Source organism: Pongo abelii, chromosome 20 (genome assembly GCF_028885655.2).
Source record: "Pongo abelii isolate AG06213 chromosome 20, NHGRI_mPonAbe1-v2.0_pri, whole genome shotgun sequence".
Taxonomy (NCBI): Eukaryota; Metazoa; Chordata; class Mammalia; order Primates; family Hominidae; genus Pongo; species Pongo abelii.
The window spans coordinates 10,119,397-10,257,285 of record NC_072005.2 but is presented as its reverse complement, the minus strand read 5'-3'; the positions used below and the strand labels follow the sequence as shown (position 1 = coordinate 10,257,285).

Genomic DNA, 137,889 nt, shown 5'->3' with positions numbered 1-137,889 from the left:
CCATGTTGGCCAGGCTGGTCTTGAACTCCTGACCTCATGATCCACCCATGTTGGCCTCCCAAGGTGTGGGATTACAGGCGTAAGCCACCTCACCTGGTGGTACAAAGAATTTGTACATTTTCTTCCCTGGTCCCTAGTCCTGCACCGATTTCTCCTTTTTGAATGTATTCCTCCTGCCACCTTCTCTGGGCAACTTCATGCGACTATAGAACCACTGTCCCGAGGAGCTAGAGGCCTCCTCTCTGACCCTCCAGAGCCCAAATCCACAGCTTCCCCAAATTTCATCAGCTGCCACTTGACGACTTCTCCCCTTCTCTCTGAGGCCCGGAAACCACGGCTGGAGGTGGGGAGGGGACGGCGGCTGAGGTCCATTCCTCATTCTCAGACCTCATTGCTCAGTTGCACTATTTGGGGCACAGAAGAATCACACCAAAAGTGAGAAAAACGAGTTTGGGTGGCTGAGGAGGGCTTTGGGACTCTTGATGCAAGGCGCAACTTGAGAAAATTCTGGGTGTGATGTTTGCAGACACCCTCCTTTCAAAAACAGCCACCCCCCAAGCTATTCTCAGCTCCACACCTGCAGCCCCTGCTAAAGTACCAGGTCTCCTGAGCAAGGCAGAGAGAAGCCTTGAGCCTGAAACCCGCTGTGTCTTCTTTCAAGATTTTTTTTTGTTTTTGAGACAGTTTCAAGATTTTTGTTTTGTTTTTGAGATGGAGTCTCACTGTGTCACCCAGGCTGAGGTGGCAGTGGTTCAATCTCCGTTCACTGCCACCTCTACCTCCCGGGTTCAAGCGATTCTCCTGCTTCAGCCTCTCGAGTAGCTGGGACTACAGGCACCCGCCACCATGTCTGGCTAATTTTTGTATTTTAGTAGAGACAGGGTTTCACTATGTTGGCCAGGCTGGTTTCAAACTCCTGACCTCAAGTGATCCGCCCGCCTCGGCCTCCCAAAGTGCTGGGATTACAGACGTGAGCCACTGTGCCCGGCCTTCTTCTTTCAAGTTATATTGAATGGAGCATGGGGGTGGCAGTGGCTAGGGACATTTCCTGGGGACACTCTCCCCTAACCCCCCAGAAGGACTTCACAAAAACCTGTGGTTAATGGAAGGGATGTTACGGTACAAACATATATTTATGTGTGTGTGTGTGTGTGTGTGCGCGCGCGCGTGCACATAGGCGTGATGTCTGTGACCCTCCTCTCCTCATCACATTTCCCCCAGAATGAATGCTGTCCTGTCTGCTCCTGTTTGTGTTGAAGCTGCCAAAGTCAGGGAGCTCTGGTCCTGCCCAGACCCCTTTGGAATTGCTGGCCCATCCTCCCACTGGAGAGCTGGGGTGCAGCTCACCTTGGGGAAGGAAACCTCATGCCTCAGAGTAATTTCTTGTGAATGCAAAGCCTGGGGGAGCGGGTCTTTGGGGGGCAAAGAGCCAGTCAGGGGCTTGTTTCCCCTCATAGAGCTCCCCAGACATGCCCCCACAATGCCTGAAACCCAGACCTAGGCTAATAAACGGTTCAATTTCTGTTTCTGGTGGTTGGTGTGTCTTTTCAGGGAGCAATCTCCCCCAGGAGCGCCCCATGGCTGGGCTGGATGGAACGGGAGGGGGGCTGCTGCCTGAGTAACTCATCCTTTGCCAACCTTCCCATTCTGTGCTCCTGACACCCTTAACCCGGCCTGAGCCAGGAGAAAACAGAGGTCAACCGGGATCTTTCCCAGGGGCAACTCTCCTGCCCCGCCCAGGGATTAACTCGGCCTGGGATCTCCCTGCTTTCCCTGAAAGATACAGCCTGGCGGGTGGTGGGAGGCTCCTACATCCTCCCAATTGTATGTGCCTCCCGGGGAGCTGGAGAGATGGTTTGAGGAGGGTACAAAGAACCCAGATACCCACCCTTAGACATGGTGTTCCCAAAAGTAATGGCTGATCTTTACCGAGCACTTTCCAGGCATAAAGACTTGACTGCTCAGGAGGTGGAAGTTACTATAAACTCTTATGGAGATGTGAGTTTAGAGAGATCAAGCAAACTGCTCTGAGTCACATGGCGCTAGTCGGGGTAGCGCCTGTCTGGATTTGAACCCAAGCAGGCTGACTCCAGACCACACTGGATCCACCACTGGGCTAAAGAGGGGCCACTCAGCTGAGTGCAGTGGCTCACTCCTATAATTCCAGCACTTTGGGAGGCTGAGGTGGGCGGGTCACTTGAGATCAGGAGTTCGAGACCAGCCTGCCAACATAGGGAAACCCCATCTCTGCAAAAAATACAAAAATTAGCTGGGTGTGGTGGCGGGTGCCTCTAGTCCCAGCTACTTAGGAAGCTGAGGCAAGAGAATTCCTTGAATCCGGGAGGTGGAGGTTGCAGTGAGCCGAGATCACGGCACTGCACCTCAGCTTGGGCGACAGAGAGGAACAAAAAAAAAAGAGAGAGAGAGAGACCACTCAGCTCCCTCTTTGCCGTAGAAGGAGGATCCACAAAGTTCATCAAGAACCAGGAGAAGCCAAGACAGGATGCAGCCTCGGGTGGGTCCCTCGGTGGGTTCTCTGGTGATACTCTTTTGTCTGCAGGCAGCCGGCTCAGTGGCTCCTTTGAAGACAAGTCTAGAGTTTTTTTGTTTGTTTTTTGAGACAGGGTCTTGCTCTGTTGCCTAGGCTGTAGTGCAGTTGGTGCCATCATGGTTCACTTCAGCCTCCCGAATAGCTGGGACCACAGACATGCACCACCATGCCTGGTTAATTTTTTTTTTTTTTTTTTTTTTTGTAGGCGGTGAGGGGGGTCTCCCTATGTTGCCCAGGCTGGTCTTGAACTCCTGGGCTCAAGTGATCCTCCTGCCTCCACCTGGGCCTCCCAAAGTGCTGGGATTTCAGGCACGAACTCTTTGATGGGGGACTCTAGGCCCCCAAGCTGGAGCCCCACACAGCAACACCAGCTTAAAGACTAGGACAGCCAGTGGGAGAGAAGGCAGACCGCAGAGGCTGAGGGCCTGCAACCCCCATCGGAATTCCCCTTCTCTAGCAGTTGAGACAACAACCTCTGTTTGGAAACCTGAACCCTAGATGGGATGGGGGGTGGGGTGGGGGAAAAAGGCACAGGCCAGGCTGGAGTCAATAGATTTTCCCCAAGTACCCACAGGGTTCTCTATCTCCCCCTTCAGGACTCTGCTCAAATGCCACCTCCTCAGAAAGGAGTCACTTGCTTATTACCTGGCAGTATATATTATTAAGTTGGTGCAAAAGTCATTGCGGTTTTCGCCATTACCTTTAATGGCAAAAATTGCAATAACTTTTGCTATTCCTTTTAATGGCAAAAACCACAATGACTTTTCTTTTTCTTTTTTTTTTTGAGACGGAGTCTCGCTCTGTCACCCAGGCTAGAGTGTAGTGGCCCGATCTCGGCTCACTGCAAATTCCACCTCCCGGGTTCACGCCATTCTCCTGCCTCAGCCTCCTGAGTAGCTGGGACTATGAGTGCCTGCCACCATGCCCGGCTAATTTTTTGTATTTTTTTTTAGTAGAGACAGGGTTTCTCCGTGTTAGCCAGGATGGTCTCAATCTCCTGAGCTTGTGATCCATCCACCTCGGCCCCCCAAAGTGCTAGGATTACAGGTGTGAGCCACCGTGCCCGGCCTACAATGACTTTTAATGGCAAAAACTGCAATGACTTTAGCACCAACCTAATATATATCAATTTATCTGTCTCTACCCCCATTAAAATATAAGCACTGTGAATATAGGACTGCACCTGCCTTATTTACTAATGTATCTCCAGCGTTGTTTTTTTTTTGGAGACAAGGTCTCACTCTGTTACCCAGGCTCGAGTGCAGTGGTGCAATCACAGCTCACTGCAGCCTCAGCCTCCTGGGCTCATGGGCTCAGGTGATCCTTCCACCTCAGCCTTCCTAGTAGCTGGGATTATAAGCCTGCTAATTTTCTTTTTTTGTGGAGACATGATTCTGCCATGTTGCCCAGGCTGGTCTTGAACTCTTAGGCTTAAGAGATCTGCTTGCCTCAACCTCCCAAAGTGCTGAGATTACAGGTGTGAGCCACCTTGCCTGGCTATTTATAGCTCTCTAGCATTTTTTTTTTTTTTTTTTTTTTGATACAGGGTCTGACTGTCACCCAGGCTGGAGTGCAGTGACATAATCACAGCTCACTGCAGCCTTGACCTCCTGGGCCCAAGCCATTCTCCCACCTCAATCTCCCAAGTAGGTGGAACTACAGGTATGTGCCAACACACTGGCCTACTTTTTTTTATTGTTTGTAGAGACAGGGTTTCACCATGTTGCCCAAGCTGGTCTCAAACTCCTGGGCTCAGTGCTCCTCCCACCTCAGCCTTCCAAAGTGCTGGGATTACAGGCCTGAGCCACCATGCCTGGCTATCTCTAACATCTTAAACACTACTTGGCATGTTCCCACCCCAGGGCCTTTGCACCTGCTGTTCCCTCTGCCTGGAATGCCTACACACAGTAGGTCCTCAATAAATACTTGTTGAATAAATAAAACAAAAGCAAATGATGGTCATTTCAGTGAGTGTTAAGTGCTAGGAAGAAAATAAAATAGGGCCGGGTGTGGTGGCTCATGCCTGTAATCCCAGGCATGATTTGGGAGGCCGAGGGAGGCAGATCACCTGAGGTCAGGAGTTTTTTTGTTTTGTTTTGTTTTGTTTTTGAGACAGAGTCTTGTTCTGTTGCCCAGGCTGGAGTGCAATGATGTGATCTCGACTCACTACAACCTCCACCTCCTGAGTTCAAGCGATTCTGCTGCCTCAGCCTCCCGAGTAGCTGGCATTACAGGCATGTGCCACCAAGCCTGGCTAATTTTTGTATTTATAGTAGAGACGGGGGTTTCACCATGTTGATCAGGCTGGTGTCGAACTCCTGGCCTCAAGTGATCCGCTCGCCTTGGCCTCCCAAAATGCTGGGATTACAGATGTGAGCCACTGTGCCCAGCCAAGGTCAAGAGTTTGAAACCAGCCTGGCCAGCATGGTGAAACCCTATCTCTACTAAAAATACAAAATCAGTCCATGTGCCTAATTTTGGGATCACACCTGGGATCATGCCTGCAATCCCAGCACTTTGGGAGGCCAAGGCGGGTGGGTCATGAAGTCAGGAGTTCAAGACCAGCCTGGCCAACATGGTGAAACCCTGTCTCTACTAAAAATACAAAAGTTAGCTGGGCGTGGTGGCACGCACCTGTAGTCCCAGCTACTAGGAAGGCTGAGGCAGGAGAATTCTTGAACCCGGGTGATGGAGGTTGCAGTGAGCCGAGATTGCGCCACTGCACTCCAGCCTGGGCAACAGAGTGAGACTCTGTCTAAAAAAAAAATTAGTCAGGCGTGGTGGTGAGCACCTGTAATCACAGCTACTGGGGAGGCTGAGGCTGGAGAATTGCTTGAACCCGGGAGGCGGAGGTTGCAGTGAGCCAAGATCGCGCCTTTGCACTCCAGCCTGGGCAACAGGAGTGAAACTGCATCTCAAAAAAAAAAAAAAAAAAAGGGGGGGGCATTTGTCCCTGCGACAGAACTGCTGCCGCCATCTCTGTCTCTAATATCTAATATAATAATATATAATATCTAATATAATAATATCTAATAGCTAATATAATAATATCTAATATAATAATATCTAATATAATAATATCTAATATCTAATATAATAAGGTCTCACCACCGCCACCAGGCCTTGGGGAAGCCACAGCATGCCGACTGGCCAGTCAGACCCCGACCCGTGCTGCCCCCCAGCCCCTACAGATGGGGCCCTGCACCTACAAGATCAGGCAGTTCCTGGACTGTCCGACCACTGAGAGTGACCTGTCCCTGTGTGAGGGCTTCAATGAGGCCCCGAAGCAGTGCAAGTACAACCATGGTCTGAGCTCCCTGCCTTGAAGACATTGGTGCAGACTCAAGGGCCAGCCTTGCACCCACCTCTACCCCTCACCCACAGCCAGACCACAACACCAGATTGTACCTGGATAGCTGGGATTAGAAGTGAGGAGGAGGTTTCTCACCCCACAGATAACCCAAGACACAAATGTGCAATTAAGAGTTTATTTTAGACCACAAAAACAAACAAAACAAAACAAAAACGAATCAAAAAAAAAGAAAAGAAAATAGTGCCAGGTGTGATAGCTCACGCCTGTAATCCCAGCACTTTGGAATGTTGAGGCGAGTGGATCACCTGAGGTCAGGAGTTTGAAACCAGCCTGGCCAGCATGGTGAAACCATCCCTACTAAAAATACAAAATTAGCCAGGCGTGGTGGTGGGCACCTGTAATCCCAGCTACTTGGGAGGCTGAGGCAGGAGAATCGCTTGAACGTGGGAGGTAGAGGTTGCAGTGAGCCGAGATCACGCCATTGCACTCCAGCCTGGGCAACAAGAGCGAAACTCCATCTCAAAAAAAAAAAAGAAAAGAAAAGAAGGACGGGCGCGGTGGCTCACGCCTGTAATCCCAGCAGTTGGGGAAGCCGAGACTAGCAGATCACGAGGTCAGGAGATTGAGACCATCCTGGCTAACACGGTGAAACCCCATCTCTACTAAAAATACAAAAAATTAGCCGGGTGTGGTGGTGGGCACCTGTAGTCCCAGCTACTTGGAAGGCTGAGGCAGGAGAATGGCGTGAACCTGGGAGGCGGAGCTTGCAGTGAGCTGAGATCACGCCACCGCACTCCAGTCTGGGCGACAGAGCGAGACTCTGTCTCAAAAAAAAAAAGAAAGAAAGAAAGAAAAGAAAATAGGGCCAGCGTGGTGGTTCATTCCTGTAATCCCAGCCCTTTGGGAGGCCAATGCAGGAGGATCACTTGGGGCCAGGAGTTTGAGATGAACCTGGGCAACATAGTGAGACCCCATCTGTAAAAATAAGTAAATAAATACATATATAACCTGGTGTGGTGGTACGTGTCTATAGTCCTGGCCACTCTGGAGGCTGAGGTGGGAGGATTCTTTGAGCCTAGGTGACCGAGGCTGCAATGAACTGTGGTCATGCCACTGCACTCCAGCCTGGGCAACAGAGTGACACCCTGTCTCAAAAAATAAAAAGTCTAATGTGTGCTCGTGTGCTGGGCACTGTTAGAATCATTTGACATCTGCAAACTTCTGGAATCCTCACAATAATCCTATGGAGTAGGTGCTATTATCGGCTTTTTGACAGATAAAGAAACCGAGGCACAGAGAGGTTAAGTAATTCACCCAAGGTCAAGTAGCATGGGATTGGAACCCAGTGAGTCACTGAAGACCACAGTCATATCTTTTTAAAATGTTTTTCAGCTGGGCGCGGTGGCTCACGTCTGTAATCCCAGCACTTTGGGAGGCCGAGGTGGGCAGATCACCTGAGGTTGGGAGTTCAAGACCATCCTGACCAACATAGAGAAACCCCGTCTTTATTAAAAATACAAAATTAGCCGGGTGTGGTGGCACATGCCTGTAATCCCAGCGACTCAGGAGGCTGAGGCAGGAGGATTGCTTGAACCCAGGAGGCAGAGGTTGTGGTAAGCCGGAGATCGTGCCATTGCACTCCAGCCTGGGCAAGAACAGCGAAACTCCGTCTCAAAAAAAAATTATTTATTTATTTATTTTTGGAGATAGAGTCTCACTCTGTCGCCCAGGCTGGAGTGCAGTGGCACAATCTCGGCTCACTGCAACCTCCACCTCCCAGGTTCAAGAGTTTCTTCTGCCTCAGCTTCTCTAGCAGCGGTGATTACAGGCATGCACCACTACACCTAGCTAATTTTATTTATTATTTTTTTTGAGACAGAGTTTCACTCTTGTTGCCCAGGCTGGAGTGCAATGGCGCAGTCTTGGCTCACTGCAACCTCTGCCTCCCAGGTTCAAGCGCTTCTCCCGCCTCAGCCTTCCGAGTAGCTGGGATTACAGGCGTGCACCATCATACCCAGCTAATTTTTTTGAGATGGAGTCTTGCACTGTCGCCCAGGCTGTAGTGCAATGGCGTGATCTTGGCTCACTGCAACCTCCTCCTCCCAGGTTCAAGACATTCTCCTTGCCTCAGCCTCCCAAGTAGCTGGGATTATAGGTGTCCGCCACCATGCCTGGCTAATTTTTGTCTATTTTTAGTAGAGTCAGGGTTTCACCATGTTAGCCAGGCTGGTCTCTAACTCCTGACTTCATGATCCACCCACCTCAGCCTCCCAAAGTGCTGGGATTACAGGCGTGAGCCACTGCGCCAGGCCCACAATCATATCTGATCCTCCTCAATATCTGGATCTGAAGATCCCATTTGTTGATAGCTCTCAAATCTTGGAGCCCAAATTAAAGTGGTCCTTTCAGCAGGAAACACAAGATGACTTTCACCTCCTTTTTCCCCTAGGGAGGCTGTTGCCTAATAGGGACCAACAAAGGAATGACCTGGAAGAACCTGCTTAAATGCAAATTCTCAAGCTCTATGGTCAGAGATTCTGACTAAACTGGTCTGGAATGAACCTAGAAATGTGTGTTTCTTACCAGGAACCCCTAGTAATTTAAAAATATGTAGTCCTTGGCTGGGCACAGTGGCTCACGCCTGTAATCCCAGAACTTTGGGAAGCTGAGGCGGGTGGACCACCTGCGTTCAGGAGTTCGAGACCAGCCTGACCAACATGGAGAAACCCTGTCTCTACTAAAAATACAAAATTAGCCGGGCATGGTGGTGCATGCCTGTAATCCCAGCTACTTGGGAGGCTGAGGCAGGAGAATCGCTTGAACCCTGGAGGCAGAGTTTGTGGTGAGTCAAGGCTGTACCATTGCACTCCAGCCTGGGCAACAAGAGCGAAACTCCGTCTCAAAAAAAAAAAAAAAAAAAAAAAGATGTAGTCTTTGCACTATATTCTGTTTTGCTGTTGTTTTGGAGACAGGGTCTCACTCTGTCACCCAGGCTGGAGTACAGTGGTGCCATCTCAGCTCACCGCAGCCTCAACCTCCCAGGCTCAAGTGGTTCTCTTGCCTCAGCCTCCCGAGAAGCTGGGACTATAGGCGCTTGCCACCAAGCCTGGCTACTTTTTAAATTTTTTATTTGTAGAGATGGGCTTTTGTCATGTTCCCTAAGCTGGCCACAAACTTCTGGGCTCAGATGATCCTCCCACCTCGGCTTCCAAAAGTGCTGGGATTACAGGTGTGAGCCACTGTGCCTGGCCCTTCACCATATTCTAAGAAGCATTCTCGGCTCCATAATTCAGAGCAACACTGTCTTGAGCATTACAAATATGACTAATGTGAGGCAGGCAGGGACTGAATTTTACATATTATTGAATTTTAATTAACAGAAATCATTAGCTACAGTATTGGGCAGCGCAATTCTAGATTTCATATTTCCAGTTTCTGCAGCCTCTGAGTAACTGAGCTCTTTTGATTACTATCTTAACAATTTTTCTTTTCTTTTTTGTTTTTTGAGACAGAGTCTCACACTGTCGCCTGGGCTGGAGTGCAATGGTGGCTCTTGGCTCACTGCAACCTCTGCTTCCCAGGTTCAAGTGATTCTCCTGCCTCAGCCTCCTGAGTAGCTGGGATTACAGGTGCCCACCACGCCCGGCAAATTTTTTTTTTTTTGTATTTTTTGTAGAGACAGGGTTTCACTATGTTGGCCAGACTGGTCTCGAACTCCTGACCTTGTGATCCGCCCGTCTCGGCCTCCCAAAGTGCTGGGATTACAGGCATGAGCCACCGTGCCTGGCACATCTCAACAATTTTTTTTTGTTTTATTTGAGACAGTGTTTTGCTCTTGTTGCCCAGGCTGGAGTGCAGTGGTGCAGCCTTGGCTCACTGCAACCTCCATCTCCCAGGTTCAAGTGATTCTCCTGCCTCAGCCTCCCAAGCAGCTGGGATTATAGGCGCATGCCACCACACCCGGCTAATTTTTGTATTTCTAGTAGAGACAGGGTTTCACCATGTTGGCTAGACTGGTCTCAAACTCCTGACCTCAGGTGATCCGCCTGCCTCAGCCTCCCAAAGTGCTGGAATTACAGGCGTGAGCCACCGCACGTGGCCAGAACAAGGCATTCTCTAACATAACCTCAGTAAAATGATCAAAAGCAGAAAATCTGCAAACCTAATTAGATTTCACCCATTGTCACATCACTGACCTTTAGAGCAAAAGAAAATCCCAGATCAGTTGTTGTTTTCAGTTGTCTTTTTAGTTTCTTTCACTGAGATCAATTTCTGAGCCTTTTTGTGTTTTGTGACCTTGACGTTTTAACAAAATGTAGGTCAGTTATTAGGCAGAATGTCTTTCAACTTGGGTTTGTCTGCTGTTTCCTTAGGATTAGATTCAGGTTGTGCCTTTTTGGCAGGAAGACCCCAGCGTGTCTCTGCTATAAAGTTACTGCTTTCCGGTTTGTAATTATTAAGTTTCTTGTGGGAAGGTATGTTGAGACTCTATAAATATCCTGTTATTCATCAGACTTTCACTCTTTCAGCATTCATTCTTGCCTGAATCAATTATTATTCAAAGGATTTTTTTTTTTTTTGAGACAGTGTCTCACTCTGTCGCCCAGGCTGGAGTGCAATGGTGTGATCACAACTCACTACAGCCTCGACCTCCCAGGCCCAAGCCATCCTCCTGCCTCAGCCTCTCAAGTAGCTGGGGCTACAGGTGCAAACCACCATGTCTGGCTAATTTTTGTAAAGAAGGGTTTCGCCATGTTGCCTAGGCTGGTCTCCAACTCTTGGGCTCAAGAAATCCACCCACCTTGGCCTCCCCAAATTATGGGATTACAGGTGTCAGCCACCACACCCAGCCAGCCTCACTGGATATTTTGAAGCAAATCTGAGACCTTAAATAATTTCATTTGTAAATACTCCATTTTTTTAATCTCTAAAATGTAGCAACACTTAAAAAAATGCTACAATACCTTTTTTGGGCAGGGTGTGGTGGCTGACTCCTGTAATCCCAGCACTTTGGGTGGCTGAGGTGGGAAAATAGCTTGAGCACAGAGGTTGGAGGCCATCCTGGGCAACATGGTGAAACCCTGTGTCTACAAAAAAAAAAAAAAAAAAAAAAAAAAAGCTGGGCATGGTGGCATGCATCTGTAGTCCCAGCTACTCGGGAGGCTGAGTGGGGAGGATTGCTTGAGCCCAGGAGGCAGAGGCTGCAGTGAGCAGAGATTGCACACCTGCACTCCAGCCTGGGTGACAGAGTGAGACCTCCCCATCTCAAAAGCAAAACAAAACAAAAACCAAAAAACCTTTCTGTAGAACCAAGGTCTCACTATGTTGCCCAGGCTGGTCTGGAACTCCTGGGCTCAAGTGATCCTTCTGCCTCAGCCTCCCAAAGTGCTAGGATTACAGGCATGAGCCACTGTGCCTGGCCTTTCTTTCCACTTTTCACTGATAACTCAGAATGATCCAGGGATTCGGATGCCATCCGCCTGACCCTGCCTTTGTAAATTCCCCACTTGGTGTTTCCCTAAAGGTTTGATCATCCATGGATAACCATTGCCTGGAACTGTTGTTTCATTAGCAGTCTTCAAAGGGTTTCTGGCTGGGCGTGGTGTGGCCCACGTCTGTAATTCCAGTGCTCTAGGAGGCTCAGGCGGGAAGACTGCTTGAGGCCAGAAATTCGAGACTAGCCTGGGCAACACAGTGAGACACCCCCAGCTCTACAAAAAATCTTAAAAATTAGTTGGGCATGGTAGCAGGCACTTATAGTCCCAGCTACTCAGGAGGGCAAAGCAGGAGGATCGCTTGAACCCAGGAGTTGGAGGATGCAGTGAGCTATGATGGCACCACTGCACTCCAGCCTGGGCAACAGAGTGAGACTGCCTCTCTAAAAACAAACAAACAAACAAACAAAAAACCTACAAACGGTTTCTAAACCATCTCTCCATCCTCATATCTAGCCATTTTTTCCTGTTTGTCTACAAAGCTGACATACTTGCCCAAAATTCAGACACCCAATACCACCACCTTCCCCCTTTTTTTGGACAGATTTAACTATTCTCGGATAAGAAATTCAAAGAAAGCAATACCACCACCCTTCCTTGAATGTCTTATCCAGGAATAGACAAATCTGTTCAAAAAAAGGGAAATGAAGTGGGTCGGATGTGATTCATTGTTGTCGGCAATTGTGGCGGCATAACTGTTAAAAGTGCATACTATCAAGTTAGGAAAAGCAGATTTGAATCTCATATCCAACACTCAACAACCCAAGTAGGCTTTGGGGATGGCACATGACAACTGTCAGCTAGCCTCATCTATAAAATGAGTATGTTACTTTATTTTTTTTGTGATGGAGTCTCACTCTGTCTCCCAGGCTGGAGTGCAGTGGCGCAATCTCGGCTCACTGCAACCTCCGCCTCCCAGGTTCAAGTGATTCTCCTGCCTCAGCCTCCCCAGGAGCTGCCATTACAGGTGCCCACCACCACGTCCAGCTAATTTTTGTATTTTTAGTAGAGACAGGGTTTCATCATGTAGCCAGGCTGGTCTCAAACTCCTGGCTTCAAGTGATCCACCTGCCTCGTGATCCACCCGCCTCGGCCTCCCAAAGTGCTGAGATTACAGGCGTGAGCCACTGCACCCAGCTCATTACTTTTAATAGCAAAGATCGCAATTACCTTTGCACCAACTAATGATCCCCAACTTGCAGATTGCTTTTGGAGAATCAGCTGTGGTTAATTGGTGGTCTTTTCCCGGAAGGAGTCTCCTCACGTGACATCCCTCTGGCTTAATTTAAGGCCAGGGCAGTCCTAGCTTTTATTCCTGCTCACCGCGGTGTAGACAGGGAAACTTTCTTTGCGGTTCAGGAGCAGACACAGTGTATTTCCACGTCATTCTCCAGGAGGTGGGCAAGTCTCTGGCCTGTAACTGGCATTTTTTCTCTAGGGCTTGTGGCTGTCATGGACAATGGCCATGTTATGGACCCTGGCAGGCTGAAGGAGGCTGGGAAGAGTTGAGGGAGGAAGGTGGGGTGTAAGTGGCCTGGAAAGAAGGAAGGAAGCCTAAGTTTGAAGTGGGTGAGAAAAATGGAGATAAGTGCCTTGGTAATTTCTCTAAACAGAATTACACAGTATGTACCCTCCTATGACTGTTTTCTTTCATGCAGTGTAAGGTTTTTGAAATTCACGTTTTTTTGTTTGTCTGTTTGTTTTTTCTGAGATAGGGTCTTGCTCTGTTGCCCAGGCTGGAGTACAGTGGCATAATCATAGCTCACTGCAGCCTTTATCTCCAGGGCTCAAGCGATCCTCCCACCTCAGCTTCCCGAGTAGCTGAGACCACAGGCGTGTGCCACCATGCCCAGCTAACTTAAATCATTTTCCAAAGCGGCTATACCATTTGAGACTTCCTCCAGCAACATAGAAGAGTTCTGGTTTTGCCAACACTTGAAAAAAATTTTTTTATTTTTTGCTGGGCGCAGTGGCTCATGTCTGTAATCTCAACACTTTGGGATTACAAAAAAAAAAAAAAAAAAAAATTAGCTGGGTGTGGTGGTGCATGCCTGTAGTCTCAGTTACTACTTGGGAGCCTGAGGCAGGGGGATTGCTTGAGCCTGGGAGGTTGAGGCTGCAGTGAGCTATGATCACATCACTACACACCAGCCTGGGTGACAGCAAGACCCTGCCTCTAAAATAGAAGGTTTATGACCCCTGTGTATAATATTCCACGTGAATAAGTAACTATCTGTTCTATTATTGTTCATGTGGTCTTCAGCTTTTGGCTATTGTGAGTAAACTATTATGAACATTTCTTGTTCGTGTCAATTGGTAGATATATACACTCATTCCAGGCATGGGATTGGTGGGTCCTGGGCAGCAGTAGACTTGGCTTTAGCAAATGTTGCCAAATCATTTTCCAAAGCGGCTATACCATTTGAGACTTCCTCCAGCAACATAGAAGAGTTCTGGTTTTGCCAACACTTGAAAAAAATTTTTTTTTCATTTGTGTGTGTGCGTGTGAGGGTGATATTATATTGAGGTTTGAGTTTGCATTTCCCTGATGACTAATGAAGTTGAGCAGCTTCCCACATTAGCCTTGGCCATCTGGGCATCCTCTTTTGTGAAATGCCTATTTAGCTCTTTTAGCCATTTAGCAAAAAAGTGATTGTCATTAAGTTGAAGGAGTTCTATACGTATTATAGGTATGAGTCTTTTGTCAGACGTATGTCTGTGGCTTTTCTTTTTTTGTTTGTTTGAGATGGAGTCTTGCTCTCTCACCCAGGCTGGAGTGCAGTGGCGCGATCTCGGCTCACTGCAACCTCCGCCTCCTGGGTTAAGCAATTCTCCTGCCTCAGCCTCCCAAGTAGCTGGGATTACTGGCCCCCGCTACTGCGCCTGGCTAACTTCTGTATTTTTAGTAGAGGCAGGGTTTCACCATGTTGGCCAGGCTGGTCTCAAACTCTTGACATCATGATCCACCCGCCTCGGCCTCCCAAAGTGCTGTGATTACAGGCATGAGTCACCTTGCCTGGCTGTCTGTGGCTTCCTTTTTAATGGCATCTTTTGATGAACCAAAACTCATTTTCAGCTGGGCATAGTGGCTCACACTTGTTATCCCAGCACTTTGGGAGGCCAAGGTGGAAGGGTCACTTGAGGCCAGGAGATCGAGACCTGCCTGGGCAACATAGTAAGACCCTGTGTCAACCAAAAAAAAAAAAAAAAAATTAGCCAGGTGTGGTGGTGCATACCTATAGCCCCAGCTACTAGCTACTCTGGAGGCTGAGGTGAGAGGATCACTTGAGCCCAGGAGTTCAAGATTGTAGTAAGCTGTGATTGCACCACTACACTCCAACCTGGGAGACAGTGAGACCCTGTATCAAAAAAAAAAAAAACAAAAAAACCCAAAAACTCATTTTCATAGAGTCTAGCATATTTTCTTTTATGACTAATGTGCTTTGTGTCCTGCCGAAGAAACACTTGCCTGTCCACAAGTCACATAGATGTTCTGTGTTTTATTTCAAAAGCTTTCTTGACTTTGCTTTCGTATTTAGATATGCGAGGTGTCTGAGTTGTGTTTTTTTTTTTTTTTTTTTTTTTTGAGACAGGGTCTTACTCTGTCACCCAGGTGGGAGCACAGTGGTGTGATCATGGCTCATTGCAGCCTCAACCTCTTTGGGCTCAGGTGATCCTCCCACCTCAGCCTCCAGAGTAGCTGGGACTACAGGTGCCTGCCACCATGTCCAACTAATTTTTTTTTTTTTTTTTGAGAGGGAGTTTTGCTTTTGTTGCCCAGGCTGGAGTGCAATGGTGCGATCTCAGCTCACTGCAACCTCTGCCTCCCAGGTTCAAGCAATTCTCCTACCTCAGCCTCCCAAGTAGCTGGGATTACAGGCATGTGCCACCATGCCTGGCTGATTTTGTATTTTTAGTAGAGAAGGGGTTTCACCATGTTGGTCAGGCTGGTCTTGAACTCCTGACCTCAGGCAACCCACCCAGCCTAATTTTTGTATTTTTTTGTAGAGATGGAGTCTTGTCATGTTGCCCAGGCTGGTCTTGAACTCCTGGACTCAAGCAAATCTGCCTGCCTCAGCTTCCCAGATTGCTGGGATTACAGGTGTGAGCCACTGCCCAGCCTGTTGGTAATTTTGATGGATATTTGTAAACTGAGCATTTAATGTGGGAAGAGCAGGCTTCGTACCTTCTCTCATCTGTGTAGGGCTCCATAACACTTTATTGGGTGCTAACTACATCCTGGGTGCTTTGCTATGCACTGGGCATCGGTGGGGGTATGGCTGACATAAATCTCAAAATATATGATCAACAGCTGGGGTAAAGGCTCTGAAAGAAAGGGCTTGGCTTCTAAAAGACCATGGAACAAAGACCTGAAAGGGCTAGGGGAGGTCAGGAAAGGCTCCTTGAAGGAGGTCATGGTTGAGCCACAATAGGGAGACTAATTGTAGATTATCCAAGCAGGAGAACTGGGCATGTGGAATAGGACTTTCCAAGCTAAGGAAACAGCACATGCAGAAGCCTTGCAATACATATCTATGGCTGCATTAACAACAAGCCTCAAACCCCAGTGGCTCAGAACAACACCTATGCATTATATCCTGTGGTTTCTGTGGGCTGGGAATTTGGGAGCAGCTCTGTTAGGGGTCTCTCTTGAGGTTACAGTCAGATATCATCCATGGTTCCACCCATCTGCAGGTCTGATGGGGGCTGGAGCGCAGCTACTTCCAATGTGGCTCACTCACCTGGCTTATAAATTGGTTTCTCTTCCTATGGGCCTCCCTGCAGGGCTGTTTGAGCATCCTTACAATATGGCGGCTGGTTTCATGGGGAACGAAAGGTGGTGCTGCAATGCCTTTTATGATCTAGCCTTGGAAGTCACTCACCTTCTCTTGGCCACATAAACTGGCCCTGACTATGAAAGAAGGCTTGGCAGGGCATGAATACCAAGAGGAAAGAGACATTGAGTGCCTTCTTAGAGGCTGGCCACCACAGGTCTTAGGCAGAAAGAGGCTGGGACTGTCCATGATGTGGCTCAACTGGAGTGGGTTAATAGGTGGGCGGCAAGAGCTGAAAGGACAAGACAGGGCTGGGCACTGAGGCCTTGTGGGCTGCAGTGGAGAAGGTAGGGTTGGGTTTACCCTAAGAGCCCTGAGAAGCCATTCAGGGGCATTCGGTGAGGTAGGGAGGAGCTAACATGATCAGATTTGGGTTCTGATGAACTTCTTCCATGGTGAACAGATGGTGAGGGGGCCAAGTAGCAGCCCAGGAATGAGGCTGAGCAGGCATCCAGGAGAAAGGTGAGGGTGACCTGGGCCAGGGGCCCAGGAGGAGCAGATCAGCTGACTCAAGGGCTCTTTGAAGGAAAATCCCACAGGGCTTGGCAGCAAGCCTCTTGTGATCCCCAACAGAGAGCTGTCCGCCTGCTCAAAGGCCCCATGAGGAGTAGGCGGCTCTACCCAGCACACGCTATGGGACTTGGGTTTCTGCAGATCTGATTCCTGGCTTGGGCAAGTTGAGCCTGGAGAGAGTGCTTCTGAGGCCCTTCCGGGGTAAGGGTGGTAAAGTGTCCCCATTGTTACTGAGTGCTGCTGTTCCTGCCCAGGGCCTCTGATGGGCCTGGCACTGAGCACAGTGTCTGGGATGACTCACCTTCAGCCTTTTGACTAACCGTAGCTCAGGACACGTGGCCAGCTCTCCACCAGCCCTCATGCTCTGGGCTGCCTGGACCTTGGTTAGACTGATCTCTGGGCCTCTCCTGGCCTCCCTGGAATGTGGCCTGGGAAGCAAGGAGCTATGGCCTGGCAGATCTTTCCTTTTCATTTACATTTTTTCTTTTTGGTGGGGACAGAGTCTTGTTCTGTCGCCCAAGGTGGAGTGCAGTGGCATGATCTTGGCTCACTGCAACCTCCACCTCCCAGGCTCAAGTGATTCTTGTGCCTCAGCCTCCCGAGTAGCTGGAATTACAGGCGCCTGCTACCATGCCCAGCTAATTTTTGTATTTTTAGTAGAGATGAGGTTTCACCATGGTGGCCAGTCTCAGACACCTGACCTCAAGTGATCCACTTGCCTTGGCCTCCCAGTGTGCTGGGATTACAGGCATGAGCCACTGTGTGCGGCCTAAGTTTATTTTTTGTTTTTTAGAGACGTGGTCTTACTCTGTTGCCCAGGCTAGAGTGCAGTAGCACGATTATAGCTCACTGCAGCCTCAAATTCCTGTCCTTAAGCAATCCTGCCCCAGCTTCCCAAAGCGCTGGGATCACAGGCATGAGCCACCATGCCTGGCCTGGCAAGTCTGTCTTGTGGCATATTAGTGAATGTGACTTTGGAGGCTGAGAGGTGGAGGCAGAGTGAATGCCCTCAAAATCTGTACCTGTTTTCTTCTAGAGGTTCCACTTCCTTCTCTCAGGTAAGGCATGAGCCACTGTACTCGACCTTTCCTTTGTTTGGTCTTTGTTTTCTCCTTTCTTTTCTTTTCTCCTTTCTTTTTTTTTTTTTTGAGACTGAGTCTCACACTTTCGCCCAGGCTGGAGGGCAGTGGCACAATCTCGGCTCACTGCAAGCTTGCCTCCCAGGTTCATGCCATTCTCCCGCCTCAGCCTCCCGAGTAGCTGGGATTACAGGCGCCCGCCACCACGCCCGGCTAATTTTTTTGTATTTTTAGTAGAGACGGGGTTTCACCGTGTTAGCCAGGATAGTCTCGATCTCCTGACCTCGTGATCCGCCCGCCTTGGCCTCCCAAAGTGCTGGGATTACAGGCGTGAGCCACCGTGCCCGGCCTTCTCCTTTCTTTTCTTTTCTCCTTCCTTTCTCTCTCTTTCTCTCTCTCTCTTCCTCTCTTTCTCTCTCTTCCTCTCTCTTCCTCTTTTTCTCTCTCTTTCTCTTTCTCTCTCTCTCTCTTTCTCTCTCTCTCTTTCTCTCTTTCTCTCTCTCTCTTTCTTGATGGAGTCTCACTCTGTTGCCCAGGCTGGAGTGCAGTGGCACAATCTCAGCTCACTACAACCTCAAACTCCCAGGTTCAAGCGATTCTCCTGCCTCAGCCTCCCAAGTAGCTGGGATTATAGGTGTGAGCCACCACACCCAGCTAATTTTCATATTTTTAGCAGAGATGAGGTTTAACCATTTTGGCCAGGCTGGTCTCAAATTCTTGACCTCAAGTGATCCACCTGCCTCGGCCTCCCAAAGTGCTGGGATTACAGGCGTGAGTCACTGCACGTGGCCTTTTGTTTGAGATTTCTAGTGGTCAAGTGAACAAAGCAAATGACCCAGGAACTGGAGACAAAACTAGGTTTGTAACCTGATCTGGTTTGGGTTTCTGTTTGTAAAATGGAAATGACACTGTTGTTGGGGGAAAAACAACTTTACTTTTATTTATTTTGAGACAGGGTCTCGCTCTGTTGCCCAGGTTGGAGTGCGGTGATGTGATCTTGGCTCACTGCAACCTCCACCTCCCGGGTTCAAGCAATTCTCCTGCCTCAGCCTCCTGAGTAGCTGGGACTACAGGTGCATGACACCACGCATGGCTAATTTTTGAGGGTTTTTTTTGAGACAGAGTCTTGTTCTGTCGCCCAGACTTGAGTGCAATGGCACGATCTTGGCTGACTGCAACCTCCGCCTCCTGGGTTCAAGCAATTCCCCTGCCTCCGCCTTCTGGGTAGCTGGGACTACAGGTGCACACCACCATGCCCAGCTAATTTTTGTATTTTTAGTAGAGACAGGGTTTCACCATGTTGACCAGGCTGGTCTCGACTCCTGAACTCAGGTGATCTGCCTGCCTCGGCCTCCCAAAGTGCTGGGATTATAGGTGTGAACCACCGTGTCTGGCCTAATTTTTGTGTTTTTAGTAGACATGGAGTTTCACAATGTTAGCCAGGCTGGTCTGGAACTCCTGATCTCAGGTGATCTACCTGTCTTGGCCTCGCAAAGTGCTGGGATTACAGGTGTGAGCCACCATGCCTGGCCTCATGTCCTATATGTTAATTCAACCTATATTTGCATTCCTCTGGAGCTTTTAGTCTGTGGAGGGGTCAGCACACTAAGGCCTGAAGGCCAAATCTGGCCGGCCATCTGTTTTTATAAATAAAGTTTTATTGGAACACAGTCATACCTACTCATTTACATATTGGTGATGGCTATTTCTGCACTTTGATGATGGCAGGGTTGAGTAGTTGGGGCATAGAATATGTAGCTCATGAAACGTGAAATATTTATCTGGTTCTTCATAGAAAATGTGTGCCAACCCCTGCTTTGTTCTTGTGGGACAGACAGATTACGATAGACAGTAAATAAGAAAATCTCAGGCTGGGTGCAGTAGCTCACACCTGTAATCCCAGCACTTTGGGAGGCGGAGGCAGGCAGATCACCTGAGGTCAGGAGTTCGAGACCAGCCTGGCCAACATGGTGAAACCCCGTCTCTACTAAAAAAATACAAAAAATTAGCCAGGTGTGGTGGTGGGTACCTGTAATCCCAGCCACTCGGGAAGCTGAGGCAGGATAATTGCTTGAACCTGGAAGATAGAGATTGCACCACTGCACTCCAGCCTGGGTGACAGAGCAAGACTCTAAGAAAGAAAAAAAAAAAGAATCTTTGACAGTGGTAAATGCTACAAAAAAACAGTAACAGTAAAGCATGACTAGGTGGGTAAAGGGTTGCTTCCCAGTGGTCTGGGGAAGCCTCTGTTTTGAGGCAACATTGAACTGTGTGAATCTTCCAGAAGGCTGATTTGGGCAGAAGTGGCAGCAAAAACAAAGGCTTTGGGGCACTTAAGAACTTGAGAGGCCAGGGGCAGTGGCTCATACTTGTAATCCCAGCACTTTGGGAGGCTGAAGCAGGAGAATTGCTTGAGCCCAGGAGTTCAAGACCAGCCTAGGCAACATAGCAAGACCCTGTCTCTACCAAAACAAAACAAAACAAAACTAGTCAGACGTGGTGATGTGTACCTGTAGTCCCAGCTACTTGGGAGGCTGAGGCAGGGTGATTGCTTGAGCCCAGGAGTTGGAGGCTGCAGTGAGCTGTGATTGCACCACTACACTCCAGCCTGGGCGACAGAGTGAGACCCTGTCTCAAAAATACAAAATGTAAATAAAGCTACGCCGGGTGCAGTGGCTCATGCCTGTAATCCCAATACTTTGGGAGGCCGAGGTGGGCGGATCACTTGAGGTCAGGAGTTCGAGACTAGCCTGGCTAACATGGTGAAACTCTGTCTCCACTAAAAATACAAAAATTAACCGGGTGTGGTGGTGCGTGCCTATAATCCCAGCTACATGGGAGGCTGAGGCAGGAGAATCACTGGAATCCAGGAGGCAGAGGCTGCAGTGAGCTGAGATGACACCACTGCATTCCAGCTTGGGGAACAAGAGTGAAACTCCGTCTCAAAAAAAAAAAAAACACCCCAAAACTGGTGCTCAGTGAAGGGAGGAATAAGACTCACCCAAACAGGACCCTATAAAAATAATAAAATGCTTAGATTTTATTTCAAGAACAATGGGAAGTTCTGGAAGGTTTTAGTGGCGAAGAAGGGGATGGCATGTTCCAGTTTATTTTTGTAAACATTTCTCAGGGCTGCATGAGCAGCGGCTCATGCCTGTAATCCCAGTGCTTTGGGAGGCTAAGGTAGGAGGATTGCTTGAGCCCAGGAGTTTGAGGCTGTAGTGAGCTATGATCATGTCATTGTACTCTAGCCTGTGGTGACAGTGAGACCCCAGCTGGGTTGTTGTTGTTGTTGTTATTTAAAAAAAGGCTGGACACGTAGCTCACACCTGTAATCCCAGTACTTTGGGAGGCTGAGGCGAGTGGATCACTTGAGGTCAGGTGTTTGAGACCAGCCTGGCCAACGTGGTGAAACCCCATCTCTACTAAAAATACAAAAAATTAGCTGGACATGGTGGCTTGTTCCTGTAGTCCCAGCTACTTGGAAGGCTGAGGCAAGAGAATTGCTTGAACCTGGGAGATGGAGGTAGCAGTGAGCCAAGATCACGCCATTGCACTCCAGCCTGGGCATCAGAGTGAGACTCCATCTCAAAAAAAAAAAAAAAAAAAAAAAAGCCCTGGTGCAGTGGCTTACACCTGTGATCCCAGCACTTTGAGAGGCCGAGGTGGGTGTATCACACGTCAGGGGAGTTGGCCTGGCTAACATGGTGAAGCCTCGTATTTACTAAAAATACAAAAATTAGCCGGGCATGGTGGCGAGTGCCTGTAATCCCAGCTACTCGGGAGGCTGAGGCAGATGAACTGCTAGAATCCGGGAGGCAGAGGTTGCAGTGGGCTGAGATTGTGCTACTGCACTCCAGCCTGGGTGACAGAGTAAGACTCTGTCTCTAAATAAATAAATAAATAAATAAATAAATAAAATAAAGCTTTCTAGCCGAAGTGTTTGGAAGGGACTCTCCAGGGCAGCTGAGAGGTCAGGGAGGAGGCTTCTAGAATGAAGTCCAGGTGAGTGATGATGGCAGTTTGGGCTGGGGTAGCAGGAGCGTGGATAAGTAGAAAGACTTGGCTTGTATTTTAGAGGAAGAACCAGCAGAGCTTGCTCATGTTTTGCATCTGAGGCAAGGAGAAGCATGAAAGGAGATGGCTGGATTTTTTGCCCAAACAACTTGGAAGCAAATTCCAACTTGCAGGGTGCCCTTAAGGCAAATCGTTTCCATATCTGAGTTTTTTCCCCCATATCTGGAAGATGGGTCAAGCCATCTCTTCCTGACAAGGTTGACAATGCTGTTACAAAGGAAATCTAGCTTAGAGGAAGTCTCCAATAAACGCAGCTTGTCTCCTTGCATTGAAGTCCCTGAGTAGGAGGTCTGTTCATCTGTCCCCTCTTCCTATCTCCTCCCCTGGCTCTAAGGTGGGTTAGGGGCCCTGATCATGGGTTCTGACAGGTTTATGGGCCTAAGGTTTACTCTGGTGAGACTGTCTTCTGTCATTCCCTTTCTGTTCCTACCCTAGTCCAGCTTCCTTCAAGTGCTATCCCTTTGGTCTCCCATGGCCTGGACAACTGGCCATCCCTGGGGCCACTGTTTTGCCCTCAGGTTCTGGATGAAAGACAGCTGGATTCATGGTCCTTACTGCTGAGTGAGTCTATGATCTTGGGTAAGTGGCCTCTGAGAGTCCTATGTGATGAATATTTCAGGCCATGGCAAACAGGGTCCTGCTACCTACATTTATGGTTAAGGAATAAATAATTCCCAGGCTGGGCAACATGGGACACCCTGTCTCTACAAAAATATATAAAAAAATTAGCCAAGCCTGGTGGTGTGTGCCTGTGGGTCCTAGCTACTTGGGAGGCTGAGATGGGAGGATTGCTTGAGACTGGGAGGCTAAGGTTACAGTGAATGGTGATCGTGCCACTGCATTCCAGCCTGGGTGACAGAGTGAGACCCTGTCTCAAAATAGAAGAAGGCTGGGCACAGTAGCTCAGGCCTGTGATTACAGCACTTTGGGAGGCCAAGGCAGGAGGATCACTTGAGTTCAGGAGTTTGAGACCAGCCTGGGCAACATGGCAAAACCTCGTCTCTACAAAAATTAACCAGGCATGCTGGCGCATGCCTGTATTCCTAGCTACTCAGGAGACCGAGGCAAGATAATCGCTTGAGCCTGGAAGGTGGAGGTTGCAGTGAGCCGAGATTGTACACCATTCCATTCCAGCCTGAGAGATGGGAGTGAAACCCTGTCTCAAAAAACAAAACAAAACAAAACAGCCGGCGCGGTGGCTCACGCCTGTAATCCCAGCACTTTGGGAGGCCGAGGCAGGCAGATCACGAGGTCAGGAGTTTGAGACCAGTCTGGCCAACATAGTGAAACCCCGTCTCTACTAAAAATACACAAAAAATTAGCTGGGCTTGGTGGTGGGCGCCTGTAATCCCAGCTACTCGGGAGACTGAGGCAGGAGAATTGCATGAACCCGGGAGGCGGAGCTTGCAGTGAGCCGAGATCGCGCCACTGCACTCCACCCTGGGCTACAGAGCGAGACTCAATCTCAAAAAAAAAACAAAAAACAAAAACAAAAAGCCCCAGGCACAGTGGCTCACGTCTGTAATTGCTTGAGCTCAAGAGTTCAAAACCAGCCTGGGCAACATGGTAAGACCCTGTCTCTCTTAAAAAAAAAAAAATTGAAAAAGAAAAAAAAGTTATCTAAAGAGCCTGATAGACTACGTAAGTGCTGATTCAATATTAATCGCTGGGAATTTTAGTCTTATTATTCAGTCTTCCTGGGTCCTGCCAAGTGTGAGCAATTCATAGCAAATGGAGGGTCTGTGTGAAGGTTCACTTCTGGCCAGGATGACCCTTCCTTACCAGCTGTTGGGGGAACTGTGTGTGCATGTGTATGTACATGCATATAAACACATTCACTTGTGAATTTTATAATACAAATATTTTGCAATACAAAAATGTAAAAATATGCCCTAATTTTAAACTCCTTTCTGGTGCTTCTTGTTGTTGAAGGTAAAGTACTTTTTAGGGCTAGGTGCCGTGGCTCATGCCTGTAATCCCAGCCCTTTGGGAGGCCGAGGTGGGCGGATCACTTGAGGTCAGGAGTTCAAGACAAGCCTGGCCAACATGGCAAAACACTGTCTCTGCTAAAAATACAAAAATTAGCTGGGCGTAGTGGCGCGTGCCTGTAATCCCAGCTACTCAGGAGGCTGAGGGAGGAGAATCTCTTGAACCCAGGAGGCAGAGGTTACAGTGAACCGAGATCGTGCCACTGCACTCCAGCTTGGGCGACAGAGCGAGACTCTGTCAAAAACAAAACAAAACAAAACAAAAAAACTTAGCCCCATTTACTAATAGTATTTTATTTACCATCTTGTCAATTTTTCAGTGTGCAGTTCAGTATATACACATTGTTGTGCAACAGATCTCTGGAATCATTTTGTAAAACTGAAACTCTTGAACAATAACTCCTTTTCCTCCTTCCCCCCCGTCCTTGGTAACCACTATTCTACTTTCTGTTTCTAAGATTTTGATTACTTTAGATACTTCATAAGTGGAATTGTGAGGTATTTGTCTTTGTGTGATTAGGTTCTCTCACTGAGCGTAATGTCCTCAAGTTTCATCCATGTTGTAGCATATAATAAGATATTTTTTCTTTTCTTTTCTTTTTTGGAGACGGAGTTTCACTCTTGTCACCCAGGCTGGAGTGCAATGGTGCGATCTCAGCTCACAGCAACCTCCACCTCTCGGGTTCAAGCAGTACTCTTGCCTTAACCTCCTAAGTAGCTGGGATTACAGGTGCGTGCCACCATACCCAGCTAATTTTGTATTTTTACTTTTATATTATTTATTTATTTATTTATTTTGAGATGGAGTTTCCCTCTTGTTGCCCAGGCTGGAGTACAATGGTGTAATCTCGGCTCACCTCAATCTCCACCTCCCGGGTTCAAGCAATTCTCCTGCTTCAGCCTCCGGAGTAGCTGGGGTTATAGGCATGAGCCACCATGTCCGGGTAATTTTGTATTTTTAGTAGAGATGGGGTTTCTCCATGTTGGTCAGGCTGGTCTCGAACTCCTGACCTCAGGTGATCCAACCACCTTGGCTCCCCAAAGTGTTGGGATTACAGGTGTGAGCCACTGCACCTGGCCATTTTTTCTTTTTTAAAGACTGAATTAGGCTGGGTGCAGTGGCTTACACCTGTAATCCCAGCGCTTTGGGAGGCCAAGGCCGGCAGATTGCTTGAGCTCAGGAATTTGAGACCAGCCTGGGTAACATGGAGAAGTCCTGTCTCTACAAAAAATATAAAAATTAGCCCATTGTGGTGGCACATACCTGTAGTCCCAGCTACTTAAGAAGCTGAGGTGGGAGGATGCCTTGAGCCCAGGAGTTTGAGACCTGCCTGGGCAACACAGCAAGACCCCATCTCTTAGCAGCAATATGATCTTTTTTTTTTTTTTTTCTGTCTCTTGGCTGTTGTGACTAATGCTGCAATGAAGACGGGTATGCAAATATCTCTTTAAGATCCTCTTTTCAATTCTTTTCAATTTATATCCAGAAATGGGATTGCTGGATCATATGATAATTCTATTTTTAATTTTTTTGAGGAACTTCCATGCTCTTTCTCATAGCAGCTCTACCATTTTATTCGACTCTCAACCGTGCACAAGGGTTCCAATTTCTCCACATCTTCACCAACACTTATTATTTGACAGTGGCCATTCTAAGGGGTCTTAGGGATATTTCATTGTGGTTTTGATTTGCATTTCCCCGATGACCAGTGATGTTGAGCATCTTTTCATATGCTTGTTTTCTATTTGCATATCTCCTTTGGGAAAGTATGTATTCAAATCATTTGCTCTTTTTGTTTGTTTTTGAGACGGAGTCTCACTCTGTTGCCCAGGCTGGATGGAGTGCAGTGGTGCGATCTCGGCTCGCTGCAAGCTCCACCTCCTGGGTTCACACCATTCTCCTGCCTCAGCCTCCTGAGTAGCTGGGACTACAGGCAACTGCCACCACACCTGGCTAATTTTTTGTATTTTTAGTAGAGATGGGGTTTCACCATGTTAGCCAGGATGGACTCGATCTCCTGACATCGTGATCTGCCCCCTGCCTCGGCCTCCCAAAGTGCTGGGATCACAGGTGTGAGCCACCGCACCCAGCCCATTTGCTCATTTGTAAATCGAGTTTTTGTTGTTCCATTGTGGAAATTTATTATTTTTAAAATTTTTATTTGAGACAGAGTTTCTCTCTTGTTGCCCACGCTGGAGCGCAATGGTGCAATCTTGGCTCACTGCAACCTCCGCATCCCGGGTTCAAGTGATTCTCCTGCCTCAGCCTTCCGAGTAGCTGGGATTACAGGTGCACCACCATGCCCAGAAAATTTTTATATTTTGAGGAGAGACAGGGTTTCACCATGTTGGCCAGGCTGGTCTCAAACTCCTGACCTCAGGTGATCCACCCACCTTGGCATCCCGAAGTGCTGGGATTACAGGCGTGAGCCACCAAGCCTGACTGGTAGTAATTTATTTTTTATATAATTTTTTTTCTTCTTTTTTTGGTAGAGACGAGGTTTTGCCATGTTGCTCAGGCTGGTCTAAAACTACCGGGCCCAAGTGATCTGCCTGCCTGGGCCTCCCAAAGTGCAGGGATCACAAGCATGAACCACCATGCCTGGCTGTAATTTTTCATATATTCTGGATATTAACCCTTTACCAGATAATATCGTTTGCAAACTTTTTTTTTCCCCATTCTGTAGGTTGCCTTTTCACTGTGTTGGTCATTTGTTTTGCTCTATAGCTATCCTTAAGTTTGTTGCAAACCCATTTGTCTATCTTTTGTCTTGTTGCCTGTGTTTTGCTGTCATATCCAAGAAATCATTGCCAAATCCAATGTCATGAAGCTTTTCCCCATGTTTTCTTCTAGGAGCACTACAGTTTCAGGTCTTATGTTTAAGTCTTTAAAAAATTTTGTGTTTTTGTATATGGTATAAGGTAAGGGTCCAACTTCTTTCTTTTGTATGTGGTTATACAGTTTTCTCAGCACCATTTGTTAAAGACACAATCTTTCCCTCATGTTCTGGTGCTGTAAAAAAAAAAAAATTCTGGCCGGTTGCAGTGGCTTAGGCCTATAATCCCAGCACTTTGGGAGGCGGAGGCAAGTGGACTGCTTGAGGCTAGGAGTCCCAGACTAGCCTGGCCAACATGGTGAAACCCTGTCTCTACCACTAAAAATACAAAAATTAGCCAGGCGTGGTGGAGTACGCCTGTAATCCCAGCCTACTAGGGAGGCTGAGGCATGAGGATTACTTGAACCTGGGAGGCAGAGGTTGCAGTGAGCCAAGATCTCACCACTGCACGCCAGCCGGGGTGACAGAGTGAGACAGGGTCTTACCCTGTCACCCAGGCAGGAGTCCAGTGGCCCAATCATGGCTCATTGCAGCCTACACTGCCAGGGTTCAAGCCATCCTCCCACTTCAGCCTCCCAAGTAGCTAGGATTACAGGTGTGTGTCACCATGCCCAGCAAATCTTTGTATTTTTTGTAGAGATGGGGTATCCCTATGTTGCTCAGGCTGGTCTTGAACTCCTAACCTCAAGCGATCCTCCCACCTGGGCCTCTCAAAGCACTGGGATTACAGGCGTGAGCCACTGCGCCTGGCATGGTGCTTCTTAATTTATTCTTACTTTTTATTTTTATTTTTTTGAGACAAGGTCTTGCTCTGTCTCCCAGGCTGGAATGTAGTGGTAAAATCATGGCTCACTGCAACCTCTGCCTCTCTGGTTCAAGTGATCTTCCTGTCTCAACCTCTGGAGTAGTTTGGACTACGGGTACATGCCACCACGCCTAGCTAATTTTTGCTTTTCTTTTTTTCTTTCTTTCTTTCTTTTTTTTTTTTTTTTTTTTTTTTTTTGAGATGCAGTTTCTCTATGTTACCTAGGCTGGTCTAAAACTCCTGGGCTGAAGCGATCCTCCCACCCTGGCCTCCCAAAGTGCTGGGATGACAGGCGTGAGCCACGTGGTTCTTAAAAAAGGCAACAAAAAACCCCACACACACTGGGTATAGAAGTGGCACGGGCCTCTATACACTGTGAGATTCTTGGTACTAGCTACGAATTCTGTGCATATTGAAGATTTTCTAGAGTAGGTGCAATTACCCCGTTTTACAGATGAGGACACAGAGGCTGAGCCCTAGTGACCCACCCAAGGTCGTATAGCCAGCAAATAGATGGAGGTTGGATTGGAACTGAGGACTTTACTCAAGGGCTCTCACAAGCCCTTGGGGGCTTCTCGCTGCTTTATCCCCATCACACCTGAAAGAATGAATGAATGAATGCCTCGGGCACCGTGCCCACCTCCCAGCAAACCGTGGAGCTTGGACGAGCCCACTGCTCCGCGTGGGGGTGCGTGCCCGCCTTGCGCATGCGTGTTCCCTGGGCATGGCCGGCTCCGTTCCATCCTTCTGCACAGGGTATCGCCTCTCTCCGTTTGGTACCTCCCCTTCTCCCCCACGCCCGGACTGGGGTGGTAGACGCCGCCTCCGCTCATCGCCCCTCCCCATCGGTTTCCGCGCGAAAAGCCGGGGCGCCTGCGCTGCCGCCGCCGCGTCTGCTGAAGCCTCCGAGATGCCGGCGCGTACCGCCCCAGCCCGGGTGCCCACACTGGCCGTCCCGGCCATCTCGCTGCCCGACGATGTCCGCAGGCGGTAGGTACCATGGGGGGGAACACGGACTCGGGGGGACAGGCAGGGCGCTGGGTGGGGGGTCGCTTCCCCTCGGGGTGGCCGGTGGCCGCTGCTGACAGACGGGCGCGCATGCGTGGGGTGGTGCGGCGCGCAGCGGCAGTTGGCGCGGGCAGGGTGGCACTTCCGGTCGCGCGTGCCCGGGCTGTTTGGCGCCAAAATGGGCCGTGGATTCCCCCGTAGCTCCCTGGTGGCTAGAAACTAGGCGGGGTGGGGGTTCTCTTTTGATACGCAAATACAGCAAGCTTTGGGTTCGTCTCCGGGGTCCCCTTCTTCAAGCAGCGGTGGCCCCGGCTCCTGCGTCCAGCTTGGTTGCACAGGAAGTGGGCAGCCCGCGGCCAACGGACACCCCTCGGGCACCGGCACTTCGGCCTCCACTTCCGGTGTCCGGCCTGGTCCCCGGGGGCGCTTCTGTGGTGGGGGGTCCCTCAGTGCCTTTCCCCCAAAGCTGTGCATCCCGATGGCGGCCTCCAGAGACGGATGTCACCCGTCGGGGCCTGGGCTGGGCTGGCTCATGTTTGAGAGCCCAGCCTTCCGTGGGGGTACTCATTCTGTCACTTGGGACTGTGTGCTTCTTGCTCCTTGGGAAAGTCCATGTTTTGGCAGGAACTTTAACCGTGCATTGCAGCGCAGGGCCCGGGAAACGTGAAGGCTGCATGATTGGTCTTTTCCTGTAAATCTGTGCCTGTGAGCCGTGGGCATCAGGGACGTCTTGCTAATGAGAACTGGCCACACTTTCGTGTGTGTTTCTGTGTGTTCTTTAGTATGTGTGTCTAATGTTGGAGGCCCTGGCTTTAGCAGTTCATGCCTCTGTCCAACTTCCGTGCACAAGGATCAGTGGGAGCACTGGTCCCAGCCCCTTGTTCATGAATGCCATCAGTTCATTCCTGAAAATTTGTTCAAGTGAGGTGTGCATGAGTCATAGGAACCCTCACCAGGCGTGGACACTTCCAGCTGGATTTGTGAAAGCACTCTTTGCCATTTTTCTATTTCCTTGGGCTTGTTAACTGACCTGGTTGGGCCAGTCCAGTTCTGATTTGGGTCTTTGGGGAGGGATGGATATTTGGTTCAACCCCCGCTTTTTCTCTTTTTTTGAAGGCTGGGTGCTGTGGCTTACGCCTGTAATCCCAGCAATTTGGGAGGCAGTGGCGGACGAATCTCTTGAGCCAGGAGTTTGAGACCAGCCTGGGCAACAGGGCAAAACTCCATCTCTACTAAAAATACAAAAATTAGCCAGGAGTAGTGTCGTGCGCCTGTGGTCCCAACTACTCAACAGACTAAGGTGGGAGTATCACTTGAGCCCCAGAGGTTGAGGCTGTGTGTAGCGAGCTGAGATCGCGCTATTGCACTCCAGCCTGGGTGACAGAGTGAGACCCTGTCTCAAAGAAACACTTTTTGTTTTTAGAAATGGGTCTCACTGTCTTCCAGGCTGGAGTGCCCTGGCACAAGTATAACTCACTGTAGCCTTGAACTCCTGGGCTCAAGGGATTCTCAGCCTCTTGAGTAGCTGGGACCACAAGGCACCCACCACCATGCCCAGCTGACTTTCTTAGTTTTTGTTTCTGTATACGTGAGGTTTCACCATATTGCCCGGGCTGGTCTTAAACCCCTGCCCTCACGCAATCCTCCTGCCTGTGTGTCCCAAAGGTTAGGATTACAAGTATGAGCCATCATGCCTTAACTACTACTTTCTTTTTTTTGTTTGTTTTTTGAGATGGAGTCTCATTCTTTCACCCAGGCTGGAATGCAGTGGCGTGATCTCGGCTCACTGCAACCTCCACTTCCGGGGTTCAAGTGATTCTCCTGTCTCAGCCTCCCAAGTAGCTGGGATTACAGGTGCACACCACCACGCCTGGCTAGTTTTTGTGTTTTCAGTAGAGTCGGGGTTTCTCCATGTTGGCCAGGCTGGTCTCGAACTCCTGACCTCAAGTGATCCACCTGCCTCAGCCTCCCAAAGTGCTGGGATTATAGTCAAACCACTTCTTAACCAGTTAGTGGGTATATATCTTCTTGAATCATCTGTGCCAGTATCCTCCCAAAATAAAACTTGATTTAAAATGGAATGGAAGTGAAATTATGAAAGTGCCTGGCTTCATGATGTTACACCCAATTCAGAGAAGTTTGGGCCCGGCCTTCCTTTTTTATTCCTTTTTTTTATTTTGTAGAGATGGGGTCTTGCCATGTTGCTCAGGCTGGTCTTCGATTCCTGGCCTCAAGCGATCCTCCTGACTCAGCTTCCCAACGTGTTGGGATTACGGGTGTGAGCCACCATGCCTAGCCTGCCCAGCCTTCTTGAAAACATGACCTCCACTGGCTCGATGACCTTAAACAAGTGTATGCCACCTCTATATCCATAGTCTAGGAATAATGACATGGGTTTTCAGCTGGTATTGGGTTAAATGAGAATATGCATGGCACATAAAGGTTCACATGCTAGTGGCTAACTTAGCTTGTTTTTTTCAGTTTTTTTTTAAGAGACAGGATCTCACTGTGTCACCCAGGCTGGAATGCAGTGGCACAATCATGGCTTACTGCAGCCTTGAACCCCTGAGCTCAAGCAATCCTCCTGCCTTAGCCTCCTGAGTGGCTGACACATGTCACCATGCCCAGCTAATCCTTAAAAAATTTTTTAGAAGGCTGGGCGCGGTGGCTCACGTCTGTAATCCCAGCACTTTGGGAGGCCGAGATGGGCAGATCACCTGAGGTCAGGAGTTTGAGACCAGCCTGGCCAACGTGGCGAAACCCCATCTCTACTAAAAATACAAAAAAATTAGCCAGGTATGGTGGCGGGCGCCTGTAATCCCAGCTACTCGGGAGGCTGAGGCAGGATAATCGCTTGAACCCAGGAGGCGGAGGTTGCAGTGAGCGGAGATTGCACCGTTGCACTCCAGCCTGGGCAACAGGAGCGAAACTCTGTCTCAGAAAAAAAAAAAATTTTTTTTAGAGATGAGGGTCTTGCTTTGTTGCCCAGGCTGGTCTTGAACTCCTGGACTGAAGCAGTCCTCTGCTTTGGCCTCCCAAAGGGCTGAGATTACAGGCGTGAGCCACTGGGCTGGGCCATTATTCCTCAAGAGTTCTTAAAAGTGGATGTGGATGCTGCAGGAGTTAACTGCCAGGAAGCAGGAATTCCTGCTAAGGTCTGCTGCTTGCCAAAGCCTTTCCCTTCAACAGGGGTTGCCAGTAGGCCACTGGCTCAGGGGCTCTGTTGGCCCTGTGCAAATATTTTGTTTGGCTGAATTGGAATACCATTAGGTGAGCCTTACAATCCACCATTGACCCTGGGTTCCACATTTCTTTCAACTCAGATTGCTTCACTGTAGGCATTGGAGTTTTGGAGGACTGCTTTTGACCATGTGGTAGACATTGAAATTGTAGTTTATATGACTCACTCCACATATATATATATATATTTTTTACATTTTGAAAATATTAAATGAAAATAAACAAACATGGCATCCAACAGTACCTGAAACTTAGATTTTTTTTTTTTTTTTTAATTGAGGCAGGGTCTTGCTCTGTGGCCCAGGCTGGAGTGCAATGGTGTGATCTCAGCTCACTGCAGCCTCTGCCTCCCGGGTTTAAGCACTTCTCCTGTCTCAGCTTCCCAAGTAGCTGGGATTACAGGTGTGCACCACCACGCCCAGCTAATTTTTTTTTTCCCCCTCGAGGCTGAGTCTTGCTCTGTCGCCCAGGCTGGAGTGCAGTGGCCATGATCTCGGCTCACTGCAACCTCTGCCTCCCGAGTTCAAGCAATTCTCCTACTTCAGTGTCCCGAGTAGCTGGGATTACAGGCGCCCGCCACCAAGCCCAGGTAATTTTTGTATTTTTATTAGAGACTGGGTTTTGCCATGTTGACCAGGCTGGTTTCAAACTCTTGACCTCAAGTGATCCACTTGCCTTAGCCTCCCAAAATGCTGGGATTACAGGTATGATGGTGTCCAGCCGGTTCATTGTTTTTATTTTATTTTATTTTATTTTTGAGACAGAGTCTCGTGCTGTCGCCCAGGCTGGAGTGCAGTGGTGCGAACTTGGCTCACTGCAACCTCCCCCTCCCGGGTTCAAGCGATTCTCCTGCCTTAGCCTCCTGAGTAGCTGGGATTACAGGCATGTGCCACCACGCCTGGCTAACTTTTTCTTATTTTTAGTAGAAACCAGGGTTTACCATTTTGGCCAGGCTGGTGTTGAACTCCTGGACTCAAGTGATCCGCCTGCCTCAGCCCTACAAAGTATTGGGATTACGGGCGTGAGCCACCGTGCCTGGCCGGTTAATTCATTCTTAAGCCTGCGCTCAGATGGCTAGGCTTGCTTCTCCACAATAAGAGTGTTGAATTTTGTCCGGTGTACCCAGCATGGTGCCATTATAACACTGAAATTAGTGATTATTTCAGGGTCTGTTACCAGAGCGTGTCTGCCATATTCACTGTATCTGCAGCTTGGAGCACAGTAGACTCGAATGCTTGCATGCCAGCTCTTCCCCTGTACAGCCTGGATTAACACTGATGCTAGCAGCCTCCTTTGCACAACTGATTAGCGTTCGTAACTACTATAGCTTTCTTACTGCTAGTCATTCTGTGATGGGATTAAGCTAGGTCTTGAACTCCTTAACTCCAGTTCCTTGGCTACTACTGAGTACATACTGAATAAAGCAAAATTGACTTACCTCTTTTGTTTTGCTCCCCTGTGGTAGAATTCTAGGAGTACAGACTGCTGGGGTTCAAATCCCGCCCTACTTGCCGGCTGTATGGCTAAGTTATTGAACTTCTTGGTGCCTTGGTGTTTCATCTATAAAAAGGGGGTGGGGCTGCCTGCTCGACAGGGGTGTTAGGAAGCTGAGCTTATCAGTATAGATGTGTTGAGAGCAGCACCTGTCCAAAGCCCTTCATCACTGGTTATTATGTGGTCCTGTGTGTACAGTGGGGATGCTGTGGGTTTGGTTCCAGACCACTGCAATAAAGTGAATCTAGCAAGAAAGTGAGTCACACACACATTTTGGTTTCCTAGTATGTGTAAAAGTTATTAGACTCGGCCGTGTGCAGTGGCTCATGCCTGTAATCCCAGCACTTTGGGAGGCCAAGACGGGAGGATTGCTTCAGCCAAGGAGTTCAAGACTAGTCTGGGCAACATAGGAAGACCCCCCCATCTCAAAAAAAAAAAAAAGCCAAAAGTGGTGGCATGCACCTGGGGTCCCAGCTACTCGGGAGGCAGAGGTGGGAGGATCACTTGAACCCATGAGGTCGAGGCTGCAGTTTGCCATAATTGTGCCACTGCACTCCAGCCTGGGTGAAGGAGTGAGACTCTGTCTCAAAAAAAAAAAAAAAAAAAAAAAAAATCAGCCGGGCACGGTGGCTCACGCCTGTAATCCCAGCACTTTGGGAGGCCAAGGCGGGCAGATCACGAGGTCAGGAGGTCGAGACCATCCTGGCTAACATGGTGAAACCCCGTCTCTACTAAAAATTCAAAAAATATTAGCCAGGCGTGGTGGCACGCACCTATAGTCCCAGCTCTGTGGGAGGCTGAGGCAGGAAAATTGCTTGAACCTGGGAGGCGGAGGTTGCAGTGAGCCGAGATCGCGCCACTGAACTCCAGCCTGGGCAACAGAGCAAGACTCCGTCTCAAAAAAAAAAAAAAAAAAAAATCATCTGAGTCTTCAGCGAGTCATAATCTTTTTGCAGGTGGAGGGTCTTGCCTCAAACTTGCCGGCTTAAAGGACATACATTTATTACCTTATGCAGGTCAGAAATCTGATGTGGGTCTCACCGGATGAAAATCAAGGTGTAAGCAGGCTGCATTCCTTTCTGGGAGCTCCAGGGGAGAATCTGTTTCCTATTTTGGGGTGTTGGCAGAAGTTGGTAGTTGTAAGACTCAGGTCCCGTTTTTTTCACTGATTCTAAACTGAGGGTCGTTGCCCGTTTCTGGAGGCTGTCTCATCCCCCGGTTCATGCCCCCTTCCTCTACCTTTAAAGTCAGCATTTGCGGGTTGCATCTCTCTCTGACCCGTCCTCCAACGTTGCCCGCTCTCTGCATCTAGAGAGGTTCTGTGCTCTTAAGGGCTGAAGTGATTAGATTGGGCCCACCCCAGATAATCCAGGATAATCTCCCCATCTCAAGGGCTGTATTCTTAGTTACATCTGCAAAATCGCTTTTGCCAAGTAAAGTAATATATTCACAGGTTCCAGGGATTAGGGCATGAACATTTTTCGGTGGGTCCACTCTTTTTGAGATGGAGTCTCGCTCTGTCGCCCAGGCTGGAGTGCAGTGGCATGATCTCGGCTCACTGCAACTTCTGCCTCCTGGGTTCAAATGATTCTTGTGCCTCAGCCTCTTGAGTAGCTGGGATTACAGGCGTGAGCCACCAAGCCCAGTTAATTTTTGTATTTTTAGTAGAGATGGGGTTTTGCCATGTTGCCCAGGCTGGTCTTGAACTCCTTAGCTCGGCTGATCTACCCGCTTCAGCCTCCCAAAGTGCTGGGATTACAGGCATGAGCCACCGCGCCCAGTGGGTCTACTCTTTTGCCTACTGCAGATGCCTTCTTGGGCAGCCCTGCTCCAGCTGCCATGCAGCCAGCCTGAAGAAGCTGGTTTGACAGAGACTTGTAACTTGTCTTGCATGGTCCACTATATTTTATTTTTAGAGACAAGGTCTTGCTCTGTCACCCAGGCTGGCATGCAGCAGCACAATTATAGCTCACTGGGCTCTAGTGATCCTCCTGCCTCAGTCTCCTGAGTAGCTAGGACCACAGGTGCATGCTACCACACCAAGCTAATTACTATTTTTTGTTTAGGCAGGGTCTCTGCTGTGTTGTCCAGGCTGGTCTCGAATTCTTGGGCTCTATTGATCCTCCCGCCTCGGCTTCCCGAGTAGCTAGGCCTATAGGTACATGCTAGCACACCCAGCTAATTACTAATTACTATTTTTTGTAGAGACAGGGTCTCGCTGTGTTGCTCAGGCTGGTCTTGAATTCCTGGGCTCTAGTGATCCTCCTGCCTCAGCCTCCTGAGTAGCTAAGACTATAGGTGCATGCCACCACACCCAGCTAATTACTATTTTTTGTAGAGACAGGGTCTCGCTGTGTTGCCCAGGCTGGTCTCAAATTCCTGGGCTCTAGTGATCCTTCCGCCTCGGCCTCCTGAGCAGCTAGGAGTACAGGTGCATGCTATCATACCCAGCTAATTACTGTTTTCTTGTAGAGACAGGGTCTCACCGTATTGCCCAGGCTGGTCCCAAATTCCTGAGCTCTAGTGATCCTCCCGCCTCTGCCTCCTGAGTAGCTAGGACTATAGGTGCATTCTACCACAGCCAGCTAATTATTCTTTCTTGTAGAGACAGGGTCTCGCTCTGTTGCCCAGGCTAGTCTCGAATTTCTGGGCTCAAGTGATCCTCCTGCCCTGGCTTCCCAAGTGTAGAGATTACAGGCATGAGCCACTGCGCCCAGCCATGGTCTGCTGTATTTCAGACCAGCATTTCTGGCGTAGAGGTGTTAGAGTAATCTAACATTTTATAATTTCTTCCTATCCATTCTATACTAGATACCTCTGCTGGGTTAGTTTTCTTAGCATGGCTCTGATGTCATTGGTTCTACTTCCCCTTGACTGCTTTGGTGGTTTGTTAACTATGGAACAAGATTGATAAGTGGGATGCTTCTGCCCTCCCTCCGACTGTCCCCAGCCACCTCTCTGGAGGTGCCTTTCCCTCCCTGTATGTGGCCATTCTCGCGTTTGTTTCTTGTGTGTTTCCAGAGCCAGGCGCTTCTCAATGGTGCCCCTGTTTGAGCAGCTTCCTGTGCCAGGTTCACACAGAGCTCTCAACTTCTTCCTGAGGCTGTTATACCCTTTCTCTTGGGAAGCCCACGGGCGTGAGCTGTATTTGCCTTATTCCTTTGCGGTTGTTTATATATATCTTTTTTTTTTTTTTTTTTTTTTGAGATGGAGTTTCACTCTTGTTGCCCAGGCTGGAGTGCAATGGCGTGACCTTGGCTCACTGCAGCCTCCACCTCCCGGGTTCAAGCGATTCTCCTGCCTCAGCCTCCTGAGTAGCTGGGATTATAAGCATGTGCCACCATGCCTGGCTAATTCTGGATTTTTAGTAGAGATGGAGTTTCTTCATGTTGGTCAGGCTGGTCTCGAACTCCTGACCTCAGGTGATCCGCCCACGTCGGCCTCCCAAAGTGCTGGGATTACAAGCATGAGCCACTGCACCCGGCCAGCTGGTTATATATATCTTATCTCCCCTCTGCGGAGGGCTCATCTCCAAGGGAAACACTAGGAAAGAATCATAGGGTCTCAGGCTGGGCACTAAGCCGGCATTCTGAGTCCTCTGCTCCGTCCTTCACGGCAGTCTGTGACCCTCCTGGCTTCAGCAGGGGTGATTGGTGTCATCACAGTTTTACCAGGGAAGGGATGTCTCTAAAGTGACCCTCCCGCCAGCTCCTCACTGCCTGCCTGGGATCCCACCTGCCACTCTGGGGCCAGGCAGATTAAATCCAGTCTCTACTGGATGAGATATTCTAGGGGTTTTGAAGGTTTCTCTATTCTCTTTGCCAGGCTAAATATCCCAGTTCATAAGAGGGGCTGAAAGAAAGCAGACCCATTCTGCAAGGACACCTTGGTCTCCACAATCAATTGAGCCTTGTCCTTCACACCCCAGGCAACCTCGGGATCAGGAGACTGGCTGGCTTGGTCGAGGTAGAAGCCATGTCCTTCCAGTTTTCTCAGCGGAATGACTGAGAAGTCAAGTGTAATGCTGTTACCACAGCGTGTGTGCCTCTGGCTGGAAGTACCAGTTTCTGTAGCTCTCCTGACTTAAGGCTCTCCTTGGACCCCAGTTGCTACAAGGGTAGAATGACTTTTGCCTGGAAGAGGTTCCTTGTGCTCCTGGAAATCCTGATGTCAAAGCATCTTTTTTTTTTTTTTTTTTTTTTGAGACAGGGTCTTGCTCTGTTGCCCAGGCTGAACAGGCTAGATTGCAGTGGTACCATCATAACTCACTGCAGCCTCAACCTCCCAGGCTCAAGCAATCCTCCCACCTCAGCCTCCCAAGTAGCTGGTACCACAGGTGCACACTAACCACACCCAGCTAATTTTTACATTTTTTTGTAGAGACGGGATCTCTCAATGTAGCCCAGGCTGGTCTCAAACTCCTGACCTCAAGTGATCCTCCTGCCTTGGCCTCCCAAAGTGCTGGGATTACAGGCATGAGCTACTGCGTCTTGCCTGGCCTTGTAGCACCTTGAGTCCAAGTGATACAGTATATATAATATACAGTCTATATTACCACTGTGTTTGCAGGGTGTTAAGTGTCTCTTCTACAGAAGTCTTTTTTTTTTTTTTTTTTTTGAGACAGAGTTTTGCTCTGTCGCCCAGGCTGGAGTGCAGTGGCATGATCTCGGCTCACTACAAGCTCTGCCTCCTGGGTTCACGCCATTCTTCTGCCTCAGCCTCCTGAGTAGCTGGGACTACAGGTGCCCGCCACCACGCCTGGCTAATTTTTTGTATTTTTAGTAGAGACGGGGTTTCACCATGTTAGCCAGGATGGCCTCGATCTCCTGACCTCATGATCCGCCCGCCTCAGCCTTCCAAAGTGCTGGGATTACAGGCGTGAGCCACCGCGCTGTCCCTACAGAACGGTCTTTCCTAACGATGCAGCAAGTCAGGAAGTCCCTGCCTAGTGACACCTACATCTAATCACTTAGCTCATTGCCTGGAGCAGGGCCTGGCATTCAGCAGGTGCTCAGATGTGAGCAGCGCTGGTGGGGAATCAGGGCCTGCATGATCCAGAGCAGCCGCTGTAAGACATCGGTCCAGCAAAGCATTCCTCATGCTGCTGCCTGCACTTACCCTCTAGGAAGGCCAGCCTGGAGAAGCCACTTCTGCCCTTCGGGCAAATGATAACTGAGCACCTGTCTGTGCAGGTGCTAGGTGGGAAGGTCCAGAGATGGCAGTGGCCTGGTTCCTGCCTGGGGCACCTTCTCTCCACCAACAGATACTTACCCAGCTGGTTAGACCTGTTCTCACCCCACAGTCTGTAGTTAGCACCCAGGCTGGGAACAACAGCCTGTGTTCCTCTCCCTTTCCTTGATACCTTCTCTTCTTGTTCCTTTATTTTTTTCTGAAGAGATAGGATCTCCCTATGTTGTCCAGGCTGGACTCAAACTCCTGGCCACAAGCCATCCTCCCACCGCAGCCTCCTAAGTAGCTGAGGTTACAGGCACGCAGCACCGCAGCACTGCGCCCGGCTATTGTTCTTTTATTTTTTTCCCTCTTTGTCCCTGAAAGAGGCAAGCCACTAATTGTCAGTAATCAAATCAGACCATGATTTCCCAGGCAAACTCCTGGCAGTTCTACATTTAGGAATGACCAGCTAGAGACATCCTGAAGAATGAGTTATTTGGGGAGGTGCCAGCCACCTCCTCTAACTTCACCTCTATCTGCCCTTTGTGTGGGTACCCCTTGCTTCCCTGGATGCTTGACTCCCCCATTTCATCCTCAATAAAATGCCACCACCCCCCGCCAGGCCTTTAGGAACATCAGCTGGCTGTTCCCCACAGTGTCCTGTGGCCCTGGGCTACTCATTCTGACACTGGCCATACTGTGGCACACCTTGTTATGGGCTGTTGTCAGACCCAAATGGAGAAAGACCAGCTGTAGGTCATTTCGCTTATGGATGGCCCCCAACTATATGACCTGCCCCCACTTTCCTGGTATCTTTTTGAGTCAGAGTCTCACTCTGTTGCCTAGATTGGAGTGCAGTGATGCAGTCACGGCTCACTGTGGCCTCGACCTCCCGGGCTCAGGTGATCTTCCATCCTCAGCCTCCCAAGTAACTGGGACCACAAGCACATGCCACCAAACCCAGTTATTTTTATTTTATTTTATTTATTTTTTTTTGAGACAGAGTTTCACTCTTGTTGCCCAGGCTAGAGTGCAATGGCGTGACCGGCTCACTGCAACCTCTGCCTCCCGGGTTCAAGTGATTCTCCTGCCTCAGCCTCCCAAGTTGCTGGTATTACAGCCACCCACCACCACGCCTGGCTAATTTTTGTATTTTTAGTAGAGATGGGGTTTCGCCATGTTGGCCAGGCTGGTCTCAAACCCTTGACCTCAGGTAATCCACCCACCTCGGCCTCCCAAAGTATTGGGATTACAGGCATCAGCCACCATGCCCAGCCACTAATTTTTGTATTTTTGTAGAGACGGGGTTTTGCTATGTTGCTCAGGCTGGTCTGAACACCTGGGCTCAAGTGATCCGCTCGCCTTGGCCTCCCAAAGTGCTGGGATTATAAGCGTGAGCCACCATGCCTGGTCCCTGGTACCTTTTAAAATACACAGACTGGGCATGATGGCTCATGCCTGTAATCCCAGCACTTTGGGAGGCTGAGGCAGGCAGATCACCTGAGGTCGGGAGTTTGAAACCAGCCTGACCAACACGGAGAAACCCTGTCTCTGCTAAAAATATAAAATTAGCTGGGTGTGGTGGTGCATGCCTGTAATCCCAGCTACTGGGGAGGCTGAGCCAGGAGAATTGCTTGAACCTGGGAGGCGGAGGTTGTGGTGAGCTGAGATCGCACCATTGCACTCCAGCCTGGGCAACAAGAGCAAAACCCTATCTCAAAAAAAAAAAAAATATATATATATCTATATATGTATGTGTGTGTATATATATATATATATATATATATATATATATATATATATGCATGCCAGACATGGTGGCTCATGCCTGTAATCCTAGCACTTCAGGAGACTGAGGCAGGCGGATCACTTGAGGTCAGGAATTCAAGACCAGCTTGGCGAACATGGTGAAACCCTGTCTGTACTCAAAATACAAAAAATTAACGAGGCTGGTGGTGCCTATAATCCCAGCTACTCGGGAGGCTGAGGTGAGAGAATCACTTGAACCCAGAAGGTGAGGGTTGCAGTGAGCTGAGATCGCACCGCTGCACTCCAGCCTGGGCAACAGAGCGAGACTCCGTGTCTGTCTGTCTGTCTGTCTGTATAATGTATAGGTATGTGTGTGTATATGTGTGTATATATATACACATATATATATACACATATATACACACATACATATTCTGTTACAGAGCTGCTGTGTGTGTATGTGTGTATATATATATACATACACACATATACATATTCTGTTACAGAGCTGCTATGTAATCTCACAATCATCAGAAAAATGACCCCCAAAAGGGGAACCTTGTTCAGATCAGATGACTTCTTAGCATTAGGCATTCCAGTAGGACACTCTAGACTCTTGCGGGGAGACAAAAGCCAGCTTAGTTTTTTCTAACACTCATACGTTAAACTTGTTTGTGTCCAAAACTTCTTTAGAACTGTGATATTCTTACAGGCAAATGAAGTTGCTTAACAAATGTTTGTATTTTCTCCCCTATTTCTTCCTCCCAGGCTCAAAGATTTGGAAAGAGACAGCTTAACAGAAAAGGTAATCTCCACCTTAAAATTTTTCTTATTACCAAATCTGACTGACACACTTTGTGGCTCATAAAAAGAAGTTTGTTTTCTTTAAATGGATTTTGCATTTTTTCCCATGAAGTTTCAAAGATAATTGGGATATTCTTGTTAAATGTCAGCACTAATTTGCTGCTAATAGTTGGGTGGTGGTGGTGTTTTTTTTTTTTTTTTTTTGAGACAGAGTCTCACTCTGTCGCCCAGGCTAGAGTGCAATGGCACGATCTCGGCTCACTGTGACCTCTGCCTCCCAGATTCAAGCTGTTCTCCTGCCTCGGCCTCCCGAGTAGCTGGGACTACAGGCACGCACCACCATGCCCAGCTAATTTTTATATTATTAGTAGAGATGGGGTTTCACCATGTTGGCCAGACTGGTCTTGAACTCCTGCTCGTGATCTGCCCACCTTGGCCTCCCAAAGTGCTGGAATTACAGGCGTGAGCCACCATGCCTGGCCCAGGTTTTTTTTTTTTTTAACCCAATCTCAGTTCCTAAACAATCTACTCTGGATTGTAACTTGTCCTGGTAACACTGTTTTATTGTGTTTTTGTTATTGTTTTGAGATAGGGTCTCATTCTGTAGCCCAGGCTGGAGTGCAATGGCACAATTTTGGCTCACTGCAACCTTCGCCTCCCAGGCTCAAGTGATTTTCCCACTCAGCCTCCCAAGTAGCTCTAACTACAGGCTCAAGCCACCATGCCCAGCTAATTTTAAAATATTTTTTGTAAAGATGGGATTTCGTCATGTCGCCCCAGGCTGGTTTTGAACTCTGGGGCTCAAAGCAATCCACTTGCCTCGGCCTCCCAAAGTGCTGGGATTACAGGTGTGAGCTACTGTGCCTGGCCGATACTTTACAGAAGCACGGTATTGTTCTTATAAACCATGATATGTCTCCATCTCACCTCCAACTTTCCCATTTTTCAGCACTTTGGAGACAGGAGTGAAGTGATCCTAATGGAAATTCCCTGAACACAGTTCATGACTGTTTAGTGTTTTGGCCGAGACAGCATTGCCTGCCATTCAGTCATTGTGATGTGATCAGGCAGCTCAATAATTTGTGTATTAGTCTATTAGTGAATAGCTTGGGAATGTGGGGACTGCTAAACCTATATCCTTCCCTTAGGAATGTGTGAAGGAGAAATTGAATCTCTTGCACGAATTTCTGCAAACAGAAATAAAGAATCAGTTATGTGACTTGGAAACCAAATTACGTAAAGAAGAATTATCCGAGGTAAGTCAGTTCTCAGCATCCCAGCCTCTAGAAAAATGTCTCCTCCTAGTAACTTGTCTGTGACCAGGGAGGCAGCAAGATCCCCAGCTGTTCTCATTGCCTGATGATGATGATGATGATGATGATGATGAAGATGAAGGAAACACATGTGTTTCCTTGTTCTCTGACACTTGTTTACATTCACTGCTACTTAAATTATCCTTTCCTGCTGTAGGAGGGCTACCTGGCTAAAGTCAAATCCCTTTTAAATAAAGATTTGTCCTTGGAGAATGGTGCTCATGCTTGCAACCGGGAAGTGAATGGACGTCTAGAAAACGGGAACAAAGCAAGAAGTGAAGTCCGTAGAGTGGGAATGGCAGATGCCAACAGCCCCCCCAAGCCCCTTTCCAAACCTCGCACGCCCAGGAGGAGCAAGTCCGATGGAGAGGCTAAGCGTAAGAGCAGATGATTCCTTTTATTTTTAATTGTTTTTGAGATGGAGTCTCACTGTGTTGCCCAGGCTGGAGCACAGTGGTGTAACCTCGGCTCACTGTAACCTTTGCCTCCCAGGTTCAAGGGATCCTCCTGCCTCAGCCTCCCAAGTAACTGGGATTAGAGGCATGTGCCACCACACCCAGCTAATTTTTGTATTTAGTAGAGATGGGGTCTTACCATGTTGGCCAGGCTGGTCCGGAACTCCTGACCTCAAGTAATCCGCCTGCCTTGGCCTCCCAAAGTGCTGGGATTACAGGCGTAAGCCACCACGCCTGGCCCCGCTTGACTTTCTTACTTTCTTTCTTTCTTTTTTTTTATGACAGAATCTTGCTCTATCGCCCAGGCTAGAGTGCAATGGCGCGATCTTGGCTCACTGCAACCTCTGCCTCCCAGTTTCAAGTGATTCTCCTGCCTCAGCCTCCCAAGTAGCTAGTATTATAGGCGGGCACCACCATGCCCAGCTAATTTTTGTATTTTTAGTAGAGATGGGGTTTCACCATGTTGGCCAGACTGGTCTGGAACTCCTGACCTGAAGTGGTCCTCCTGCCTTAGCTTCCCAAAGTGCTGGGATTACAGGTGTGAGCCACCATGCCTGGCCCCACTTGGCTCATTTTCAACCTAGAAGGAGGCTTTGGTAGCATATAAGGGGGCAGTTAAACTTGGACCCCAGGTCAGTGTTTCCAGGTTCCTTTCTGTTGTACGCATCCTCGCTAGTAATTACTGGACATTTCCTAACTAGCTTAGATGTGTATGTCTTTAAATTTTGTCTTAGCTGGGGGTGCGGTGGCTCATGCCTGTAATTCCTGCACTTTGGGTGGCCAAGGTGGCTGGATCATCTGAGGTCAGGAGTTCGAGACCACCCTGCCCAACATGGTAAAACCCTGTCTCTACTGAAAATACAAAAAATTTGCCAGACGGGGTGGCGGGCGCCTGTAATTCCAGCCTGGGCAACAAGAGTGAGACACTGTCTCCAAAAAAAAAAATTTTTTTGTTTTTGACCAAGTTGCAGCATTAGATCCCAAAACATGGCTACATGTGTGACAGGTTGCAGATGACAAGTGCTACAAATACTTACTCCTTCTAAGACCTTATATGCCTGGTTAAACTGAACATTTATTCTCAGACTCTTGCCCAGTTTTAGGCAAAGGAACTCTTTTGGAATTTTTTTTTTTTTTTTTTTTTTTTGAGACGGAGTCTCGCTGTCTCCCAGGCTGAAGTGCAGTGGTGCAATCTCGGCTCACTGCAAGCTCTGTCTCCCGGGTTCACGCCATTCTTTTGCCTCAGCCTCCCGAGTAGCTGGGACTACAGGCGCCCGCCACCACGCCCGGCTAATTTTTTTTGTATTTTTTAGTAGAGACGGGATTTCACCATGTTAGCCAGGATGGTTTCGATCTCCTGACCTCATGATCCGCCTGCCTCGGCCTCCCAAAGTGCTGGGATTACAGGCATGAGCCACTGCGCCCAGCCTCTTCTGGAATTTTTTAAAAAACAAACAATAGGCTAGTACTTGAGCTCAGGTCTGGTTCTTAGCTACTTCAGTTTTATTTTATTTTATTTTATTTTTATTATTTTTGAGACAGAATCTCACTCTGTCGCCCAGTGGCACGATCTCGGCTCACTGCAAGCTCCACCTCCCAGGTTCATGCCATTCTCCTGCCTCAGCCTCCCAAGTAGCTGGGACTACAGGCGTCTGCCACCACGCCTGGATAATTTTTTATATTTTTAGTAGGATGGGGTTTCACTGTGTTAGCCAGGATGGTCTCAATATCCCGACCTCATGATCCACCTGCCTCGGCCTCCCAAAGTGTTGGGATTACAGGCGTGAGCCACCATGCCCAGCCTTATTTTATTTTCTTTTAATTTTTATTTTATTTTTTGAGATGGAGGCATGCGCCACCACGCCCAGTTAATTTTTGTATTTTTAGTAGAGACAGGGTTTCACCACGTTGGCCAAGGTGGTCTTGAACTCCTGACCTCAGGTGATCCACCTGCTTTGGCCTCTGAAAGTGTTGAGGTTACAGGTGTAAGCCACCTCACCCGGCCCTTTATTTTATTTTATTTTATTTTTTATTTTTTGAGATGGAGTCTCACTCTGTGGCCAGGCTGGAGTGCAGTGGCACAATCTCGGCTCACCACAACCTCCACCTCCTGGGTTCAAGTGATTCTTTTGCCTCAGCCTCCCGAGGAGCTGGGACTACTGGCATGTGCCACCACGCCCAGCTAATTTTTGTATTTTTAATAGAGACGGGGTTTCACCATGTTGGCCAGGATGGTCTCGATCTCTTGACCTTGTGATCTGCCCGTCTTGCCTCCCAAAGTGCTGGGATTACAGGCATGAGCCACGGCACCTGGCCTATTTCTTTTTTTTTTTTTTTTTTTTTTTTTAAGAGACAGGGTCTTGCTCTGTCGCCAAGGCTGTGTACAGTGGCGCGATCTTGGCTCACGGCAACCCCCATCTCCCGGGTTCAAGTGATTCTTGTGCCTCAGCCTCTTGAATAGCTGGGATTATAGGTGTGTACCACCACACCCAGCTAATTTTTTTGTATTTTTAGTAGAGATGGGGTTTTGCCATGTTGTCCAGGCTGTTCTTGAATACCTGAGCTTGGATTATTTTCCCACCCCAGCCTCTCAAAGTTTTGGGATTATAGATGTGAGCCACTGTGCCTGGCCCACTTCATCTTTTGATATTTTAACAAGAGGCTCTGTTTCCTGGCCTTCTTTAGCATTTGGCCCCTCAAATAACTGACATGATATGGCTCAACAAACTGGCAGGTGCTAACTGCCAACATTAGCAAGCTGGTTATTGACTAGAATAAAAATGCAAAGATACTTAGTCCTTAGAACCTGGCTTCCTGCAATAGCTTAGTAATGTTGAACTGCATTATTGCTGTTGGCTTTCTATTCATAGTGGCTTTTTTTTTTTCTTTTTAATGCTTTTTTTTCTTTAAACAGCTGAACCTTCACCTAGCCCCAGGATTACAAGGAAAAGCACCAGGCAAACCACCATCACAACTCATTTTGCAAAGGGGTCAGTATACGATAAATTGGCTGCTACCTTTTTTAGGGGCCGGCTGTTTTGGGATGGAATTGGTAGGGCGTCACGTGGCAATTCTGTCTTCCATGTTGTATAGGTTTTCATCTTGCGGTTCTGTTCTCTAGACATTTATGAATAGCATTTCTGAAAACGTTACTGTTTTTACTCATATAGGAAAGTTCAGATGTACACAAAATCATGAGTTTTGTATAATGAACCCTGAAATACCCATCATCTAGTGCCAACAGTTATCAAGTTACAGCCGTTGTTTCATCTATACCCCCATATTGTGTATCCCTGCCCCACCTGGATTATTTTGTCCATAAATAGTTTAGTATATTTCTAGACAATGAGATCTCTTTTGACAACTTTTTTTTTAATTACTCATATTTTACAATAATTGCTAACATTTAGCAGTATTTTTTTTTTGAGACAGTGTCTGGCTCTGTCACCCAGGCTGGAGTGCAGTGGCACGATCTCGGCTCACTGCAACCTCCGCCTCCCGGGTTCAAGTGATTCTCCTGCCTCGGTCTCCTGAGTAGCTGGGATTACAGGCGCATGCCACCACGCCTGGCTAATTTTTGTATTTTTAGTAGAGGTGGGGTTTCACTATGTTGGCCAGACTGGTCTCAAACTCCTGACCTCAGGTGATCTGCCCACTTCGACCTCCCAAAGTGCTGGGGTTACAGGCGTGAGCCACCGTGCCCAGCCAAAACAGTCTTTTTAACAAACCAAAGTATAATACTGTTCTGATGTCTTTATAAAAATGTAAGAATTCTCTACTATCAGATATATAGTTGGTATTTACATTTTTCCCTTTGTGGTGAACAAGCCGTGTGGCAAACAGACAGCGTTTGGTTGACTTGTTCCTTAAAGTTATAGATTCCTTCCCTCCTATTTTACTTAAAATTCCTCACAGATTTTAAATTCCTTCATCTCTTATCTTCTTGCCGTTTACTTGAAGAAATTCATTTGTCCAGTAGTTCCTAGATTGGGCCGATTGCATCCTTGTGGTGTTCCACAGGTCCCCTTGTCTTCTGTTCCCTATAAACTGATAGGATTACAGGACTGATCAGATTCCAGCTTTTTATTTTTTTAGACTGGCTTTTTTTTTTTTTTTTTTTTTTTGATACGGAGTCTTGCTCTGTCGCCCAGGCTGGAGTGCAGTGGCATGATTTCGGCTCACTGCAACTTCCACCTCCCAGGTTCAAGTGATTCTCCTGCCTCAGCCTCCTGAGTAGCTGGGATTACAAGTGCCCGCCACAACCCCTGGCTAATGTTTGTATTTTTGGTAGAGACAGGGTTTTACCATGTTGGCCAGGCTGGTCTGAAACTCCTGAACTCAGGTGATCCTCATGCCTTGGCCTCCCAAAGTGCTGGGATTACAGGCATGAGCCACTGCACCTGGTCTGAGGCTGACTTTATGGATGGTGCTGTGTCCCTCCATCAGAAAGGTGTGTGACGTCTCTTCTCTGACACTAGCAGCTGTTGATCGGTGTTTAGACCTGTGATTTCTTAGGACTTACAAGATGGCAAGACAGCATTCTAAACCCGTCATTCAGAGAAACATTAAACCTGAAGCCTCTTTCAACATCCTGGTGAATGAGGGTCCACTTCAGGCCAGCTGGAGGCCTAGGGTCTTGTTCCACTAATGGTTGGCCTCACTGTGTGTGACAGCCCTGCCAAACGGAAACCTCAGGAAGAGTCTGAAAGAGCCAAATCGGATGAGTCCATCAAGGAAGAAGACAAAGACCAGGTAGGGCCGGTGCTTTCATTTCCTGACTCTACCTTAACTTGGTGTATTTGATGATTGTGACTTCATATGTGTTCTGTCCAAGTAAATAAAAACCCTGTCTAGGGCTCTATTTAGGGCTCTCCAGAGAGACAGGACCAATAGAATGTATATGTGTGTATACAGCTATAGGTACATATATACATATGCACGTGTATGTATATATAATTTGTTTTATTTTTTTCTTTTTTTATGGGTACATAGTTGGAATATATATTTATGGGGAGAGACTTTATTTTGAGAAATTGGCTCACAAGATTGTGAAAGCTGGCAAATTTGAAATCTGCAGGGCAGGCTGGAGGTCCAGGGGAGAAATGACGTCATAGCTCAAGTGACAAGGCAGTCTTATATACATACATGTTATATATGTGTGTGTGTGTGTGTATGTATGTATGTGTGTATGTATTTAGACTTTTTTTTTTTGGAGACAGGGTTTTGCTCTTGTCGCCCAGGCTGGAGTGCAATGGCGTGATCTTGGTTCACTGCAACCTCAGCCTCCTGGGTTCAAGTGATTCTCCTGCCTCAGCCTCCTGAGTAGCTGGGACTACAGGCGCGTGCCACCACGCCCGGCTAATTTTTGTATTTTAGTAGAGATGGAGTTTTACCATGTTGCCCAGGCTGGTCTCGAACTCCTTGAGCTTAGGCGATCCGCCCCCCTCGGCCTCCCAAAGTGCCGGGATTATAGGTGTGAGCTGCCGTGCCCAGCCAATTTGGTTCTTTTTTTTTTTTTTTTTTTTTGTTTAAGGTTTTTTTAGATGGAGTCTCACTCTTTCGCTCAGGATGGAGTGCAGTGGCATGATCTCAGCTCACTGCAACCTCCGCCTCCTGGGTTCAAGTGACTCTCCATCCTCAGCTTCCTGAGTAGCTGAGACTACAAGGCATGTGCCATCATACCCAGCTAATTTTTATATTTTTAGTAGAGATGGGATTTCACCGTGTTGGCCAGGCTGGTCTTGAACTCTGACCTCAAGTGATCCGCCCGCCTCAGCCTCCCTAAGTGTTGGGATTACAGTTCTGTCTTTTTTCTTTTCTTTTCTTTTTTTTTTTTTTTTTTGAGACAGGTCTCATTCTGTCACCAGGCTGGGGTGCAGTGGCGCAGTCATGGCTTACTGCAGCCTCAACCTCCTGGGCTTAAGCGATCCTCCCACCTCACCCTCCCAAGCAGCTGGGACTACAGGCGCATGCCAATCAGCTAATTTTTGTATTTTTTGTAGAGATGAGGTTTCCCATGTTGCCCAGACTGGTCTCTAACAAATAAATTAAACAAATTCCTGACACAAGATGGAGAATCTTTGATTCTCTTACGTAGTATCACTAGGTGATCTCTAGTGATGGGCAGTGTGCCTGCCTACTTCTCGGACCTGCCTTTATTTTGGGGTTGGTGGGGATTAATACCAGAGTAAGAGTTTCCCAGATCTTCTCCCCCAAACCCAGGCCCCTTCCTCTCCCACTCTTGCTCTAACCATGTCAAATGTGTTAATATTTCAACTCACACTTTTGGTGTTGATCTTCCCTTGAAACCAGTATTCTAATCTTTTTTGTTCTTCCTCCCTTCCCTCCACACAGGATGAGAAGAGACGTAGAGTTACATCCAAAGAACGGTAAGAATAGTTACTAGACCTTTCTTTTTGTTCTACGAGTTGTGTAATCTTGATCACAAAACTTTTTCAGAAAGTTTAAGGCCAGGCACGGTGACTCATGCCTGTAATCTCAGCACTTTGGGAGGCCAAGACGGGCGAATCACTTGAGGTCAGGAGTTCAAGACCAGCCTGACCAACCTGGTGAAACCCTGTCTCTACTAAAAATTCAAAACTTAGCTGGGCGTGGTGGCACGTGCATTTAATCCCAGCTACTCAGGAGGCTGAGTCAGAAGGATTGCTTGAACCCAGGAGGTAGAGGCTGCAGTGATCTGAGATCATTCCACTGTACTCCAGCCTGAGTGACAGAGCAAGACTCCGTCTCAAAAAAAAAAAAAAAAAAATGTTTAGAAAGAAGAACTTTATCGTGAGTTTCCATGGCAACCATATCGTTATGAAGGATCTGAATTTGGGGTCAGATCATTAGCGTTTAGATTCAAGTAGAATTCTCCTCTTTTCTTGGAAGGAATGAATTGAGGGCAGCTGGCATTCGAACCAGATGTAAAAGTCATATCAAATACTAAATGTTAAATGAGTATGTGTCTGTCAGGGCTCCTGAGATAATGAAGATTGCTTTTGGGGGAAAGAGGAGCTTTATGAAAACTGCTTCTTTGGGGAAGCTCCTGGCACTCACACTTGGGGTCTGTGTTATTTTGCTTGACAGAGTTGCTAGACCACTTCCTGCAGAAGAACCTGAAAGAGCAAAACCAGGAACACGCACTGAAAAGGAAGAAGAAAGAGATGAAAAAGTAAACCTCTATCACCTCTAAGTTTGTTAATTCTCCCTTAATCCTATATGGTCCCAATTTCCTTCCAGGACGTGGGGACAGGGGGTGGGGAACGTGGAAGAACAAGATGGGTTTTGCCAGTGATCGAAATGCCTTTGACTTTGGCTAAACACCTTTCAAACTTGTTTTTTCGTGGTCTCTACATGGAAGGTGGGTTATGAGGTTGTGATAGTGAGGACCCTTGCTACTTATTTGTGATATTTTATTTTATTTATTTAATTAATTAATTTATTTTTGAGACAGTCTCCCACTCTGTCACCCAGGCTGGAATGAGTACAGAGGTGCGATCTCGGCTCGTTGAAACCTCTGCTTCCCAGGTTCAAGTGATTCTCGTGTCCCAGCCTCCTGAGTCACTGGGACTACAGGCGCTCGCCGCCGTACTCGGCTAATTTTAGTGGAGATGGGGTTTCACTGTGTTGGCCAGGCTGGTCTTGAACTCCTGACCTCGAATGATCCACCTGCCTCAGCCACCAAAGTGCTGGGATTACAGGCATGAGCCACACCGGCCAACCTATGCCACTTAATCAACTAGTCACAGAGCTTCAGTTTGTCACTTCGCCTTCTTGCTTCTCTGGCTGATGAGATCTTTGTGAATATCTAATTTTCAGACGTGGGAGGTGCTAAAACTTTTTTTTTTTTTTTTTTTTTGAGACGGAGTCTTGCTCTGTTGCCCAGGCTGGAATGCAGTGGTGTGATCTTGTCTCACCGCAACCTCCGCCTCCCGGGTTCTTGTGCCTCAGCCTCCTGAGTAGCTGGGATTACAGGTGCCTGCCACCACACCCAGCTAATTTTGTATTTTTAGTAAAGATGGGGTTTCTTCATGTTGATCAGGCTGGTCTTGAACTCCCAACCTCAGGTGATCCACCTGCCTTGGCCTCCCAAAGTGTTGGGATTATAGGCGTGAGCCACCACACCCGGCCTAAAATACTTTTCAAACTTATTTTCTTGTAGTTCTGTACATGGAAGGTGGGTTATAAGGTTGTCATAGTGAGCATCTTTGCTACTTATTTGTGGTATTTATTTAATGTAATTTAATTTATTTTTTTTTTTGAGACAGTCTCCTGCTCTGTCACCCAGGCTGGAGTGCAAAGGTGCAATCTTGGCTCATTGCAACCTCTGCCTCCCAGGTTCAAATAATTCTCATGTCCCAGCCTCCCGAGTAGCTGGGGCTACAGGTGCCTGCCACCACACCTGGCTAATTTTTGTGTTTTTATTTATTTATTTATTTATTTTGAGACGGAGTCTCGCTCTGTCGCCCAGGCTGAAGTGCAGTGGCTCGATCTCCGCTCACTGCAAGCTCCACCTCCTGGGTTCGCGCCATTCTCCTGCCTCAGCCTCCCGAGTAGCTGGGACCACAAGCGCCTGCCACCATGCCCGGCTAATTTTTTGTATTTTTAGTAGAGACGGGGTTTCACCATGTTAGCCAGGATGGTCTTGATCTCCTGACCTCGTGATCCGCCCGTCTCGGCCTCCCACAGTGCTGGGATTACAGGCGTGAACCACCGCGCCTAGCCAATTTTTGTGTTTTTAGTAGAGACGGGATTTTACCATGTTGTCCAGGCTGGTCTCAAACTCCTGACCTCGAACGGTCCACCTGCCTCAGCCAGCAAAGTGCTGGGATTACAGGCATGAGCCACCACACCGGCCAACCTATGCTACTTAAATCAACTAGTCAGAGTTTCAGTCTGTCACCTCACCCACCTTCTCTGGCTGACGAGATCTTGGTGAAGATCTCATTTTCAAATGTAGGAGGTGCTAAAATTCTTTAGCATCATCCAGACATAAAGTTGCATTCTCCTCTGTGAAGTCAGACCAGCTCTTTCCCCAGTCCCTCATCTTCTTTGTAAAATCTGAGTCTAAGGTTCTATGCAATACAGATGTTGGGTCCTGTTTTTTCTCTGTTTGTTTTGTGTTTTAATAAGATGACTGAGGGCCGGGCGTGGTGGCTTATGCCTGTAATTCTAGCATTTTGGGAGGCCAAGGTGGGTGGATTGCTTGAGCTCAGGAGTTCGGGGCCAGCCTGGGCAATGTAGTGAGACCCCATCTCTGCAAAAAATGCAAAAATCAGCTGGATGTGGTGGAGCTTGTAACAGGCAGTGTGCCTGTAGTTCCAGCTTCTCAGGAGGCTGAGGCAGGAAGATCACTTGAGCTCAGGAGGCTGAGGATACAGTGAGCCATGATTGTCCCACTGCAATCCAGCCTGGATGACAAAGTGAGACTGGTCTTAAAACAAGATGAGTAGAAGTTTCTTACCAACTTAGGTAGGTGACGAGTGCCTTACTTGGGAGCTTAGTAAGGGATGGCTGTCCATTGGGGAATCAACTAAAATGTACAATAATTTTTTTTTGTTTTTTGAGACGGAGTTTTGTTCTAGTTGCCCAGGCTGCAGTGCAGTGGTGCGATCTCGGCTCACTGCAACCTCTGTCTCCTGGGTTCAAATGAATTCTTCTGCCTCAGCCTCCCGAGTAGCTGGGATTACAGGCTTCCGCTACCACGCCCAGCTAATTAATTTTTTGTACTTTTAGTAGAGACAGGGTTTCACCATGTTGGCCAGGCTGGTCTCGAACTCCTGACCTCAGGTAATCCACCCGCCTGAGCCTCCCAAGGTGCTGGGATTACAGGCGTGAGCCACCGCACCCGGCCGCTGTACAATAATTTTTGAACCATTCGGTACTCGAGGTTGGTCCTTCTTTCTTTCTTTTTTTTTTTTTTTTTTTGTTGAGATGGAATTTTGCTCTTTCGCTCAGGCTAGAGTGAAGTAGCGCAATCTTAGCTCACTACAACCTCCACCCCCTGGGTTCCAGCGATTCTCCTGCCTCAGCCTCTCCAGTAGCTGGGATTATAGGCGCCCGCCACCCCGTCCGCCTAATTTTTGTATTTTTAGTAGAGACGGGGTTTTGCCATGTTGGCCAGGCTGGTCTGGAACTCCTGACCTCAGGTGATCCACCCACCTCAGCCTCCCAAAGTCCAGGACCACTGGGGGGAACCACCACGCCCGGCCGAGGTTGGCCTTTCATTGATCACCTTTCCTACCCTGATCCTAGTTAAATTAGACAGCACTTGCAGTCAGTGCATACCTCGAATGTGTTTCAGAACAAGCAGTCCTAACGGGCTAGTTCAACCACCACCCTCCAAAGAAGGAACCTGGGGCAAGATCGAAATCCCTCACCTGTAAGCATACTCTCAGGATTTCTTCTTGTAGTAGGAAGATTTGCAAAGTGTTTTTTTTATTTTTATTTTTATTTGAGACGGAGTCTCGCTCTGTCGCCCAGGCTGGAGTGCAGTGGTGCGATCTCCGCTCACTTCAAGCTCCGCCTCCCGGCTTCACGCCATTCTCCTGCCTCAGCCTCCCGAGTAGCTGGGACTACAGGCGCCTGCCACCACGCCCGGCTGATTTTTTTTGTGTTTTTAGTAGAGATGGGATTATTTATTTATTTACTTATTTATTTTCTGAGACGGAGTCTCGCTCTTGTCGCCCAGGCTGGAGTGCAGTGGTGCGATCTAGGCTCACTGCAAGCTCCGCCTCCTGAGTTCACGCCATTCTCCTGCCTCCGCCTCCCGAGTAGCTGGGACTACAGGCGCCCGCCAACACGCCCGGCTAATTTTTTTTTTTTTTTTTTTTTTTTTGTATTTTTAGTAGACGGGGTTTCACTGTGTTAGCCAGGATGGTCTGGATCTCCTGACCTCGTGATCCGCCCATCTCGGCCTCCCAAAGTGCTGGGATTACAGTAGTGAGCCACCGTGCCCGGCTGCAAAGTGTTTCTTAATGTCGCCGACCTTTGCGATCTCTTCACAGACTACCACGTGTGGAGTTTCTGAGGGTTGGATTTGACCTGCCTGATTCTCTGGCAAGATGTGTCTGGTTCTTTAAATGCAGCCTCAGGCTGGGCATGGTGGCTCATGCCTGTAATGCCAGCACTTTGGGAGACCAAGGCAGATGGATCACTTGAATTCAAGACCAGTCTGGCCAACATGATGAAACCCCGTCTCTACTAAAAATACAAAAATTAGCTGGTCATGGGGGTGTGTGCCTGTAAACCCAACTACTTGGGAGGCTGAAGCAGGAGAATTGCATGAACCTGGGAGTTGGAGGTTACAGTGAGCCAAGATTACACCACTGCACTCCAGCCTGGGTAACAGAGTGAGACTCCGTCTCATAAATAAATAAATGAATAAATGCAGTCTCAGAGGATGTGTTGTTGTGTCTCGGTTGGAGCTACTTTTCAGATTGGGCCATCCTATTTCATTCCTTTATATCGGAAGTAGAGATTTATAATAAAGTTACTTTCTGTGAGGCTATCAACACTTACTGATGACAAGTAGTAGAGGAATTTTGAAGTAAAAATACTTAAACTGCAGTGTTGTATTATCTCCTTTCTAAGAGTTTCATTTCCTGTCTACTTACCCCACTGAAGAAGAAAAGAAAATTGCTGTCTTGAACACCTGGCACAAGTGATCCTCCCACCTCAGCCTTCCAAAGTTCTGAGATTACAGGCATGAGCTACCGTGCCCACTGGCAGACAGTCTTTACTCCCACCACTGGACTCTAGGATCAGTTCAGGTGTTTTATTTCCATAGGACACTTTAATAGAAAGATCCAAACCAAATGGAAAAAATTAACTTGTCTTTTTTCCCTGCAACTTAGGAAGAAAAGAGACTCCGAAGTCAAACCAAAGAACCGTAAGTGCAGCGAACCTGCCTTTGTGCTTTGTTGTGAAACTGAATTGCTAACATAAGTGTCCTGGTAAAATAACGGGTTGGTATGGAACAGTGGGCACTAATCATATGTCTCTTATGTGGGCAAGTTCTGCTTGTGAAAGGTGAGACCACCCTGAAGTGAAGGCTGAAGTTAACTTTTTTAACTTTAATTTAATTTAATTTAATTTTGAGACGGAGTCTTGCTCTGTCACCCAGGCTGGAGTGCAGTGGTGCAGTCCCGGCTCGCTGCAACCCACACCTCCCAGGCTCAAGCGATTCTCCTGTCTCAGCCTCCCGAGTAGCTGGGAGTATGGGCGTGTACCGCCATGCCCAGCTAATTTTTGTATTTTCAGTAGAGACAGGGTTTCACCATATTGGTCAGGCTGGTCTTGAACTCCTGACCTCACGTGACCCACCTGCCTTAGCCTCCCAAAGTGCTGGGATTACAGGGTGAAGTTAGCTTTGATTTCTCCTCCCAACCCCAGGGCCCTTCTCAGGGTTGGTCACACAGCTGTGTGTCATGTGGTAGTGAAAGGCCGTCGAGTGAGCAGCTGTCACTTACCTTTCACTGTGAAAATGCTGTGTGACAAATGACTCCAAGGCCAGAGGCCTAGAACAGTGAGCATTTTTCAAGCTCACTTGTCTACAGCTTGGTGGCTGTCAGCTGATCTTGAGCTGGCTTAGTGGGGACGGCTGGGCTGACCCAGCTCTGCCTCCACAATTTGGCCAGCCTGGGTACACACTTGTGGCTGTGCCAGACCACAAGGGCAGAAATGAAAAGTAGCACTTTTTCAAACCTCTGTTGAAAAAAGTTGGGCCAGGTGCAGTAGCTCGCGCCTATAATCTCAGCACTTTGAGAGGCTGAGGCGGGTGGATCACTTGAGGTCAGGAGTTCAAGATCAGCCTGACCAACATGGTAAAACTCCGTCTCTAATAAAAATACAAAAAATTAGCTGGGCGTGGTGGTGCATGCCTGTGGTCCCAGCTACTTGGGAGACTGAGGCAGGAGAATCACTTGAACCCAGGAGGCGGAGGTTGCAGTGAGCCGAGATCACATCACTGCACTCCAGGCTAGGTGACAGAGCGAGACTCTGCCTCAAGAAAAAAAAAAAAAGGAAAAAAGAAAAAGAAAACAATTAGCTGAAGAAGCAAATGTTGAGACTGAACCTGAATCCAGAGGGGGGCAGAATACCCCACCTGAGCAGCAGGGCCCTGGCAGAGAGGGAGGTGAAGACTTGGACCCCTGTGTGCAGTCAGCTGTCCATGGTCACTGACTGACGCCGATCGCACATCAGCCCAGCTCTCAACCTAGGCAGGCCAGACATGGGTCTTCCTCCACCGCAGGCTGGATTCCCATCAGGCCACAGAAATCATGGCGTCCCTTTGTCTGCTTTTTGTATTAAACCACTGGCATCTCTGACCAACATTCAGATGGGGTATTGATGGTGTTCCTGAAGAACTTGAGTTCTGGAGTAGTAAATGCCCTCTGGGCTTCCTGCAGTGAAGACAGGAGAGGCAGCCTGTCCTCTGAACCTGGGGAGGAGCTTGTGTCAGCCCTTAGGAGCTGTTGGCCCCGGTGCAGGGCCCCCCTGAGCTGACCAGCCTGTGTGTGTGTTGTCTTCTGTGACAGAACACCCAAACAAAAACTGAAGGAGGAGCCGGACAGAGAAGCCAGGGCAGGCGTGCACGCTGATGAGGACGAAGACGGAGACGAGAAAGTAAAGGCGGGTTATTTGTTTCTGAACTCCCCCTTATTCTTCTGCACCTGTTTGCTTGGGCAGGAGCGTGCAGGGTGGGGCTCTGGGTTCAAGTCCAGCCCCATCCACCCAGGCTCCCCGGGGCCGTCCAGACTCTGGGAAGGTCACCTTTTCCTCCTCTTGGGGGCCGGGATTTGTGGCTGGATGCCTGTGCTCGATGCCTAGTGAACACTCAGTTGTCCTCTGTCTTTCACACTAGAGAGGGTCTGTGTGCGCCTGGGCTGAGATGTGCGTGAAGCATCCTGTCCTGAGGCCTCACTGCTGAGAAGCCTTGACACATAGTCAGTTCCGACGCACATGTCAGCCACACCTTGATTCTTTCCCAGCCTCCTGCGTTCTTCTGAGTCTAGCTCTCCCCCTGCCAGCCTCCCCAGTCTAGTTTAGCCAAGTGCATGCGTTTAAACCCTAAAGCATCATGTGGAACACTGCTGGGCCTCTGTCAAAGTACAGGATGGCCAGGTTGCCTGCAGGCCCTTCTGCATGAACTCTAGGGAAGGGAGTTAGGTCATCGGTGGGGGGCGGCGGGTCCCTATCTAAGAGACGCTGAAGACCCCAAGAGGGTCTCTGGGTTTCCGCCTGTTACAGTCTAGAGAGTGGAGCCCAAGGTCACGGGCTTGTTGGGTAACAAGCACCCTCACTTCTGACCTGGTCGCCAATGGGCTTCCATCCTCACCCCATAGCGGGGGAGCCTTTGGTATTGCCTCCAGCCTCCCATCCCTCACCTCTTCTGTCCAAATGTTGGTCACCTTACTGTCAGCACTCCTTCAGACTGGAGTAGTCACATTACTCCCTGCCCTCTATTGGAAACTGGCAGGGGCCTGAGCTCACACTGCCAGCACTTTTGCCTCACGGTAGAAAGGGATGTGAGGGCTGGGCATGGTGGCTCACTACTGTAATCCCAGCACTTTGGGAGGCTGAGGTGGGTGGATCACTTGAGGTCAGGAGTTTGAGACCAGCCAGGCCAACATGGTGAAATCCCGTGTCACCTAAAAATACAAAAATTAGCCGGGCATGGTGGCATGTGCCTCTAATCCCAGCTACTTGGGAGGCTGAGGTAGGAGAATCACTTGAACCCAGGAGGCAGAGGTTGCAGTGAGCCAAGATTATGCCGCTGCACTCCATCCTGGGCAACAGAGCGAGACTCTGTCTCAAAAAAATGTATAGTAATAATAATAAAAGCAGTGCCCGGAGAACAAGGATTGTTGGCTGCTCAGGGTCTTGCTCTGTCACCCAGGCTGGAATGCAGTGGTGCAATCACGGTTTACTGCAGCCTCGACCTCCCAGGCTCAGGTGATCTTCCCACCTCAGCCTCCCAAGTAGCTGGGACTATAGGCAGGCACCACCATGTCCAGCTAATTTTTTAAAAAATTTTTTTGTAGAGATAGGGTTTTGCCATGTTGCCCAAGCTGGTCTCAGTCAAACTCCTGGACTCGGGTTATCCACCTATCTCAGTCCCCCATAGTGGCAGAGTGGTAGGATTACAGGCACGAACCATTGCATTCAGTTTGTTTGGTTCGTTCTTTTTTTTTTTTTTTAAGACAGTCTCCCTCTGTCATGCAATGGTGTGATCTCGAGTCACTGCAGCCTCCACCTCCCAGGTTCAAGTGATTCTCCTGTCTCAACCTCCTGAGTAGCTGGGATTATAGGCGTGTGCTACTATGCCTAGCTAATTTTTATATTTTTAGTAGAGACAGGGATTCACCATGTTGGCCAGGGTGTCTCTAACTCCTGATCTCAAACAATCCACCTGCCTCAGCCTCCCAAGGTGCTGGGATTACGTGTGTGAGGCACCACGCCCGGCCTGTTTGTTTTTTTATTTTTGAGACAGGATCTTTCTCTGTTTCCCAGGCTAGAGTGCAGGAGTGCAGTGGTGCTATCATAGCTCACTGCAGTCTCCTGGGTTCAAGTGATCCTCCCACCTCAGCCTCCCAAGTAGCTGGCACTACAGGCATGCGCCACCATGGATGTCTACTTTTTAAATTTATTTTTTGTAAGCCAGGCGCGGTGGCTCACGCCTATAATCCCAGCATTTTGGGAGGCTGAGGTCGGCGGATCACCTGAAGTCGGGAGTTCGAAATCAGCCTGACCAACATGGTGAAACCCCAGCTCTACTAAAAATACAAAATTAGCTGGGTGTGGTGGCGAATGCCTGTAATCCCAGCTACTAGGGAGGCTGAGGCAGGAGAATTGTTTGAACCTGAGAGGCAGAGGTGAGCCAAGATCATACCATTGCACTCCAGCCTGGGCAACAAGAGTGAATCAATCTCTCTCTCTCCATATATATATATGTGTATTTACCATATATATATGCTGCTTTTTGTATTAAACCACTGGCATCTCTGACCAACATTCAGATGGGGTATTGATGGTGTTCCTGAAGACCTTGAGTCCTGGAGTAGTAAATGCCCTCTGGGCTTCCTGCAGTGAAGACAGGAGAGGCAGCCTGTCCTCTGAACCTGGGGAGGAGCTTGTGTCAGCCCTTAGGAGCTGTTGGCTCTGGTGCAGAGCCCCCCCGAGCTGACCAGCCTGTGTCATATATGTATATATAATGTATATTTTGCAGAGATGGGGTCTCAGCATGTTGCTCAGGCTGGCCTTGAACTCCTGGCGTCAAGCAATCCTCCTGCCTTAGCCTCCCAAAGTGCTGGGTTTACAGGCACATGCCACTGCACACAGCCTGTAAATAAAGTTTTATTGGAACAGAGCCACACTTTCTCATTTACATTTTGCCTGTGGGTGCTTTTGTGCTACCATAGCAGAGATGATCATCCTGACACAGACCATGTGGTCAGCAAAGCTGAAAATACTGATCCTCTGGCTCTTACAAAAACAGTTTGCCAAGCCCTGGTCTAGGAGGTTCTTTAGTGCTCTCTTGTTAGTTTCAGGTGGGGAATTAAGGGAGGGAAAGTGAAGCCTCGTGTCTACCCGGTAGATCTGCCCAGGCCTGCCTGTCTTCCAGCTCCACAGTGCTGGGATCCCTAACCTGTAACTTCGGTGTTTGCATTTTATCTCACTCTGGCTCAGAAACTAATTTTTTCCCTTCTTTATCTCTCTACCTCCCCCTTATTTTTCTGTCAGGATGAGAAGAAGCACAGAAGTCAACCCAAAGATCTGTAAGTGTTTAAAATGCTTGTGCTTTTGTGTCGTCTGAATCAGTAGAAAGCCTGTTCTAGGCCAGGTGTGGTGGCTTGCACCTGTAATCCCAGCACTTTGGGAGGCTGAGGTGGGTGACTCACCTGAGGTCAGGAGTTTGAGACCAGCCTGGCCAACATGGTGGAACCCTGTCTGTACTAAAAATACAAAAATTAGCTGGGTGTGGTGGCGGGTGCCTATAATCCCAGCTACTCGGAAGGCCGAGGCAGAATTGCTAGAAGCCAGGAGGTGGAGGTTGCAGTGAGCCAAGATCATGCCACTGCACTCCAGCCTAGACAACAAGAGTGAAACTCTGTCTCAAAAAAAAAAAAAAAAAAAAAGCCTGTTCTAGAAACCTGTGGTGATGTAGATGTGTGGGGACATTGGGGCCTCTGAAGGCCTCGTCTCAGGATGACAAGCTGGCAGTGTGCCTGTAGAGCTCCCACGGGTATCTTGCTTTCCCATGGGGAGGCATTAGTTTGTCACTTTCCGTGCGAGTTGGCGATGTGGTTAGTGTTTCTAAGCTGCTACTTGCTGTGTATCTGTTCACCCTGCAGAGCTGCCAAACGGAGGCCCGAAGAAAAAGAACCTGAAAAAGTAAATCCACAGATTTCTGATGAAAAAGATGAGGATGAAAAGGTAAAGGTCTCACTTTTCTTTTTTTTTTTTTTTTCCAAGACGGGGTTTCGCCATGTTGCCCAGGCTGGCAGGCTGGTCTTAGGAAAAAGAAGACTGGGCGTGGTGGCTCATGCCTGTAATCCCAGCACTTTGAGAGGCTGAGGCGGGTGAATCACATGAGGTCAGGAGTTCAAGACCAGCCTGACCAATATGGTGAAACCCTGTCTCTACTAAAAATACAAAATTAGCTGGGCATGGTGGTGCACGCCCGTAGTCCCAGCTACTCGAGAGGCTGAGATAGGAGAATCACTTGAGCCTGGGAGGTGGAGGTTGCAGTGAGCTGAGATCACACTCCAGGCTGGGGACACAGCAAAATTAGCCGGGCGTGGTGGCATATGCCTGTAGTCCCAGCTGCTTGGAAGCCTGAGGCACGAGAATTGCTTGAACCCAGGAGGCAGAGGTTGCTGTGAGCTGAGATCGTGCCACTGTACTCCTGCCTGGACAACAGAGCAAGACTCTGTCTCAAAAAAAAAAAAAAAAAAATGCTGGGCACAGTGGCTCACGCCTGTCTTCCCAGCACTTTGGGAGGCCAAGGCAGGCGCATCACCTGAGGTCAGGAGCTTGAAACCAGCCTGGACAACATGGTGAAACCCCGTCTCTACTAAAAATACAAAAATTAGCCAGTTTTGGTGGTAGGGGCCTGTAATCCCAGCTACTTGGGAAGCTGAGGCAGGAGAATCGCTTGAACCCAGGAGGTAGAGGTTGCAGTGAGCCGAGATCACACCATTGCACTCCAGGCTGGGGACACAGCAAGACTCTGTCTCAAAAACAACAACAAAAAATACAAGGACATTGGTCTTATTGGATGGGGCCCCACCTTTATTACCTCATTTAACCATAATTGTCTCCTTAAGGACTCTACATCCAAATACAGTCACATAGCAGGTTAGTCTTAACATATGAATTTTGCAGGGGACATGACTCGGTCTGTATACCCCCTCATCGATTGTTTGCTTACCTTTACATTTTAGTATTTATTTTTGAGACAGGGTCTCACTCTTGTCGAGGCTGGAGTGCAGTGGTACAGTCATAGCTACCATAGCCTCAAACTCCTGGGCTGAAGCAATCCTCCCACCTGGGCCTTCAAGGTAGCTGGGACTACAGGCAGATGCCACTACACCCAGTTAACTTTCTATTTTTGTAGAGACAGGGTTTTACTGTGTTGCCCAGGCTGGTCTTGAGCTCCTGTGCTCAAGCAATCCTCCCACCTGGGCTTCTTAAAGTGCTGGGATTATAGGCATGGGCCACTGTGCCTGGCCAGTTTGTTTATTTATTTATTTATTTATTTATTTATTTATTTATTTTTTGAGACAGAGTCTCACTCTGCCGCCAGGCTGGAGTGCAGTGGCGCGACATCGGCTCACTGCAACCTCTGTCTCCCTGGTTCAAGCTATTCTCCTGCCTCAGCCTCCCGAGTAGCTGGGACTACAGGCATGCGCCACCACGCCCAGCTAATTTTTGTATTTTTAGTAGAGACAGGGTTTCACCATCTTGGCCAGGATGGTCTCAATCTCTTGACCTCGTGATCCATCCGCCTCGGCCTCCCAAAGTGCTGGGATTACAGGCGTGAGCCATCGCGCCCGGCCCTGTGCCTGGCCAATTATTTGTTTACCTTGAGGTGTCCACTTACACAGGAAAGCTAAGGTTGGCTTCTCTGAATCTTTTCAGGAAGTCTTTGGTTATGAGATTTATTTATTCATTTATTTTGAGATGGAGTCTCACTCACTCTGTCGCCTAGGCTGGAATGCAGTGGTGTGATCTCTGCTTACTGCAACCTCTACGTCCCGGGTTCAAGCAATTCTTCTGCCTCAGCCTCCTGAGTATCTGAGATTACAAGTGCCCGCCTGACTAATCTTTGTATTTTTGGTAGAGACGTGCTTTCGCCACGTTGGCCAGGCTGGTCTGGAACTCCTGACCTCCAGTCACCTGTGTGCCTTGGCCTCCCAAAGTGCTGGGATTACAGGCATGAGCCACTGTGCTGGGCCTGGCTATAAGATTTTGGATTATATGACTTTAGATGGTAGAGTGAGTCAGAGCTCATCTGCTGGCCCTCTCACTGCCTCCCTCCCCTTCTCTCTGTTTTATGATAATCACTTATACAAAGTTCTTAACACTGAAGCACTATCTGGGTGTAAAACACTCTCTTAGCCTTTAATCCTCTTTTGTTTTCCCTGTGTAGGAGGAGAAGAGACGCAAAACGACCCCCAAAGAACCGTAAGAATTTATTCTTGACATTATCCAAAGCAGATGGTAATGTTAAAATGATGGTTCTAGAACAAAAGGGAAGGGGTTTTAGTAATTGCCAGAGCAACCTTAGGCTCATTTTGGATTGGGTTGGTGAACATAGGACCAAGGTGCGTCAGGCAGGACGCCCCTGCGGTGAAGAGCCACTGTGACCACGCGCCTGGGCCTCACTGCCGCAGCCGGTGCCTCCCTGTGCCACAGGCGCCTCAGGCAGAAACCTCACAGGAGCGATTTTGATATTTTCTGAAACAATTAAACAAACGATCTTGTGATTTTTTTTTTTTTTTTTCCCCCAGAACGGAGAAAAAAATGGCTCGCGCCAAAACAGTCGTGAACTCCAAGGTAAATGTATGCCGGGAATAAAGCTGGTGGCGGCGCTCATGAGGCGGCTGGGAGCTGCTCTCTGAGTGCCATCATCTGTGTTCCTGCTCCCACAGACCCACCCTCCCAAGTGTATTCAGTGCGGGCAGTACCTGGACGACCCTGACCTCAAATATGGGCAGCACCCACCAGACGCGGTACGTGCAGCTCTCTTCCTAGCCTTCCTCTGCCCATCACTTGTCTCTCTGCTTACCAGCCCCGTGTCCTTCAGGTGGATGAGCCACAGATGCTGACAAATGAGAAGCTGTCCATCTTTGACGCCAACGAGTCTGGCTTTGAGAGTTATGAGGCACTTCCCCAGCACAAACTGACCTGCTTCAGGTAAGTGCACTTTCTTGTGCATGTTTGCTTCGTGGAAGGAGGCACTTCCCCAGAGGTGCCTACGGGCTCACGATTCTGGTGATGTTTTTTAGTGCCTGACGTGCAACATGTCTTAAGCTAACACTTAGTGGATAAGAGCCACCGTGGAGGGCTGGGCATGGTGGCTTATGCCTGTAATCCTAGCACTTTGGGAGGCCGAGGTGAGCAGATCACTTCAGGTCAGGAGTTCGAGACCAGCCTGGCCAACATGGCGAAACCTACCGAAAATACAAAAAGTAGACCGGTGTGGTGGTACGCGACTGTAATCCCAACTACTCGAGAGGCTTAGGCAGGAGAATTTCTTGAACTCTGGAGGCGGAGGCTGCAGTGAGCCGAGGGGAGAAGAGGCCGAGGGGATGGCCGGGGTGGGGCACCCTAGGTAGAAGGGGACACCATTACCAGGGCTCAGAGGGGCCTGTGCCAGCTGTGGAAGGTGAATGGTGAGTCTGGTGTGGTGGTTGGTGGGTTGGGGCTGGGCCACACAGGGCCTTGCAGGCCTCAACACTGACTCTCCTGTCCTCTGAGGGAAGGTGCCTGGCGTCCGGCCCGTACCTTCACCGAGGCTCACGTCAGCTCTTGAGTGGGCAGAGGCCCCGTGCTCTCAGGCATCCCTAGCCCCATTTTGCTCCCTCTCCCTGCGGGTGCAGTTACCCTCCAGGGCTTCACCTTGTTCTTCGTGGGAAATGCCTCAGCTCCAGGAACGGCCCTGCCTCCTTTTAGGCCTGGGTGGTATTTTCCCTCTCTGTGAAGAGGAGGGGGAAGTGCCTTGGGGACCCCTGTTGGAAGCACCCCCAGGCAGCGGTTCCTGCACCCACTGGGAGGGCACCCATACGTTCCCCGTGCTTGGCTGATGGTTGTTCCCCTTCCTCTCCTTCTATGGGATCCCGATCCAGATCAAGATGCTGTTGCGTCCACCAGCAACCGCTAGCCCCCCAGGCGTGGCCCAAAGCAGGGCCACACACCTCTGCCTGCTGGTGTGAGTGAGGTGTGCTGTGGTGGGAAGAGCTGGCAACCATGCCCGAGGGCCTCACTCTGGCCTTCACCAGGACAAAGGCTTGGGAGAGCCTGGGGCTGGGGCTGCCAGAGTCCTGAGTGTCTCAGCTTCCTCCCTGAGTTGAGATCTATCATAGATTCGTTCCTGGAGGGTGGATGGTGGCCTGGAGGACACTTTCCAGAAGTCACATGCCTTCTGTCCACTGGAGCTGGGCTGCCTGAGTTATTTAGGGACTCTCCATACTGCTGTACTTGGCTTGAAAGTGGCGATAGAAGCCAGTCATGGGTGGGGTCTGGCCTGCCAACCAGTGGGTCCTGCCCCTGCATGGGCTTAGAGCTTCTCTCCCATGTCTCCCCTATGGAGACAGCCTCCAGCCCACTTGTGCAGCGGGGAGCAGGACCCCCTCTTCTGTAGGCCCTCCCTTGATCCACGCTGTCTTCATCTCTCTGTCTCTTCTTCTGGGCCTTACATCCTGAGGGCAGTGCTGCAACCTATTCTGTCTGCCATGCCTGGCACGCAGTAGGGGAGCTCTGCAGGAGGTGTGCAGTGTTTTGTTTGAGCATTTCTGGCTTGCAAGGCACTAAGCCGGGTGAGTGTGGTGGAGGGTGCTCTCCAGAGACCTGTGCAGACTTCATATGGGGGCTCTGAGGATAGCCCAGCATCTTTGGCTGGGAAAGGGTGGTCCTTGTCTAGATGAGCAGGTTCATAAGCAGAACCCCCAGTTCATGTCTTTTTCCTTAAGTTTGACATCTTGCCTCTCTGTCTTCACTAAAGAACGTGCTCCCGAATGTCAAGGGGCATCTGGACAGTGGGGCCGCGGGTGTTTGAGATTTATGCCCAAAAGGAGGCAGAAGTCCTTCCTTCCCACATCCCTTTTCACACTGTTCTATAACCTGCTTTATTACTTTTCTAAATTGAGGTCTAACTCGTATAATATAAAATTAACCATATGAGGTATCTTGAATAGGTGAATTCATAGGTACAGAAAGCAGATTGGTGGTTGCCGGGTGCTGGGGGCTGAGGGCCGTTTGGGAGGAGACTGGAGAGTGACTGCTACTTGATGGGAATGAGGCTTTATTAACATTTGAGTGACAGAAATGTTCTGCAGCTGGATAGAGCTAGTGGCTGCACTGCATAGTGGAAGGTGTTCTAGAAACTGGTATTTCTTGCACTGTAAGTCTGACTGATCTTTTGGTGTTGCTGTTGCAGACACAAATACTCTTGATGCTTAGGTGGGAGAATAAGGTAGAAACTCAGGGTGATAGAACACTGTCTTAATCCAGTGTTCCCACAACCAAAAAATGAGTGTCGGGGCCGGGCATGGTGGTTCAGCCTGTAATCCCAGCACTTTGGGAGGCTGAGATGGGTAGATCACTGGAGATAAAGAGTTCGAGACCAGCCTGCTACACATAGTGAAACCCCGTCCCTACTAAAAATACAACAATTAGCCGGGCGTGGTGGTTCAGACCTGTAATCCCAGCTACTCGGGAGGCTGAGGCAGGAGAATTACTTGAACCCGGGAGGTGGAGGCTGCAGTGAGCCAAGATTACACCATTGCACTCCAGCCTAGGGGACAGAGCAAGACTCTGTCTCAAAAACAAACAAACAAAAAGAGAGTGTCGGACTTGTACATTCTCTCATTGCCTGATCTGAAGTCTGCACGAAGACCCGCCTTCACGGCTTAGCTGGTAAGCATGTGCTTTGTTTCCTGTCTAGTGTGTACTGTAAGCATGGTCACCTGTGTCCCATCGACACCGGCCTCATCGAGAAGAATATCGAACTCTTCTTTTCTGGTTCAGCAAAACCAATCTATGATGATGACCCATCTCTTGAAGGTAAGGAATAGTCCAGGATTATGTTTGGGGCACACTTTAAAAACAGCCAGGCAGGGTGGCTCACATCTATAATCCTAGCACTTTGGGGGTCTGAGGCCAGAGGATCACTTGAGCCCAGGAGTTTGAGACGAGCCTGGACAACATAGCAAGAGCCCGCCTCTATTAAAAAAAATAATATATATAGCATATATATATAGTATACATATATACTTATATATATGTATAAATAAAAACATACTTATGAAGCAATAGTCAGCTGGAGCTGCTACTGCCTCTTAAAGTTAGGGCGTGAGACTTTGTGCCGGGAGCAGCTGTAGGCCAAGTCATTGTGGTGACTGAGGAGCACCCAGCCTGGCTGATGGGATGTCTGCTGAGTGGGTGCTTGGAGCGCCTCCTGGGTTTGGGATGTGAGTCAGAGCCTTTAGTCCATTTCCTTTTTCTGCTCTAGGTGGTGTTAATGGCAAAAATCTTGGCCCCATAAATGAATGGTGGATCACTGGCTTTGATGGAGGTGAAAAGGCCCTCATCGGCTTCAGCACCTGTAAGTGTGTGGCCCATCATAGGCTGGCCGGGGTCTGAAAGGGGCCTTCATGTTCTCCTTCCTGGGGGCTGACGGGGCTCTGGTGGGAATTCTCAGCAGGCTTGCAGAAGGCCATGTGACTGTGGGAACCTTAGCAGGTTCAGTTGGGGTAGCCTCTTGTGTTAGTTATGACTGGCTCTGGAACTGACTCTCCAGTTGTAAGAGCAGGTCTTGGCTGGATATGGTAGCTCACACCTGTAATCCCAGCAGTTTGGGAGACCGAGTTGGGGGGATCATTTGAGGCCAGGAATTCGAGACCAGCCTAGCCTGGCCAACATGGTGAAACCCCCTCTCTACCAAAAATACAAAAATTAGCCACGCATGGTGGTGCACACCTGTAATCCCAACTACTTGGGAGGCTGTGGCAGGAGAATCACGTGAACCCAGGAGACAGAGGTTGCAGTGAGCCGAGATCACGCCACTGCACTCCAGCCTGGGTGACGGAGCAAGACTCTGTCCTCCCCTGCAAAAAAAAAAAAAGAGCAGGTCTTATTCTCACAACCCAAACCCAGACTGAATTCCAAACACCAGAGATGAGCTCAATGAAGGCCTACTCAGCTAGTCTTCGCTCTCTGGCTGGCTCAGACAGGCTTCTTCAGAACAAGCCAGCTATGATATGTTGTGCCCTGTGTTTCTGACATTTGGGTATGGGATGACTTTTAGACTGTTGGGTGAGTTTGGTAAACTCCTCCATGCTCTGTGGCCACTGTAGGCGCCATCAGATTCCGGCCCCTTTTTCACACCTCCTCTGTTCACCCCAGCATTTGCTGAATACATTCTGATGGATCCCAGTCCCGAGTACGCGCCCATATTTGGGCTGATGCAGGAGAAGATCTACATCAGCAAGATTGTGGTGGAGTTCCTGCAGAGCAATTCCGACTCGACCTACGAGGACCTGATCAACAAGATCGAGGTAAGAGATCGAGGGTCCTCAGCATCTGGGATTCCCACTGGAAACTTGCCTTCAGAACCAGCAGACACTGTTCTTCAGTTGGATTTAGGCCAGTTTGGCTTAAGCATGAGAGAAACCTGTTCTCTTTCAAGACCACGGTTCCTCCTTCTGGCCTCAACTTGAACCGCTTCACAGAGGACTCCCTCCTGCGACATGCGCAGTTTGTGGTGGAGCAGGTGGAGAGTTATGACGAGGCCGGGGACAGTGACGAGCAGCCCATCTTCCTGACGCCCTGCATGCGGGACCTGATCAAGCTGGCTGGGGTCACGCTGGGACAGAGGTAAGGATGCGGCGGGGACCAGAGTGAAGACTGGAGACCGGGGAGGGTAGAGCATGGCCCACATCCTCTGTCCCAGTCCTCTGAGATGCTGAAACCTCTCCCGTAGGCGAGCCCAGGCGAGGCGGCAGACCATCAGGCATTCTACCAGGGAGAAGGACAGGGGACCCACGAAAGCCACCACCACCAAGCTGGTCTACCAGATCTTCGATACTTTCTTCGCAGAGCAAATTGAAAAGGATGACAGAGAAGACAAGGAGAACGCCTTTAAGCGCCGGCGATGTGGCGTCTGTGAGGTAACCTCACCTGTGGGGGCTCCTGCTCCCCTAAGGTGGCCCAGCCTCTGGCCTGATCTGAGGACTGCTCCGTCTTTCTCTCTGTGGCTTGAGACTCTGGCTGCTCAAATGTGACCCCTGAGACAGAAATTAGTTAGTGGTCTGGGAGGACCCTGCATGCTTCATTGAATGTCAGTAGGACAGATGTCCACAGAGGCATGCTTGGGTGCTTTGCTGATAATGCCACTGTCCTTAATTGAAGAGCCTGGCTTCTGGGTGGCTCTGCTGTGCCTGCATCTCACTGTCTGAAGGCCCCTGTTGGACTGCTAAGGGAGTATTCACATCTAAGTGGGCACTTTGTCCAGCTTAGATTCGAGGCCCTCAGGAGGCGTCCCTTTCTGTGAGTTTTTAAAATATATGTTTACTTCACTCAGGAGGAACCAACTTCCTAGTCCTGTGACCCAAAGACCAGGAATATTTTGATACCTATTACCTGACTTTCTTTTGGATAAAGACTGGCTTCAGGGCTTTGCTTTTGATCCCTGCTGGCATCTCTTAACAGGAGCCTGCATGTCCTCACCATTGTTATTTTGGTTTTATTTTATTTTTCTTGGTTAACACACGTGTGTTCAATGTTTTATAACTTCTAAAATCTTTTTTCTTTTTTTTTTTTAATTTTTTTGAGACAGTCTCTCTCTATCACCCAGGCTAGAGTGCAGTGGCACGATCTCAGCTCACTATAACCTCCGCCTCCCGGGTTCAATCAGTTCTCCTGCCTCAGCCTCCCGAGTGGCTGGGATTATAGGCACCTGCCACCATACCTGGCTAATTTTTTTTTGTATTTTTAGTAGAGATGGGGTTTCACCATGTTGGCCAGGCTGGTCTTAAACTCCTGACCTTAAGTGATCTACCCACCTTGGCCTCCCAAAGTGCTGGGATTACAGGTGTGAGCCACTGTGCCCAGCCCTAAAATCATTTGTTTTTATTTGTGTAACTGTTATGTGTTGATACTGGTAGATCTAGTTATTTCGTTTTAAATATTCTGTAGTATTTTGTTAAATGAATATCCTAACTTACTCCTCAATGATAGGCACCTCTTCAGTATTGTAAATATATGGCAGCATCCTTGAGCAAAGCTTCTCGCGAGTGTATCTGCTTAGAAGTAGCGTTGCTGGGCTGTGGGTGTGTATTCTTAACTTTGATCTGGAAGATTGCTCTCCAAAATGGTTCTACCAACTTATCATTTGAGCAGTGTTCAGTCTTGTTTCCTCACGCCACCTGTCTGGCTTCTTAACCTTTGCCCGTCTGGAGAATGGGAAGGGAATTTTATTTCTCTCACTTACCTTATTTCTAATGAGGTTGAATATTGCTTTTTTTTTTTTTTTTTTTTTTTTTTTTTTGCAGACAGGGTCCTGCTGTGTTGCCTTGCCTGGTCTCAAACTCCTGGCTTCAGGTGGTCCTCCTGTCTTGGCCTCCCAAACTGCCAGGATTAGAGGCATGAGGCACTGCACCCGGCCAAATAGACACATTTTTAAAAGTCTTGGTTTTTTGTTGTTGTTGTTGTTGTTGTTGTTGTTGTTGAGATGGGTCTCGCTCTGTCACCCACTCTGGAGTGCAGTGGCATGATTGTAGCTCACTGCATTCTCAACCTACTGGGCTCAAGTGATCCTCCCACCTTAGCCTCCCAAGTAGCTGGGACCACAGGTGCACGCCACCATGCCCAGCTAATTAAAAAAAAACATTTTGTAGATGGGATTTTGCCATGTTGCCTAGGCTGGTCTTGAATGCCTGAACTCAAGCAGTCCTCCTGCCTTAGCATCCTGAGTTGCTAGGACTGCAGGAATTTGTTACATGCCTGGCTAATTTTAAATTTTTGTAGAGTTGGGGGGTCTTCATATGTTGCCCAGGCTGGTCTTGAACTCTTGGACTCAAGTGATCCATCTACATCTGCTTCAGCCTCCCAGTGTACTGGTTCAGGCATGAGCCACCATGCCCAGCCTAAAAGTCTTAATTCACCATTTGTTTCATTGTTACTAAGGGCTGTGTGACTTTTTTTTTTTTTTTTTTTTTTTTTTAATTTTTTGAGACCTAAAAGTCTTAATGCATCATTTGTCTCATTGTTAGTAAGGGCTGTGTGATTTGCCCTTTTTTTTTTCTTTTCTTTTTTTTTTGAGATGGAGTTTTACTCTTGTTGTCCAGGCTGGAATGTGGTGGTATGGTCTTGGCTCACTGTAATCTCCACCTCCCAGGTTCAAGCAATTCTCCTGCCTCAGCCTCCCAAGTAGGTGGGATTACAGGCACACCCTACCACGCCTGGCTAATCTTTGTATTTTTAGTAGAGATGGGGTTTCACCACGTTGGCCAGGCTGGTCTGGAATTCCTGACCTTAAGTGATCTGCCTGCCTCGGCCTTCTGAAATACTGGGATTACAGGCATGAGTCATTGTGCCCGGCCCTGATTTGCCTTTTTAATGCCATTTTTTAGGTGTGTCAGCAGCCTGAGTGTGGGAAATGTAAAGCCTGCAAGGACATGGTTAAATTTGGTGGCAGTGGACGGAGCAAGCAGGCTTGCCAAGAGCGGAGGTAGGTCAGGCCGAGTCTTCCTCCTGTGGCAGAAGACTTGCCAGCTGGTGGCGGATGCACTGTGGAGAAGGGCCCGCGTGTGTGGGACAGCACCAGGATTCCTTCGTTAGGCATTGTCTCAGGGCCTGTCCCTGTTATGACGAAAACAGCCCCGGTTGGTCTTACTTAGAAAAGGGGCCTTAGGTATAACCAGTGACATTGCAGGTGTCCCAATATGGCCATGAAGGAGGCAGATGACGATGAGGAAGTCGATGATAACATCCCAGAGATGCCGTCACCCAAAAAAATGCACCAGGGGAAGAAAAAGAAACAGAACAAGAATCGCATCTCTTGGGTTGGAGAAGCCGTCAAGGTAACCCTTGGAGCCCCTCGGTCATCTCACTGCCATCTTCCCAATAATCAGGTTGTCCCCTAGTATCTTGCCAACCTGACCTCTCGGGCAGCCCGAGCCCCGGCACCAAGAAACCTGTCTGTTTGCCCCTGAGAGGAGCATGTTCCATGGCTCAGTACCAGCAAGGCATTTTTGTGTGGCCACAAGGCTCAGTTCTCCTAATGTCCCAAAATGGGCATTTGACACAGTTCTAGGGGCGTCAGGCAGGTGAGCCCTCATAGCTTGTTTTTCTGTTCTGTTTTGTTTGAGATAGAGTCTTGCTCTATCACCCAGGCTGGAGTGCGGTGGCACGATCTCAGCTCGCTGCAACCTCTGCCTCCCAGGTTCAAGCGATTCTCCTGCCCCAGCCTCCTGAGCAGCTGAGATTACAGGCGTGCACCACCATGCCAGGCTAACTTTTTTTGTATTTTTAATAGAGACAGGGTTGCATCATGTTGCCCAGGCCATTCTCGAATTCCTGGCCTCAAGTGATCCACCCACCTCAGCCTCCCAAAGTGCTGGGATTATAGGTGGGAGCCACTGCGCCTGGCCTCTCATAGCTTGTTTCCAAGAGAGCCGTCACAGCCCCCTCTGGCGTGGGGTGGGTCTTTCTGGGGCACCAACAGATGGCCTCCCATCCGTTCTGTGGTCATTGGCTTCACCGAAGGTCAGTTCCTTTACCACAGTGTGAGAGAGAGGAGTGAGTATCCTCTGTGTTGCTTCTCTGATGTCCATAAATTAAAGATGCAATCAGTTCACTTAATCATGAGGCTTGCCACCTGCTGGCTGCCTGGGCCGTGGCTGAGCCCCTGCAGGAGGACAGACATGGGTACTACTGCATGGCATGAGTGCCTCTGCAGGGTAGGGGGCTGGGAGGAGGCTGGGGTCACGAGGTCTTGCAGAGGTGACACCTGGGCTGAGATGGAGAAGGTCAGGTAGGACCTAGCCACACGACCTGGGGGAGAGCTGCACTGAGGTGGCAGTCAGCTTACCTTGTTGGAGAAAAGGAAGGAGGCCCCTGCAGCTGGAGTGGCTTGAGCCAGGGGGTGATGGGCAGGACAGGGGTCAGGGTTCAGGCTGTGGCCTTACAGACCATGGGTGAGGTGTTGTGGGCTGTGCTGTTAAAATTGAATCCTGGGACCCGAGTGGCAGAGCGGAAGTGGGAGGGACGCGGATGCCCTTGGCCACAGCATCTGGCCAAGGAAGGTGGATGTTCTCTTCTTTTTTCTTATTATTGAAGCCCTTGTAGAACAGGATGTTCTCTTTAGCAGCAACTCTTCATTGACTTCTTAATGAAATCGAGTCATGTCTTACTTTAAGTAACAGAGGACCATGCAAGTCAAGGCCAGCAAAGACCCTCAGAATGATCCTCCATGAACTTATGCTCTCATTTTCAGACTGATGGGAAGAAGAGTTACTATAAGAAGGTGTGCATTGATGCAGAAACCCTGGAAGTGGGGGACTGTGTTTCTGTTATTCCAGATGATTCCTCAAAACCGCTGTATCTAGCAAGGTTTGCATCTTTCTTTTTGCTTGACTTCTGCCTGCACTTTCTCATCAAGTAGGAGATGCCTGTTTTGCCAAAATAGCACCAGCAGCTTTTTGCCCTAGATGAAAACCGAAAAGGACGAGTGCCCCTGCATAGACTCGGTCACATATCTGCTGGCCAAGTCAGAGCTTTCTCCCCATGCCCGTCTTCTGATTCCAGGGTCACGGCGCTGTGGGAGGACAGCAGCAACGGGCAGATGTTTCACGCCCACTGGTTCTGCGCTGGGACAGACACAGTCCTCGGGGCCACTTCGGACCCTCTGGAGCTGTTCTTGGTGGATGAATGTGAGGACATGCAGCTTTCATATATCCACAGCAAAGTGAAAGTCATCTACAAAGCCCCCTCCGAAAACTGGGCCATGGAGGTAAGTGCCTGGTGTCCCTCGTGAGCCCCTGCCTTACCATGGAGGGTCACTGCTGACGTGCGTTCTGTTTTGTTTCGATTTGTATTTTTTTTTTATTCGTATTTTTTTCTTTTTTTGTGACGGAGTTTCGCTCTTGTTGCCCAGGCTGGAGTGCAATGGCATGATCTCAGCTCACTGCACCCTCCACCTACCGGGTTCAAGTGATTCTCCTGCCTCAGCCTCCCGAGTAGCTGGCATTACAGGCACCCGCCACCACGTCCAGCTAATTTTTTGTATTTTTAGTAGAGACGGGGTTTTACCATGTTGGCCAGGCTGGTCTCGAACTCCTGACCTTAGGTGATCCACCCGCCTCGGCCTCCCAAAGTGCTGGGATTACAGGCATGAGCCACCGCGCCTGGCCTGACACTCATTCTTATCTCCCAAGGGAGGCATGGATCCCGAGTCCCTGCTGGAGGGGGACGACGGGAAGACCTACTTCTACCAGCTGTGGTACGATCAAGACTATGCGAGATTCGAGTCCCCTCCAAAAACCCAGCCAACAGAGGACAACAAGTTCAAGTGAGCACTAGGGCTGGACTCAGGGTCAGCAGGCACTTTCAGCCCACATCGCTCCCTTTTCCTGTGTGTTTCCGTGTGGTTGGCTTCCCCCAACGGACCCCCAGTTTGTGTCTCTTGCTCGTCAAAGGCCAGCCTGACTATGGATGATGCTCAAGTGTGTAGATGGCCTGGAGTTGCTGTAAGTGTGTGGATGACCTGGCGTTGTCTTTGTAAGAGGGTTCCCTACCCAGGAACAGGGTTCATCTTCCCATTTCAAGACTTCCCGTGTGTTCTTCAGTGTGTGCCCAGCTCTTGCATGTGTTTGGCTGTTTCTTAGATATTTTCTCCTGTAAATGAAACCTTTTATTTGATTCTTTTCTTTCTTTTTTTTTTCTTTTTTTTTGAGGTGGACTCTCGCTCTGTCGCCCAGGCTGGAGTGCAGTGGTGTGATCTCGGCTCACTGCAAACTCCGCCTCCCGGGTTCATGTCATTCTCCTGCCTCAGCCTCCTGAGTAGCTGGGACTACAGGCGCCCGCCACAATGCCTGGCTAGTTTTTTGTATTTTTAGTAGAGACGAGGTTTCACCGTGTTAGCCAAGATGGTCTCAATCTCCTGACCTCGTGATCTGCCCGCCTTGGCCTCCCAAAGTGCTGGGATTACAGGCGTGAGTCACCACACCTGGCCTCGATTCTTTTGTAACTGGGTGACTGCTTTGACGGAAGCTTTTATTTTTTATTTTATTTTATTATTTTTATTTTATTTATTTTTTTTTTGAGACAGAGTTTCGCTTTTGTTGCCCAGGCTGGAGTGCAATGGCTCGATCTTGGCCCACTGCAACCTCTACCTCCTAGGTTCAAGCGATTCTCCTGCCTCAGCCTCCCGCGTAGCTGGGATTACAAGCATGGGCCACCATGCCCGGCTACTTTTTTTGTATTTTTAGTAGAGACAGGGTTTCTCCATGTTGGTCAGGCTGATCTCGAACTCCTGACCTCAGGTGATCTACCTGCCTCGGCTTCCCAAAATGCTGGGATTACAGGTGTGAGCCACCGCGCCTGGCGAGCTTTTATTTTTTAATGTCCAATGCCCCATGCCTTCTTTTTAACCTCCATACCTCACTTGTTTCAACTAAAAGCAGCAGCCAGCACCCCCAGAGGAGCAGGTGGCAACCAGGGAAACCCAGGAGGCCAAGAGGGCTCCCCGGGGGCATCTGTGCTTCTCCCATAAGTCTCGTGCTGGCTTTGGCTTGATCTCTATTTTCATTTTATTTTTTATTTTTTTGAGATGGAGTTTCACTCTTGTCACCCAGGCTAGAGTGCAGTGGCACGATCTCGGCTCACTGCAACCTCCACCTCCTGGGTTCAAGCGATTCTCCTGCCTCAGCTTCCCAAGTAGCTGGGACTACAGGCACCTGCCACCATGCCCGGCTGATTTTTGTATTTTTGGTAGAGACAGGGTTTCACCGTGTTGGCCAGGCTGGTCTGGAACTCCTGACCTTGGGTCATCTGCTCCCTTCAGGCTCCTAAAGTGCTGGGATTACAGGCATGAGCTACTGCAGCCAACCTCATTTATTGATTTATTTATCACCCAACCTCTTTTATTTATTTATTTATTTATTTGAGACAGGGTCTCGCTCTGTCACCCAGGCTGGAATGCAGTGGTGTGGTCACAGTTCACTGTAGCCTCGACCTGCTGGGCTCAAGTGATCTTCCTGCCTCAGCCTCCTGAGTAGCTAGGACTGCAGGCATGCACCACCCTGCCTGGTTAATTTTTTAAAAATTTTTTGTAGAGACGGGGTCTCACTGTGTTGGCCAGGCTAGTCTCAAACTTCTGGGCTCAAGCGATCCTCCTGCCTTGGCCTCCCGAAGGGCTGGGATTACAGACATGAGCCACCATGCTGGGCCTTGATCTCTATTTTTAAGGCCGTCTTCAAGTCTCCTTTAAGGGCTTACTAGTCAAGAATAATGTTGAATTTCCTCAAATACCTGTTGAGCCTTTATAGAGAGAACAGTAGGAGTCTCTGCTGGATTGAGTTCCTCACTGAGCCACTCGGGACTGTTGCTCGTGTTGTGTTCTTAACCGTATTCTAGACCCTGTTAATTGATATCTTAGGGTTTTTGTGTCAATGACTCAAAAGTTGCTTGATTTTCTTGGCTATGTTCTCTCTGGGCTTTGGTCTCAAATAAGTGCCTTCAAAATGTCAACACAAAGCACAAGAAAGCCACCCCTTCCTTCTAGCATCTGCAAATGTTTTTTTCTCTTGGTTGCCAGAGTCTCTGGATTAAGCTGGCAGTAGCTGCTGTGGCCACTGCCGGCCACCTCAGGGCCTTATGTTTCTGTCCCTTTGTTTCCTTCAGATTCTGTGTGAGCTGTGCCCGTCTGGCTGAGATGAGGCAAAAAGAAATCCCCAGGGTCCTGGAGCAGCTCGAGGATCTGGATAGCCGGGTCCTCTACTACTCAGCCACCAAGAACGGCATCCTGTACCGAGTTGGTGATGGCGTGTACCTGCCCCCTGAGGCCTTCACGTTCAAGTAAGTGCCCCCCTCGGAGCAGCCGGGGCCAGGGCGCTGCAGGCCGAGCCAGGCTGGCTTTGTGTTGTCCCCCTCCTTACAGACATCGCCAATCCCTCTACACCAGCTGTTGTCCTAGCCGTCACGTTGGCATAGGTGGCAAACAGACAACATAAATCGTGGAATGTAGACTGACCATGATGCTATTGCAGAGCAAAGCTGAGTGTGAAAGTCAACTCGCTGGTTTGGCTGGGTGTGGTTTCTCACGCCTGTAATCCCAGTGCTTTGGGAGGCTGAGGCAGCGGGGAATCATCTGAGGTCAGGAGTCTGAGACCAGCCTGACCAACATGGTGAAACCTCGTCTCTACTAAAAATAGAAAAGTTAGCCGGGTGTGGTGGTGCACGCCTGTAGTCCCAGCTACTCGAGAGGCAGAGACAGGAGAATCACTTGAACCTGGGAGGCAGAGGTTGCAGTGAGCCAAGATCATGCCACTGCACTCCAGCCTGGGCAACAGAGTGTGACTCCATCTCAAAATAAAAAAAGAAAAAAAAAGAACTTACTGGCTGAAGTGCGAGGGACAGCTGGGGGCCCTCCCCAGTTCTGCCTCTGCCCAAGGACACCTCCTCTCCATCCCCTGCTGTGAAGTGGGAGAGTGGGATCTTGCCTGCTGGGGCTCAAAGGGTTGAGTGAGTTGAAAGTGCTCCATACAGTACCTGGCTTAAAGTAAAGGTTTAATGGACATGAGTTACTTCTTGGTTAGAGGGAATCACATCAGATGACTTCTCTGTGTCAGAGGATCGAGGCTCTTCCAGGAAAAACCTAAAGCCACAGATTGTTTCCACACTGATCCATTCTGTGTTTTTCCTAAGAATGAGTGTGTGGTTGGAATTACAGCCCACGTTTTCCAGATGCTTTCCCGGCTCACAATTCCATTTCCTTAGAGCCCCAGCTCCCTTGCCTTAGTTCAGTTACTGTGAATTATGAGAACTGGAGAAGCAGGGTCCCTCCAGCCTCGGCACAGTTGGGGTGCGTTACCCCCTCTGGTTGTCCTTGGTGGGAAGGGGACACCTCTCCGTTATGTTTTCTGCCAGTTGCTCCTGGCAAAGTGGGAGAGTCAGCACAGAGACGCCTTTGGGGCCCGTCAGACTCCTGGGGGGCCTAGTGGGGAGAACGTGGCAGCCGCCTTCCCTAACGGCAGGCCTTCTTCAAAGAACAGCTTTTCCACACTAGTCAGACCACACTCCCATTGTCCCAGGCCCCGTGTCGCCTTACATTGGCCTCCAGTGTCGCTTCTAGATCAGAGCCTTAGTCAGGGTAGCATAGGTTGTATCATAGCAACAACCCCAAATCACAGTGACTTAAAACCACAGAAGCTGGACTGGGTGCGGTGGCTCATGCCTGTCAGGAGTTCAAGACCAAGACCAGCCTGGCTGACATACTTGTCTCTACTAAAAATAAATTAGCCAGGGTTAGCTGGGTGTGGTGGCGGGCGCCTGTAATCCCAGCTACTTGGGAGGCCGAGGCACGAGAATCGCTTGAACCTGGGAGGAGGAGTTGCAGTGAGCCGAGATCGTGCCACTGCACTCTAACCTTGGTGACAGAGTGAAACTGTCTCAACAAAAACCACAGTAGCCACTGTCTTGCTCATACGAGGTGCCCATCACAGGTCAGCAGAGGACTCCGCCTGTTGTGTCCCTTGGATATCTCGGCTGTTGGAGTCAGAAGTTGCCAGTCTTTGAGCCCACGGGAAAGCACACAGGACATTCCCCAGGCAGTGACATCCTCTTTGGTCACTTCTGCCCACGTCACATGCCAGGAAACACAAGATGCCAAGTGGTCGTGAGGCAGGAGACTGGGGTATTTGAGCAGTGTCAGCCACCACCATAGCCAGTAATGCACAGAGGGTGAATGTGTGCTTCAAACTGTGAGACTGAATCTTCGGCTAAATCTTTTTTTTTTTTTCTGTGAGATGGAGTCTTGCTCTGTCACACAGGCTGGAGTGCAGTGGCACAATCTCAGCTCACTGCAACCTCTGCCTCCTGGGTTCAAGCAATTCTCCTGCCTCAGCCTCCCAAGTAGCTGGAATTATAGGCAGGTACCACCACATCTGGCTAATTTTTGTATTTTTAGTAGAGACGGGGTTTCACCATGTTGGCCAGGGTGGTCTCGAACTTCTGACCTTGTGGTCCACCTGCCTTGGTCTCCCAAAGTGTTGGAATTACAGGCGTGAGCCACAATGCCCAGCCTAAATCATTTCTTAGGGTACACACCTACCTTAATTCATCAGGTGCTTGACTTTAAATGGTTATTGTCACTGGTCAGTCATGCCTGACTGACCACTGCAAGGTGGAAGGTTCATTGATGCCAAGTGGGTGCTTCAATGCAGCATCAAGCTGTCCAGTCCTGTGAAACGCCCACGGAAGGAGCCTGTGGACGAGGACCTGTACCCAGAGCACTACCGGAAATACTCCGACTACATCAAAGGCAGCAACCTGGATGCCCCTGAGCCCTACCGAATTGGCCGGATCAAAGAGATCTTCTGTCCCAAGAAGAGCAACGGCAGGCCCAACGAGACTGACATCAAAATCCGGGTCAACAAGTTCTACAGGTCAGCAGAGGCCTCTGTTCTTCCACGAGGCCGCAGACTCTTCTAGAAGGCTCTGCCTGAAACAGGGTTGTGGCATAGCACCCACGGTTGTTCTAACAGTTAGGTTGAAGTAGCTGTTTTTCCAAGTGTTTCTGATTATCGGTGGGCACTGATAATGACTAGAATTCTAGTTCCCAGCCCTCACTTTTAGGTCCTTATGTTAATGTTGCAGAGCCCTTTTTCCAAAAGAAATCCTTAAGCTGTCTGGGCACTGTAGCTTACGCCTCTAATCCTAGCACTTTGGGAGGCTGAGGCAGGAAGACCACTTGAGTCCAGGAGTTCAAGACCAGCTTGAGGAAACGTAGTGAGACCCCGGCCCTACCAAAAAAAAAAAATACTAGCTGGGCGTGGTGGCACATGCCTGTAATCCCAGCTACTTGGGAGGCTGAGGCTGGAGGGATCACTCAAACCCAGGAATTTGAGGCTGCCGTGAGCCATGATCCCACCACTGCACTCCGGCCTGGGTGACAGCCAGACCCCATCTCAAAAGAAAAAACGGGTAGAGTGTCTGGGCAGCCCCAGAGAACCTCCCAAGGTCCATCTATGACTGTCCAGGTTCTGTCCCGCTGTCCCTACCTCTTCCCAGGTCCTCCTTTCTGTCTCTGGGATTTTTTTCTCTTTCCTAAGCTTTTGGCCTATTACGTTTTCTTTTTCTAAGACCTGAGTAACTTGTAGTGATTAGGCATTAACCTGAAACTAGCCTGTACAGGAAGCTATACACTTGTCTAACCTCTTAGCTAACATAGATCAAAGATTTCCTCAAGCCTTTGTAATAACAGGAAATAAAACAAGGGTTCTGAGTGGTACAGGCGAGAGAAACACACTCGAGAGGCTGCTACCGGCAGGCGGACACAGCAGGGCAGGGCCAGGCGTGCAGAGCAGGCAGCCAAGCTGACCTAATGGTTGGGGGGTCTTTACCCGGCGGTTCCCTAATTGGGGGCAAATCTACCTTGCAGTTCCCCCGTTTGGGGAGGAGATATCTTTACCTGCGGTTCCCTAAGTAGGGGGGTATTTACCCTATGACTCCCTAACTGGGGGGTCTTTACCCTGCAGTTCCCGACTGGGTCTGGGGTCATTACCTGGCGGTTCCCTAATTGTGGGGGAATCTACCTTGCAGTTCCCTAATGTGAGGAGGGGATATCTTTACCTTATGATTCCCTTACCGGGAGGGGTCTTTACCCTGCGATTCCCTAACTTGGGGGATCTTTATCCTGCGGTTCCGTAACTGAGGGGGTCTTTACCCTGTGGTTCCCTAAATGGGGGGAACTTTACCCTGCGGTTCCCTAAATGGGGGGAGTCTACCTTGCAGTTCCCCAGTGTGGGGAGGAGATATCTTTACCCTGCAGTTCCCTAACTGGGGGGGGGGTCTTTACCTGGTGTCTCCCTAACTGGGGGTGTCTTTACCTGGTGTCTCCCTAACTGGGGGTGTCTTTACCTGGTGTCTCCCTAACTGGGGGGGGTGTCTTTACCTGGTGTCTCCCTAACTGGGGGTGTCTTTACCTGGTGGTTCCCTAACTGGGGGTGTCTTTACCTGGTGGTTCCCTAACTGGGGGTGTCTTTACCTGGTGGTTCCCTAACTGGGGGTGTCTTTACCTGGTGGTTCCCTAACTGGGGGGGTCTTTACGCAGCAGTTCCCTGAGCACCCCAGGAACATGGTGCTGATGGTGCTGTTTAATTCAGCATAAGTTCACCACAAAGGAGAGCTCCTGATGAGGCCTCTCCCGCTTGCAGGCCTGAGAACACCCACAAGTCCACTCCAGCGAGCTACCACGCAGACATCAACCTGCTGTACTGGAGCGACGAGGAGGCCGTGGTGGACTTCAAGGCTGTGCAGGGCCGCTGCACCGTGGAGTATGGGGAGGACCTGCCCGAGTGCGTCCAGGTGTACTCCATGGGCGGCCCCGACCGCTTCTACTTCCTCGAGGTGGTGCCCCTGCTTGCTAGAGGGAAGGCTTCGGGGTCAGAGTTGGCCAGAAGGAGTCTGATGTCGGGTTATGCACAAGGCGGCTTGGCTGCAGGGTTTCAGCTTTTGTAAGAAGTGGATGGTTGGCTGACGTGAAGCTGTTCTGCAGGAGCTTTTCGGGGGTCTGAGCAGGGTTCTCCAGAGCACAAGTTGTATGAGATTCAAGTAGTTCCGGAGTTTAACACTCCTGGTTTTTAAAAAGTACGTCATTAGAGAACCTAACGTTTTAGTGTCTTGGTGCAACTGAACATTGAGGACCACGAGGCAGCTTCCACCAGCCTGACTGGTGTCTTAGTATGAGTTGGAGAAGGTGCCCCTGCTCCTGGGTCCCTTGAGCCAGGCACCTACGTCCAGGCCCAGCCCACATGCCTGTGTGGTTGGCCCTGGTTATGGAGAGGGCCCACGAGTCAGCTGATCAAGCTCATGACTTGTAAATTGTTGGGGCTTGGCCTTTCCGTGTTGTTATCTTAAAATGATACATCCACGTTCTCCCAGGCTTGGATGAGGATAGCCCAATTGGACAGCAGATTCTGCATAGCACTTTTTCCTGTTCTAGAAAGTGTACCCTCAAGTGCTTGTAATAGGCATTTCAGTGTCAGCCAGATCAAATGTTAGTGTTAATAAAATGGATTGTTTTAAGTTTCTATTGTAGCAAAGTCGAACTACTCTTATTGGTGGCTAATTGGTCATGGCCCCACTGAGGGAGAAATTAAGTGACTATCAAATTGCCTTCTTACTAGTCTGTGTTAGAGAAGGGACCAGTGCGTTTCTCTCCCAAACGATTGCAGTTCTCTCCTTTTCAGGCCTATAATGCAAAGACCAAAAGCTTTGAAGATCCTCCCAACCATGCCCGTAGCCCTGGAAACAAAGGGAAGGGCAAGGGAAAAGGTACGTCATTGTATGAGTTTCTTTTCAAGTTATTCTTCTGTAACTTGGAGGCTGCCTGTGAATCCCTCAGTGTACAACCACCTCTGGTGTTACTGACTCTGGGACAGCGAGGCCGCCTGAGTTAACAAGGCGCTTGAGAGCAATGTGGACTTGGACTCTGAGGATCGGGTTTAGCCTCTGGCCTCTCTCCCCCAGGGAAGGGCAAGCCCAAGTCCCAAGCCTGTGAGCCGAGCGAGCCAGAGATAGAGATCAAGCTGCCCAAGCTGCGGACCCTGGACGTGTTTTCTGGCTGCGGAGGGTTGTCGGAGGGATTCCACCAAGCAGGTGAGCACCCGTAGGCTCCATCTCTGAATACCTGGTGAGCCCAGACCGGGCAGGTGCTACCTGAAACGCCTTCCAACCCCGGTCACCTTCCTGACTCAAGAATCTCCTTCTGAGGCCAGGCACGGTGGCGCACGCCTGTAATCCCAGCACTTTGGGAGGCTGAGGTGGGTGGATCACGAGGCCAGGAGTTTGAGACCATCCTGGCCAACATGGTGAAACCCCGTCTCTAATAAGAATACAAAAATTAGCTGGGCGTGGTGGTGTGTGCCTGTAGTCCCAGCTACTTGGGAGGCTGAGGTGGGAGAATCGCTTGAACCTGGGAGGCAGAACTTGCAGTGAGCCAAGATCACACCACTGCACTACAGCCTGGGTGAAAGAGCAAGACGCCATCTCAAAAAAAAAAAAAAAAAAAAAAAAATCTCCTTCTGGAGAGTTGAAAGCATGGCTTCGTGTTTGATCTGCCAGGCATCTCTGACACGCTGTGGGCCATCGAGATGTGGGACCCTGCAGCCCAGGCATTCCGGCTGAACAACCCCGGCTCCACAGTGTTCACAGAGGACTGCAACATCCTGCTGAAGCTGGTCATGGCTGGGGAGACCACCAACTCCCGCGGCCAGCGGCTACCCCAGAAGGGAGACGTGGAGATGCTGTGCGGCGGGCCGCCCTGCCAGGGCTTCAGCGGCATGAACCGCTTCAATTCGCGCACCTACTCCAAGTTCAAAAACTCTCTGGTGGTTTCCTTCCTCAGGTAAACGGGTAGAAGCCCCCCAGTGTTGCCAGATGGCCCGGGGCTATGCCACATGTCAGCAGTGGTCATTTTTGCCCTGCACTGAGGCCTCTGCCCCCTGGAAGCTCACAGCTCAGCTCTCACCAGGGAGAGACTTTGATAACATTCGTGAGGGGCTTCCGGCACAGTGGGTCGTTTCTCCCCTCTGTCTGTGGAGGTGACTCCTGCAGTCTCTCCCACCCCCTACAGCTACTGCGACTACTACCGGCCCCGGTTCTTCCTCCTGGAGAATGTCAGGAACTTTGTCTCCTTCAAGCGCTCCATGGTCCTGAAGCTCACCCTCCGCTGCCTGGTCCGCATGGGCTATCAGTGCACCTTCGGCGTGCTGCAGGTGGGCCCCAGGGCCGGGGTGGGCAGACGGATGTGGCCAGCATGTGACCTGGCCAGCAGCCAGCCATCCCTTACTGAAGGCAGGGTTCAGTGGCACAGGCCTGCCATCCAGGCGGCAGAGGCTGGCATTGTGCTCTGTCCCACTGGCGGAATCAGGGGAGATGCGTGCTCAGCCGGCCCCCAGCAAGTCCACCTCTAGCGTCTCTTGAGCTGTGTTCTCGAACATGCCTGGGAGGGCTGGCTACAGTGGGCTTCTCGTCATGCGGCTCCCGGCTCCTTTCCCTTGATGGGGAAGGGTGAGCAGCCCACCATGGAGCACTGCGGAACGGTTGAGTCTGTACAGGGGAGGGGAAGTGAGGTGTGCAGAGCCATGTGTAGGCGGCAGCTGTTCGATTGGTTTAAAAGACAGTTTTGCTCTGGGTAACTGCGCACACAAACCCCCACAGATGGCCGAGGGTTGCACTCCAGGTGGCTGTGTCTGTAGGGACAGGGATGGACATAGTCTGTGGGGCCCAGGCCTTATCTGAAAAGCATCCCCCATCCTCTGTGTATTAGCTCAGTGATTGAGGGCATAATTAAAAATGAAACAGCTGTCCAGATGCTAGCACAGGATGTCTGCCTAAGCGGGCAAGCACTTGGCTACCCAGTCCCCTAGCTCAGCCTCAGGGCGACTCAGGCTCACCAGGCAAGACTTGTCGCAGCCACGTTCTGTGTCCTTGTGACCACAGCCATCAGGGAAGTGACAGGGCTCCTGGTCTCCAGTGTTCTCCCTGAGTGCTAAGACCTTGGGGTCCTTGCAGTGCTTTCAGAGCTGGCCGGACTTGCCCGCAGAGTTCGCCTCCACCTTCCCCAGTGGCTGCCCCCTGGGCTCAGCTGCTTTTGTTCTTTATCTGCTCCAAACTCCTCTGACCAGGAGCCCGCCTGCCGGGGTAACTGGGGATTCTGCAAGTGCACTCCGCATTGGCCAGCCACTCCCGACTCAGGCTGCTGACCCCGGGCGTGGGTCTGGCCAGTCCAGTTGGGAGTGTCCCACTGACGGTGGGGTTGTCCGTCCTTCTTCCCCACAGGCCGGTCAGTACGGTGTGGCCCAGACACGGAGGCGGGCCATCATCCTGGCCGCGGCCCCTGGAGAGAAGCTCCCTCTGTTCCCGGAGCCACTGCACGTGTTTGCTCCCCGGGCCTGCCAGCTGAGTGTGGTGGTGGATGACAAGAAGTTTGTGAGCAACATAACCAGGTAGGTGGCCCCTGTTACTCCTCCACACACTGCTGAGCAGGCCTCAGTAGCTCATGGGGCCCGTGAGTGCTCCCTGGTGAGGCTTAGGGAGGAGAGGATGGTACGGCATCTGCCCTGCCACACGGTGCTCTGCCACATGGCGCTCTGCCACCTGTGGTCTCCAGTTCTGACCCTGCATCATCTGCCTACCTAGTAGATAGCACGTGCAGAGCGGCCAGCCCCATGCTTGGCTGTGGTCGTCCACAAAGCCCACGCCATAGCCCCATTCCCCCTTCCAGATGGCATCCAGACACACTGCCACCCATGTGACCTCGGGCAGTGCTGTGATCTCGGGAGAAGGCCATCTGAGCAGGCAGGGGGTGGCACCTGTGACAAGCGGACAGCTGCTGCGTGCATCTCCAGAGGTGTTGACCTCCTCCTCTGTTGCAGGTTGAGCTCGGGTCCTTTCCGGACCATCACGGTGCGAGACACGATGTCCGACCTGCCGGAGGTGCGGAATGGAGCCTCGGCACTGGAGATCTCCTACAACGGGGAGCCTCAGTCCTGGTTCCAGAGGCAGCTCCGGGGCGCACAGTACCAGCCCATCCTCAGGGACCACATCTGTAAGGTAATGGCACCCCGACAGAGCGGCTTCTCCTTGAGGCCCAGCCCAGCAGCCTCGTGGGAACAGTCAGCCTGTCCAAGACTCAGGGGAGACATGGAATCTGATCCCAGGCTCCTCCTCCCGAGTCCTCAGCCTTTGTGTGACCCCTGGCCTCTCCTGCATGGTCATGGGAAGTGTCAGAGCTCCCGCAGTCCTGGACTCTGTCTGGAATGGTGTCAAGCCACTGCCCACCCACCACTGCCTTCCCCCTCGCTGCCTCTCCCCACATGTTTTCCCCATCCCCTGGCACCACTCCCCTTCCCCCACCCTAAAGGCTCAGCTTAGATTCCCACGCTCTCCTACCCCTGCGCTGCCTCAGGTCCCTGCTGTGGCCTCGAGCCAAGTGCGATATCCCTGACTGTCTTTCCCGATGGGCGTGAGCCCCAGGGGGCTTCCTGGTCACCATGGTGTTCCCAGCACCCAGCCCACCATGGATGCTCGGATGCTGCTCACATGAGGTGACAGCTGGGCCCCCCACACTCTTTCAGGACATGAGTGCATTGGTGGCTGCCCGCATGCGGCACATCCCCTTGGCCCCAGGCTCAGACTGGCGCGATCTGCCCAACATCGAGGTGCGGCTCTCGGACGGCACCATGGCCAGGAAGCTGCGGTATACCCACCATGACAGGAAGAATGGCCGCAGCAGCTCTGGGGCCCTCCGTGGGGTCTGCTCCTGCGTGGAAGGTGGGGCCTGTAGGTTGTGGTTCCTGGTGGGCTGAGGGGAAGGAAGGCAGAGCCCTGGGCCTTTGGCCCGTGAACCTGGAGGCCAGGGCAAGGCACAGACACACCAAGGCTGGGTGTCCCAGAGAAGGTAGCTGCTGACCATGTTAAGTAGTAAAAGCAGGCTGGGTTCATGGCCCACACCTATAATCCCAGCACTTCGGGAAACCAAGGCGGGAGGATCACTTGAGCCTGGGAGGTTGAGGAGGCTACAGTGAGCTGTGATTGTGCCATTGCACTCCAGCCTGGGAGACAGAGTGAGACCCTGTCTCTAAAAAGAAAAAAAAAAAACAAATAAATAATAAAAGCAGGTCAGGCATGGTGGCTCACCCCTGTAATCCCAGCACTTTGGGAGGCCAAGGCAGGCAGATCACTTGAGATCAGGAGCTCGCGATCAGCCTGGCCAACATGGTGAAACCCCATCTCTATTAAAACTACAAAAATTAGCCGAGCATGGTGTCACACGCCTATAATCCCAGCTATTTGGGAGGCTGAGGCAGGAGAATCACTTGAACCCCATAGGCAGAGGTTGCAGTGAGCCAAGATCATGCCATTGCACTCCAGCCTGGGCAACAGAGCGTGACATATAGTACTAATAATAAAAACAGTGCCCAGAGAACGAGGATTGTTGGCTGCTCCACCCCAGGGGGCCCCTTGCACAGGAGGTGCCATCTCTGCCTCCCAAAGCTCTAAGAGCCACTGTCCCCCGTCCCAAGCCTATACCCCATCCCATAACTGCAGCCTCATCACTGTCCTGTCTTCCAGCCGGCAAAGCCTGCGACCCCGCAGCCAGGCAGTTCAACACCCTCATCCCCTGGTGCCTGCCCCACACTGGGAACCGGCACAACCACTGGGCTGGCCTCTATGGAAGGCTCGAGTGGGACGGCTTCTTCAGCACAACGGTCACCAACCCCGAGCCCATGGGCAAGCAGGTAGGTGGGGAGGGGGCATCCAAGGGCCTGGGTCAGGCCCTGTACTTGGAGGCCTAACTAGGCGGAGGTGTGGGTTTAGCCAAGTGGGGGATAGCACCCCAGGACCCCAGGCACCTGGCCTCTGCCTCCTGCCCCTCCGTGTCCATGGGACAGGCTCATAGGCCAAGGCCATGGCCGGACGCTGCCACGGTGCCATTTCCCTCCCTGTCCCCCACGGTGACCCGGCCTGGGTGCTACTGCCCTCGCCCACCGCGCCTCTCGCCCCCAGGGCCGTGTGCTCCACCCAGAGCAGCACCGCGTGGTGAGCGTGCGGGAGTGTGCCCGCTCCCAGGGCTTCCCTGATACCTACCGGCTCTTCGGCAACATCCTGGACAAGCACCGGCAGGTCAGTGGGGTGGCGCCCGCTGGGTCTGGACAGGAAGGAGGCTTCTGTGCCTGTCACCAGGTGGGGCTGGGGCCAGTGCAGTCACTTCCGGGAGGACACCTGCTGGCTGCCGGGTAGCCCCAGCACTCTCAGTGGGAAGACGGCCCACATGAGGGACAGTGCTGAGACATCTGAGTCAGGCTGCGTCCCTACGCTGGTTCCTTACTCTTTGTTTTTGAGGCAGAGATTGAACCAGAAGGACAGTCCGTCACACTAAAGGAGCAGGCTAAAACCCATGATGGCGACAGCTCGCTCGCCGTAGGATCAAATGAACTAGCACCTTAATTCCTACCTGCTTCTCAGGTGTCAGGTTGGCTTAACAAGTTAGTCTATGAGTTAGTCTTAGTTAAGTGTATTTTCATCAACATAGGGCACGCGCATTGCTTAAAAACCAGTGTCCAGGGTTCTTGTGAAAACCACATTTCACCCCTCCCCCTGAATCTGGTTCTCGGGAAGCAGCCACTCTTTTTTTTTTTTTTTTTTTGAGATGGAGCTTTGTTCTTTCGCCCAGGCTGGAGTGAAGTAGCGTGATCTCAGCTCACCGCAACTTCCACCCCCCTGGTTTTAAGTGATTCTCCTGCCTCAGCCTCTTGAGAAGCTGGGATTACAGTCATGTGCTACCACACCCGGCTAATTTTTGTATTTTTAGTAGAGACGGGGGTTTCACCATGTTGGCCAGGCTGGTCCCAAACTCTTGACCTCAGGTGATCTGCCTGCCTCGGCCTCCCAAAGTGCTGGGATCATAGGTATGAGCCACTGCGCCGGCCGGGGAAGCAGCCACTCTTAGCTGGGAGTGAAACATGTCTAGGTGGCCCATGTGTCTTTTTTTTTTTTTTTTTTTTTTTTTCTGAGACAGGGTCTCACTCTGTCCCCTAGGCTGGAGTATAGTGACATGATCTCTGCCCACTGCATCCTCCACCTCCAGGGTTCAAGTGATTCTCCTGCCCCAGCCTCCTGAGTAGCTGGGATTACAGGCATGTGCCACCATGCCCAACTAACTAGTTTTTGTACTTTTAGTAGAGACAGGGTTTCACCATGTTGGTGAGGCTGGTCTCGAACTCCTGGCCTCAACTAATCCACCTGCCTTGGCCTCCCAAAGTGCTGGGATTACAGGCGTGAGCCACTGCTCCCAGCCCCACGTGTCTTTGTCTCAAGTCTTTCTGAAGCTCTTCAAAAGCCCAGTGACTTGTGGCTGTGGGGCGGGATGATGGGCCAGTTGGAGGGTCCGAGGACCTTGTGCTGGAAGGGCTTTGGGCCCATGTGAGCAGGACCAGAACCCTTCCCCAAGGGGCGCAATGCCCAGGTTGTCCTCCATCTGAGCAGGGGCTGGCAGTACACCTGCCCCCGGGCCTCGGGCCTGGGCGTCCACATCAGGCATTGCCCTTCTCCCCTCCCGCAGGTGGGCAATGCCGTGCCACCGCCCCTGGCCAAAGCCATTGGCTTGGAGATCAAGCTCTGTATGTTGGCCAAAGCCCGAGAGAGTGCCTCAGGTATGGTGGGGTGGGCCAGGCTTCCTCTGGGGCCTGACTGCCCTCTGGGGGTACATGTGGGGGCAGTTGCTGGCCACCGCTCTGGGCTCTGGGACTCAAGCGGGTCACCTACCCACGTTCGTGTCCCCATCTTTCTCAAGGGGCTGCTGTGAGGATTGAGTGAGTTGCATGTGTCGAGTGCTTAGAGCAGGCGTGCTGCACACATCAGGCCTTTGGTCAGGTTGGCTGCTGGGCTGGCCCTGGGGCCATTTCCCTCACTCCTGCTTGGTGAATCTGGCTCAGCAGGCACCTGCCTCAGCTGCTCACTTGAGCGTCTGGGTCTAGAACCCTCTGGGGACCGTTTGAGGAGTGTTCAGTCTCCATGAACGTTCCCTTAGCACTCTGCCACTTACTGGGTCAGCTGTTACATCAGTACGTTAACGTTTCCTGATGGTCCATGTCTGTTACTCGCCTGTCATGTGGCGTGACACCGGGCGTGTTCCCCAGAGTGACTTTTCCTTTTATTTCCCTTCAGCTAAAATAAAGGAGGAGGAAGCTGCTAAGGACTAGTTCTGCCCTCCCGTCACCCCTGTTTCTGGCACCAGGAATCCCCAACATGCACTGATGTTGTGTTTTTAACATGTCAATCTGTCCGTTCACATGTGTGGTACATGGTGTTTGTGGCCTTGGCTGACATGAAGCTGTTGTGTGAGGTTCGCTTATCAACTAATGATTTAGTGATCAAATTGTGCAGTACTTTGTGCATTCTGGATTTTAAAAGTTTTTTATTATGCATTATATCAAATCTACCACTGTATGAGTGGAAATTAAGACTTTATGTAGTTTTTATATGTTGTAATATTTCTTCAAATAAATCTCTCCTATAAACCACCCTGGGTGGGGACTCGTGATTTGCACGGGACTTCTGGCTGAGGTCAGACAGGAACAAGCTCTTCCATGCTGAAGGTGACCCACATGGAGTTTGAAGCTAGCACGTTTGAAGCTAGACACTCCGGGTGTCTGTCTGTGTTTGTTCAGAACTGAGTCACGTGAGTTGATCCCCATGACATGCAAATGGAACTTGCTAGCGTAGCTTCCACGAAAGCCTTTTAAAGGAAGTCTTGGCTGGCCTTCCCCATGGCTGGTAGCCCTTCTTTTGTCTGGAGTGGGTTGTGATGCCTGGCAGCAGAGCAGCCGTCCTGTGACCATGAGGCAGAGCTCTGTGCTGCGACTGGTGGAATAAGGAGAGAGAAGTCACCACTGAGCTGCCCTTGGAGCCGCGGCCGCCCCATCCCCAAGCAAAACCTCTTCTTTAGTTGGGGTTTTTTTCTTTGCAAAGATTTTTTTTTTTTTTTTTTTTTGAGACAGATTCTTGCTCTGTTGCTCAGGCTGTAGTGCAGTGGGGCAGTCTCGGTTCAACGCAGCCTCTGCCTCCTGGGTTCAAGAAATTCTCCTGCCTCAGCCTCCCGAGTAGCTGGGATTGTAGGCGCCCATCACCATGCCCAGCTAATTTTTGTATTTTTAGTAGAGACAATGTTTCGCCATGTTGGCCAGGCTGGTCTTGAAATCCTGACCTGATCCGCCCACCTGGGCCTCCGAAAGTGCTGGGTTACAGGTGTGATCCACTGCACCCAGCCTCCCATTAGCTTTTTTTTTTTTTTTTTTTTTTTTTTTTTTTTTTTTTTTTTTGAGACAGTTTCATTCTTGTTGCCCAGGCTGGAGTGTGGTGGCACAATCTCTGCTCACTGCAACCTCCGCCTCCCAGGTTCAAGTGATTCTCCTGCCTCAGCCTCCCAAGTAGCTGGGATTACAGGCATGCGCCATCACACCCGACTAATTTTGTATTTTTAGTAGAGACGGGGTTTCTCCATGTTGGTCAGGCTGGTCTCAAACTCCCGACCTCAGGTGATCCACCTGCCTCGGCCTCCCAAAGTGCTGGGATTATAGGTGTGAGCCACTGTGCCTGGTCAGCATTTTTTAATAGTGACATAACACTTCTGTGTGTCCAGTGGCCACTGGATGTACCCTTTCTCTGTGATGGCCACATGACTGTCTTTGCTGGGAGCTCCCTGGGCATTTGGGATGACTGCCCCTGCTCAGTCATCCTGGCTCATCATGTCTGTGCCATACAGAGACCTCCCATTTTTAGGAAGTCAATTTATATATGTCATTCTTAGTGTTTTGTAGCCTGTTTATTTTTGAGACGGATTCTCACTCTGTTGCCCAGGCTGGAGTGCAGTGGCGCGATCTCTGCTCACCACAACCTCCGCCTCCCGGGTTTAAGCAATTCTCCTGCCTCAGCCTCCCAAGTAGCGGGGATTGAGTAGCTGGGATTACAGGCGCCTGCCACCACATCTGCCTAATTTTTGTTAATTTAGTAGAGACAGCGTTTTGCCATGTTGGCCAGGATGGTCTCGAACTCCTGACCTCAAGTGATCCTCCCGCCTTGGCCTCCCAAAGTGCTGGCATTACAAGCATGAGTCACCGTGCCCGGCCTTTGTAGCCTATTTAGAAACGCCTTCCCTCCCCCCACCAAGAGATCTTAAACATGTATCTTCTTCCACATTTCTGACATTCCCATTTTAACACATGAATCACTTTTGTAAGGACTAAAAATGGGGATCTCAGCTTATTTTTTGAATAAGACTGATAGCAAATGCACACAGCAAAGTACAACAGCTCAGCTTGACATATGGTAAAGTTCCCCCATCCGAGATTTTTTTTAAAATATACTTTCTGCTGCTATTTTAAGCTAAAAAATTCATTTTAAAGTATATAATGAGTATAATGAGTTTTCTTTTTCTGGATTCCGAGGCACCTTGATCAAGACAACTGAATCTTTGTACTAATGCATAGTGTGACCTTGTGAGAAAACAATCACCCATGTACCTATTATCTTTTTTTATTTTCTATTTTTTTGAGACAGGGTCTCAGTCTGTCACCCAGGCTGGAGTGCAGTGGCCTGATCTCGGCTCATGGCAACCTCCACCTCCTGGGTGCAAGTGATCCCCTGCCTCCGTGTAACTGGGACTACAGGAGTATACCATCATATGTAGCTAATTCTTGTTTTGTTTTTTTTGTTTTTTGAGATGGGGTTTCACTCTTGTTGCCCAGGCTGGAGTGCAATGGTGCAATCTCAGCTCACTGCAGCCTCTACCTCCAGGGTTCAAGGGGTCCTCCTGCCCCAGCCTCCCAAGTAGCTGGGATTACAGGCGTGTGCCCTAGAGACGGGCTTTCACCATGTTGCCAAGGCTGTTCTCGAGCTCCTGACCCCAAGTGATCAGCCCACCTCAGCCTCCCAAAGTGTTGGGATTACAGGCATGAGCCACCACACCAGGCCTAATTTTTACTTATGTAGAGATGCAGTCTCACTATATTGCCTAGGCTGGTCTCAAACTCCTGGCCTCAAGCAATCCTCCCGCTTGGCCTCCTAAAGTGCTAGATTACAGGTATCTGCCACCATACCCAGCCGATAGTGTCAATTTTTTTTTTTTTTAAATGAGATGGAGTTGTGGTCTTGTTGCCCAGGCTGGAGTGCAATGGCATGATCTTGGCTCACTGCAACCTCTGCCTCCTGGGTTCAAGCGATTCTCCTGCCTCAGCCTCCCGAGTAGCTGAGATTACAGGCGCCTGCCACCACGCCCAGCTAATTTTAGTAGAGATGGGGTTTCACCATGTTGGCCAGGCTGGTCTCGAACGCCTGACAACAGGTGATCCACCCACCTTGGCCTCCAAAAGTGCTGGGATTACAGGCGTGAGCCACCGTGCCCGGTGATAGTGTCTATTAAGACTGCCTTTACAAAACTTAGTGGGACATGGTGGCATGTGCCTGTAGTCCCAGCTACTCAGGAACATGAAGTGGGAGAATCGCTTGAGCCCACGAGGTGGAGGTTGCAGTAGCAATCTCAGCTCATTGCAACCGAGCTTGTGCCACTGCACTCCAGCCTGGGTAACACAGCGAGACCCTGTCTCAAAAATAAACTGCTTTGGGCCGGGCACAGTGGCTCACGCCTATAATTCCAACACTTTGGGAGGCCCAGGCAGGTGGATCACCTGAGGTCAGGAGTTTAAGACCACCCTGGCCAACAGGGTGAAACCCCATCTCTAGTATAAATACAAAAATCAGCCAGGTGTGGTGGTACATGCCTGTAATCCCAGCTACTTGGGAGATTGAGGCAGAATTGCTTGAACCTGGGAGGTGGCGGCTGCAGTGAGCCACGATCGCGCCACCGTACTCCAGCCTGGGTGACAAAGCAAGACTGTCTCGAAAAAAAAAATAAACTGTCTTGCACCTCGAAGGTTGTCTTACCTAGGAATCTCTCTCGTTCCTCTATTTTTGAAAATTGGGGTAGAATATGAAATATGCAAGTCCTAAATGTTCAGCTTAAATTTCGAGAAGTGAATATAGCACTGTAGCCTACATCCTTATCAAGATAGAGAATGTCTCTGTCACCTCAGGTCACCTGTGCCTCTTCCCACTTGATCTCCTCCTTCCCAGTCCCTGGGCAGCCTCCCATCCAGTTTTGTCTCCATAGATGACATTTGCCCGTTCAGGCCAGCATGGGCTCTTGTATTTCAGATCTTTCAGCATAAATGCCTTTGGGATTCATCCATGCCGTTAATATGTGTATCAGTTTTGTCCTTTTTAAAAATATATATATATATATTTTAGAGGCAGGATCTTGCTCTGTTGCCCAGGCTGGAGTGCAGTGATGTTCTACTGCAGCCTTGATCTCCTGGGCTTAAGTGATCCTCCTGCCTCAGCCTTCTGAGTAGCTGGAACTACAGGCACATGCCACCATGCCCAGCTAAGTTTTACATTTTTTTTGTGGAGATGGGGTCTCACTGTGTTGCTCAGGGTGGTCTCAAACTCCTGGCCTCACGGGATCCTCCTACCTTAGCTTCTGCAGTAGCTGGGACCACAGGCATGTGCCGCCATACCCAGCTAATCATTATTTTTGTTTTTATTTATTTTTGAGACGGAATCTCACTCTGTCAGCAGGCTGGAGTGCGGTGATGCGATCTTGGCTCACTGCAACCTCTGCCTCCCGGGTTCAAGCTATTCCCATGCCTCAGTCTCCCGAGTAGCTGGGATTACAGGCCCGCCACCAGGCCTGGCTAATTTCTATGTTTTTAGTAGAGATGGGGTTTTGCCATGTTGGCCGGGCTGGTCTCAGACTCCTGGGCTCAAGCGATCTGCCTGCCTCGGCCTCCCAAAGTGCTGGGATTACAACATGAGCTACCATGCCTGGTAGCTGATTTTTATATTTTTGTAGACAGGGTCTCGCTTTGTTGCCCAGGCTGGTCTCAGACTCCTGGGCTCAAGCGATCTATCTGCCTTGGCATCCCCAAATGCTGGGATTATAGGCATGAACCACTGCACCTGGACAAGAATATAATATATTAACTATACTCACTATGTTATACAATGAATCTCTTAGAATGCCTTTATTTGAACTTTTTTTCTTTATATTGTTTGGAAACAACTACAGTCTCAAGAGCAGCAGATTGAATTGAGATGCAGGTCAGGCCTTTGTATCCAAGGGTTCCACCTCTGGCATTCAACCAACCACAGATTTAAAATATTCAGAAAAAGTCCACAAAGTTCCAAAAAGCAAAACTTGTATTTGCCACTTACCAAGTACTACGTGGAATCCAGGAGAATAAAGCAACGTGTAGACATTATGTCAGGTATTACAAATAATCTAGAGACGACATAAAGTACACAGGAGAGTCCGGGCGCAGTGGCTCACGCCTGTAATCCCAGCACTTTGGGAGGCCAAGGTAGGAGGAACACTTGAGGCCAGGAGTTCAAGACCAGCCTGGCCAACATGGCGAAACGCCCTCTCTACAAAAAATACAAAAACTTGCTGAGCATGGTGGCACACACCTGTAGTCCCAGCTACTCCAGAGGCTGAGATGGGAGGATCACTTGAGCCCAGCAGGTGGAGGTTGCATTGAGCCGAGATTGCGCTAGCCTGGGTGACAAAGCAAGACTCTGTCAAAAAGTAACGTACACAGGAGAATATGTGTAGTGTATATGCAAATACTATGCCATTTTATTTTATTTTATTTTATCTTATTTTATATTTGAGACAGAGTCTCACTCTGTCGCCCAGGCTGGAGTGCAGTAGCACAATCTTGGCTCACTGCAACCTCTGCTTCCCAGGTTCAAGCGATTCTCCTGCCTCAGCCTCCCAAGTAACTGAGATTACAGGCATATGCCACCACGCCCGGCTAATTTTTTTGTATTTTTAGTAGAGACGGGGTTTCACCATGTTGGTCAAGCTGGTCTTGAACTCCTGACCGCAAATGATCCACCCGCCTCAGCCTCCCAAAGTGCTGGAACTACAGATGTGAGCCACCATGCCCGGCCTATGACATTTTATATTAGGGATTTGAGCACATTCTGATTTTGGTACCACATGGGGTCCTAGAACCAATCCCCTGGGGATACTGAGGGATGGCTGGACATAGATTTGTATACACATGTGTATCCACATCTAGGCTACTTTTCTAGGAGTTGAATGACTGGGTTGAAACTTAAAACTGGCACATCCGCTAAAAATCAAGCAGGTGTTTTATAGGGATTTCATTAACTTTGCAGACTTCTGGAAGAATTGACATGTTAATGACAAGCCTTCCTTCCTAAGAACAGGGTTTGTCCTGTTTGTTCAGGAATTCCTTTGTGTCCACAGCTTTTCATCCAGATCTTGCAGACTTCATAACTTGATTCCTAAGTATTTAGTCCCTTCATTACTAATATAAATGGGATATTTTCTTGATATCTACACCGTGGTCCTTTGCCTATGGAGAGATGCTCCATTTGTATTGGCTGTGATTTTATAAACTGTTTTTTGAATCTAACCAACTTGTTGAATTCCTTTTTTTTTTTTTGGAGATGGAGTCTCGCTCTGTCACCCAAGCTGCAGTGCAGTGGCGCGATCTCTGCTCACTGCAACCTCCATCTTTGGGTTCAAGGGATTCTCTTGCCTCAGCCTTTTGAGTAGCTGGGATTACAGGCATGGGCCATCACACCTAGCTAAGGTTTGTTGTATTTTTAGTAGAGATTGGGTTTCACCATGTTGGCCAGGCTGGTCTCGAACTCCTGACCTCGGGTGATCCGCCTGCCTCAGCCTCCCAAAGTGCTAGGATTACAGGTGTGAGCCACCGTGCCTGGCCTGAATTTCCTTGTTTTTAATCCCACTTTTTCAGCGGTCACAGTTTCAGGTATACGATCCTTCACCAAGAACAACAACTTGAGGATGTACTTTGGTGTAAGAATTAGAAACCATTGTCTTTTCTTTTTAGAGACAGGGTCTTGTTCTTTCACCCAGACTGGACTGCAGTGATGTGATCATAGCTCACTGCAGCCTCGAACTCCTTCGCTCCAGAGATCCCCCGACCTCAGTCTCTGGAGTAGCTGGGACTACAGGTATGTACCATCACGCCTAACTAATTTTTATTTTTATTTTTAGTAAAGATGAGTTCTTGCTATGTTGCCCAGGCTGGTCTCAAACTCCTGGGCTCCAATGATCATCCCTCCTCATCCTTCCAAAGTGCTGGGATTACAGGTGTAAGCCACCGTGCCTGGCTTTGTTTTTCCTTTTTATGTATGATTATTTTTTGTAAAGATGGCGTCTCACTCTGTTGCCCAGGCTGGTCTCCAGTGATTTCAGTTCTTTTAAGTATAAAGCAGATGTGGAAGCGCTGGGTCATTTGGTAGTTCTATTTTTAATTTTTTGAGGAGCCACCATACCATAGTTCATAGTGGAAGGCTGTTTTTTTAATGAAATAAACATGTAAGGCCGAGGTGCCCGTCTACTTCCCTAGAAAAACCACAGTAAGGACATTTCCATGTCTCCTTTCTGCCCCTGTTTTTTGACTGTTACCACATCTGCATGTCCACCAATTTAGTATTTCCTTCTTTTTATTTCTATTCACTTTTTTTTTTTTTTTTTTGAGATGGAGTCTCTGTCGCCCAGGCTGGAGATGCAGTGGCGCAATCTTGGTTCGCTGCAACCTCCGCCTCCTGAGTTCAAGTGATTCTCCTGCCTCAGCCTCCTTAGTAGCTGGGATTACAGGCACGCACCACCACACCCAGCTGTTTTTTTTTTTTTTTTTTTGAAACAGAGTTACCTTCTTGTTGCCCAGGCTGGATGCAATGGCAGGATCTCGGCTCACCGCAACCTCCACCTCCTGGGTTCAAGCGATTCTCCTGCCTCAGCCTCCTGAGTAGCTGGGATTACAGGCATGCGCCACCAAGCCCAGCTAATTTTGTATTTTTAGGAGAGACGGGGTTTCTCCATGTTGGTCAGGCTGGTCTCGAACTCCCAACCTCAGGTGATCCACTTGCCTTGGCCTCCCAAAGTGCTGGGATTACAGGCGTGAGCCACCATGCCTGGCCACACCCAGCTGATTTTTGTATTTTTAGTAGAGATGGGGTTTTATCATGTTGGCCAGGCTCGTCTCGAACTCCTGACCTCAAGTGATCCTCCCACCTTGGCCTCCCAAAGTGCTGGGATTACAGGTGTGAGCCACTGCGCATGGCCTATTTTTATTTTTTTTAAGAAAGTCTTGGCCAGGCGCGGCAGCTCACACCTATAATCCCAGCACTTTGGGAGGCCAAGGCAGGCGAATCACCTGAGTTTGGAGTTCAAGACTAGCCTGGCCAACATGGAGAAACCCCGTCTCTACTAAAAATACAAAATTAGCTGGGCATAGTGGCGCATGCCTGTAATTCCAGCTACTAGGGAAGCTGAGGCGGGAGAATCACTTGAACCCGGGAGGTGGAGGTTGCGGTGAGCTGAGATCATGCCATTGCACTCCAGCCTAGGCAACAAGAGCAAAACTCCATCTCAAAAAAAAAAAAAAAAAAAAAGAGTCTCGCTCCATCCCCCAGGCTGGAGTGCAGTGGCACAGTATCGGTTCACGGCAACCTCTGCCTCCCGGGTTCAAGGGATTGCCATGCCTCAGCCTCCCAAGCAGCTGGGATTACAGATGCCTGCTACCACACCTGGCTAATTTTTGTATTTGTAGTAGACAATGGGGGGTTTTGCTGTGTTGGCCAGGCTGGTCTCAAACTCCTGATCTCAGGGTATCCTCCTGCCTTGACCTCACAACGTGCTGGGATTACAGACGTGATCCACTGTGCCTGGCAGAAACAGGACCTTTAGAGAGAAAATTAAACCCAGATGTGGTGGCTCATGCCTGTAATCCCAGCACGTTGGGAGGCCGTGGCAGGCAGACCACTTGAGATCAGGAGTTTGAGACCAGCCTAGCCAACTTGGTGAAACCCCGTCTCTATTAGAAATACAAAAATACAAAAATTAGCCGGGTGTGGTGACACATGCCTGTAGACCCAGCTACTCGGGAGGCTGAGGCAGGAGAATCACTGGAACCCAGGAGGTAGAGGTTGCCATTAGCTGAGATTGCACCACTGCACTCCAGCCTGGACTACAGAGTGAGACTTCACCTTAAAAAAAAATTTTTAAAAAAAGTTTAAATGAAGTCATTAGGGTGGGCCCTAATTCAATATGACTGATGTCCTTAGAAGAAGAGATTGGGACATAGACACACACAGAGGAGGCCACGTGAGGACAGAGGGAGAAGGTGCCCACCTCAGAAGAAACCAACCCTGCCGACACTGATTTTGGACTTCCAGCCTCCAGAACTGAGAAAATAAATGTGTGCTGTTTAAGTCTCCTAGTCTGTGATATTTTGTTGTGAAAATGTGAGAGAAAGTAACTAATGTTAAGCTGGGTTTGCTCAATTCTGTTTTCCAGCGTAATTTCACAAAGCCACTGACTCTGAGACACGTCTGTGCAGCTTTACAGAACAAGGCTTTGAAGACAAAACAGGGTAGAGCACAGGGCACCCCATGTCTCTTGCCCGAGTCACTATATTCCTTAAATGAGTCTGGGCACAGTGGTTCATGCCTGTGATCCCAGCATTTTGGGAGACCAGGGCAAGAGCATCACCTTAGCCTGGAGAGGTCGAGGCTGCAGTGAGCTGTGATTGTGCCACTGCACTCCAGCCTGGGTGACAGAGAAAGACCCTGTCTCAAAAAAAAAAAAAAAAAAAGGCGTGCCGGGTGCGGTGGCTTGTGCCTGTAATCTCAGCACTTTGGGAGGCCCAGGCAGGCAGATCACCTGAGGTCGGGAGTTCGAGACTACCCTGACCAATATGGAGAAACCCCGTCTCTACTAAAAATACAAAATTAGCCGGGCGTGGTGGTGCGTGCTTGTAATCCCAGCTACTCAGGAGGCTGAGGTGGGAGAATCGCTTGAACCCAGGAGGCAAAGGTTGCAGTGAGCTGAGATCGCACCACTGCACTCCAGCACTCCAGCCTGGGCAACAGAGCAAGACTCTGTCTCAAAAAAAAAAAAAAAAAAGGAAACTAGGCCGGGCATGGGTGGGTCATGCCTGTAATCCCAGCACTTTGGGAGGCCAAGGCGGGCAGATCACAAGGTCAGGAGATCGAGACTATCCTGGCTAACAAGGTGAAACCCTGTCTCTACTAAACATACAAAAATTAGCTGGGCGTGGTGGTGGGCGCCTGTAGTACCAGCTACTCAGGAGGCTGAGGCAGGAGAATGGCGTGAACCCGGGAGGCAGAGCTTGCAGTGACCTGAGATTGCACCACTGCCCTCCAGCCTGGGCAACAGAGCGAGACTCCATCTCAAAAAAAAAAAAAAGGACTTGGTTCAAACCTTTTCCTACACATAAAATAATATCTAATGGGCTTAGGGTATTACGCTTCTGTAATCTATAACCAGATGTACTCTTGCACCCAAACCTTGATGTGGCTCACACCTGTGTAATCCCAGCACTTGGCTCACTGCAGCCTCACCTCCTGGGCTCCAGCAATTCTCCTGCCTCAGCCTCCTGAGTAGCTGGGATTACAGACATGCACCAACATGCTCAGGTAATTTTTGTATTTTTAATAGAGATGGTTTTTCACCACGTTTGCCAGGCTGGTCTTGAACTCCTGACCTCAGGTCATCTGCCTGCCTTGGCCTCCCAAAGTGCTGGGATTACAGACGTGAGCCACTGTGCTCAGGCTCTTTCTTAGAGACAGGGTTTTTGCTCTGTCACCCAGGCCAGAGTGTAATGGCACAATCATAGCTCACTGCAGCCTTGACCTCCTGGGCTCAAGCAATCCTCCTACCTCAGCCTCCCAAGTAGCTGGGACTACAGGCGTGCATTACCACACCCAGCAATTTTTTGTGTGTAGTGATGGGGTCTCAATGATGTTGCCTAGTCTGGTCTTGAACTCCTGGGCTCAAGAAATCTTTCTGCCTTGGCCTCCCAAAGTGCTGGGATTATAGGCACGAACCACAGTGCCCAGCCAAGAAATATATTTATATGTTACATCTCACATATATTACATAAATGCATATGATATATTAATACATGTCCAAAAATAATCTTTCCTTTCTTGGTGCCTTCTTTCCAAAGCATTCCTCATTAACAGGTTCTGATTCTTTCTTTCCAGGAAATGATTTGCATATATCTGCATATCTATGTGCTATTAAAGATTTACACAAATTGGTTCCTGTAATATATGCCATTTTATATATCGCTTCCTCTTTTTTTTTTTTTGAGATGGAGTCTTGCTCTGTCGCCCAGGCTGGAGTGCAATGGCGATTCTCCTGCCTCAGCCTCCCAAGTAGCTGGGATTACAGGCGCCCACCACCATGGCCAGATTTTTTTTTTTTGTATTTTTAGTAGAGACGGCATCTCACCGTGTTGGCCAGGGGCTGGTCTTGAGCTCCTGACCTCAGGTGATCCACCCACCTCGGCCTTCCGATTACAGGCACCCGGCCTGTTTCCCTATAACATCTTTACTACCACTGGGTGATACTGAATTTTCAAAGCTTTGCCCAGTCCGCTAGGTTGTTTGGATTTTGTGTTGCTCAGAGTACATTTGAGTAAGCTTGTAAAAATGTTTATCAGCTTTGGACCAGCTTCATATTTTCACCAATATAGCCAGGCCACCCTCCTGAAGGGCTGCAGCGGCGTGCCTCTCTTTCCTGCTCTCCAGCTAATGTTTTCCCTCCACTTGGTTCTCTACAGGCTTCTAGAATAATTTTTTCCATAAGAAAAGCTGGTGATATTCCAAACACTTGAGTGGCCTCCTCAATCACACCTCAGAGGATAAAAAGCATACACATTTTTTTCCTGTCTTCTTATTTATTTTTCTCAGGGCATTCTCCCTTACAAGTTTTTTTTGTTTTGTTTTGTTTGTTGCATGTGTGTGTGTGTGCGTGTGTGTTTTTGAGACAGGGTCTCTCTCTGTTGCCCAGGCTGAAGTACAGTCGCATGAGCATGGCTCAACCTCCTGGGCTGAAGCTATTCTCCCACCTCAGCCTCCTGAGTATCTGGGACTACAGGCACACAGAACTATGCCCAGCTGATTAAAAAAAATTTTTTTTTGTAAGGGCCGGGCGCAGCGGCTCACATCTGTAATCCCAGCACCTTGGGAGGCCGAGGTGGGCCCCCGTCTCTACTAAAAACATAAAAATTAGCATGGCATGGTGGTGGTCGTCTGTAATCTCAGCTACTCGGGAGGCTGAGGCAGGAGAATCACTAGAACCCGGAAGGCAGAGATTGCAGTGAGCCGAGATTGCGCCACTGCACTCCAGCCTGGGCGACAGAGTGAGACTCCATCTCAAAAAAAAAAAAAAAGTTGTTTTTTAGAGATGGGGGTCTTACTATGTGTTGCCCAGGCTGGTCGAACTCCAAGGCCGAAGTGATCCTTCTGCCTCAGTCTCCCAAAGTTCTGGGATTACAGGTGCGGGCCACCACACCCAGCTAATTTTTGTATTTTTAGTAAAGACGGGGTTTCGCCATGTTGCCCAGGCTGGTCTTGAACTCCTGACTTCAAGAGATCTGCCCACCTTGGCCTCTCAAAGTGCTGGGATTACAGGCGTGAGCCACTGCGTCCGGCATTGTCAAACTTTTTTTGTTCATTATCACCCTCCTTAGGAGAAAACCCGAATTATTCTAAAATTGAATTTACATCAACTAAATTAATTTCAATTTAATTACATTTAATATCTCTCTAAAGGCAGAAACTAAATACTTAGGAATAAATGTCTGATAGAGCTGGCTTTGGAAGACCACAATATCTAAGATTTTTTTCCTCCCTGAAAACCAGTTTTTTCCCCTGCGGAGTCATCATGAATCACTTCAACTGAGGACGGTTGTGCTTAGAGCAAGGAGCTGAGCAATAAAGAAGTAAACGCACAAAATTATACCGGAAAGCCAAGAACGCTACAAAGAAAAGAAGAGGGAGTGGCTGAGGAGAGGCCACTTGGCATCTGAATCATTGGGATCGGGAAAGAAGACAAGGAACAGTTTAAGCAAAAGGATTGTTTTCCCTGAGCTTTGGTTTCTTTTTTCTTTCTTTTTTTTTTTTCTTTTTTAGAGACAGGGGTCTCACTATGTTGCCCAGGCTTGTCTCAAACTCCTGGTGTCAAGCCATCCCCACGCCTCAGTCTCCCAAAGTGCGGGATTACAGGCAGGTGCCACTACACCCAGTCAGAGCCTCAGCTTCTTCAGCTGTAAAATGGAAGTAATATCATCCTCACCATGCTTCATATACGATAAGCACTCAATAAGTGAGCTTTATGATTATTATTATTTATTTTAATTATATTTATTTTTCTGAGACGGAGTCTCACTCTGCAGCCCCAGGCTGGAGTGTAGTGGTGCGATCTAGGCTCACTGCAGCCTCTGCCTCCTGGGTTCAAGCGATTCTCCCGCCTCAGCCTCCCGAGTAGCTGGGATTACAGGTGTCCACCACCACGCCTGGCTAATTTTTTTTTTTTTGAGACAGTGTCTCGCTCTGTCGCGCTCTGTCGCCAGGCAGTGGCGCGATCTCGGCTCACTGCAACCTCCGCCTCCCGGGTTCAAGCGATTCTCCTGCCTCAGCCTCCCGAGTAGCTGGAACTGCAGGCAAGCACTACCACGGCCAGCTAATTTTTGTGTTTTTAGTAGTGACGGGGTTTCGCCACGTTGGCCAAGCTGGTCTCGAACTCCTTACCTCAGGTGATCCGCCCGCCTCGACCTCCCAAAGTGCAGGGATTACAGCTTGAGTCACCTCGCCTGACCTCTTTTAATTTTAAAGGTTAATAGAACCAGCTCTGAAATCAGCCTCTGCCCCGCTGGCCCTACTCTGGTACCAGCAGCGCCCAGTAGCATACACAGCCGCGTGCGCCTCCACCTCCGTCCGCAGGTGTCGCTGTGGATGCCGCGGCTGGGCCCCTCTAGGCGGTGACGGCGGCACCGGAAGTCTCGTTTTTGCCCACTTCCGCTCTCTGGCCGGGCTTGGGCTGCGTGGAGAATACTTTTTGCGATGCCTACTGGAGACTTTGAGTGAGTCGGCGATCGCGGAAGGGGGCACGGGAAGCGGTTGGGTTGCTCTGGGAAGTATTATGGGGCCTGGGTGCGCCGAGGCTGCGGGGGCCGGGCCTGGCTGACTTAATCTTCGTTCCCCACACATTGGTTTCCGCAGTTCGAAGCCCAGTTGGGCCGACCAGGTGGAGGAGGAGGGGGAAGACGGTAAGTGTACCCGGTCGCCCGGGGTATTCGCGGCCAGGCCCGAGCCGGGTGACTGCCGCCTGCTTCCATCTCCCAGTCTGGCACCGTGTACCCCGTCACGGCCTGCCCCTGCCCCGCGCCATCCTCCTTGGGACCCGCCTGTTGCCAACTCCAGGTGTTCCCCCGCAGGTCCCTCTTCCTCCCATGCCACTGCCGAAGTCCTCCCAGCTGTTCCCCTCCTCCAGGGAGGAAGTTGTAATCTCCCGTCTCCTGTTTCTCTACTGGCGCCTGGTTGGCTTCATGGCCTGGCACCCACCTTCCTACGAGGGATCCCCCATCCTTGCCACTCCGAGTCCCCATAGGGCCATCCCAGTGCGCTGCCTGGCCAGCCCTTTGCCCTTGGCCTGCCTTTCTCCGCTCTTGCTGTAGGCGTCATCCCAAAAGCCCTTCCATCGCAGCTGGGGAGCTCCTGCCCCTGGAGCTGACCCCTCCTCCCTACGCTGCCTCTTGCAGACAAATGTGTCACCAGCGAGCTCCTCAAGGGGATCCCTCTGGCCACAGGTGACACCAGCCCAGAGCCAGAGCTACTGCCGGGAGGTGAGTGAGGATGGCCACTCCGTGTCCGGGCTGCCTCTCCCTCCAGCCCTGCCGCTCCTGATCCCCATGACCCAGGGCTCAGTCCTCTGTTTTTCCCCTTCTCCCAGCTCCACTGCCGCCTCCCAAGGAGGTCATCAACGGAAACATAAAGACAGTGACAGAGTACAAGATAGATGAGGATGGCAAGAAGTTCAAGGTGAGGGTGGGGGGTGCAGGGAGTGGGGACCCTTGTGCTTGGGGGCCCTTAAACCGGAAGGGGGCGGGGTGTGTTGAGGAGGTTGATAAAGGACATCCCTTGGTCCCAGGAGCCTGACCCTTCTCCCCTCCCATCCTCAGATTGTCCGCACCTTCAGGATTGAGACCCGGAAGGCTTCCAAGGCTGTCGCAAGGAGGAAGGTGAGGCTCTCCTTCCCCAGGGCTAACCTAGAGGAATTGGAAAACCGTGCTCCCGGACCTTTGTGTTTAGAGATGGGGCTTAACTCTTTTTTTTTTTTTTTTGAGACAGAGTGTTGCTCTGTCCCCCAGGCTGAAGTGCAGTGGCGCGATCTCGACTCACTGCAACCTCCGCCTCCTGGGTTGAAGTGATTCTTCTGCCTCAGCCTCCCGAGTAGCTGGGGTTACAGGCATGTGCCACCACGCCCAGCTAATTTTTGTACTTTTAGTAGAGACGAGGTTTTGCCATGTTGGCCAGGCTGGTCTCGAACTCCTGACCTCACATGATCTGCCCGCCTCGGCCTCCCAAAGTGTTGGGATTACAGGTGTGAGCCATCGCACCTGGCCGGGTTTAACTCCTTGTACCTGTTCTGTTGAAGCTGAACTGAGGCCTGGAGTGCTTGCACTCTCTTGGGGCCGAGAAGTCCAAGGCACAGCAGTCGATAAATAGCAACTAAATAAATGACGATAAATACCTAATAAAAAGTTCGATGATATATACCAAATTATATTAATAAATATCAAATAAATTCGATTGTAAATATCGAATAAAAGTTAGATTCTTTTAATTTTTTTATGGACACAGGGTCCAGTTCCTGTTGCCCAGGCTGGAGTACAGCGGCACGATCATAGCTTACTGCAGCCTTGAACTCCCAGGCTCAAGCCATCCTCCCACCCCACCCTCCTGAGTAGCTGAGATGACAGGTGTGCACTGCCACACCGGCTAATTTTAATTGTTTGTAGAGATGGGGTTTCACTATGTTGCCCAGGCTGGTCTCCAGCTCCTGGGCTTAAGAGATCCTCCCACCTTCGCTTCTCAAAGTGCTGGGATTACAGGAGGGAGCCACTGCGCCCAGCCAGGGTTAGATTCTTATTCCTCTTGGCCTGTCAACCTGGAGGAAAGAGGCAGGAGGTGGTCGCAGCAGTTTTTGGAAGAAGCGTTAGCAATAAATACACTTAGAACAGCTTGCTGTGCACTTAATTGTAACATACCCCATGCCAAGCACCTTGCACGAAGTGTTTCTCATTCAGTCTCCTTAGGAGCCCAGGGAGGCAGGAAGCTTTTGTGGTTCCCGTTTTATAAGGGAGGAAGCTGAGGCTCAGGTTGTCTAGCTCAAGGGCCCGGAGGTCTGGGTGGACCCCTGCACATCCCTGAGTATTGCGCCCTGGTGGGAGCTGGTCCGCCAGGCTGCACAGGCCCCACGCTGTGTAGCTGTCACCTGGACCCCGAGGCTGACAGCTGCCCTGCCTCCTGGAGCTCAGGCCTGGCGTGTACTCAGGAAATGGGAACTGTCGCCAGGACTGTTCAGGGAGTGCTTGAGGAGGATGAAAATGGGGTTTGAGGCCCAGACACTCTGGGGGTGGCTGTTGTAGGTCTAGGGTACCCCATTGTGGAACCCGGCCTGCCCCTGCCCTCAACTGTCCCCCATCCCTCCCTGAGCCCAGAACTGGAAGAAGTTTGGGAACTCAGAGTTTGACCCCCCCGGACCCAATGTGGCCACCACCACTGTCAGTGACGATGTCTCTATGACGTTCATCACCAGCAAAGAGGTAAGCGGGGCAATCAGGTGGGGCTGGCATCCTGGGGTGGGGGCAAAGGGGGTGCCTCAGCTGCCTCTGAGCTCCCTCCAACCCGCCCCTGCTAGGACCTGAACTGCCAGGAGGAGGAGGACCCCATGAACAAACTCAAGGGCCAGAAGATCGTGTCCTGCCGCATCTGCAAGGGTGACCACTGGACCACCCGCTGCCCCTACAAGGACACGCTGGGGCCCATGCAGAAGGAGCTGGCTGAGCAGCTGGGCCTGTCTACCGGCGAGAAGGAGAAGCTGCCGGGAGGTGCGGGGCTGGGGATGGGGGCTGCCGTTGCGGGGGCGGGAGGGTCCTGCTGTCAGTGCACGGGTTCTGTCCCCAGTCCCCACTGCTGCCTTTGTGCTGTCATCTCCAGCACAACAGCGCAGCGGGTTTGATGGTGCCAGACTCTCCTCGGGGCGTCTGTGCCTTCCTAATTGGCTGTACCTCCTATGGTTGGGAGACGGGTGTCTCCCATATATGTGCGACTTGGCAGCTGTGACTTTGCTGGTGGCCCTGTGACTGTGCTGATGAGCTGCTGTCTGTCGGCCCCAGGGTGCTGATCACCCCACCTTGTGTGTGCGCACTGTGTGTATAGTGTCTCCGTTGCATGCCTGTGGCTGTACTGTCCGAATTATTTGGTGGGATTTTCTGGTGGCGAATGTGAGAGTGGAGACGTGCACTTGTCGCCTACCATGCAAGTGGGACCTGGGCACTGTTCCTGTCGTGTGTCCCATGCCTGCCGTTGCTGTGGATGTGAGGCTGCTGTCCCTGTTGCCCTCCTGCCCTCTCTGGAGTGGGGTTGGGGCTCCTCCTCCTCCACCAGTGTCGCCGGCTGGGAGCTCAAATGGTGTCAACTTCTCAGGTGTCACCTTGGTGTCCTCGTGGCCAACTGGCTGCCTGTGGCTTGGCACATAGTGCCTGCGCTGGGTCAGCACTGAAGCCTGAGCTTCCTGGGGCGGCTCTGTCCCCACGCCCGCCAGAGTGAGGTTGAACTCGACTGTCTTTTGATCCCCAGAGCTAGAGCCAGTGCAGGCCACGCAGAACAAGACAGGGAAGTACGTGCCGCCGAGCCTGCGTGACGGGGCCAGCCGCCGCGGGGAGTCCATGCAGCCCAACCGCAGAGGTGAGGGGCACCCCGATGCCAGGCTGGTGGGTGGACACCTCCCGGCACCTCGTAATTATCCCCGAAGCGTGCACACGAGGGCCGGGCAGTGGCCTCCCCCTCACAGCCACCTCCCCTCTCCCACACAGCCGACGACAACGCCACCATCCGTGTCACCAACTTGTCAGAGGACACGCGTGAGACCGACCTGCAGGAGCTCTTCCGGCCTTTCGGCTCCATCTCCCGCATCTACCTGGCTAAGGACAAGACCACTGGCCAGTCCAAGGTGGGCAGGCAGGCAGGCGTGGCGGGGCTGTGTGAGGGTCACCTGTCCTAGGGTCGCCTGTCCTAGCTCATGCCCCTGACCCCATCCCGCCCCTCCACAGGGCTTCGCCTTCATCAGCTTCCACCGCCGCGAGGATGCCGCACGTGCCATTGCCGGGGTGTCCGGCTTTGGCTACGATCACCTTATCCTCAACGTCGAGTGGGCCAAGTAAGACTCCACCCCTGCCCGGCCGCACCCCACCTCTCCCTGCCCCAGCCCCTGCTCCCCACCTCGTCCCAGCACCTTCACGGAGCGTTGGGCCAACCAATAGCCCTGAGCCAATTTAACAGTCCCCCAGCTGGTTTTGAGAGGACAGTCCTTTATTGTTTTTTTCCAAAACCTGGCAGAGGGGCGGAGGAGTGGCAGCTCTGGTGCCTGGGGTCCCTGCCAGTCCGTGGGCCAGGCCTGGAGACTGGCCACCTGGCTCTGTGCCCACTTCGTCCTCACATTACCCCGTCCTTCTCTGCCCACCCACCCCCAAGACGCCACTTGGGTGTCTGGGGTCTTGGGGTGCCCCCAGAGGTCTCATACCTGCCACCCTCCTCTACCCCAGGCCGTCCACCAACTAAGCCAGCTGCCACTGCGTGCTCAGCCCAGGACCCTTGGTGACAGAAGGCAGCCTCCGAGAGCACGGGCTCCAAAGGCAATAAAGCAGCTCCACTCTCTGTTGGTTCTTTTTGTTCTTGCGTTTCCAGTCCTGTGATGGGGGCCAGTGCCTCCCCTCCCCTGGGTGTGGTTTGGTCCCTGACCCTGCGGGGAGCCCTGTGGCCAGCGCTGTGGGTGGGAAAGGCGACGGCTCCTGCCTGGGCTGCGGCTGGGCCCGACCTGGCCGCAACCACAGGTGTTGCTTTTTGGGGGAAGGGGCACATCGGGGCTGCGGCCCTGCCCTCAAGGTTCTCCAGCAACACCTGGGGTGAGGAGGTGGCTTCCGCTAGGCCACGTCATTGGTTTAGCTCGTGGGACTGGGGCTCTGACGGTTTAGGGGCGGCTGTGGCATTGAGGGGCAGGGCTTGGCTGGTGCTCTTGGTGTCATCTGGGCTCCAGCTGTCCCTGTAGCCGGGGCAGTGTCGGTGGCAGCAGCCCAGGCTGGGCACTGCGGCCATGTAGAGTAGCGGGTGGATACAGAAGGCCAGGGGCATGAGGCCCCGCATCACCTGGTAGCCCACGTAGGGCCCCAGCTCCAGGGCTGCCGTGGCCTGGGCCATGTCTGCAAAGCTCGGGCAGCGGGTGTTCCAGCGCCGCCAAGCATCCACGTTGAGCACCCACATGATGTGGTAGGGCACATAGGAGCTGGCGTAGAGGGCCACACCACTGGCTACCAACGCTGCCACACGCAGCTTCTCGGCCACAGTCATGCCTGGGCTACGTAGCACGGCCCGCCCGAGGGCGCCGTAGGCTGCCAGCGTGAGCAGCAGTGGCAGGCCGCAGCCCAGCCCCACCAGCGCCAGGCTGTACACTCTGTAGACCGCCAGCCTGTGGTCTGCTGTCCTCAGACACTTGATGCAGGCCTCGGGCCTGGCCACGCTGCAGTTGCCTGCCCCCTGCTGCGGCCTCTTAAGGTGGGAGAAGTTGAGTGTGGGCATGGCCAGCAGGGCGGCCAGGATCCAGCCGGCAGCGCTCACCACCCAGGCGTGCTTGGGTTGCAGGTGGCTTCGGGCAAAGAAGGGGTGCACGATGCCCAGGTAGCGGTTGAGGCTGATGCAGGTGATGAAAATGACGCTGCCCAGCAGATTGCAGGTGAAGAGGAAGTGCTCCAGGCGGCACGCGGCCTCCCCATAGCGCCAGTGCTTGGGGGGATAGAGGTAGGCGGCCAGCGGGGGCAGCGTCAGGGCGCAGAGCAGGTCGCTGACCGCCAGCTGGACCGAGAATACCACAGCAGGGTGCCACGGGCGCTGCTCCCGGGTGCTGAAGCGGTACAGGGCCAGGCCATTGCTGGCCACAGCCACCAGGAACTCAACCACCAGTATGGGCCACAGGAAGTGTCCCTGGAACCCACTGAGGATTTTGTCGGCAGCTGCCAAGAAGTTGGCAGGGCAGGACTTGGCACCTGTGGACAGAAGGTGTCACCAGCTGAGCCCTATTCCCCCATAAGGCAGCTCCTGCTACCCCGAGAGCCCACGTCTGCCATGGCATGGATCCGTTGACACGAGTTCTTTCCTCTCCCTGGAAGGGGACCGGGCTCCACTCCTTTATATGGACAGGACTGGGGCTCAGAGCCAGGGTACTACATTGGGCCCCGATGGACCAGCTTAGGCGGGCCAGGCAGTCTTGGAGCTCAAGGTCCACTGGTAACACGGGCAGCGGCCACCCTGCTCCCCCACCACACTTGGCCCCACTAGAGGCCTCCTCCCCAAAGTCCAGCCCCAGCAAGGCCTGCCGGCTCCACTTCAGATCTGTGCCGTCCGAAGCCCCGCGGGCGTCCAGCCCCCACCCTGCCCTGACCTCGGCACCCGCCACCGCCCACAGCCTCTTCTCCCTGTGGCCACCAGAGGGCACCCGCGAGCGCTGGAGTCCCGTCCCATCCTTTTGCTTCCGGGTGCTCACACTTGGCCAGGGAGTTGCCGCCAAAAAGCCAGACTCACCCCACAAGGTCCCACAAGAGCGCTCCTGCCCGCCATACCCCCCAGTGCCACCCTCTGTGCTCCACGACTTACTCCCTCGCACCAGCCCACCCAAGCTTCCTGGCTGCTCTTGCAGACTTGTGCCTTTGTACCTTCGCACCCATTTTTTTTTTTTTGAGACAAGAGTCTCGCTCTCATCACCCAGGCTGGAGTGCAATGATGCGATCTCAGCTCACTGCAACCTCTGCCTCCCGGGTTCAAGTGATTCTCCTGCCTCAGCTTCCTGAGTATTTGGGATTACAGGCACCCACCACCACGCCTGGTTTAATTTTAAATTTTTGTATTTTTAGTAGAGATGGGGTTTCCCCATGTTGGCCAGGAGGTCTCGAATTCCTGACCTCAGATCTGCCCGCCTCAGCCTCCCAAAGTGCTGGGATTACGGGCGTGAGCCACCGCACCTAGCCACACCCAGACATTCCTGAGGCTCCTTTTCCCACGTCCGTGGTCCTGCCTGCGAGGGGCCCCAAGGCCACCCTAACCACTGTTGACAGCAGCCCTCGTGCTCTCCACTCTCCCTTCCCTGTGTTATTTTCCCCCATACCCTGTACCCCCACCTGATGACGGTGAGAAAAATCTCCCTCCTTCGGGAGGATGGGGGGCCCTGCTTACCCACTACTGGCACCAGTGCTCACCACAGTGCCCAGGGCACAGCAGCACAGGGACACTCACTCCTTGTGCACCCCACTCCTGCCTCTGCAGGCTGGGGACAGGCTTCTCCGGAGGAGCCTCCCCGCTCCCAACGCCAGCCTGCTCAGAGAGGAAGTGTCGTCTAGACCTGGCTTTTTTTCGAGACAGGATTTCACTGTCACCGAGACTAAAGTGCAGTGGTACAATCACAGCTCAGTGCAGTCTTGATCTCCTGGGGTCAAGTGATCTTCCTGCCTCAGCCTCCTGAGTAGCTGGAATCACAAGCTCACACCACCACACCCAGCCTTGACCTAGGTTTTTTTGAGATGGGAGTTTCGCTCATTGCCCAAGCTGGAGTGCAACGGTGCAATCTCGGCTAATGGCAACCTCCGCCTCCTGTGTTTAACTGATTCTCCTGTCTCAGCCTCCCGAGTAGCTGGGATTACAGGCATGTGCCACCAGTTCCAGCTAATTTTTTTAGTAGAGACAGGGTTTCTCCTTGTTGGTCAGGGTGGTCTCGAACCCCTGACCTTGTGTTCCGCCCGACTCAACCTCCCAAAGTGCTGGGATTACAGGCGTGAGCCACCCTGCCCAGCCCCAGACCTAGGTGTTTTACCAATACCCACTACCCACACCTCCTGACAATCTGCAGACCCCCAGACAGCCAACATGCCTTCTCCTTACCCGAGACATTGGCTGCCATGCTCCCGTGCCGAGTCTCAGCCTGTGTCTGCTACCCAGTTCCCCCGCCCCTCCCCCAGTCACCAGTGGCTTAGCGGGCCCTGCCCCAGCCCCGCCCCCAGTTCCTGGCCCAGCCAGCAGAGCAGGCCAGGGTGCCTTTCCATCCACATTTCCTTCCTCATTGTGCCACAGCCCTCCAAGGTTCAAGCTCATCCGCTGAAAGCGTGACCTGTCTGCTTGCAGAGCTCTTTGGTGGGACTGTGGGGAGGGGCCACTCATGCCTGCTGCCACCACCAATGAAACCAACCCCGTGCAGGGTAGGGGAGAGACCCAGCTTCCAGAAAGAAAAACCAGGTGGGAGGGACTCTCGGGTGTAGCCGGCCCAGGCCTCTCTGGGTGCTTTGTAGGGCTCCAGAATCCCCCATCCCAAATGCTGACATGGACCCCTGGCCAGTTCAGTTCTTTACTGGAGTGGAAGGGTTGGGAACACAACTCCTTTATGAAAGGAAACCGAGGGCCATGTCTCGGGCCCCAATCTGGGGCGTTCAATCCATCCGCTGCTCCGGTGCGGCTTGGGCTCAGGCCACTCTCTTCCGTGGGCGGCCCCGGCCCTGGCCTCGTCCACCATCCTGGGAAGCCCCTCTGGGCCCCCGCCTGGCCTGGGCTCCGTGGGACTTGTCCTTGGGCTTGGGAAACTTCTGGTCACAAAGGCGACCCCTGCCTCGATCCATTTCCCGCCGCTTCCGCTTCTGCCCTGGAGACTTGGCGAGCCGTTTCCGCTTGGCCTCGGGGAACAGGTCTGTGGGGAGGGACAGTGTCAGGGCCCCCAGGGACAAGGACAGGCTCTGGGTGCCCTGCTGCAGACCCCACTCCATACCCTCACTGGGCGCCTCGCCCACCGCCTGGCAGAAATACTCGATGTCATCATCTTCCTGTTCATCGTCGTCCTCACCCAACCCCAGGCTCGCCGTCCTTGAAGGGATCCCAGAGGCCTCTTCATCACCACCCCTGACCCGTGCCTTCTTCATGCCCTCCAGGCTCTTCTTCCTGGAGGAGGGCGTGGGGGTCAACATGGCCGCCCCTCCCAGGGACCCCCCTTGGCCCTGCCCTTCCCAGCCCTGCCTGGACCTGTGGGCCTCCCGCTGCTCCTGCTTGCGCTGCACATTCTGGGCCTGCTGGGCCTGCCTCTGCGCCTTCAGCCGCAGCTTCTTCTCCTTGGCTTCCAGGATGGCCTGTAGCTCCTCCTCCGTCTTGCGCACTGAGCCAGGAGACACAGGTCACCCAGATCCAGGTGCAGCTCCACACCCATGACCCCACACCCCCGCGGGCCCCAACCTTACCAAAACTGTGGAACATCACTTTGCCCTCCCCGACGCCCTCCTGGACCTTGATGAGCTGCAGTGTCATCCGCGGGCCGATCTAGGGGGACGAGGGAGAAGTGTCAGCCCATCGTTGGCACTGGCGGACCCCAGGGGTCCCCTGCCCTGGGCCTCACCTCGGTGAGCCGCACTGCACTCTGCTGGGCCCGCATGTTGCCACGGCCGGCGACAGCCTGAGGCAGCTCTGTGATGTTGTGGTCGCCGTCAGGCTCTGCCTCGCTCTCCGACAGCCCCGCGCCCCTGTGTGTAGGACATACAGGGCTCAGTGGGGGAGTTCAGGCTCCCGGGCCTGTTCTGGGGTCCCCGGGCCACGGTGGCCTCCCGCCCTATGCCCTCCTCACGTGGCCAGCAGCTCGCTGATGTCCTGCAGGCGGCTCATATTGGGGAACTTCTCCTGGAGAAGCTTCTTCATCCCGCGACTCGCGCCCACAGGAACGACTTTGATGCTACTGCAGGAACATGAGTGGACGGCAAGGGGGCGGCCAGGGGGCAAGTGGGTGGTCAAGGGTCACGTGACGGGGCTGGCGGTCCCCATCTCACCCTTCCCACAGTGCGTCAGGGCGTTTACTTTGAGACAGAGCAATCACAGAGTCTCAGCAGGAGTGCTGTCATCAGCCGCACGTGGAGGCCCCCACCCGGCACCCCCTCGTCTCCCATCCTGCTGGGACACTCACTAGTGGCGGAAGTCCAGCTCCTGGGAGTCGGGGTTGTAGTCGATGAGGAGGCAGCGCTTGATGGTGTTCAGGTTCACCTGGAAGGTGAGGAAGAGAGCATACTCCAGTAGACTCATGGCAAAATTTGGGGAAGTGGGGGCTTTGGGGGATACACACACTGTTCGTGGACTGTGGCACTGGCTAGAAATGCTGCTTCCAGCTCGCACCTGCAGTTTCAGCTACTCCAGAGGCTGAAGTGGGGGGACTGCCTGAGCCCAGGAGTTCAAAACCAGCCTGGGCAACACAGCAAGTCTCCATGTCTACAAAAAGTAGATAGAAAAATGAGTTGGATGTGGTGGCGCATGCCTGTAGTCTCAGCTACTCAGGAAGCAGAGGCTGCAGGATTGCTTGTGCCCAGGAGTTCAAGACCAACGTACGGAGACCCCATCTCTTAAAAAAAAAAGTAAAGAAGGCTGGGCAGGGTGGCTCACGCCTGTAATCCCAACACTTTGGGAGGCCAAGGCGGGAGGATCACGAGGTCAGATCAAGACCATCCTGGCTAACACGGTGAAATCGTGTCTCTACTAAAAATACAAAAAATTACCCGGGGCGTGGTGGTGGGCGCCTGTAGTCCCAGCTACTAGGGAGGCCGAGGCACGAGAATGGTGTGAACCCGGGAGGCGGAGCTTGCAGTGAGATGAGATTGTGCCACTGCACTCCAGCCTGGGCAACAGAGCGAGACTCCGTCTCAAAAAAAAAAAAAAAAAAAAAAAAGTGAAGAAGAAATCCTGATCCCAGAGCCCGTATTAGACTCCCTGATGACTGATATCTTACATAATTTATAAGTCCCATCTGAGAGTCACTAGTGACAAGGATTAGGAGCTACGACTCAGGAGCCAGATGAAATTAAAAATCCAGTCCTGCTCCCTGGAATCTAAACTTAGCATCTCTGCCAGCCTCAGTTTTGCTTTTTTTTTTTGAGACAGTGTCTCGCTTTGTCACCCAGGATGGAGTAGAGTGGTGTGAACACGACTCACTGCAGCCTCAACCTCCTGGGCTCAGGTGATCCTCCCACCTCAGCCCCGCCTAGTAGCTGGTACTACAGGCATGCACCACCACACCAGGCTTTTTAAAAATCTACTTTTTGTAGACATGGGGTCTCGCTATGTTGCACAGGCTGATCTCAAAGTCTTGGCTTCAAGCGATCCTCCCACCTCGCCCTCCCAAAGTACTGGGATTACAGGCCTGAGCCATAGCACTGGGCCCGCAGCTTCCCTCCGTAAAACAGGGCCATGGGAAGAGATGTTACGATCCTGCTCAGCCCAGCACTCAACACACATGGGAAACAGAGCTCCATCAGTATTTCTTTCCACCTGCTGGAAAAGGTGCAGCTCGCGGGGTGGGGAGCGCTAGGGGCATCTCTGGACACTTTTGCCCAGCATCATCAGACACAGGAGTGGGATTTGACCTCAGGACTCAGCAGACCCAGGAGCTCTCAGCCTCAGCGCTGGGAGGAGTGAGCAATCCATCTGAGGGCCTGTGGCAGCTCTACCCACTGCACCCCCCCATACCTGCCACCTCGCCAGGCCAGACCCACCTTGTGCACGTTGATGGAGGGGAACAGGTTCTGGAACATGGTGGCCATGAGCTTCACATGCATGCCATGGGGGCCGAAGCTGTTGAGTACCAGGAGGGGTGGATAGGCAAACTGCTGCTCATGCATGCGGTGCCGGCGCAGTGAGGAGACCACATCTCGCACCAGCGAGTACTGTAAGGCAGGAGTGAGGAGGGGGTGATCACCAACCACACATGGCTGCGGACACCCCCAAGTCGAGCTCCCACCCCACATGGCTTTGTATCACCTCCACCCCTCTCACCTTCTTGACCTGGAAGGTCAAGGTGGGGCCTCCTGGGAGGCGCATCAGCTTCTGCAGGAGAAGAAAAGATCAGTGACATTGGAGGGGTCTAGCAGAGGAGCCCGCGAGTAGGCACCTTTGCCCCATCTCTTCTTCAGAGCGTTTACTTTGAAGCCAGAAATCACAGCAGCTCAGAGGCATATGTGTTCATCATGAGAGATAGGGAAAGTGGGGGTCTGGGGGAGACGAAGGGTGAAGGCATCTACTCACAAAGTAGATATTGGTCTCTGTTTTGCTCAGGATCAGAAAGTGTGTGACCCCGAGGGGCCCAGCCACTGCCACGCAGTCCTTCAGCGAGTTCTTCTTACGAACCTGGAAATAACAAAAAGAAAAAAAGAAAACATAGCTTATCCCTTGTTGCGACGACTATAAGCTGACGGTGCAGATCCTGTTATGGTCTGTCTTGCACCTGACCCTTTCAACAAGCCCAGAGGAGCAAAAGGATCTTAGCCTTTCGAGTCAATCGGACGTGGATTTGAGTTCTAACTCTGTCTCTTGCTCACAGCGCATTTTCCATTGACAAATGAGCGAACTCAGGCCCAGCGAGGTCAAGTAACTTGCTTCAGGTACTGGGAAGAAGTCAGTTTCCAATCCTGCTTTGCTGCCTCCAGATTCTAGTCTCTCTTTTTTTTTTTTCTAACACCGTCTCCTCCTGTCGCCCAGGCTGCAGTGAAGTGGCACGATCCCGATTCACTGCAGCCTTAATTTCCTGGGCTCAAGGAATCCTCCCACCTCAGCCTCCCGAATAGCCGGGACTACACGCACACACCACCATATCCGACTAATTTTTCTATTTTTTGTAAAGACGGGGTTTCACCATGCTGCTAAGGCTGGTCTTCAATGCCTGGGCTCAAGTGATCCTCCAGCCTCAGCCTCCCCAAATGCTGGGAATACAGGGATGAGCCACTACGCCCGGCTCCAGATTCCGTCTTAAACGTCAGGCTTAGGCGACCAACTATCTCCCAAGCTGCGCGCCCTCACTCCAGCCCAGCAAAAGCCCTGAAAGGCAGAGATGATGCTCCCCATGAGGGTCCCTTTTTCCAGCCGGGGAGACTAAGGCCTCCCACAGTTTTATAACGGGAGCCATTACTGCAGCTACGAAGACTAGGCCGAGGGTGGGTGGAGGCGGGCTGGGGGTGGGGTACAGACCTGCAGACGGCTGGCAGTGAGCGGCTCCATGACCCGTCGCACGTCCAGGCTGAGCTGCCGTATGTTGCGACCCGTGCAGCCCCGCGTGAACACGAACGAGTGCGGGTTCGCGGCATAGGCCTCGAGGTTGCGGAGCTGCGCCTGGGCGCGGGCGCGCTTCTGGTGCCGGGACTGCGGCGGCGAGAGACAAACGGTGAGCGCCGCGACCTCGGCCGGGACCCCACCTGCGCCACCTGCCTCCCAAGCTGCCAGGCCTTACCCTCCCTGACTGTCCCATGCTGCTGTGTCCTCCACGAGGCCTCCCGCGTCTGCCTCTTCCGGCGCTGCACAGCTCACTTCCGGCGCCTGAGAGTCGGCACGGCGTGGTGACGTCATCAGGCGGGCCTGCGCACTAGGTGGCCTCTGGGAGCGGGGAGGGGCAATCAGATGGAGCGGTTGCTATGGAGACACGGGTGCCTGTTTCTAGGGAGACCGGGGCGGGGCTGTGCGGCTCCGGGCTGCAGAGAAACTAATCTGCCGGTTCGAATCCCGCTTCGGCCCATTTCCTCCAGCTGGGCTAAAACCACTTTCTGCATTCCGAGGCTCCTAAAATATCCCAAAGTCAGGCTGATAATGTCCCCCGGGCCCACGAATTGGGAGCGATCATGTATGCACAATGTTGGGCGCTCTGGCGCCAAGTACTTGGGGAGAAGCCACCAGAGGGAATGACTACGGCAATCATTCATTTTCGTCCCGCAGCTCCTCTGGGCCAGCTGTCCTCCCCGGGTACCCCTGTCTGCAGACGGGCTGATGGATGGAAACTCCACATCACCTTCTGGAAACTAAAGGCAAGGCGGGCGTTTCATGAATAACTCGCCCCCTCCTTCTTTCCGCTCAAAGCCTCAGTCTTGGCCTCAGGCCTCTGGCTTCTTCCCCAAAACCTTGCAGTGGGGGGAAGGGACACCCCCTCACTGGGCTGAACATTAATCTCCCCTCCCCCATTGGCCTCCTCTCCCTCCTTGCTCTCTCTGGCACCCCAATTCTTCCTCCTCTCCCCCAGATGTGTCTCCCTTCCCCCTCGTCTTCCCCCTGTCTCTTTCTCCCCCTTGTAACTTTGTCTCTGTCATCAGTTGTCTCTTTCATCATTTATAACTAAAGATGGAAACTAAAGAAGTTTCCTTTCTCTGTGTCTGGCCCCATCCCTGTTTCTTTCTTCTCATCTGCCTCCCTGTGTCTCTCCCCATCTTCCCATCTCTCTCTGTCTCTCCCCATCTCCCCGTCTCTCCCTATCTCTGCCATCTCCCTATGTCTCTCCCATCTCCCTATGCCTCTCCCATCTCCATCTGTCTGACTCTCTGTATTCTTCAGCCCCTCTCTGTGACTTATGAAGTTCCCTCCCTCTCTACTGCCAATGGGGAAGCCAGAGGGGGCTGAGGGTGGGGGGCCGAGGGGGGCCCAGTGTGGGGGCCCCAACCCAGGCCCAGAGCCCAGCCTGGCAGCCTCTCTCAGATCTGGGACGACCATTTCCTCTTTCAACCCTGGAGTCCACTCGAGTTACTCGGGAGCTCAGGACGGTGCAGACCAGGGGAAGGAGGCGGCTCTCCCAGCGTGTGGCTGGTCGTCGGTGGGGCCTTCGGACAGGTCTCGGACCCTGGGCCTGGGCTCTGCGGGGCTCTACGTGAGTTTCTTTGTACCCCTGGGAAATGACTGCATGGTTACTTCCCCCAGTTCCGTCCTCGTGTGATTTGACTTGTGTGAAAATGTGACCGAGTGTGTGGGAGACAGACGGTGACCTCTGTGGTGTGGTGGATAGGTTTCCGGGTGTCACCTGTGTGTACCTGTTTTGTATCTGTGCACTACTGTGTGATCACAAGAACCAGGATGTGGACAAGCCTGACACACAGATAAAGACCCACTCAGCCCACCCCATTTCCCTTTAAGTTGTGATGTGTGTGTGACCATATTTGGAACATAGAGTTGTTGCCTGAAACTGTGTTATGTTTCCAGCTGTGTCTTTTTTTAAATTTTTGTAATCAATGAGACATCCTTTATTTATGAAAGCATAGTTCCAATGCAGAAGTCAAGCTTTATGGTTATATATTAGGATAGGTTCAGATCTGATATGACAATGTCTAGCACTAACTTTAACATGTTAAAGCTCTGATTCCTGAATGTTTTTCTCACTTAATATATTCTCTCCAATGACAAGCTGGTGTGCTTGGCTTCTTATGCTGAAAAATATATGCTTGAATTCTATAACAAGGTATTAACAAAATCATGAATAGTTAATTAAATAAGTGCCAGCATTACATGGAACTTACTGGCCACCAACTCAGAACCATAAAACTACACACACACACACACACACACACACACACACACACACACAAACACACACATACATACACACACACAAAAACAAAACAAAACAAAAAAAACACCAAAGAAAGATAGCTATCACTGTACATATGAATACTGTTCAGGATATCAGATCAATTATCAAATCCAAGGTCTCTGGTGTTTTGTCTTACAGTGTTGAATATATGAGTGCTTCTCTATTATACTGACTTGTATTATTTTCAACAAATAATTACGTGGACTCAAAATCTTACATTTTTATTTCTTTTCTTTTTCTTTTTTTTTTTTTTTGGAGACAGAGTCTTACTCTGTCACCCAGGCTGGAGTGCAGTGGCTCACTGCAACCTCCGCCCCCCGGGTTCAAGCGATTCTCCTGCCTCAGCCTCCTGAGTAGCTGGGATTATAGGCGTGGGCCACCACACCCGGCAAATTTTTGTATTTTTAGTGGAGACGGGGTTTCACCATCTTGGCCAGGCTGGTCTTGAATTGCTGACCTCGTGATCTGCCCGCCTCTGCCTCCCAAAGTGCTGGGATTACAGGCGTGAGCCACTGCGCCCGGCCTTACATTTTTATTTCTAATTATAAAATCCAGATTAATCCAGAAAACATAAATCACATGTAACTGAGGTAGGGTTTTCACTTTAAGAATATATTGCTTCTATCACAATTTAAAAATTTACAGCTGTGTCTTTTATATTTATTTTTTATTTTAATTCATTAATTCCTCAATTTATTATTTATTTATTTATTTATTTATTTATTTATTTATTTTTGAGATGGAGTTTCAGTCTTGTCGCCCAGGCTGGAGTGCATGCGGTTGCTCTATCTCGGCTCACCGCAACCTCCACCTCCTGCCTCAGACTCCCGAGTAGTTGGGATTACTGGCGCATGCCACCATGCCCAGCTAATTTTTGTATTTTTAGTAGAGACAGGGTTTTAGCATGTTGGCAAGGATGATTTCGAACTCCTGACTTCAGGTAATCCACCTGCCTCGGCCTCCCAAAGTGCTGGCTTTCAGGCATGAGCCACTGCACCCAGACTTTTGCTGGGTGTTAATGTGTGCGTGTGTGCGAATGTGCGTGTGTGTGTGTCTTTGTGTCCACTCTGTTATGTGCCCACATGTGTGTGACTGCTGTTGTGTACATATGTGAGTTTCCGAGTCAAGCTACCTCGCCTGGCTCCCGTCCTGGTCTCTTTTTGGCTGTGTGACTGCAGGCAAGTCGCTTACCCTCTCGGAGCCACAGTTTTCCCTGCTGTAAAATGGGGGTACATACAGAATCCAGCTCAGGTTGTGAGGATCAAATACATAAAAGGTGTGGAGAGTTTAGAGCCAAGCCCTACACACGGCGAGTCCCCAGTGATGTTCCTCGTTCTCTGTGTGGTGTGTGCGTGTCTGGGGCTGGGATCACGCCTGGCTGCCCCGGGGCCTGCAGCCTCCCATGCTCTGGGCTCTGCAGTGGAGGGTGTGGGGGAAGGGGAGGGATGTCCAGGACACTGACCTGTGTTATCAGGCTCTGGTGGCCTGGGCAGGGGGGTCTGGCAATTCTGTCTCATTTCTCATTTGGGAAATGCTAAATATTTATAGTTTGGGCTCCTGGGCCCAGCATCCCAGCTCCACTCCCAGGCTCTGGGGGCTGGGGAGTGGTTACCAAGCCTCCTCTCTCCTTCTGTCCCACCGCCCTCTCCCCGTCTCTAGCTCAGAGGCCCCACTGGACCCTCGGCTCTTCCTTGGACTTCTTGTGTGTTCTGTGAGCTCCGCTGGATTCAGGGTCTTGGGTATCAGAGGTGAGAGGGTGGGAAGGTAGGTGCAGGTTGATTCTCACTGTGGGGAAACTCCGACCACAGCTTGGCTTGGGGGCCCTCACGCCACCCTGCCACCCCAGGCTGAGAGTGTAAAAGGCAGTGGGTGTTATATACACGTCCCAGTTCTGGGGGGTTGGTCAATCTCTGTTTTGGGGGGTGGGGCATGTCAGTGATCAGGGGACAAAGAGAGGACCCTACCCCCGGATCCTTGTGAGCCCCTGCTTGGTGTCTGAGTCCAGAAGTAAATGTGGCTGTCTCCAGCCCAGAACCCTCCATGGCTCCTGCCTGACTCAAAGTAAAACCCAAGTCCTCCTCCGGGCCCACAGGACCCTTCACACTTTGCCCTGTCACGTTTTACCTCCTCCTGCTTCCCCCCTCTCTGTTTCAGCCTCGTAGACATTTCTGCCATTTCCTTTTTTTTTGTTTGTTTGTTTTTTTGTTTTTGAGACAGAGTCTTGCTCTGTCACCCAGGCTGGAGTGCAGTGGTGCAATCTCAGCTCACTGCAAGCTCCGCCTCCCGGGTTCACGCCATTCTCCTGCCTCAGCCTCCGGAGTGTCTGGGACTACAGGTACCCGCCACCAAGCCCGGCTAATTTTTTTTTTTTTTGTATTTTTAGTAGAGACAGGATTTCACTGTGTTAGCCAGGATGGTCTCAATCCCCTGACCCCATGATCCACCCGCCTTGGCCTCCCAAGTGGTGGGATTACAGGCGTGAGCCACCGTGCCTGGCCTTTTTTTTTTTGAGCCTTGCTCTGTTGCCCAGGTTGGAGTGCAATGGCGCAATCTCGGCTCACTGCAACATCGGCCTCCTGAGTTCAAGTGACTCTCCCACCTCAGCCTCCTGAGTAGTAGCTGGGATTACAGGCATGCATTACCATGCCCAGCTAATTTTTGTATTTTTAGTAGAGATGGGGTTTCACCATGTTGGCCAGGCTGGTCTTGAACTCCCGACCTCAGGTGATCCTCCCATCTCGGCCTCTCAAAGTGCTGGGATTACAGGCATGAGCCACCGCGCCTGGCCCCTTTCTGCCTTTTCTTGGGTGCAATCTCCGGGCCTTTGCACCTGCTGTTCCCTCTGCCTGGAATGCTCTTCCTCTTCTCTCTCTTCCTTCTGGTCTTTGTGAAAGTGTCACTTATTCTTTATTTTATTTTTATTTTTATATTTAGTAGAAATGGACTTTCACCATGTTGGCCAGGCTGGTCTCAAACTCCTAGGCTCAAGCAATCCTCCTGCCTTGGCCTCCCGAAGTGCTGAAATTACAGGCGTGAGGCACTGTTCCGGTCAAGTGTCACTTCTTCTGTGAGGCCTTTCCTGACTCCTCTATTTTATTTTTTTTGAGACAGAGTCTCGCTCTATTGCCCAGGCTGGAGTGCAGTGGTGCAATCATGGCTCACTGCAACCTCTGCCTTCCGGGTTCAAGTGATTCTTGTGCCTCAGCCTCCTAAGTAGCTGAGACTACAGGCGCATGCCACTACGCCTGGCTAATTTTTGTATTTTCAGTAGAGACAGGGTTTCGCCACGTTAGCCAAGCTGGTCTCAAACTCCTGGCCTTAAGTGATCCTCCTACCTCAGCCTCCCAAAGTGCTAGGATTACAGGCACCTCGGCCTCCCAAAGTGCTGGGATTACAGGTGTGAGTCAGCGCACCCAGTCCTGACTCCTCTATTAAATGTCCCCCACCTCCAGGACTGTCACCCCCTTGCCTGTTCCATTTTTCTCCTAAGCACGATTGCCCTCTGACCTACCTAACGCTGTCTGACTTATTTCTCTGTTCTCCCAACTTGAATGTCAGCTCTGCAAGGGCAGGAATTTTGTCTGTTTGGGTTAAGGCTGTGTCCTCATTGCCTAAAACAGCATCCCTGGCACACAATAGGCACTCAAGGCGTCTGTGGTTGAATGCATGAATGAGGCAATGTGTGTGTGAGATGGAGACCCTCGGGATATGTGCTTGTACAGGCATCAGGAAGTGTAGGTTTAGGGCTGGTGTGGTCGCTCACATCTATAATTTCAGCAGTTTGGGAGTCCAAGGTGGGAGGATCACTTGAGCCTAGGAGTTTGAGACTAGCCTGGGCAACACAGTGAGACCCCCTCCCTACAAAAAAGTAGCTGGGCATGGTGGTGCGCACCTGTAGTTCCAACCACTCAGGAGGCTGAGGCAGGAGGACCACTTGAGCGCAGGAATTGGAGGCTACAGTGAGCTATGATTGCTTCACTGCACTCTAGCCTGGGCAACAGAGCATGACTCTCTTTTTTTTTCTTTTTTTTTTGAGATGGAGTCTCACCCGGGTTGCCTAGGCTAGAAGGCAGTGGTGCGGTCTCAGCTCACTGCAACCTCTGCCAGGTTCAAGCCATTCTTCTGCCTCAGCCTCCCGAGTAGCTGGGATTACAGGCATGCGCCACCATGCCCAGCTAATTTTTTGTACTTTTAGTAGAGACGGGATTTCACCTGTTGACCAGGCACCCTGTCTCTACTAAAAATACAAAAATTAGCTGGGTGTGGTGGCACATGCCTGTAATCCCAGCTACTTGGGAGGCTGAGGCACAAGAATCGCTTGAAGCCGGGAGGCGGAGGTTGCAGTGAGCTGAGATTGCAGAGCGAGACTCCGTCTAAAAAAAAAAAAAGGGGGGGTGGGGGAGAGAGAGAAAGAGAGAAAGAGAGAGAGAGAGAGCTTGTATATGGAGGTACAACCCTAAATCTGCTGTTCAAGGAGCGCTGCTGAGACTTGAATAAGGATAGGAAGGGAATGATGTTAAATTGTGAACAATGTTCCAGGCTGCAAAAACAGCAGGTACAAAGGACCTGAGGCTGGAACTTGCTTCGTGTGAGGAAGGGCCTGGGAGGAGTGAGGGCAGGAGGGGATATGGCAGATAGCACAAGTTCTTTTTTTTTTGAGACGGAGTCTTGCTCTGTTGCCCAGGCTAGAGTGCAGCGGCACGATCTCGGCTCACTGCAAGCTCTGCCTCCCGGGTTCACGCCATTCTCCTGCCTCAGCCTCCCGAGTAGCTGGGACTACAGGCACCCGCCACCACGCCTGGCTAATTTTTTTGTATTTTCAGTAGAGACGGGGTTTCACCGTGTTAGCCAGGATGGTCTCGATCTGCTGACCTCGTGATCCGCCCGCCTCAGCCTCCTAAAGTGCTGGGATTACAGGCCTGAGTCACCGAGATAGCGGAACTTTTTATGGACCATGGGTGGATTTGGGCTTTTCCTGTAAAGGAGGTGGGAGCCAAGAAGGATTCAGAGCAGAGGAGGGAGGGAGGGACATGAACCGACTCAGATGTTCATAGGCGCCCTCTGGCTGCTGTCGGGGAGACTAGACCTGGGGTTGAGGATGGAAATCCAGAGAGCAGGGAGGCAGCTGCTGTCACCCAGATGGTGTCTTGAGCTGGGAATTCAGGGAGGGTCTGGGGGCAGTGGGGAGTAGCGGAGACGTGGAGGAATTCAGGATCTAAACAGAAGAGCAGACAGGTCTGGCTGATGGATTAGATCTGCTGAGATGGGTTGGATCTGCTGGGGTTTTGGCCTGAGGACGTGGAAGATGGGGTTTCCAATATCCGACTGCTGGGAAGGCAGTTAGTGAGACGTTTCCCTCACCCCACCTCACCTCCTTGCACCCTGCTCCCTTTGCTTTTTTTTTTTTTTTTTTTTTTGAGACAGTGTTTTGCTTTTGTTGCCCAGGCTGGAGTGCAGTGGTGTGATCTCGGCTCACTGCAACCTCCACCTCCCAGGTTCAAGTGATTCTCCTGCCTCAGCCTCCCAAGTAGCTGAGATTTCAGGCCTGTACCACCACACCCGGCTAATTTTGTACTTTCAGTAGAGATGGGGTTTCACTATGTTGGTCATGCTGGTCTCGAATTCCTGACCTCAGATGATCCAACCGCCTTGGCCTCCCACACTGCTGGGATTACAGACATGAGCCACAGCACCCGGCCTCCCTTCGCTTTTGCTTTAACCTCTCCCAGGTTGCTTTAATACATCAGGCAGGGTCCAGTCTCAGAGCTTTTGCACTTAGATCTCCTCCTCCACCAGGCCTTCCCTTTAGGCAAACCCCTCTCAAGCTACCCCTGCACAGACCTCCATATTCTTTACCTAGTTTGCTGTTTTTTGTTATTGTTTTGTTTTAAGAGACAGGGTTTGCTCTCTTGTCCCCAGGCTGGAGTGCAATGCTGCGATCATAGCTCACTGCAGCTTCAAACTCCTGGCCTCAATTGATCCTCCCGCCTCTGCCTCCCAAAGAGCTGGGATTACAGGTGTGAGCCACTGAGCCTAGATTTACAAAATAGTTTAAAAATTAGCAGGGCATGGTGGGTCACACCTGTAATCTCAGCATTTTGGGAGGCAGAGGTGGATCACTTGAGGCCAGGGGAGACCAGCCTGGGCAACACAGCAAGACCCTGACTCTACAGAAAATTTAAACATTAGCCAGATGTGGTTCTGTGCATTTGCAGTTCCTTTTTTTTTTTTTTTTTTTTTGGTAGAGACAGGGTCTGGATACATTGCCCAATCTGGAGTCTGGTCTTGAATTCCTGGCCTCAAGCAGTCTTCCTGCCTCGACACAGGCCTGAGCCGCCTCACCACTCCTACTGTTATTTTTATATTTATTATTTTATTTTATTTTTTTGAGACAGAGTCTCACTCTGTCACCCAGGCTGGACTGCAGTGGCGCGATCTCGGCTCACCGCAAGCTCCGCCTCCCAGGTTCACGCCATTCTCCTGCCTCAGCCTCCCGAGTAGCTGGGACTACAAGTGCCCGCCACCACGCCCAGCTAATTTTTTGTATTTTTAGTAGAGACGGGGTTTCACCGTGTTAGCCAGGATGGTCTCGATGTCCTGACCTCGTGATCCATCCGCCTCGGCCTCCCAAAGTGCTGGGATTACAAGAGTGAGCCACCGCGCCTGGCCCTGCTGTTATTTTTAGCATTTAACATTGTCTAATATGCTCTATTTATTCATCCTATGCAGTACGTATTTATTTTTTTGCCCACTAGGGGAGGGATTTTTGTCTGTTTTGTTCCTTAATGTATTCCCAGTGCCTAGAAAGGGGGCTGGCACACATTTGTGCCTAGTGACTGCTTGTTTTTTTTTTTTTTTTTTTTTTTCTCTGTCTTTCTCTGTCGCCCAGGCTGGAGTGCAGTGGCGTGATCACAGCTCAATGCAGCCTGGAACTCATGGGCTCAGGCGATCTTGGGATGACAAGCCCTTGCCACCATGCCCAGCTAATTTTTGTATTTTTTGTATAGACAGGGTCTCTCTGTGTTGTCTAGGCTGGTCTCCAACTCCTAGGCTCAAGTGATCAGCCCGCCTTGGCCTCCCAAAGTGCTGGAATTACCGGCCTGAACTGCCCCATGAGCCTTGTTTTTGTTTTTATTTATTTATTTTTGAGATGGGGTATCACTTTGTTGCCCGGGTTGGAGTGCAGGGGAGCGATCATGGCTCACTGAAGCCTTTAACTCCTGGGCTCAAGTGATCCTCCTGCCTCAGCCTCTCGAGTAGCTGGGACCAGAGGTGTGCACCACCACGTCTGGCTAATTTTTTTTTTTGTAGAGACAGGGGTCTCCCCATGTTGCCCAGGCTGGTCACGAACTCCTGGTCTCAAGCGATCCTCTCGCCTCGGCCTTCCAAAGTGCTGAGATTGCAGGCGTGAGCTACCGCGCCCGCCTCGCTTGTCGAATGAATGAATGCATGAGATGCATTATCCGGCCTGGCGCCAGGAGCTCGGTGTTGAAGCCAGAGTGGGGTCACCCTGGGGCCCTCCAGCCGCGGGGGGAATGAGATGGGGACTGGAATTATGGGCCCGGGACACCGCGGGTGTAGACGCGCGTATCCCCGCGTGGAAGCGGAGGGGTCTCGCTGGGCCCCAGCACCCCGTCTTCCTCCCGTTCCTCCTCTGCCTGCAGGTCCGCCGCGATGGGGAAGCCCTGGCTGCGTGCGCTACAGCTGCTGCTCCTGCTGGGCGCGTCGCGGGCGCGGGCGGGCGCCCCGCGCTGCACCTACACCTTCGTGCTGCCCCCGCAAAAGTTCACCGGCGCCGTGTGCTGGAGCGGCCCCACGTCCACGCGGGCGGCGCCTGAAGCCGCCAACGCCAGCGAGCTGGCGGCGCTGCGCATGCGCGTCGGCCGCCACGAGGAGCTGTTACGCGAGCTGCAGAGGCTGGCGGCGGCCGACGGCACCGTGGCCGGCGAGGTGCGCGCGCTGCGCAAGGAGAGCCGCGGCCTGAGCGCGCGCCTGGGCCAGTTGCGCGCGCAGCTGCAGCACGAGGCGGGGCCCGGGGTGGGCCCGGGGGCGGATCTGGGGGCGGAACCTGCCGCGGCGCTGGCGCTGCTCGGGGAGCGCGTGCTCAACGCATCCGCCGAGGCTCAGCGCGCCGCTGCCCGCTTCCACCAGCTGGACGTCAAGTTCCGCGAGCTGGCGCAGCTCGTCACCCAGCAGAGCAGTCTCATCGCCCGCCTGGAGCGCCTGTGCCCAGGAGGCGCGGGCGGGCAGCAGCAGGTAACCTCGCAGCCTCCCCAGAGAGCAGCATCGTCTGTGAAATGGGGGTTTTGCAACCCCACGATCTCTTATCCACAGTTCTGAAATCCGCAAAACCCTGAAAACCGGATTCCTACCCGCCCCTTCTGGTAACTTATTTGGGTCAAAAAGTGACTGGTGGCTATTTATAGCCTTTACTTAACCACTTAATGTGAATAGTCATAGGATCCTATAATTAAGCATATCATTATCACGTAAAGACCAAAAACCCCTTTAGGAGTGTTATGTATATTCTATACACACATGCATATACATAACCCTCCCTGTGTCACTGTGTCTAAATCCAGCCGTGTTATTCTGAATTCTGGAACGTGTCCGGGTCTGGGTTTGGGATAAGAAAATGTTGCTCTGTGACAGTCCCTACGTTACAGGGTTGGTGAGAGGAGTCAGTAAGTTAGATACTGTTGGATGTGTTCTTATTATCCCTACTTTACAGAGGAGGCTGGGGCACAGATCAGTTAAACCATGAGCACCAAGAGCCGGTAGTTAAGCCCAGCTCTGTCTGCACTTTATTTTTTTAATTTTATTTTTGAGATGGAGTCTCGCTCTGTCTCCCAGGCTGGAGTGCAGTGGTGCGATCTTGGCTCACTGCAACCTCCACCTCCCAGGTTCAAGCGATCCTCCTACCTCAACCTTCCGAGTAGGTGGCATTACAGGCGTGAGCCACCACACACAGTTAATTTTTTTTGTATTTTTAGTAGAGACGGAGGTTTCACCATGTTGGTCAGGCTGGTCTCGAACTCCTGACCTCAGGTGATCCGCCCGCCTCGGCCTCCCAAAGTGCTGGGATTACAGGCGTGGGCCATCGCGCCCAGCCTGTCTGCACTTTAAAGCCAAGTTGTTTAGCTTTTGGGGAGGATCATTCCTAGGGCTGGGACACCCCCACTGCCAGATGTCCAGGTCATTTGGGAGCTGGGGGATTTATCCACCATTTCTGCCCCTGAGACCAGGCCTCCTGGCCTGAGGGTTAGTGCAATTACACCTGACTTTCTCCGTCACCCCAGGTCCTGCCGCCACCCCCACTGGTGCCTGTGGTTCCGGTCCGTCTTGTGGGTAGCACCAGTGACACCAGTAGGATGCTGGACCCAGCCCCAGAGCCCCAGAGAGACCAGACCCAGAGACAGCAGGAGCCCTTGGCTTCTCCCATGCCTGCAGGTCACCCTGCGGTCCCCACCAAGCCTGTGGGTAAGTCAACATTAGGGCTGAGGAATTGTGGGTAGAGGAAAATTGAGGAGTCAGGATTTTAGTGGAAGATTTCTCTCGTTGTGAGAGGACCGGAAGAAATGATACTCTTATTCTGATTAAAAATAAGACCAAACTTCTAAGGTGTGAAAATAGGAGAAACAAGAAATAGAAGAGGAGGGACTCTTATTTTAGTGAGGTGATGGTAGATTTAGGACTCCTACTTTGTTAAGAGTTTGAACTGGTTCAGAGTACCATATTCAGGACTTATATTATGGTGAGGAGACCATAAAAAACCAGGGTTTAAGAACCCCAGAGTTGGCTGGGCGCAATGGCTCACGCCTGTTATCCCAGCACTTTGGGAGGCTGAGGTGGGTGGATCACGAGGTCAGGAGATCAAGACCATCCTGGCTAACACAGTGAAACCCCATCTCTACTAAAAATACAAAAAAATAGCTGGGCGTGGTGGCGGGCGCCTGTAGTCCCAGCTGCACGGGAGGCTGAGGCAGGAGAAAGGCATGAACCTGGGAGGCGGAGGTTGCAGTGAGCCGAGATCGCGCCACTGCACTCCAGCCTGGGCGATAGAGCGAGACTCCATCTCAAAAAAAAAAAGAACCCCAGACTTGACATTTCCTCTGGTTAGAGACAAGGGACCCAGATTCTTAGGTAAGGAAATGGCTATTGGAGCTCAGATTCTGGTGAGGAAATGGGAGAGGCAGGCCTCTTATTCTGGTGAGGAAATGGGAGAGGTGGGACTCTTTGGTAGAAAAGTGGGAGAGGCAGAACTCTTATTCTGGTGAGGGGACCTGTGAGAATCTCGACTCTTGCTCCAGTAAGGGATTGGTCAGCCCAGGCTGTGCCTCCCCCATATCCCTGTGCCCACAGGCCCATGGCAGGATTGTGCAGAGGCCCACCAGGCAGGCCATGAACAGAGTGGAGTGTATGAACTGCGAGTGGGCCGTCACGTGGTGTCAGTATGGTGTGAGCAGCAGCTGGAGGGTGGAGGCTGGACTGTGATCCAGCGGAGGCAAGATGGTTCAGTCAACTTCTTCACTACCTGGCAGCACTATAAGGTGGGCACAGGTGGGCAGAGGCAGGGAAGGGGAGGGAGCCTGTTCTGGCTTCCTGACTTTCCTGCCCTGCCAGGCGGGCTTTGGGCGGCCAGACGGAGAATACTGGCTGGGCCTTGAACCTGTGTATCAGCTGACCAGCCGTGGGGACCATGAGCTGCTGATTCTCCTGGAGGACTGGGGGGGCCGTGGAGCACGTGCCCACTATGATGGCTTCTCCCTGGAACCCGAGAGCGACTACTACCGCCTGCGGCTTGGCCAGTACCATGGTGATGCTGGAGACTCTCTTTCCTGGCACAATGACAAGCCCTTCAGCACCGTGGATAGGGACCGAGACTCCTATTCTGGTAAGGAGAACTTCTATTCTGGTGGGAGGATAGGGGAGGCGGGACTCCAGTTCTGGTGAGGGAATGAAAGGAGGTAGGGTAGTTAAGACACCCCTCTGGTAAGTATAAGGATAAGCAAGCTTTTATTCTGTCAAGAGAACAAAGGTCAGGACTTTTATCCTGGTGAGGGGATGGGGAGTCCAGATTCCTTCTCTGATGAGGCAAAAAAAGAATCAAGACTCCTGTTCAAGTAAAGGGCAGAGGGTGAGAGCTAGTACTCTTATGCCAGAAAGGAAGTAGATAATTTTCTTTTCTTTGATAAAGGAATGAACGGTAGACTCCTAGTTTGCAGAAAAGGTGGGAAACGTGTGACTTGTACTTTGGTAAGGAGATAGGGAAGGAATTAAGGCTATTATTCTGAAGAAAGTTGGGGGGACAGGGCTCCTATTTTTTTGCTGAGGAGATGGAAGATCAGGGCTTGTATTCAATAAGAATGGGAGGGGCCAGGGGATGCCTGGCAAAAGCCTTGCACTGTGAGGTGCAGGTAGAGGCTTTTATTCTGGTGAGAGGACATGGACTCTCTCTCTCCCCTCAGGTAACTGTGCCCTGTACCAGCGGGGAGGCTGGTGGTACCATGCCTGTGCCCACTCCAACCTCAACGGTGTGTGGCACCACGGCGGCCACTACCGAAGCCGCTACCAGGATGGTGTCTACTGGGCTGAGTTTCGTGGTGGGGCATACTCTCTCAGGAAGGCCGCCATGCTCATTCGGCCCTTGAAGCTGTGACTCTCTGTTCCTCTGTCCCCTAAGCCCCAGGGGACATTGGTCAGCAGGAGCCCAAGTTGTTCTGGCCACACCTTCTTTGTGACTCAGTGCCAGTGTGTCCCATAGAACTTCCCACTGGGGATCTGTGACCCTGGGCGCTGAAATGGGACCCAGGAATCCCCCCTGTCAATATCTTGGCCCCAGATGGCTCCCCAAGGTCATTCATATCTCGGTTTGAGCTCATATCTTATAATAACACAAAGTAGCCACAGACCGTGTCTGGTTTGTATCTGCACCTGGCAGGGGTCACTCCCTGGGCCCGCCCTCCTCGTCCTCCACCTCCTCCTCTTCCTCCTCCTCCTCCTTCAGGTCCTCCAGGATGAGGTTGTCCAGGTCTTCCAGGAGGCCGCCCTGGCTCAAGCAGGTGGCCACAGTGGAGCCACTGCTAATGTGAGGGTTGCTGGGGTGGAGCACTTTGGGCAGGTGGTTCTGCTTCCGGCTCTTGGGGTGAGCACAGGATGTCCCAGGCACGTGGGGCTCTAGGGAGGGAGAGGTGCTGCAGACATGGGGCTGGAGGTCCCATGAGAGTCTGGGGAGGAGGGGGCTGAGGCCACACGGGGCTCTAGGGAGGAGCTGAGACCACCAGATACGGGGACCAGCGCAACTGGACATTCAGGGGTGTTGAAGATACAGGAGACCAGGGCCGGGGACATTGGGGTCACCTGAGATTCCAGGGGATAAAACAGGGGCCCCAAACCCAGAGACCATGGGGGCAGAGGCCATGGGGACCCTCAGGCTTGGGCCACTGGGGTGAAACCTCAGAGCCTCGTGGGCAAGACCACAGAGACTGGGGGGGCCATGGAGGCCGTGTGGAAGCAGTGGCTGCTGCTGTGGGAGACGAAGTGGACTGAGTGGAGATTTGGGGACTTAAAGGCACAGAAGGGGACAAAGACTGTCCAGGCTGTTGGCGGAGAAGAGCCTCACCTCGCCGGTTGTAGCAGTCGGCAGCTGAGCAGGAGTGAGTGTGGGTGCTGCGGCGATCCGGGTCCCGGTCCCAGCGCGGGGGGAGGATCCGTGTTGGATACACGGGGAAGCCGCACCCGTAGCAGGGGGACGGGGACCCCATCTGTGCCCAGCCCCTGGGGGCGGGCAGGGCTGTGAGGGTCCGAGGGCGAGGCTGGGCCAGGGTGGGGCCAGGGCAGGGAGGGGCAGGGCTGGGGTAGGGCAGGGCTGAGGGGGAGCTGGGGGTCAGCGCCCTCACCGGAAGTTGTGCCGACACTTCGGGCAGTGGAACTCAGCCAGGCCCCACATCTTGTCAGCTGGCACTGGCTCGTAGCGCTTCCGGCATTTCCGGCACCGGGATACCTGGTGGTGGTGGGGAGGGAGGTACAGAGAGGGGACCAAGGATTGTCAGAGGTGTCTGAGGTTGGGGTCAGGGCTAGGAGTGTGCCGCGGCGGCTGGCCTCAGCTTGAGCAACCCAACTCAATCAGTGACTTCACGTGGGTAGCCTGATATTGACCATGGTGGGAATATTTACACCGCAGAAATTGGCAAACACTACACATCTTGGCTTCCTGCCTCTTTTGCAAGAACTAGTTAAGCATTGACCAGAAGTGAACTACTGGTCAGGAGGTTCAGAAGCCAGATTTGGGGCTGTGTTTTTGAGGTCAGATTTGGTTTCTTTTCTTTCTTTTTTTTTTTTTTAGAGACAGAGTCTCGCTCTGTCACCCAGGCTGGAATGCAGTGTTGTGATCATGGCTCACTGCAGCCTCGACCTCCCAGGCTCAAACGATCCTCCCACCTCAGCCTCCTGAGAGTTGGGACCGCAGGCACACACCACCACTCCCAGCTAATTAAAAAAAATTTTTTTTTTTGCCAGGCACAGTGGCTCATGCCTGTAATCCCAGCACTTTGGGAGGCTGAGGCGGTAGATTGCTTGAGCCCAGGAGTTTGAGACCAGCTTGGGCAACATGGCAAAACCCCATCTCCACACGCACACACAAAATACAAAAATTAGTCAAGTGTGGTGGCGCAGGCCTGTAGTCCCAGCTACTTGGGAGGTTGAGGTGGGAGGATCACCTGAGCCCAGGAGGTGGAGGCTGCAGTGAGCTATGATCCCGCCACTGTACTCCAGCCTGGGTGACAGGGCGAGACCCCATGTCTTCAAAACAAATTTTTTTTTGGAGACAGGGTCTCGCCCTGTCACCCAGGCTGGTCTCAAACTCCTAAGTTCAAGCGATCCTCCCTACTTAGCCTCCCAAAACACTGAGATTGCAGCCACGAGCCACTGCGCCTGGCCAGGTTTGATTTCTGTAGTAGCTGTTCAATTGTGGGTCAAGGGTCAGGTTCTGGGGTAAGGAGGTATTGGGCTTCTCACATTTAAGGTCAGAAGTCCAGTCCTGGGTCAGGGGTTGGGATCAGAGATCAAGGCTGAGCTCTGAGTTTGGAGGTCAGGGATTGGACTCTCAGTGATTGAAATCCTTAGGTCAGAGGTACAGTCACTGAGGATGGGGGTCAGGAGTGGAGTTCGGGACAGTCAAAGTCGAGGTTAAGTTTTGGGTCATCACCTCCTTCCGCTGGGGCACGCGGCGCCACCAGACGTGGTCGCAGGAGGAGCAGGCAAACTGCCGGTCCACAGCAGGGATAAGGTCGTCCTGGGCACGTTGAAACATGCGTAGGTTGGCTTCTGTCAGTGGCAGGAGGGAGGTCGCCACTGCCTGTGGAATGGGGCAGGTGGGGATGAGGTGGGGGGGGTGTCACCCCTTCTGCACCAACATAACCATCAGCCCTCCTCTCCCTACAGATGAGTCCTCTTCCTGCCCCAGTGAATATCTCCCCTCCTGCCCTAATGGACATCCTTCTGTGCCTGCAGATGTCCCCCTCCCCACTTCCCCATCCCAAGCCTTAGCCACCAACTCACCTGAATGTCCCGGTCCTGTTTCATATCTTCTGGTGGATCCTGGGTGGAGATAGCAGGGGCAGAAACTGGGGATGGGGCTCAGGTCTCTTTCCACCTGTTTGCTGGGGGAGGCCCCCGGCCGCAATGAGAATAGGGTGCCCCTAACTCGCCAGGAGCTCACAGAGCACCACTCACTTATTGAGAGCCAGGTGTGTGGCCTCAGTTGTCCTCATAGCAGCCCTGAGAGGTGGGCACACCTGTTACCTTATTGCTCAGATGGGAAAACTGAGGCTTAGGGGAGGGCTTGCCTGAGTGAGGCCAGCCTGACCCCCGTACTCACTTCCTGCCTGCAAATGCCACATGCTTGTTGGTGTTGTGACATGTCGCCCCTTTGAGGCCATGTTGTGCTCGGCTAAGTGGTGGGGATCTGGATTGAGAGGAATGTGGGTTCGAATCCCAGCTGTATCACTTCCAGCTGTGGGGACTTGGGCAAGCCACTCCCTGCCCCCTGGGTTCCCACTGACAGGCATGTTAGAGCCCAGGCTCTGACTCCAGGTGGCCAGGGTTCAAATCGCAGCTGCCACCTGCTTGCTGGCAAGTGACTTCAGCCTCAGTTTCTTTGTCTGTGAAATGGGGATAAATAATAGGACCTGTCTCCTGGGGTCACTGCGGTGATGAAGTAAATCAATTCCTGGTGTCTTGCCATGTGGGAAGTACTCAATGAATGCTACCCTCTGCTAATATTATTATTATTATTATTATTATTATTATTATATTTTTGAGACGGAGTTTCGCTCTTGTCGCCCAGGCTGGAGTGCAATGGCACAATCTCGGCTGACTGCAACCTCTGCCTCCCAGGTTCAAAGGATTCTTCTGCCTTAGCCTCCCAAGTAGCTGGGATTACAAGCATGCACCACCACGCCCAGCTAATTTTTTGTATTTTTAATAGAGAAGGGGTTTCACTGTGTTGGCCAGGCTAATCTCGAACTCCTGACCTCAAATGATCTGCCCGCCTCAACCTCCCAAAGTGCTGGAATTACAGGCGTGAGCCATCACACCTGGCCCCTCTGCTATCATTTTTATCATACTTTTATATGTATAAATGTAGACTGTGATACATGTTTTATTATACTCTGGTTTTGTTTGTTTGAGACGGAGAATCGCTCTGTTGCCCAGGCTGGAGTGCAGTGGCGCGATCTCGGCTCACTGCAAGCTCCGCCTTCCGGGTTCACGCCATTCTCCTGCCTCAGCCTCCTGAGTAGCTGGGACTACAGGGGCCCGCCACCACACCTGGCTAATTTTTTTTCGTATTTTTGGTATAGACGGGGTTTCACCATGTTAGCCAGGATGGTCTTGATCTCCTGACCTCATGATCCACCCGCCTTGGCCTCCCAAAGTGCTAGGATTACAGGCGTGAGCCACTGCGCCTGGCATTTTTTTTTTTTTTTTTTGAGACAGAGTTTCGCTCTTGTTGCCCAGGCTGGAGTGCAATGGTGTGATCTCAGCTCACTGCAACCTCTGCCTCCTGGGTTCAAGTGATTCTCCTGCCTCAGCCTCCCGAGTAGCTGGGATTATAGGCATGCGCCACCATGCCCAGCTAATTTTGTATTTTTTAGTAGATATGGGGTTCTCCATGTTGGTCAGGCTGGTCTCAAACTCCCGACCTCGGGTGATCCGCCCGCCTCGGCCTCCCAAAGTGTTGGGATTGCAGGCGTGAGCCACCGCGCTCGGCCTATTATACTCTTTAACAGCCCTACACTGAGCCTTTCAGGCAGGCTAAATCCACAGTGTTCCCATCACCAAAGCTGTCAAAGAAGCAAAGTAGCCATGATGCACCTGTGCTTCAAAGCCATTCATTCATTCATTCATTCATTCATTCATTCATTCAACACAAGGGTTCCATTCCCCTGCCTCTCTCTCCTCCCCAATCCTCTGCTCATCCCAGCCTTTCTAGAGACTGCCACTAACAACCCTTCCCCACCTCCCAGCCTTTGCTTATGCCATTCCCTCCCCCGGCCCAAGACCCCTGCCTTTCTTTCCCTTTCCCCTCCCAGGGCTCACTCCTCCCAATCCTTTAAGACTTGGTATCTCCTCCTCCTGTAAGCCTTCTCTGACCTCTGCGCCCCCGCTACGATGGCAATAATCCTGGCTCCTTTCATTGCCTAGTTTCGTGGCTCTCTCCCCCATTGAATACAATCAGCACATAATGAGCGCCTACTGTTTGCAGGCTCCCTGGCCCGACAAATGATGGAGAGGTGAAAAAGTGAGATTGGGTGATGAGTTATGGACCGACAATGCCTGGTCCCTCTTGTTTCAGAGGAGGGTCAGTCACCATGAACGGGTCGGGTCCCCCCTCTTGCTCTCCCTCCCGTGACCCGGTCCTTTGCGAGGGGAGGGGACAGGTTACCTGGGCATCCAGATCGTTACTTAGTTCTTGGCCATCTTTTTGCTTTACCCCTGCGGGGGAGAGTGCGTGTAAGGGAAGGGCCCTTGAAGGGTCTGTGGGAGTTCCAGGCCACCCAGAGCCGCGACGCAGAGCCTCCCCAAGGCTGGGACCTCCGGGGGAGGTGATCTCAACGCCTCTCCCTAGACCACGCCCCCTCGGCGCTCCCACGCGCGGTCCCCGCACCGGGCCCGGGACCCCCGCAGCCTCACCGTACACGATGGAGCGCCCCACTCCCGTGTGGTCGCTGCCGAATTTCCTCATCAGAGCCCCCGCCTTCTTGGAGGATACCTTCCCATGAAACTTCTCCCGGAGGCGCCGGACGCTCTTCTCCAGCTGGGATGGGGACAGGGGGGTTCCGGTGGGGGAAGGGGAAAGGCGATCATCCCTCCCCCATCTCTAGGCACCGTTCTCCCGGCCCGAACTTGACCCTTGGTTTTGGCCTCCGCCGCCCCCCCCCTTTCATCCCTCTACGGCATTTCCTGGAAAAAGCCAAAGTCCCCACAGGGCGATGGGGGAAGGCGCGGACTGGGGCGAGCGTCCCAGCCTAAGGTGGGGGGGCGGCCAGGTTATCTCTGGCCTCTGACCTTTGACCCTGCAGCCCCCGCTTTTCCTCTGGGAGGCCTCATTTCGCTCTGGGGAAACGTGGGAGTCACTTTCCTTTTCAAGGAGGGCGAGCGCCAGGCAGGGGTAAGGATCTGGGGTTCTAGGATGGGGGTCCCCAGGAACTGCGAAGCCCCCTCCGCGCCTCCCGGCCGCTCCTCGGGGTCTGTCGCGGCTGACCCCGGCCCAGCTGTAGCCATCGCTTACCTCCACACCTTCCTGAGACATGGTGGCGGCGGCGCAGTTCCCCGCGAGGGTCCGCACTGCGCGGCTCAGCCGCCCCCCTACCTGGGCGCGCCCGTCGGTCCAGCAGCCGCGCAGGGCAGGGGGCGGTGCCTCGGGGCCGGCTCCGCCCTTCCTCCCCGGCCCCTGTTTCGCTTTCGATTCAGGGGGGACCGGGCGCGCTGGCTCCGCCCTGGCTCCGCCTCTGCTCTTGCGCCCCAAACCCAGGCGGGCGCCCCGGGTCTGCACCCTGCGGCGGAGCGCGCAGACCTCGGACGGGGGAGGCGGCGCGGCCTCTGCAGTCGGTCACATGTCCCCACGCTGCGCGGGGTCCGCGTCTTCACGTCCCTCGTGGGGGCGGGGCCGCATCAGAAGGCCGCGGCGAGGCCCCGCGCCCCCCCACCCAGCACGCGCTCCCCCAGTTCATCACCCTCCTGTCTGTTCTCCCTCCTTCCCCGGGAATCTGGCGCTCATGAGGACCTGGGCCCTTTTCCTGCCCTGAGTCTCTGTCCTAGCTACGGTCACCTCTCTGAACCTCAGTTTACCCCTCTGTGAAATGGGGAGAATCCTGGTGTCTACACCATGGAGTGGAGTATGTGCCAAGATTCCCGAGTGGATCGCGTAATAGCGCCTGGTTTGCAGTAGGCGTTCAACTAGTCACTGGGCCACCTGCTGTGTGCCCTTGGTAGGGGCAGGCAGTGTGTGTGTGGTTGGGGGAAGCGGTGCTTGAGAAAAATACAGATTCTTGGTCTCTAGTAGCCCGGTAGAATCCAGCTGTCTCAGGGATCCAGGGAATCTGCAATGGTTAAGAACCCCGTGGGCCGGACAATTCTAACCTAGTACAGGGCGCATCGGGGAGCGCTTAGGTGGTGGGGCTCTGGCCCAGCCTGGAGACACAGAGATGGCAACTTCATTGGAGGAGGGGATGCTTTGTACAGAGTCACTGAAATGGGAGGTCTTAGCTAGGGGAGGAATAGAGTGGGGAGATGGGGCAGCCGTGCAGAGCCCCCAAAGCAAGACTAAGTCTGGGGTTTTTGGGCAAGGGCTTCTCAAGCCCAGCACTCTTGACCCTTTGGGCGGCCTAGTTCTTTGTGTGGGGGACTGTCCTGTGTATTGGGGGACATTTAACACCATCCCTGGCCTCCACCCACTAGATGCTAGTGGTTCCCTACTCTCCCCGTTGTGACTACCAAAAACGTCTCCAGAGACTGCCGGATACTCTCTGAGGGGCAAAATAGCATTGCGCTCAACGACTCCAAATTTTTTTCTCCATTGCACACCCCTATAGGTAAAACTGTTAAAGTTACACCCCCAGATGGATATTTATTCATTTATTTATTTTTTGAGACAAGGTCTTGCTCTGTTGCCCAGGCTGGAGTGCAGTGGTTTGATCGTGGCTCACTGCAGCCTCGAACTCCTGGGCTCAAACGATCCTCCTGCCTCAGCCTCCTAAGTAGCTGGGACTACTGGCATATGCCACTATGCCTGGTTAATTTTCAATTTTTTTTTTTTTTTTAGAGACGGGGTCTCACTATGTTGCCCAGGCTGGTCTCAAACTCCTGGCCTCAAAGATGGATATTATTTATAAATTGTATACAAATACAATTATATCAATATATTCTGTTAACTGTTATATAAAATATCGATAGCTAAATGAAGCTGGGCATGATGGTTCGCACCTGTAATGGTAGCACTTTGGGAGGTGAAGGTGGGAGAATCACTTGAGGTCAGGA

At 51.2% G+C, this 137,889-nt stretch overlaps 6 protein-coding genes and 2 non-coding genes across 28 annotated transcripts in view; 4 read left to right on the top strand and 4 right to left on the bottom strand.

Annotated features, from left to right (window-relative positions):
• Window positions 1-1,526, top strand: part of S1PR2 (sphingosine-1-phosphate receptor 2) — a 10,440-nt gene extending 8,914 nt beyond the window's left edge. For 2 of the 6 annotated variants that reach the window (XR_010138417.1, XR_008516392.2), the window contains one exon: window positions 323-428. Coding sequence is in view for 3 of the 6 variants with exons in the window: in XM_054539637.2 (XP_054395612.1) it covers window positions 323-439 (117 nt within the window). In the remaining 3 variants the exon portion in view is untranslated. The other 4 variants (XM_054539637.2, XM_054539636.2, XM_002828647.5 and 1 more) reach the window with 3 other exon arrangements.
• Window positions 1,527-27,952: 26,426 nt separating this feature from the next.
• Window positions 27,953-101,891, top strand: DNMT1 (DNA methyltransferase 1). Of its 12 annotated transcripts, none has more exons than XM_054539630.2 (40): window positions 27,953-28,483; window positions 40,925-40,961; window positions 42,109-42,216; window positions 42,431-42,650; window positions 45,643-45,718; window positions 47,402-47,480; window positions 49,083-49,117; window positions 49,818-49,902; window positions 54,587-54,621; window positions 56,270-56,357; window positions 59,475-59,509; window positions 60,086-60,167; window positions 62,386-62,420; window positions 62,747-62,792; window positions 62,888-62,968; window positions 63,043-63,152; window positions 65,902-66,020; window positions 66,469-66,561; window positions 67,362-67,513; window positions 67,645-67,832; window positions 67,939-68,125; window positions 70,589-70,686; window positions 70,891-71,038; window positions 72,454-72,569; window positions 72,765-72,969; window positions 73,394-73,527; window positions 75,861-76,034; window positions 78,401-78,622; window positions 80,393-80,585; window positions 81,428-81,512; window positions 81,708-81,836; window positions 82,302-82,584; window positions 82,813-82,954; window positions 84,021-84,187; window positions 84,617-84,794; window positions 85,319-85,514; window positions 86,316-86,482; window positions 86,751-86,867; window positions 95,687-95,810; window positions 101,538-101,891. In XM_054539630.2, the coding sequence occupies exons 1-40, from the start codon at window positions 28,104-28,106 to the stop codon at window positions 101,561-101,563; spliced, it is 5,175 nt and encodes a 1,724-aa protein (XP_054395605.2). In that variant the 5' UTR covers window positions 27,953-28,103; the 3' UTR covers window positions 101,564-101,891. The 12 variants fall into 12 exon arrangements, with proteins under 12 accessions (XP_054395605.2, XP_054395602.2, XP_054395604.2 ...); XM_054539627.2 differs by having other exon boundaries at window positions 85,319-85,523; XM_054539629.2 differs by having other exon boundaries at window positions 56,270-56,363.
• A 96-nt stretch (window positions 101,892-101,987) lies between these two features.
• Window positions 101,988-107,615, top strand: EIF3G (eukaryotic translation initiation factor 3 subunit G). Its single transcript, XM_002828646.5, has 11 exons — window positions 101,988-102,757; window positions 102,897-102,943; window positions 103,436-103,519; window positions 103,627-103,715; window positions 103,856-103,915; window positions 105,398-105,502; window positions 105,598-105,787; window positions 106,539-106,646; window positions 106,775-106,911; window positions 107,012-107,118; window positions 107,504-107,615. Exons 1-11 carry the CDS (start codon window positions 102,738-102,740, stop codon window positions 107,517-107,519), a joined length of 963 nt encoding a protein of 320 aa, XP_002828692.3. The 5' UTR covers window positions 101,988-102,737; the 3' UTR covers window positions 107,520-107,615.
• Window positions 107,609-116,427, bottom strand: P2RY11 (purinergic receptor P2Y11). Of its 3 annotated transcripts, XM_054538267.1 has the most exons (13): window positions 116,236-116,382; window positions 115,977-116,147; window positions 115,038-115,139; window positions 114,789-114,839; window positions 114,509-114,679; window positions 112,933-113,009; window positions 112,600-112,707; window positions 112,375-112,498; window positions 112,220-112,298; window positions 112,008-112,137; window positions 111,757-111,926; window positions 111,601-111,678; window positions 107,609-108,997 (listed from the first exon to the last, which is right to left on the bottom strand). In XM_054538267.1, the coding sequence occupies exons 1-13, from the start codon at window positions 116,251-116,253 to the stop codon at window positions 107,892-107,894; spliced, it is 2,385 nt and encodes a 794-aa protein (XP_054394242.1). In that variant the 5' UTR covers window positions 116,254-116,382; the 3' UTR covers window positions 107,609-107,891.
• On the bottom strand, window positions 112,804-112,883 carry LOC112130248 (small nucleolar RNA U105B). Its single transcript, XR_002912522.1, has one exon. It is a non-coding gene; the product is annotated as a small nucleolar RNA U105B (small nucleolar RNA).
• On the bottom strand, window positions 114,909-114,993 carry LOC112130294 (small nucleolar RNA SNORD105). The gene has a single exon (XR_002912560.1). It is a non-coding gene; the product is annotated as a small nucleolar RNA SNORD105 (small nucleolar RNA).
• Window positions 116,428-124,040: 7,613 nt separating the features above from the next.
• ANGPTL6 (angiopoietin like 6) lies at window positions 124,041-130,261 on the top strand. 2 transcript variants are annotated; one of them, XM_063719295.1, is made up of 6 exons: window positions 124,041-124,367; window positions 126,015-126,606; window positions 127,650-127,830; window positions 128,713-128,900; window positions 128,974-129,244; window positions 129,819-130,261. In XM_063719295.1, exons 2-6 carry the CDS (start codon window positions 126,025-126,027, stop codon window positions 130,007-130,009), a joined length of 1,413 nt encoding a protein of 470 aa, XP_063575365.1. In that variant the 5' UTR covers window positions 124,041-124,367; window positions 126,015-126,024; the 3' UTR covers window positions 130,010-130,261. The 2 variants fall into 2 exon arrangements, with proteins under 2 accessions (XP_063575365.1, XP_002828688.3); XM_002828642.5 differs by lacking the exon at window positions 124,041-124,367 and having other exon boundaries at window positions 125,233-126,606.
• SHFL (shiftless antiviral inhibitor of ribosomal frameshifting) lies at window positions 129,350-136,482 on the bottom strand. Of its 2 annotated transcripts, none has more exons than XM_002828644.5 (8): window positions 136,142-136,482; window positions 135,544-135,667; window positions 135,296-135,345; window positions 132,910-132,948; window positions 132,557-132,706; window positions 131,250-131,353; window positions 130,973-131,127; window positions 129,350-130,527 (listed from the first exon to the last, which is right to left on the bottom strand). In XM_002828644.5, exons 1-8 carry the CDS (start codon window positions 136,160-136,162, stop codon window positions 130,295-130,297), a joined length of 876 nt encoding a protein of 291 aa, XP_002828690.1. In that variant the 5' UTR covers window positions 136,163-136,482; the 3' UTR covers window positions 129,350-130,294. The 2 variants fall into 2 exon arrangements, with proteins under 2 accessions (XP_002828690.1, XP_002828691.1); XM_002828645.5 differs by having other exon boundaries at window positions 130,973-131,019; window positions 136,142-136,461.
• Between the last annotated feature and the right edge of the window lie 1,407 nt (window positions 136,483-137,889).

Excerpts from the sequence above, each read along its gene's own strand:
- ANGPTL6 (XM_063719295.1), top strand. The coding sequence starts at position 126,025 with ATGGGGAAGCCCTGGCTGCGTGCGCTACAGCTGCTGCTCCTGCTGGGC. Across the intron at positions 126,607-127,649 it reads GCGCGGGCGGGCAGCAGCAG|GTCCTGCCGCCACCCCCACT; the intron begins GTAACCTCGCAG and ends CCGTCACCCCAG. Across the intron at positions 128,901-128,973 it reads CTACCTGGCAGCACTATAAG|GCGGGCTTTGGGCGGCCAGA; the intron begins GTGGGCACAGGT and ends CTGCCCTGCCAG.
- EIF3G (XM_002828646.5), top strand. The coding sequence starts at position 102,738 with ATGCCTACTGGAGACTTTGA. Across the intron at positions 102,758-102,896 it reads ATGCCTACTGGAGACTTTGA|TTCGAAGCCCAGTTGGGCCG; the intron begins GTGAGTCGGCGA and ends TGGTTTCCGCAG. Across the intron at positions 103,716-103,855 it reads AGGATGGCAAGAAGTTCAAG|ATTGTCCGCACCTTCAGGAT; the intron begins GTGAGGGTGGGG and ends TCCCATCCTCAG.
- SHFL (XM_002828644.5), bottom strand. The coding sequence starts at position 136,162 with ATGTCTCAGGAAGGTGTGGAG. Across the intron at positions 131,354-132,556 it reads GCGTGCCCCAGCGGAAGGAG|GTATCCCGGTGCCGGAAATG; the intron begins GTGATGACCCAA and ends CACCACCACCAG. Across the intron at positions 131,128-131,249 it reads AAGTGTCGGCACAACTTCCG|GGGCTGGGCACAGATGGGGT; the intron begins GTGAGGGCGCTG and ends GCCCGCCCCCAG.
- P2RY11 (XM_054538267.1), bottom strand. Across the intron at positions 114,840-115,037 it reads CAGAGACCAATATCTACTTT|AAGCTGATGCGCCTCCCAGG; the intron begins GTGAGTAGATGC and ends CTTCTCCTGCAG. Across the intron at positions 114,680-114,788 it reads TGACCTTCCAGGTCAAGAAG|TACTCGCTGGTGCGAGATGT; the intron begins GTGAGAGGGGTG and ends CCTGCCTTACAG.
- DNMT1 (XM_054539626.2), top strand. The coding sequence starts at position 28,104 with ATGAATGAATGCCTCGGGCACCGTGCCCACCTCCCAGCAAACCGTGGA. Across the intron at positions 28,484-40,924 it reads CCCGACGATGTCCGCAGGCG|GCTCAAAGATTTGGAAAGAG; the intron begins GTAGGTACCATG and ends TCTTCCTCCCAG. Across the intron at positions 56,364-59,474 it reads ACGGAGACGAGAAAGTAAAG|GATGAGAAGAAGCACAGAAG; the intron begins GCGGGTTATTTG and ends TTTTTCTGTCAG.